Genomic DNA, 125,366 nt, shown 5'->3' with positions numbered 1-125,366 from the left:
TGTATCCCTATTTTAATGACTTGATTACCCCAAACCGTAACTAGATCTCTGTGTCTTGGTTAAAGCTGCCTCAAATATTTTGGAAGTAGGCAACTCAATATGCCTTGAGGGAGCTGAGGGAATTTGTATTCATAGTATCTTGACCATATTTCAGTTCAATCTTAGTCTTCAAATCTAGTTTAAAAAAATAGGAAGGTAATGCAAAATGTAATGAGTTTGTCCCCCCGCCAGTAAAGGCATCTTTAACTGATGTCTTTTGGAACAGAAAAGAAGAAAGCAACTAGACCAAATTGACAAAGTCACCAATAAAATAGTCATCTTCAGCATTCATGTTTATTTACTTTCTAGAAAAACTAATTTCAAGTTTTCTCCGAATAATAGTACCTTACATTTATATAATGCATTGCTGTTTAAAAAGCACTTTTACATGGACTTCAACAATGCTGTTTATAAGAGAGGCGTTTGAGGCTAAGTAGCAGTGCCATTGACTCAAGTTTTTATGCACTTACTATAAGCTTCCCCCAAAGACTCAAAAACCTAAGGTACTAAGTGATGACAGCTAAATCCCTAAGAAGTGACTGGCAGAAGGACGCTGGCACATGCCATAGATCTGGATGGATATAGACTGCTGAGAATTCCTCAGAATGGGTGCATGTGGGGAGCTGGGGTGGGGGGAAACACAGAAATGATACCACACTTTAGCAATTGATCAAATAAGGCTTTGACAGACCTGCAAGCAATTCACAAGATACTAATGAATTCACCTGAGCTTTGTTTTCTGGTCCTGCTGTTAGATTTATATTTACTCAACCATTTATTCATTCATTCAAAATGCCTGCAGAATGCCTACAAAGTATCAGGCACAATGCTAGGCATTGGGAATACACCATGAAACAGATGTGCTCCTGTCTGCATGAAGCTTACGGTCTCGTGGGAAGCCAGACAGGTGGATATAGGGTGCTGTGAGAATATACAGGAAGGGGGAAGAGCACCCAGTCCAGATGTGTGAAGTTTTCCTAAAGATATTCACTCATTCAGTTCTCTGCCTGATGCAAAGATAAGAATAGCGAAGAAATGGAGGAACAAGTGGGAAGGCCTCAAAGTGTGAGAAAGCAGGGCACTTCCGAGGGACAGAAATTAATTTTATTTGCTATGGGGGCATCCTCATATATTCCTGGAACTAATATTGGAAAACCTAAATTTTGAGGGTAGGGTACATGAAGATAAGGGAGAAAAGGTTTACTCAATTTATCAACACATAAGTAGCATTCTGGGTGACTTATCTTATTAAAAGGAAATTCTATATTTAGTAAAGATTAAAATAATGTAAGGTAAGGGCTAGAATTAAAAACAGATAAAGAGGCTTCTCTTTTTATTGCTGTACTTACAGAGGCATTAATGAATTTACTTTAAATTTTCCTCTTTTTTTGTATTTTCTTTTGAAGATTTTATTTGTGAGAGAGAGAGAGAGAGAGAGAGCACAAGCAGGGGGAGCGGCAGACACAGAGGGAGAAGCAGGCTTCCCGCTGAGCAAGGAGCCTGATTCAGGACTCGATCCCAGGACCCTGGGATCATGACCTGAGTCAAAGGCAGAAACTTAACTGACTGAGCCACCCAGGCGGCCCTACCTTAAATTTTTCTTAATTAAGAAGTAAATGGAAAACAAAACAGCTCCAAAATGACTTAGCTTTCTTCAACAACATGTTAATTTTGATGACTGCTGAAGTTCACTGATTCTCTTCCAACGCTTATTAAACACTTACCATGTGCCAGGCTCCTTACTGGATCCTATGGATACAAAAGCTAAAGACACGGTCCCCGCACTTACAGGAGCTTAGAGTCTAGAGGGAAGAGAAGAAACAGACAGTTCGAATCCAGTGCACTGATACTCTGGGCATACACAGGAGGGGCATCCTAACCTGCATGGGTTGTGCCCAAGGTCTTCCTGGAGAAACCCTTACTGAGTCTCGAAAGATAAGGAAGAGTTAGCCAGAAAAAGGGTAGGAAGTCAGTAAAAGGAGCAGCATAAGCAAAGGAATGAGAAAGCATGGTGTGTTCGGGAAATTGCAATTACTGGCGATGTTCAAAATGGGTATGAGTTAGGCTACGACAAAATCCAAGGCTGGAGAGAAAGATGTGGCAGTGGTAAAGCTCTTTATTTGCCGGGCTCAAAAGTTTAGCTTCTACCGCAAGGTTGTGAGGTACCACTGAAGAGTTAAATCTGACAGTGACAGAAGATTCCTGTCAGCACTGTGAAAACTGGCTTGGAGGAAACTAAGAGTAGGGACTGGGCAACTGGTTAGGAGAGGTTGCAGAGGTCTAGGCAAAAGATGAGGAGGCCTGAACACAGACAGGGGCAGAAACAATGGACCAGTGGATGGATGAGGAAGAGCTTCAGGTGTTTGATCTAGAAGCCTTGGAGGCTGGAGAACTGTGTGTGGATCTAGGTAGATGATCGTGCTATCTATCATGAGGGAGAAAAGAGGAGAGAGAATAGCTTTCTCCTCCTGGGTTTAAGGGCTGTTGGTGGGAACTGCTGGGGAGCAGGAAAGATGGTAAGCTGTTTGAGTTTCGGACATGTTGTTTGATGTACCTGTAGCAGATCTGAGGGGAGATGTCCACCAGGCAGATCAACCTGGAAGTCTACCTGTCTGCAAAGAGGGCGGGGCTAGAGATACAAACTTGAAAGCTGTTTAGTTTCCTATTGTTGCTGTAGCAAATAATCACAAATTTAGTGGCTTAAAGCAACACAAATTTATTCTGAGTTCTGGAGGGCAGAATTATGAAATGAGTTTTACCAGTCTAAAGCCAAAGTGTCAGGGCCAGGCTGGTTCCTTCTGGAGGCTTTAGGAGAGAGTCTCTTCTCTTCCCTTTTCCAGATCCCAGAAGCTACTTACATTCCTTGGCTCACAGGCCTGCATGATCACACCTTTTCTCCTTCTGTCATCCCTTAGTTTCCTTCTGACTCCAACTCCTCCTGTGTCCCTCCCATAAAGACCCTTGGGATTACATATCCTCTGCCCTGATAATCCAGGACAATGCTCCCTTTCAAGAGCCTTAACTTGGCCACATCTGTGAAGTCCCTTTTGCTCTGTAGAATAATGTTCACAGGTTCCAGGAATTAGGATGTGAGCATGCTTGGGGGCCACTATTCAGCCGGTCGCAGAAGTTATGAGCATTTAAGAGTCATGAAAAAGGACGAAATTATTTTTAGAAAAGTGGAGAATCAGGAGAACACTGTCACAGAAGCTAAGAGCACATTTCTGGGAGGAAGAGATATACTGGTCAAATGCCGCCAAGAGGTTAACCAAGATAAGGACTGAAAATTGTCTGCTACATGAGCAACTAGGCCACTGTAAGCCCAATGTCCATGAGGGGCCTGGAGGGGAAGCCAAACTGGAGTAGGCTGAGGAATAAACGAAAAACGAAAAAGTGAAGATGGTAACTGTAGGCAACTCTTTGAAGAAGCTGAGTTACAACAGGAAAAGAGGAAAAAGGGCATTAGGTGAGAGAGACACGAGGCCAACAGCTGGAGTGTTACGGGTGCTGAGATGCTGAGAGGACAGGTGTAACACGGGATGAGAGTGTGAAGGTGGAAGAGAAAGAGCCGCGAGTTCTCTGGAGGGCAGAGGTGGGAGGTTGAGTGCAGAGAAGAGGCCGTGGTGAGAAAGGCACAGAAGAGAAGGGATGCTGCTGCCCCAAAAGGAAGGAGTGAGGATGAGGGTGGTGTTGGGTGCCGGCCCATGGTAGGCTATGGATTAGGCACAAAGAGGTGGCTGAGAGCCTTGTTTTTAACTGATGCTTTTGTCTGAGAGGCAGGAGGTGAAAGACCTGTCTACCAAGAGTAGAGGGAGAGAAGTGGGAAGCTTGAGAACAGCGAAGGTTCAAAATGGTGGTGGGATGAACGCAAAAGGCTCCGACCGGGAACATGCACAAGCACTGTCGGAACAGCGACAGGGCTGGGGCCCCAGCCTGCGGTTTTTGGAAGTAAAAAAAACCAAACAACAGAAACTAAACTTGGGAGGACTAAGAAGGGAAGGACGATCAATTTAAGGCTGCAGTTCTGTAACAGAATCAGTTCAATGTATTCTGAACTAGGTATGAGCAGGAGATCCAGCCATTTTTCTGAGTCTTTAAAAACTCCAAGTCAGATTAAGTTTCTAAAGTATCTCAAGCCTACCGCAGTTTGACTCATACACTTAGCAAATCTGAAGACACATTTTTTAAATGTACAATTCATTTCAGAGTCATGAGCATTTTCATTATGTAGTTTTTATTTTAGACGAACATTATTGTAAAAAAAAGTTCACCTGGAATAAAATCCATTTAAAAAACAAAACAAAACAAACCACAGCATCAGTAGCAGTATACAGTTAATGAATTGGCTTAAACAAGATTAACCACATGACAGGTTCACTTTATCTGCAGGAGCTTTTCACATTAAGCTGTTGAAGCAAAAATAAAATATGCTGAAACCTACACAGAAGGATAATTCTATGGAAAAACTAGATATTTCCCATTAGGGGCATGATTTTAGTCAAATAGTTTATGGCATTTTGCCCTGAAGGAACTGCAGTGTCAGCTGCAAACAAACAAAATAAAACCCATCTGTAAGGCCGTAGGAATGAATTATAATAATTAAGTTCACATTTTTAAAAAGGTAAGAAAATGAAACAAGAAGTTCTATTAGTTCTTGGCAATAAGAGATGCAATCACATATGGCACAAGCATTTCAAAAAACGAAGTAAAATTTGAAAATATCCCTAAAATAATTGTTTGCTGATTTTCACTTCTGTAAATTTCATTTAGAATTTTTTCATACTGAACAGGACTCCCATTAATTTTATTAGTCTTAAAAAAAAAAAGACTGATTCTCTGTAAAATTGTGCTGGGATTAAAAATTTTATTAGCATATTCCCTCTAGGACAAGGAATTTCATTTTTTTTTTTTTGGACATTCCATTTCCCTCCCTTCTTTGGATATAACAAGGAGGGAAAAAGGAATGTCCTTTCTCTTAAAAGAAAAATTCTAAAAAACCTGACAGCAGAAATGAGTGCTTAAAATCTGAGATAAGGAAACCAACATAATGAAATGCTGTTTTAAAATTTGAAGCTTAGAAGCTCATCTTTAAAGATTAAGTACTAAATTTATAAAGAAAGCTAAGTCATGAACTAGAAAAAAAATCTGCTTAAATGCATCACTTACTGTTCACAGGAAAAACTTTATAAGTCTTAATACAGATTCTCAGCATTCAGAATCTGTAAAATGGAGTTATAATCTCTTACTTAGAAATTTCTGCAAACGTTCATCTATATTGCACAGCTAAATTGCTTAATGGAGACAGGGAGATCATACCTTGTTTGCACTAGTGGATATGACATGTATGTTCTATTCTAGAGTAAACTATCTCCTACCTTTTCCAATGATGTCTTTAGTCCAAAACAAAACATATAATCTTAATGGTGTTGGATGCTTAAAGGCTGGCTCACCGGTTTTCTACCAGGTATTAGAATACTAGTTAGCTAAATGAGGTATAATTAAAAAACAGTCCTTCAAAGTAAAGAGTATAGTCTTCTGAACATTTATAACAAAGACTGCACAAAATGTTCATGTAAATAGTAAGAAACCCTGCGGCACCTCCTAACTGATGCACAGGTGGATTATTTTCTCATAATCTGTATGAAGTAAAACATGGCTAAAATAAATTCCCAGTGAAACGTTTTACAATCAACTGGTTTACATGCTACTGAGTTACAGCACATTTTCAGCGTCTGATCTCCTCAGACTCTAGGTGAAAAGGTCTAGTCCAATCATTGTCAAAAAATTAGCACACTGATAATAAAGTGCGGCCACTGAACCACGAATACTGCTGCAAAAGTCTTCATGTACCTTATCCATAAGACCACAAACATGTTCACACAAAACTAGATTTCTTCAGTTTCAGCAGGGAACAGACAATAATCTGTCACTAAATTCATCTACAAATAGAAAAAATAATGCACTCTATGTACATTATTAAGCAAAGTGGAATATTTATTGGGTCATTTTACCATGCAGAAAGTGAATTTCCTATGGTCTTAGCTCAAATTATATACAATTTAGCAAAGCTAAATGTAAGAAAATAGCAAAGGATGATTTTTTTCTATATAACAGAGCATATACCCCCTAATCGCTGCTACTTCAAAGAGCACTTTTAGACTCATCTAACTTTTACAGGCTCTTTCAAAGGGAAGTTCATGGAGACTAATTATTAACCCACATAAGACAAAAGAAGAGAGAAGGAACGAAACAAAAGCAAAGCAATGTGTTTAAAAAAAAAAAAAGCTAACCACAGAATATGTCAGTTTTGGTTTGCAGACAACCCCTGAGATATAAACCAAAGTGTTAAGACACCAAATAGTCAGAGGTAAATTACTAGGAGAATTACATTCATACATGGTGTCATAGCACTTGCCTTTTAGAAAGTACTTCGTTACCATTCAGAAAATGTAACTGCTTGGATCTTTTTCAGAAAATTAGTAAATACAAGATGTTTCTAAGAAATTATTTTTTTCTTTCCAAAAATGTATCTAATTTTAAAATGGTAGATGTACAACCAACTTTCAATCAAGCAACTACTGATTATACTGGGACACCAACAGGTGCCTGTAGGCCTATAGGTAAGTACAAAAAAAAAAAAAAATCAAGAAGGCTGAAATTTGTCAACATTAAGTTTAGTGTATCCATCAAAAATCATTCTGGTATATTTGCTGCTGCTAAATTGTACATAAGTTTTCAAACAAGTAGTAAACGTTTGGTCCAAGCATTCTAATGCTACGTCTTAATCTGAAGCAGGATGCTCTGTGGTAACAAGCAATCCATTTCCATTTTCATCTTCACTCTCAACTATCAAGCATGATGGTAACCTTCGTAAAACAAAAAAGGCCTAACAGGAAGAATAATTACTGACAGAATTCATTTCCCTAATCACCTACTCATTACTCCCTTCCGTATTATGACACTGAAGGCTAGAATAACAACAACAACATGATGATCTGAATTTGGCACATAAGTTAACGCTAAACAGCTTTTTTTTTTCCTTATGTGGAGGTTTCATCTACAAAAGGTATACCAGTACCAGTGTCTGGTGAGAAAGGCAGCTAAGCTTTTGGTTGGCTTTGGCCCAAATGCCTGGACCGAGTTCTAGAACAAACCCGAACAGATGGAACTGGGTTCTCCGCATTCAACAACAGCTGTTTTAAAATGGAAACCTTGCCCCTATTTTCTCTAACGAAAAGGCAAGACTTTACCTAGAGGCTGCACTAGGTCTAATTACCTTTGTTTAAACAAAAAGAAAAAAGTCCAAATAAAAACAGAACAAAAAATCATTCTGTTCACCATTACCAAGAGCTATCTCTATTACATTTATATCAACAAGTTAATCTCTCTCCCTATAGGTATGCTTTCTACAGACAAAAATCTAAATCTAATACTTATTGACTCTTGCAGACAGGGATCACAGTAGGGACTGGGTATTACAAATAAAGGAGCAAGCTAAAGAGTGAACTTAAGAAAAAATATACTGGGCATCTATTACATTGCTGATGTGACAGAACCACAATAAGATGCTAAAATAAGACATAAATGGTACATCTTTCTGCCTATGTAAAATTTCAGCTCAAGAAGTTGTCACAATTAGACAACAATGTTCAAATATGTTATGTTTTTGATAACAGCATGGTTACAACAGGTCATACATAGGCAAGAATAGTAAATACAAACCCCAGGAAATGCAAGATTAAGGTGATTTCCAAATGTAGCTTCTATTGATCAGAGAGAGGTAATCAATTGAAAAAGGGACTTATTCAGTGACCCAAACTCTCCAGCAAAAAGGTCAGGAATGAAACAAAACTCTAAACAATCTGAAGAAATAAAGGAATTGTGGCCTCTGACGAATAGACGGACAATTTTAAATGAATTTTTAAGATGACTTTTATCAGAATTTAATGAATCTTATTTAAGGAAATCACAAATTAGAGCCCTTAAAAAAATTCTATCAATGCAGTAACATTTGGCCACATGACCCAGACCAAACATCTTTTTAGTATGTTAAGCTCTGCTTTAAATGTTTTACTTTTTTCAAACATCCCAAGCGCACAAATTTGTCTCGAATTCATGAGGCATAAGCGTGCAAATATGAGTCTGAGACTGTGCTGTAGCAGGGACAGGCTAACACTGATGTGCAAAGTGAAAAATAAAAGATAGCAGCTTCTGGGACAAAAAAGGAAAAACAAGTTAAGTCCTCCGTATGTCTCCACATCATTGCTTCCATGTTTGAAAAAAGGAGCCTGTTATCTTGATAGGCCACAAGGCTGGAATCCACGTGGCATTCTGTGTCGAGAAGTCTAGGTTCAGTGGTGCTCTCAGCTGCAGCCGGGTGGTGTGATTCTGAGGCTGGCTGACCTGTGCTTTCAGAGAAGCAGGAAAGGGTCCTTGAGGTGTGCTGCAGTCTCTCAGAAAGAGTTCATCAAAGTAGTGAACAACGGAAGAAACTGGTCTTCTTTGATCGGTTCTCTGTTATTTTCACTGGTCCCCCTGACCCTGATGAATTGCTGTCATTCTAAAAAAGAGAAGATGAAGTTACCAAGGAAATAAATAAGTTTCATGGTTTGGTCCCAATTATCTAAAACATACAAATATCAAACCACACCACAAATAAGTATTCAGGAGAGTATTTTTTAGAAAGGGGACTCATCAGGCTCTGATGTCATCTGTATCTTTGGAAATGGTGGATTAAAATGAGAAACACATTTTTTAGGATAGCACCTTTTATATTAATAATGTATTAGATGGGGAGCTGCTATTTCCAGTTCAGAGAAATTATAGCCAATGGAGTGTAAAGTTTCAAGGGTAATGATGGAAACAATGTTAAGATACTGATATAGGCAATCCTCTTGCCAGAGGTAAGAACAGTTGCTAATGTAAGGTATACAATTACATTCAGGATTCTGGTGAAAACAAACTTTCCAGGTGGTCCTCATGATTCATCACTGACATCATTTCTAATTTAAGCGAATTTAGCAACTTTATGATCACACTTATATAGAGATATAAATATCTGTCACATTAAAACTAAACTACATAATTTTATGGCAAAAATTAAATTTGTGCCATTATTATTTTAATTATTCTGGTCAGAATTCCATTAAAGACCACCTATAGCGTCAGATGAAAGAACGGAAGGAGCCGCAGTACAGAAGTAAGAAACATGAAGAAACAGAAATAAGAATCAAAATTCAACCAGGTGAATACGTGAGTCAGGAAAAAAATGAGTCAATGTGAATATGTTATAATCAGGCCCATCCTTTTTATTCAAATAAATAAACAGCAAAAATAAGAAAACAAATTTAACAAATAGCATAATGAAAATAAAAATTATAAATGATACAAACCATTTTTCTGTTGAGTTTTGTCATTATATCTCGTGCAAGTGTAAAAAATGCCTAAAGGTAAACCAAGAAATTATTAATATATGTCTATATTTTAAAATAGAAATGTAGACTTTTTCATTATTTCATTATAAAACATTATTTGACACTTTTTGAGAAAAGAACATAACCGTAATCGTAGTATACACCTGAGTATTTTATCTTATTTTTCAGTGATATCATAAACACTTCCCAGGATTATAAAACTGTCATTCACGGGGCGCCTGGATGGCTCAGTTGGTTGGGCATCTGACTCTTGGTTTCGGATTGGGTCGTGATCTTGGGGTTGTGGGACTGAGCCGCAGGTCAGGCTCTGCACTCAGTGCGGAGTCTGCTGGAGATTATCTCCCTCTCCTCCTCCCCCTGCTCACATATGCACACTCTTTCCCTCTCTAAAATAAATAAAATTTTTAAAAAACTTATCATTCATTCATTCATCAAATATTTTCTGCACATAATATCTGGCACAAATTCCTAATGTGACACTCTTGAGTTATAGGTAGCTTCCTCAGTATACCAAAAGCACCTGGGGGGGGGCGGGCAGAGGTTCTAGATCACTCCAGGTCCTCAGAGCAGGGCAGTGTCTTATCTTGGAGATGCTGAATATCTGTTTAATAATTGGATGAATAATTATGTATTACTCTAGAGCTCTAGAATCTGTTTTCACAAAAATCTCTACCTTTTACCCCCAATCTCTTCTCTTTCAAAATACTTTCACTCTTGTACCTGAGAGTTTTTTCATCTTCTATGTCTTAGCTCAGCTAAATTCCCCACTGTGGAAATCAGCTCCAATAGAAGGACAAATCTGATCAATCTCAGTGACATTTTGTGCCTAGGTGTCTTGACCCAAACAAAACATTTTTTAAACCTATCATCTCTACTTTGTTTCTACAGAACCAAGACTTTTTTTTTTTTAAAGATTTTATTTTTAAGTAATCTCTACATCCAACGTGGGGCTTGAACTCACAACCCCAAGATCAAGAGTTGCATGCTCCACTGACTGAGCCAGCCAGGTCCCCCTCTACAGAGCCAAGACTCTTTTTAGAGTCTTCGGGGGGCGCCTGGGTGGCTCAGTCGTTAAGCATCTGCCTTCAGCTCAGGTCAGGATCTCAGGGTCCTGGGATTGAGCCCCAGGTCGGGCTCCCTGCTCCGCAGGAAGCCTGCTTCTCCCTCTCCCACTCTCTCTGCTTGTGTTCCCTCCCTCTCTTGCTGTGTCTCACTGTGTGCTCTGTCAAATAAATAAATAAAATCTTAAAAAAAAAAAGTCGTCAGTTGTCTCCATGCTAAACACACGTCAGTCTCTTTGTTCCCAACGACTTCTGATGCCCTCAAAGATGTTAGGCAGAAGGATTATGTCCAATCGAGTTGAATAGAAACAATATGATAACCACCATCATCACTTATTATCAATGTTGCACTGTCAACACTGGTCATCTGTGAATCTGCTTCTAAAGAAGCCCATCCCAGCTTTTATGAAAAGCTAACTACGTTAAATTAAAAGTTCTGGAAAAACTGCTAATTTCTACCGAATACCTGGTCAGAATAAGCCGCTCGGGCAACTCCCAGCTCTGTGCTTCCATAACTCAAAGCTTCTCTTTGAGCCACAGATTCAATCGGGGTGTAGCCATGAACAGAGGCTTAAACCTGCTCCATTAAGCCAGAGTATGGAGTTCACTTTGTGGGAGCGACCCTACCTGGGTCATTTCAGTGCACAAATTTTCTCCTGTTTCTACTTAAGAGGCTCCCCTCTTTCTGACGGAAGGAAATCCTCTTGTGGGCAAAGCAAGAGGAAGCATTTTTCTGCTCTTCTATGACTGTGTAAATAAATCAGCAGAAGCTTCCTGTTTCCTAACACCCATTAGCCAACCTGAAGAAATGAGTTATTGAAAACAAAGAAAAAGTTCTGATCGGTGTCCCCTAACCAATAAAGTCATTTAAATCTTGATTTTTTAGCCATAATGTTATGGTGAATGGTGGTAGCCTAAGAAATTAAATGTCTACAAAACCATCAATATTACTGTTTATTGAATGATATGTATTAACACACATCTATCGTTTTTTAAAAGAGATTTTATTTATTCATTTGAAACACAGAGATACAGAGAGAGAGAGAGAGAGAGAGCATGAGCAGGGCGAGAGGCAGAGGGAGAGGGAGAAGCAGGCTTCCCGCTGAGCCAGGGGTCCAATGCAGGGCTCAATCCGAGGACCCTGGGATCATGACCTGAGCCAAAGTGAGACGCTTAACCATCTGAGCCAGCCAAGCACCCCCACACATGCATCATTTTTACAACCAGTCTAAAAAATATTTTATTTATTTTTTATTTATCAAAGAGAGAGCGGGGGAGGGAGGGAGAGTACACGCACAAGCAGAAGGAGCCCAATGCGGGACTCGATCCCAGGACCCTGGGATCATGACCTGAGCCAAAGGCAGACCCTTAACCAACTAAGCCACGCAGGAGTCCCTAAAAAATGTTTTTAAAAAAGAAAATATTATCAACAACTCTGCCCTTGGTAAAGAAAATCTATTCTTAGAAGACTTTAGATGATTTGGTTGTCTTTAACAATTCACTTACTGAAAATTTATTAAAACTACTCTCTGATAAACACATTTATTTCTACCAAATGCTGTTGTGTTACAATGTATCATGTTTAATCTAAGGGAATCTGTTCAATAATCAGTTTAATTCTCTCTTGAGAGAGTACAGACATGAAAGGAATTAAGATTCTCCTGCTACAGGCTATTATAGGATGACATGAACCATGATAAATGAGCAGAAAACACTGTGCTTGGTCGGCGAGTGCAGGATTTCTGGCTTCCCGAACAAAGGGCAAAGCTGAACTTGAATGGAACTTCTACCTTCTGCTCAGTGAATCTTAATTGAGCAATCTCATATAGCCCACGTGGGGGCTGGGTGCTAGAAATTCAAGAACCTAGGTCCACATAAAAGTCAGAAGCACAGAAGTTCACAAAATGGAGGTGGAGCTCACAGAAGGCATTCACTAAGAAAATGACAAGGCTTGGAGAGTTGCTTGAACACAGGCACCTAAGCTCTAATGCTACCCCATAATAGGTCACCGAACATCTTTCTTACCTCTTCTACGTTTGTACTGGATTTTGCACTTGTCTCCAAGAATTTAATCCCATAGTCAATTGCTAACTGAAAGGCAAACAAAAACATTTAAATTCCGTTCAAGTTACTTCAACATATAAAGCATTTCCATTTTCTAGGTTGTTCAAAGTCCCAAAGGTAGAGGATCTAGTTGAGAACTCCGTGGTTCTCAAATTTCTTTGCTTTCTTCTGTGTTTGAAATGTAGACATCTAACTTAATCATCATAAGTAAAATGGCAGCACTTCCACTCAAAACATGACTTAAGTTATTCTTTTTTTTTTCTATTATACTTTATTCTCTAATATACTTACAAGAAAAATCGTGAGACAGATACTCGCTCCTATCATTAATTTGGGATTCATTGACCCCTTTCACCTGCTCCCAAAGTACGACTCTCCAACAGTTACTATACTGACTTTTCATTATTTTTTAATAAACCGGTACATAAAAGAATGAAAGCTTAAAATGCCAAGTACTCACTGCTTTCATTTTTATTTGGTTTCTATTTCCATCTACTCCCAAAAAGCTCCCAGTTTATTTAAAATAACAAGATTAAATGAATGTTCTTAGGGGAAAAAAGTTTGCAGTCAGATTTAAAAACAAAACACATTTTGTATGCATCACTAAAAAAAGGCTAAAGCAAAATTCCAAGACTTAAAAACTGAAGCCTCTAAGTTAATTTAGAAAATGTCACAGAAGTAAATATGTACATGTAATAAACTCTTGCTTTTTTTGCAGGATACAAAATAGAGAAAAGCCTATAAATGACATCCACAGCTTGATGAGTTACAAGCAGTTTATCCATAATGACCTAAATCTAATATGGTGTAAAATATTCTTAAGAAAAAAATAATGAATTGGAATATGATTACTGTTTAAACTTCACCTATCCGATTACTTTTATTTGAAGAGAATGATTTACTTGACCTTTAAAACTAGGCATTTTCACACAGATATGGAAGAAACAGCATGAACTCTAAGCTGCAGGAATCTGAAAAAGGACTAATTTGTATCTCCCAGAAAACAGCAAATTCTTCAGGAATGAGTCATGACTACACAGTATATGGAGCTGGATCTCGAATACTAATTCACACTATTCAAGCAAGTATGGATTACATCTCTTTGTTGTTTTTTTTTTAAAGGATTAAAATACAGATATTTTTCCAACTGAAATCAATAATTAAGTAATACTAAGAAAATAAACGCTTAGTGCGAATAGATGCCCATCTTCATGCATATTTCAGTTCAAATCTACCTTCTCTCCTCTTTCTTTTGACACTTGTCTTTTGTCATTCATATCACATTTGTTACCCAGGATCATTCTTTCAACATCTGAAGAGGCATGCTGCAGGGAGAAAATAATACGTTATAAAAACAGCCCGAGCAAAATACAGTTATTCAATAGACAAATCCTAACCTGTCAGAAACATATCCATAAATTTAATAATAAGACAAATAATCTTTGGCTCAACACAAGGCTTGATGCAGGGAAAAACTGAAAAGATGGGAGGTGGGAAAAGTTTGCATAAGAGCCTATGCAAACTTTTCCCCAAAGGCTTGCAGTCATTCTCATGGCTTTTTTTGTACATGAACAAACAGAAGTAAAACTTCCAAAGATTAGTTTGGGTCAAAGAAGGAAAAAACAGTACTGAGTGAGCCAATGAGGAAGGTATTCTGGATTCTGAGCTACTTAAAACATGAAATCATGTAGGTTAATATAAATGTGTACAAAATGATTTTAAAGTCAGATTTCTTAGGGCACCTTGGTGGCTCAGTTGTTAAGCGTCTGCCTTCGGCTCAGGTCATGATCCCAGGGTCCTGGGATCGAGCCCAGCATCAGGCTCCCTGCTCGGCGGGAAGCCTGCTTCTCCCTCTCCCACTCCCCCTGCTTGTGTTCCCTCTCTCTCTGTGTCTCTCTCTGTCAAATAAATAAATAAAATCTTTAAAAAAAGAGATTTCTTTCTGAAATGTCAAAGACATTAAAAAAAAATCTTAATACCAGTCAATCTGGAATTAAACCAAATTTCAACTATCTACAATGGAGAAAATGTTAGAAGGGAAAAATGAGAAGTTGCTGGAATAGAGAGAGACCTTTGCCAGTCAGAAAGCAAGAAGCTGGAAGTCAGATGTTAAAGCTAGAGGAGCACAAGCAAGTCTCTTCTTTCCGGCCTCAGTTTTCTCATGCATAAAATGGGGACTTGATTAAATTATTTTCAAGATCCGGCCCAAGTTTCAAATTTGGTGAGACTGCTCCTCCGTGTGTAGCTCCCCATCTGACAGAGCGGTCGGACTGGAGGCACCAGAGATCACTCCGTCCATGCTCCTCAGAGCGAGGGGGCCTGACCTGCCCCTGGCCTACTTCTCAGCAGCTCCACTGCCTCTTCCAGAGACAGAAGGAGCCCTCTGCAAGCACCCAGCAGGACTCCTCTCTAGTATCATCATTCTCTTTCCATACATACCTCTTCAATGTTTCTTATCCAATTTTTAATATTGTCGAAGGACTTTTCATTTGTGATGTCATAGACCAGCATAATTCCCTGTAAGAAAAATCTTTATTTAGTAAAGTCATATATTTAAAGTTATAGAATATAATGTCAGCGTATTCCTACCCTCCAGAAACCTTTTGTTTGTCCTTTATTTTGTCTTTTTAATCAAAAGGGATTTATAACACAAATTTTAAAGTACAAAGAAGGAAAAATAGATAAATAAATTCTTCCACTGTCTCACCACGTAAATAGTTTTTTTTACTGTTAACCTTTAATGAATTAGTGATTATGGTAAAGGTGATACACCCTTTCTACCTGACTGCACATGGTAAGAATCAGCACCAAATGAAGCTAAAGGAGTGTTTAAGTTAAAACAGAGATGGCGATGAGAGAAGAGGTAATCACTTCCGTTGTGTAGTTGATTATTGCAAGTAGGAATGTCTTGCTTCTTACTCCTATACTAAGATCGTAACCATACTGCTTTAAAAGTATTTTTATCCTTAAAAAAATAAAATCATTTTTTCTTATATGGGCTGATCAAAATGCCACTATCTTGTCTACATAAATCGCAGACACTTAATATTATACAGGTTTAATCAAAGGCATTGATTGTAATCGTATTTTTAAAGACCCTCATGTCTGGTATTTCTAAAAGGTCTATCTCCTAAATGTATCAACTGACACTTGTATGCTAACTATTCCAAAATCTGTATCACCAGACCGTACTCCTGTATTAAGTGCCAGACCTACCCATCCGTCTGTCCATTCAACAAATATTTAGTGAGCACCCACTATGTGCCTGATACTATACTTTGTGCTACCAGCAGTGGGTAAGACAGACAAGGCCCCTTCCTCTCATGGACAGCTAGCAAAGAAAACAATAAACCAATAATTATACACTTAGTTATAACTTTGACAATTGCTATGAAGAAGTATGGGGAGTTTTGAGTACAAATGTGGATCTAATCTGGCTGAGGGGATGGGGAGGTCAGGGAAGGCTTCCCTGAGAAAATGACATTAAAGCCAAGACCTGAGGTCTGAGTACACTTGAACTGGGCCACGGGGTTGAGGCTGGGGTGAAGAGGGAAAGCCCACAGTGCCTGGCACAGAGCAGAAATGTTTTAAGTATCCTGCTGACCAGAACGGCCCAGAACCCACTGGACTGAAAGAGTCAGCTTGGTAAGAGTGCACAGATCCAATGGGAGAAGGGCACAAGGTGAAGCCAAAAAGAGAGGGTCAGATGTGCTTTGGAGACCAATGACCCGGGATCAGCTCCCAAATGTCCCGTGTGGTCACCAAAAACTCAACTAAGTAAAACACAAGGTTGTCTTTGTCCCCTCCAAACCTTGTCTTCCTCCTTGTACTCTTGTTTTGATAAAGGGCAATACAACCCTACCAGCCAGCCCAAGCAGACCCCTGGGAGTTACCTCCTCACAGCCAGGGAGTCACTAAGTCCTGTAGGCCCGACAACCACAGTATCTCCCAATTCTGACCCCACAACTCCCATGCACGGCCTTGTTCATATTCTCGTCTATTAGCCTTTACCTGAATTACTGTCACTGTCTTTAATTGGTCTCCCAGCTTTCACTAAGATATACAATTGCTCAGAAAGTGTGGAGGAGTTCCAAAACATCTATAAGCTAATTACCTCATGGACATTATGAAGACCAACGTCAAAGCATGCAGTTACTAAACACAGAACATAGAAAAACCCTTTAAATGTCTTGTTTTCACATTCCAAAACCTATCTCCCCCACTGTACTACACTCTAGCTTGGATCCTAGAAACCTGACAAATGAATATTCATGTTTTACTTTCACCTGAAGAGTTACAAAACCCTAAAACACACTCACCATGGCTCCTCGATAGTATGCCGTTGTGATGGTTCGAAATCTTTCCTGACCTGCTGTGTCCCTAAAATTTGAAACAAAGGAGAGAGTGGTTTTAAAAGTTATCACCAGCATCACTGAGGAGAGACCTTAAGCTGTGGAGAAAATCCTGGGCGGCTCACAAAGGCAGTGGCTTCAAGGGAAAGGGGAATGAGATGCAAAGGGAGCCTGTCATGCGTCTGCGAGCTGGAGGCGGAGGTGGTCACAGGAGCCTGTCAGGAGCTCATAATGACTTTGGTGGCAAACCTGGATCTTGATGATAAAAGCAGCAACGAGAAAATACATGGCCCTGCTAGGAACTGGCATGTTCTATTAGTCAAACACACGTGGAAGAGAACAGAGAATAGTTCTAAATTCTTGGACCCCTGCAAGTAGTTATAATCCTTTTTATAAATGCCTCATGATTAAGGCATTTTGCTCTCTTGACTGAAAGTCTGATTTCTGTATAAAGCAAGCAACTGGGCTGGACTTACTACTGTGTGAATTCTGCTCAGCAGAGCACACTAAAACGGATCTCCTCAAGAGAGGAGCCTGGAGTTTTCAAACATAATGGTTGACAATGTTTCCAAAGACTTTAAAATATGAACAACACCTCAAAATTACATGCACTTTCATGTATTCTTGCTTTTTGGCTGATGACATTCTCTTAAAATCCATTCTGAAAAATTCAGGAATTTCTCATTACATTGATTGAAGCAATCCCTATAAAGGGAGTCAAATTTCCTTGATATCTGGGTAAGTCAGTATTTCTAAATTTGCCACGCACCACCAGAACTAATGTACTCCCTGTGCTGCTAAGGCAAACTACATTGTACAATTTAATTGCAGGAGAGAAAGGCATTTGTGGAAATACACTAGAAGTCTAATGCACACCAACCCAAACAAGAGATGGAGGCCCAAGGGAAATAGAGAAAATTAAAAATATTAATAATATACCTTAATATTTATATATATTTATATATACCCTACACAGTTCGTCTGTGCTCAAGTGATACCACTACCAGTGTAGTGTTGGACACTCATCCTCATTCTGCAGAAGAGACAACAGGCTCAGCTGGGCTACGGTCTGCCACTGAACCATTAAATAGCTAAGCCCCTGAAATGACCCTCAAGCATCCCAAGGTCTCAGCTGTTGAGGGCAGGGCCAGGCTTCGCACCACAGTCATCGTATCCTGCCATTCTCTCACTGATCAGGATCAGATGCCCAGGGCACTTGTTTGGTATATGGCAAACATATCATGGGGAAAACAGAAGCCAAGCATCTTTGAGCCAACTAACCATATTTTGGTCTAACACACTACTTGATTTAGAACCAGCTCTGCAGGGAGGATAGAGGAGAACCCCTGCCATACTAAATATAGGTTGTGAAGCCTAAATGGAGTCTTATTTTGCTGCTGAGAGTATTGATAAATACTGCTATGATGTTATATTAAGTTCTAAATTAGCTGACTGCTAGCTGACTGCCCACAGGCTCCTAGAAACGCTTCTTATTGCTATGGTCAGGACTGTTCAGCACAGAGTCAGAAATTCTCTTTGCTTCTCCCTTAAATTTTTTTTAATATCTTTAAAACATTTGGCCTCTTACAAAATATGAATAGATTTTTGAAAAGGACAACCTCTGGTAACCTTCACCATGTTTTCCAACGAATACACCGGGACCCACTACACTAGGCTAATATATAAAGCTGACACATTGCTCCAGATTTGGGGAGTTGTCTCAGCTTTATCACTGACCCAGAGAGATGCCCTCAGATGGACTTAACCATTCTAAGTTCTTCCTCTGTAAAAGAAGGACCAGTGGATCTCAATATGATGCTCTAGTTCTGTCCTGGTTCTGAGATTTAAAGAAGAAAAACAGCCTAAGAAAAAAGCTGATATACATTACTTTACTATTTTGCCCTGCCTGCTTTGTAATCTAGGCTGCTCTAAATTTCTAAGCTTTGTCTACTGCTGTCATCATCACACATTAGATTGGTTTGGCGGTCCTCATTTTTTTTTTTATTTGAAGAGAAGAAACATGAAAACAAATGATGAAGTGTTAGATCTGGAGGGGAACTCAGATGTCTTCAGGCTCACCAACCAATTTACCATTGAGGAAAAACAGGCCCTAAGAAGGGAAGCAACTGGCCCAGGCCCTCAGTTGAGAGAACCTAGAACCTAGATCTGTGTACTTCCATAGAAGAACCCGCTCAGGGTTCCTACCATGGGACTACTCTTGCCTTACCTGATTTCAAAGCTGCCAACAACTACAATGAAAAGGTGTATACACTCTCTTTAGCTTTTCTTTCCTTCCCTACAAAATTAGTGTCTGGGAAGAATGAGTTCTCGGATCCCTTCCAGCTGTAAGATCATTCCTTACCTTCCCGTTCTTGGTGGAGATACCTTTGAATACTTACTCACTTCCCTTGGTTCTGGTAAAGAAAAGATGTTTTAGCTATCACAAGTTACCTCTAACTTACCACAATTCACATTTTAATTCCCACTTTCAATTCCCGATGAAGGAAGAAACTGGGTGTATAATTCTTTTTTTTTACTTACCATATCTGAAGCTTAATTTTCTTTCCATCTAGTTCTATCGTTCTGATTTTAAAATCAATTCCTGCCAGAAAAAAGAAAAAGAAATGCTAAATTTCTCTGAATATAATCCAAGTCTTATTAGGAAAAGGACAAAGATTTCTATTGAAAAAAAAAAAAGCTCTCCAACGCACTGGAAAATGTGAACACAGAGAGGGTGTGAATGGTATGTTTCCTCTGAATACAGGCTGAAGAAAGGAATGCTAATTACTCTGCAAAGAATTCCCACACATGTTAAATGCAATGTATTATATGCCTCATTATTTTGATCCAAATGGATCACATCCCTCAAAGTTACATAATTTAGATAGACTTGGAACATGCCATATTTTCTGCTTCCTGAAACACATATAAACAATGATTCCTACCCTTCCTGCCACATCCTTCCCTAAAAAAACGCCATGGGACCTCTTTAGAATGTCTTCCTCCATCTCCTGCCATGTGTTCTTTAGGATCTGCAACTGGCTAAGGAGAAAAACAAAACCCCAAGCCCCCAAACCTGCCTATTTGAGCTCAGGGATGGGAAAACCTACATATTTATTTTATACAGCTAGCAAGTATCATATGTACATTTTTTAAAAAGATTTTATTTATTCATTCAAGACACAGAGATACAGAGAGAGAGAGAGCATGAGCGGGGGGGAGAGGAAAGAGGGAGAGGGAGAAGCAGGCTCCCCGCCGAGCCAGGAGCCGGACGTGGGGCTGGATCCCAGGACTCTGGGATCATGACCTGAGCTGAAGGCAGACGCCCAACCAGGCCCCCCTTGTATGTACATTTTAATAAATGTTTCTTGCAGCTTACTGGCTGGAGCCAAAATAGCTAGAATAAGGTTTTTAGCCCTAGCTGAACTTTAGGATTGCCTGGAGAATTTTAATAAACTACTTATGACTAGGTATGCTCCCTTCCTCAAATTCTGAGATTCCAGCTTAGTTGGTCAAGGCTAGGATCTCTGCACTGGTAATTTTAAAAGCTCTCCAGGTGACTCCAACCTGTAAGTAGCACTCAAGTGGGCCAGGCAGGTACCACGTGAAAGTTGTTTGGGGGCCCTGGCAGTTAAAAGTCTAACCCTCCCTTCACCAATTCCAACCCCCCCACCCCGCACTTTGGTAGTTCAAAACTTATTTAGCAATTTCAATTACAAAGAACCACAAAGTCCTTGACAAATATCAGAATGCTCTACACTTATCAGGAATAAGCTGCTACTCTCTGAAGGGACAAGTTAATGAATACAACCTGGATGCAATTTGCTAAATCTTTATCATCTGGCCACTTGGCTTTTATTTTTCTATTCTTTTGCATTCTGTTCAGAACCCCTTAAAAGCGGTTTCCATGACATTTCAAGAAAACGTGTCAATTACGTATCTGCTAAATTGACTTAAACATTAAATGCAGTTATTCTGGGGGGAGAAAAGCCTTCAATACTATGTTACCACAATGTTTCTACATATAAATATTGAGAGCACCCAAAAAGGCTGCCACTTGGAGGCTCCCTAAAGTCTCAGGCACTCTCCATTCATTTAAAACATTTAGGAAACTTTCTTCGCACCCCGCCTTTTGTTTTTTGTATTTGTGAGAAGAATCACCTTTCTGTAATTTGAGGAGGTCGTACCGTTATCTGTGATACTTCACCATCTTTTCACTGTTCAGAGGAGTTAGGAGCAGTGGTACTTAGCTTTTGTTTACACTGCTGTCAGGAGCCAGCTGACAGACAAATGCACAGAGCCGAGTCAAATTAGCACAACTCGAATTTCACTAATAATGGAAAATGTCATTTATATTATTACTGAAAAGCACCAGACCTGAAAGTCCAAAGACCTACAAACTGTAGGTTGGGTTCTGTAATTGACAGCTTTTGGGACGTTCTTAACTGCTCTGAACCTCTGTATCTTCATCCATAAAAAAGGGTGAGGGGACGTAATTAGATAAACTAGATAACGTGTTTGAATGTGCTTTGGGAACTCTGAAATTCCATATTGACGTAAGGTATTACATACTCAGATGCTATTATCCTACAGCTCTTGTCACCTGACACATGAATTATGGTAACAGCTTCCCAGGACTCAGTGCCAACCTCTCTCCCTGGTCTAGCTCCCCTGTGTGCCACTGTGAGAGTAACTGTTAACCATCTCTGTGGTAATAGCACCTCACTACTTAAGAAGCTGTGGGTCCAACTTCCTCTGCCTGGCAATACAGCTTCTCGGAGGCACTGCTCTCCTGACCCTGCCACCCTCAGAGCCTCTCTCCAACTGCCCCACACCTCCTCCCCTCTGCATGTGCATGGCCATCTCACGTAGCAGCCTTCCCTGAGGATGCCACTCCACCCATGGGCCCTCCCCCACCCCCGTCCTCCCTCAGCTCTCTCCTTGGCCATGTCCATCCCTGACATGGCAAGTCCTGGCTTAATCCTGTGTTATTTGGTTTTGTTAACACATTGCTCTGAATTGCTCTCAAATCAAGCAAAGGGTCCATCCTCTCTTTTCTAGTTAGATTGCATACAGAAACATGTAAACAGTAGATAATAAAAGGTTAAATACTCTTAGGCAAGTAAGTAAAGGTTACATTCTAGTAAGTGTGGGGAGAACTAAGAACAACTCCGAAGTTCAAAGTTTTCTTAGTGTACTATAGTAACAATAGTAAGGATGCTAAGAAATCTATTACAATATGAAAATCAAGATCGTTACATTACAACTAGTTTGGCAATAACAACAGTAGACTATATGGTGGATTAACATTCACTTTAAAATTTAAAGAAAAGATAACTTCCTGAGACTACTCCAGATTTAGAATAACCAGTCATAATATAGTAATGTAATTATATCAGTTAGGATGCTCTCTGCTGCAAATACTAGAAACCTCAAATCAAACTAGCTTAAGGTAATTTGTTGACTCATATAATGAGCCCAGTGATGAGCTGAGGTTCAGGGGGATGGCTCAATCCAGTAGTTCCAGCTCATTTCTCTGTACCTCCTTTGGCTCTGTCCCCTTGGGAGTATCAATTTCATCCCCTGACTGATAACGGTTCCTGACCACAACAGCAATACTGAGAAGAAAAGAGATCATCTTCCTGTGCCTCTCACTTCAAAGGGAGGAAATGTTTCCACAAAGCCTCCAGCGACCTTTCCTTCATGTTTTATTTCTAGAATTATAACCATGAAATGTCATGTTCTAGGGGCTAATGCTGAGTTCCGGAACCAATCACGGCCATGGGCAGTCACCAAGATTGGATTAATCTAAACTCATCCCTAAATTTAGATTGATCAAGACCCATCCCTGGAGCTGGGTCACTTTCCTGACCCAGAGGACTGCTAAAAATAGGAGAGTGGAAAAGCTGTTGAATCGATCACAGTATCTGTTAGAATAATACTCCAATCTATCAATTAGTAAAATGTTCTATTCATAGCTATATGAAATGGACAAATCATAACAGCTATCACTACTACCCTGACGTGTAAGTTACCAAGTTTGATAATAACTCTAGTATTTCATCTAGTGTTGAGCCACAAACAGAAAATATGAAGGAAAAAAAAGACAATAAGCAACCCATGTCGTTGCCACGACATCTCTGCGCTAAACCGTGATCTTCACTGCCCGAGAGTCCCTGAGACTATAGTTCCAAAGTGCCGGCCTGTGCCCTAGCCTCAGATGATTAGAGGCTGCAAAGAAGGAGCAGGCAGTCATATCAACAGCAGCAAGAACTACAGCTCATTCTGGCAGGAAGGGAGCAACTTTTTTTTTCCTTCATTTAAAAAGATTATACAATCTCAAAAACATAGCTTCTGAAGGGCACTACTCTTAGGGTGGAAAAAAAAAGCCCTTCATATTTCAACAGTCTTTTAGAAAGCATCATTTCTTGCAACACATAATACGATAACTCATGTTCAAAATGACGACCCTGAGTCATCCCAACTCATGAGCAATCCATCAGCCACCAGGCTTCATGCAGCCTGCCCAGCTGGTAACACAGCCCAACAATCCACACTCAGGAGACAAGACTCCAACACTGCTTCCATGTTTACTAGAATAAGCCCCAACATTAACTTTCTGATGGCTGTAAAGCAGTGCCAGTTTTGTTATTAATATTTATCTAATCAATAGAATAGGAAATCTACATCGTAAGAAAACATTCCCAAGGGACTCAAAGTCATTTTCATTTTGAATTTAACTACATACACACACAGATTTTTTTTTTCTGAATTGATTCTCATGCTAAGCAGTTGCTCATAACTGATACACACTATACACTGTAAGGAGGGAGAGAAGCAAGCTGGAAAGGAATCACAGGATTCTAGGCTTGGAAAGAACCTTAGAGATTATTTAGTTCAGTCCTCCCTCGTGCCTAAGCAAACTGAGGCCCAGGGAGATACAACAGCTTATTCAGATTCACAAAGACTAATTCAAAAAGGGGTCAAAAATCAAACTTGGCATTTAAAGATCAGGCCTTCCAAAGAGATGTGTATAAGAATGTCCATGTCTCCCTGGGGGAGGCCTGCTCTTTAAAGGTCCAGAGCAAAACACTAGCAACAATGGGAATGCCCCCAGTGTGAGAATATCTTGGTATACAGGAGATATCCAGGAGCAGTGAACGAGAGTCACAGGTATCAACATGACTGAATCTAAAAACTAAAAACATAATATGAAGTGAAAAAAGCCAACAGCAGAAATTTCCCAGAGTCAAATCATTTCTATAAAATTTCAAAAATACCCCAAATATAGAATGTATCATTTATATATACATCCATGTGTAATTAAAGTATAAAAACATACATGAGGGGGCACCTGGGTGGCTCAGTTGGTTAAGCGACTGCCTTTGGCTCAGGTCATGATCCTGGAGTCCCGGGATCGAGTCCCGCATCGGGCTCCCTGCTCGGCGGGGAGTCTGCTTCTCCCTCTGACCCTCCCCCCCCTTAATGTGCTCTCTCTCTCTCATTCTCTCTCTCAAATAAATAAAAATCTAAAAAAAAAAAACCATACATGAGAATGACTATCAACAAAATCAGTATAGCTGTTACCTCTGAAGAGAAATGGAAGAAGAGGTGATTAGGGAGAGGTCCAGAGGGACTTCAACTCTAACATTTGTTATTTCTAAAACTGCATGGTGGTACCTGGATGTGGGAATGTTTTATATTAGGTATACTCTTGTACGCCTGAAATTGTTCCTAATTTTTAAGAAGCAACAAGTAGTTATTTGAAAAAACGATTATCTGAAGACATTCATTCATGACAGCAGAAAAATCAAACCAAATTTAGAGATGAAAGGCAACTTAAAACAGTTAGTGGGAGCTAGTTGGAGGGGGGGAGTGGACAACAGGCACTACTCCATGCTGCTGTTCAATATACAGAGGGCCTGTGAGCCCTTGGTGACCAGGTGTGGGTGATAGCAAGATTGGATCAAGTTCAGAAAGTGAGGGAGCAAATCAGGGGCACGGGGTAGCAAGGAGTGTTGGTCACTCAGATTTCAAGCAGGGAGTTCAGGGGCATTTCCTTCCCTGCCTGGAGGAAAAAGAAGGTTCTATTTGGGCTAAGAATAATGAAAGAATACACATTTGGTCACTGTTGAGAGTGGCACTCCAGGAGAGGAACACAGAAGTTCTGATTTCCCATTCCAGTGGGAGAAGGAAGAGGGTATCCTCCCTCCACCCTTAGGACGGGGGTGGGGCTGTGCCCTGTACCTCTGAGGAATAGGTAAAGTTGTACTTGAGGCCTCTGCATTGTCCAGGGTGACCCACATTAACAAGAGCCGGCAGAGACCTGGCAGTGAGGCTCTAGGGAGGGATATGGTGTGAGCACTTGCCTAAAGCATTGCTTATCAGATATTTCTCAGAAACCAGCAGTGTGGTTAGAAGCTGGCCGGCAGAACAGAGGGAAGGAACCTTTGAACTTGACCCACGTCCATAGTTAACAGACCTCACAGGGCAAAGGAGCTTGGAATGAGCAGTACTGGGCCCCCTTTCATTCCACAAATCAGATATAATTTAACACAGAGAGGGAACAGATTGACAAAATTATTTTACACTGATGTCGAATTAGTCAGCCAACAGATGTTTATTTACTAACAACCTTTTTCTGTTTCAAGAGCATAGGGAGGCTGCCCTAGGTTTGTGCTGGAGTGTGGAAAGAGCCAGCCAGTCGTCCTGACCTTCAGCCTCGCTGTGATCTGGATGCATTTTTGCCCTGTGGGTCCTGTAGCTTTAGAATACACAAGAGCTCTCTCTTCTACCTTAGAACGGTCTTGGGTTACTTGGGGAGGTAAGCTGACCCAGGAAAATCGGGGGGTAGAGAAATAGCAGGGACCTTCACCTGACATGTTCCATACCAGGTTCCCACTCAAGTGCTTTTATAAAAAAAGCCCACTTTGGCTGCAGCCAAGAGATCCGTGAAAAAAAAAAAAAAAGTCAAATTTCTGGGACATGTAGCCTTTCAATGAATGATAGCAATACAAGATTCTAATGCTGGGTTTACTCATGGTGCCATACATTAATAGCAAAAAAACAGAGTATCTATCCCCTCTGACCCACTTTAAGAAGCAGAAGTCCAACACTGCACTTTCACAATTAAAAGGGGAAAAATGTACTTTGTTTCAAAGTTTAGAAACATCTGTGATCCCAAGCTATCAGAATATGGGTTAGTGGTTGGTCTATTTACATTTCAGAGATATTCCAGAAATAGAAAAAAGTGTCCCAAATATTGAAATCCACTTTAAAGAAATGCTACCCTCACTTCCTTACTTTAGATTTTTATTAATGATGAAGATGCAGTGTAGATGGATACTGCTGTTTTACAACTTTGACAACCTCATTTTGCTTGGGCTTTTTTTGTGGACTTTTAAACATGGAGATTAATGAGATTTTAGAGTAGCTGACTTTAGGACAATTAGCTAAGATCTCTAATTAGAAAAACAGATTCCTCAAAAAAAAAAAAAAAAAAAGAAAAACAGATTCCTGAAATGGGAAAAAATAAGAGTCACAGATTGAAGCTTCAAAATAGTTTTTTCCAAAATAAAGGACTTGGAGAAAATGTATAAAAGTAGATAGAAATAAAGTTAAGAATGTTACTTAGATTGGGGCCCCAGGGTAGCTCAGTCGGTTAAACGTGTGACTCTTGATTTCAGCTCACGTCATGATCTCAGGGTCCTGAGATTGAGCCCTGCTTCTGGCTCCGTGCTGGGGGTGGAGCCTGCTTAAGACTCTCTCTCCCCCTCCCCCTCCTCCAAAACAAAAACAAAAACAAAAACCACCAAACAACGTTACTTAGATTGAAAGAGAGGAGTTCAAGGCATTGTTCTTTTGTAAATACATATTCTGTTAAGTTCATAAAAGTATGTTCACCAAGTACCAATTTTGCTGCATATAATCAGAACCATTTATTTTTTTTTTTAAAGATTTTATTTATTTATCTGAGAGAGAGAGAATGAGAGATAGAGAGCACGAGAGGGAAGAGGGTCAGAGGGAGAAGCAGACTCCCTGCTGAGCAGGGAGCCCGATGTGGGGCTCGATCCCGGGACTCCAGGATCATGACCTGAGCCGAAGGCAGTCGCTTAACCAACTGAGCCACCCAGGCGCCCCAGAACCATTTAATTTTTTGTTTTGTTTATATTCAAATTTACAATCTGGTTTCCTTTTTGAAAATCATAAAGTCTAAAGTTTAGCAGAAAAAACATTAAAAGTAAGTTTAGAAGTCATTGAACAACAGTTTGAAATGATCACAGTGGTCTGCGAATATAATCTGCCCTTTAAATAACACTTCCTATACCAAAAAGAAGACAGAAGTTTTCAGATTTCTTTGGTTCCTCTCCTCTGTGAACAGAGCGCAGTAAATTAAACCTCATTTATGGTGTAAATCAATAGTGACACATATTGCTCCTTCCTGCTGAAAAAGCTGCACATCTTTACACTGTTTTAAAAGTTTCTACTTGTCGGGACGCCTGCGTGGCTCAGTCGGTTAGGCGTCTGCCTTCGGCTCAGGTCATGATCCCAGGGTCCTGGGATTGAGCCCTGCATCGGGCTCCCTGCTCAGCGGGAAGCCTGCTTCTCCCTCTGCCTACAGCTCCCCCTACTTGTGCTCTCTCTCTCTGACAAATAAACAAATAAAATCTAAAAAATAAATAAAGTTTCTACTTGTTACCGAATTAAACTCAGTTCTTCGCATTCCTGGCATAAGACTGCTGTACCCAGGGTGCCTGGGTGGCTCAGTTGGTTAAGCGACTGCCTTCGGCTCAGGTCATGATCCTGGAGTCCCGGGATCGAGTCCCACATCGGGCTCCCTGCTCAGTGGGGAGTCTGCTTCTCCCTCTGACCCTCCCCCCTCTCATGCTCTCTCTCTCTCTCTTTCTCTCTCATTCTCTCTCAAATAAATAAAATGTTAAAAAAAAAAGACTGCTGTACCCATAGAAGCAAATCATACCAACAAAAGATAAACTCATAAACTAATTCTAGAAATAAGGAAGAATTTATTTCTTTGAGCCATAAATGTATGTGCAACAGTTACAAAAACAGTGCAGATTAGAAACAGTTTTGAGTAAGGTCTATATTTGAGTGTCTCAAAGGGCTTTATAGATTAAATTATGAAGATCTATTTAACTCTTAAAATGTCTTTGGGAAATAACAGGGCAAAATAACAAATCATTATGTACCAAATGATAACTGCTAAAATAAGCTATGTGTTGAATGACAAACAAAAGGTTCTCAAGGCTAGAACTACAAAAATGTCAAGAGGGAAAAAACACACCAAAAAATAGCAAATAAGGTGCAATAACATGGCTACAACTCAGATAGAAGTATTCTGAAACACCTAGGAAGGACTGAGAATTTCCAGTCTGATTAAGAGGCCGGCAGAGACTATCCAGCATTCAGTTCACCATTTGCGAATGGCCAAATGAATGCATGGCAAGTTTCTGTTGCAAATCTTGCATTTTCAAAAGGAAATGTGTTTTCAGTGTTACTCAATCTGGAAGTAGCAATGTGCTTGAAGTTTTTAAAATGTGGATTTTAGAGGTTTTCAATGAACAGATGTTTTACATTCAAAAAATCTTTTTTCATAAAAAGCCTAATACATGAATTAAACATGCCTGGAGAATAAAAGTTCGGAACGTCTCTGAGATTTCCATTCCTTTCCCCATTATTAATTCATGACCATCTCAAGAAGCAAACTGCTCCCAAATGAAACCAGCAGCATCGCCTCTGCTCCAGCCACTGTTTCTGAGAAAGTGTACCTTTGTAGCAGGCAACCCCCTCCAGTGTGAGTCACTATCACTTTCCTCAACCTGGAATTTCCTTGTTTGTCTCTGGCAACTCAGGGTTAGGTCTGTTTCATTTAAGGGTGAGGGAATACTGTGGTTATTCAGAAAACGAAAATAGAAAAGCAAATCCCTGATTCAACACGTTGTTGCTGTGGGAAAACCATACTGCCAAATCACTGGAATTATCACTGGAAAAAAATACAACTACATTCCAATGATGTTGCACCAAAAATGCAGTAAAACTGATCCTTTAGATCTTTCCAAGGGTTGACCATGTATCATATTTTCCATTCATCTGGAGGCAAATGAAAGCTAAAAAGAAAAAAATACATATAAAATAGTATAACTAAGTAACATTACATGGTGCAACTAACTAAAAACAAATGATGTATTTTTTCCCTTTGCAAACTGGTTCTTAAAAGAGGAAAGACAAAAAAGATTTTATCAATGTTTAATATATCAGTTAGCAACTAGGGCTGAAACAAACGTTAGCTATAATTTTATTATTTTTCAGGAAAATTTCCAAATCACTTATTTAAGAAAGATTTCAGCTTATATTGGTACAAAACACAAAATTTAGTAATTTTCCTCACCAAGTTAATACAAACCAACTTTTTTTTTTTAATTGGGGGAGCAAGGGATAGCGTCTATGTCAAATTACAGCAGGCTGAAGAGAAGAATCATCAAAAGTCATAATCTCTTTCCTGCAATACCTACCTCACCCCTTCCCACCTTCTTCTCCCACTGACTTTTCTCTAGATAAAAGGAAAGTGATCAGAGATTATAAAATAAACAAACATAGCTGCAAACTCGCAGTGCTCTGAACCTAGTTAGCAAAAAAGCCTTCTCTTGATCAAAACCAACATCAATGACACAAAAGTACAGTAAAATTAAGCAGCATTTACGGCTCACTGTAGCCAGGGTGACAGATGGGTAATTATAATAAGCTACTCCTAATGAGTAAGGTTAAAACAAACAGATGGAGTATATACAAGTAAAAGGATGACACAAGGATCAATAAAAATGGCATGAACAGAATATAGTTTTTCCCAATCAAAAATGAAAAACTTCTACAAATGATATATCATCCTGATCCGTAAACACACTCCCTCACAATACAAAAGTTTAAAGTTAACAGCACTATAACCTTACATGCATAGGAAGTAAACACTTCAATGGGCCCATTATGCTATCCTATATATATGTTATATATATATATATATATATATAAAAATATGGTCATCCACCTCTGTGTACTTAAGACATTTTACTTACTTTAGATGGTGATAAAGGATTCTGCCACTTATTACTTCCTTGGCTTGGCTTTTAACAGAATACAATGATACCAATACCCAATACCAACTGGGTTGGTAAATCTAAGATCTCTTACTCACGTTTCAGAGCTACAGGATGCAGTCTGGACTAACGAAGGACTAGAATACATCACATTTTCTTTTGTTTCCCTTTTCCCCCAGCTAATTGCCACTTTAACCTTCAAATACAAAGAATGAGGGGCACCTGGGTGGCTCAGTCGGTTAAGTGTCTGACTCTGGGTTTCGGTTCAGGTCATGATCTCACAGTCGTGGAATCGAACGCTGCATCGGGCTCTGGGCTCGGCAGAGTCTGCTTCAGATTCTCTCTCCCTCTTCCTCTCCCTCCTGCTCACACTCTTTCTCTCTCTCTCTCTCAAATAAATAAATAATCTTTTAAAAAATACAAAGAATGAATGATAACTCTGTCAAAGCATAAAATGAGTGGGTTATCAAAATATACTACCCCCTCAGACTTCCCATTTGATCATTATGCTCCCTATTTCCAAATCCCAGTGTTTGGGGTTAGGAGGAAAGAAAATCTAAGCAATATTGACATGAGACTATTTCTACAAAGCTGTCCTGATATCTGAATGGCTCGGAGAATCATCCAGTACCACATAAAATAATTTTTCTAAAATTGACAAAAAACATTTCAAATTATATTTTATCAGCTTGTTTTTATTAAACTGACTTCAAAGTGGAACACCCCGTTCGAGGCTCTCCACCCTCATCCCCAATAACTAAAGAAGAGGACCCAGGCACCAGAGCAAGAAAACTAACTGCACAGTTTCCACTCACTAGCCCTCAATCTTGAATAAAAGAATTATTCACGTGATGTTTCCCTTTACCACCTTCTTCCAAAACAGACTGCTCTTTTCCAATCCCGAGGAACGCATTAAGGATCACTGAATGTTAGCACCTGTCTTTCTCAGGCAAGTTTTTCAAAGTTACAAATACAAAATATGTTTTTTAACAGGTCATAAGCAGGAGGTTGCCCCAAATGACAGGCCTGTAAGTAAGATACAGAAGACTCATTGGAAGTCTCCAATCTAATCTTGAGTCATGGAGGGCAATGACCCTTATTTCCCACCACAGAATACCTAGAGAGTGTGATATCTTTTTTTTTTTTTAAAGTAGGCTCCCCACCCAGCACGGAGCCCAACGTGGGGCTCAAACTCACAACTGTGAGATCAAAACCTCAGCCGAGATCAAGAGTCGGACGGAGGCTCAATCCACTGAGCCACCCAGGTGCCCCTGAGTGATGTCTTCTGTTAGACCGGTACGGATACACTTCCTTGAAAATAAAACACACCTCCCGGATTCCCACCCTTTACTTCCCAGGGCTAGAGTAGCCACTGAAGACTCTGAGTCTTTTTCACCATGAAGGAATATTTTTAAAGTATATATAGTTATATATTAAAATTACTAAATTGTTATTAAATTATTAAAATTGCTATATTTTAATATGTTAAAAGTAATCCTTGGTCATTATCAAGATTATAAAGAAACTTGGAAAGCACTTACATTATAATATTATAAAAGGAACAAGATATAAATGAACTAGGTCCATAACATTCAATAATTTTGAAAAAAAAATTCCACATGTTATAGTTAAAGTAGTACCCACTACAACTATACTTCGAATTCTAGATTAAAGAAGTAAAATGAGTATGATGCCATTTCTCTGGGGGGAAAAAAGTGTAAAAAAAGCCCACCAAATAACTAATTCACATACTCCATCTGAAAGAGTCTTAACTGAAGACTGCAACCATTATCTACCAAGTAGACTGGACAAATCTGTCCCTCTTTCCCTAATTCCTTCAGTTCCAGTCTTTTTGCTGTCACCTGCAAAAGAATGTACGGGAAGACAAAGAAAGGATAAGGAAATGTGAGCTTGCTTTCACGTGATGTGTCTTTGTGGCATCTGCAGAAACAAAGCCAAGAGGAAAGACATCTTAAGATTTCATTTTTCCATGCTACCCGTCCCTAATTAACACAGATAATTCTGAGTTTGTCATACTATAATTTATTAATCATATTCAATTAATCTAATCAGCTGTAAAACAGGAGAGGGCAACAGAGCAAGCTTTGATAAAATGAGCTCATTCGACTTTAAAAGCTGCTCAGCTGAGGCTCATGGTGAATTTCCCCCCACACACAAGGGCAAACGTGGCCTTGGTGAGTAATCTGCTTTGTATATTTTTAACTCATCTTTCTACCCATAAGGCCCCATATTACAATGTGGTTTAGAAAAAAGAAACAGCAGGTGTATACAGATTTTAAAGTAAATTCAGGGATACAGAGGGTAGAGAATTCCAGCCTTTGGGCATGTGGTAGGTAGACTGAACCAGAGTGTTGCCATATATAAAGAGTTGAAAAAAGCTAAACAAAACACACTTGACCACTGAGGTGAAAATTTTATGTCTGCAATTGAAAAGGTGGTATCTGATGACATTAAATTCATCTCCTCAATGTTTGGCTGATCCAAAAGTACCCCGGCGGCACCCTAACTGTAACCCTCAGTTATTACGATGAAAAGCAAAAACAGAACTCTCCACTCACATGATCACTTTACAGACACACTGTCATTTCAAGGATGGCCTCAGGCAAGCCTGGGGCAGGATTTCCACATCTGGTGGTCACAATGTTAGAGCTCCCAGTTTGGGCAGTGTTGCCATTAGGTCAGGAAATGCATACGACAAAGGACTTAAGAAACATGATACACAATGACTGTGTATTTCTAACCCCAAATGGTCTGTCAGCAGAATGAGGAGTGTGAAGGAAAATGTCACTGGCCATTTTGGGAAAAGAAGAGATCACGACCACTGGACTGCGATTCTTTGCATGAATTTCTGAAAGTAGCAGAAGAAAGCAAAAAAAACCTGTACATTCAGAAAAACTGATATTTAATCTACTTCAGATAAGCCTCTGTGGGCCTCAAGGCTGAAGTCCACGTTTGGAAATTATGATACTGAGGGCAGAGAAACATCCGATTTGGCCCTTTTTCAACTGTGCAACCAATTCCTCAGTCTATGTATGAGTATAGTCTATTACTCAAATTACAAAACAGAAAACTGATTGGCTACACAAAGGATCCACTAAGGAGTGTTCAACTACATATGACACAGACAGGAGCGTTTAGCTTAGTCAAATGTAAATCAAGCCAACTAATGAAAGGGCAAATTTCAATATGTGATTTGATAAGAAGTCTTGAGCCTGACAGGAGCCTGGCTCTATACTAGGCACTGAGGAAGGCAGAGATGAAGTTACGGGCTTGGAAGAGTTCCTAGGCTATGACTGGTCACTACACCCTCTTACCGTGAAAATCCTATGCCTCACTTCTGTCTTTTGTGAAAGAAAATATTCTAAGATCTGCTCCTCAGGAGCAGGAACTGACGACAGATGATGAACCAACAGCTAACATGATTTCCTAAGATAGGGGACTGCCTGCTTTAATTCTGTCGTTCCCATAAGCAAGCGTATAATTATCTCCCCAAAGGCTGAAAATAAACAAGTGGCATTTGCCTATCACAAATGGCAAACACGGTAATAGCAATTTTTCACTGTTGTTTAGAAACCAATTTGACTTAAGGTTTAAGACAGTTTTTAAAAAAAAAGGGAGGGGGCACCTGACTAGCTCAGTCAGAAGACCACGTGACTCTTGATCTCAGGGTCATGGGAGTCTGAGCCCCACGCTGGGTGTAGAGATCACTTAAACAAACAAACAAACAAACAAACGTTAAAAGAAAAAAAAGGGTACTCACTATACCATCACGACATGATCAGATAGATGCTACCGTCTTGGTCAAGTTTGAAATTTTCCCTGAACTCTAAGAACTTTAATGACTAGCTGAAAATCAAAACGAGCAAACACAATATTCACAAAGAATGGTAATATTAAGAACTCTGTCGGTTTTAACTTATATTGGCAAAGGCTAGGGGGCTCAGTAAACCTCTGCATCTCAGCTGTAATCTTGAGTTCCTGACTCCAAAGTCCTTTGTCTGATAAGCACGCTGAAACTATATTAAGGAGCTACCATTTACTATAAACTTACTATGTGCCAAGTATAACTCTAGGAAATAACTATCATTACCCTCCATTTCACCAAGAAAGAAGCTGAGGCTCAAAGAGGTGAAGTAACTTGTCTAAGATGACAAGCTAGTGAGTGTCAGGGCTAGGTCTGCCTAGCTCCCTTCATTGGGCCATCCACTATGCTAAGGATGAGAATTCTGTGACTCAAATGCTGTGAACAGGGGGATCAGCTGCCAGAGCCCCTCCCCGCCACGTGCTACTAACTAAGATTACAAAGGATTTGGGAGGAGCCAGGTTCCAACAGAGCACTGAAAGCTGAACCTAGTTCCAGGTCATCTCTATATCAGGAAAGAAGAATAGGTCCACTCTGACGGGACCTGAATATTAGGTATTCGTTCTTTGAGTCCTTTGAGTATGCTTAGTATAGCGACTGCATTAACAATTCTTATTCTGGATTAATCTGAAATAGATCTGATCATCCCAGCATCTTTCAAACTGGAAAAGACTCCATCATTGCAAGTTTATTTTGAATCACAGTGAATCTTTTCCCCAAGGCAAGGCCCCAAATAAGGGGAGTTCAGGAGAAAAGACAAGAGGCAATTGTCTGCTCTTATGACTGAAATCCATCCATGTTAGTCCATAAGACAGGGACTGTGGCACTTATGCTGCCCTAGGGAACATGTTCTTGGTTCTGTAGGAAAGCTAGGAAGAACCAAAAAAGTTTGGGATGCCTGGGATATTATCAGCGGTCAAATGTACTTCCTGGCCACTTGGAGGATAACTTTTAAATGCACATTAATGTCTTCCAACATGAGATGAACTCTTTACATAACTTGTCTCTATCCAATTGTGGTTGCATCTTCCAATTCTGAGTTTATAATGAGAAAGAAACTATGTTGGAAATTACAAGTGTTCATAAAAATTTTAAAGAGGACCAGCTGGTAGACGGTTCTGTGACATCACTGAAGCTCCAAGCCCAGTGCTCTTTTCACTACATCACACTGCTTCATCAGGAGACATTTAGTTAGATAATGAAATGGGTTATTTTATACCAATTTCTGAGGCTGCATCACAGGAAAAAAAAAAAAACACCATAAAAGACAAAAGAAAAACTTCTTTTTTGGAGCAGTGTATCCACTAGAGTCCAATCAGGAAAAAGAAACCACTTCAAGTATTTACTACAGAAGGAATTGAATGCAGGGAATTGATTACACAAGCCATGAAGTTGCTGAGCACCAGAGGAAATGGTGAAGGGTTTAGCAACAGTAGGAAACCACTACCACCGGTAAGCTAGAGACACAAAAGGAAGAGATGGTGCTGCCCAATAACGGGGTAGGCCTGTCCAGTGAAAACTGGAGCCCCAGAGACACAGCCTATGCTGAAGAAGCTACCCAATGCACAAAGGTAAAAGGAGAAATACCCTGGTGTCTCCTTGTCTCCTCCCTTCCCATCTCCTGCCGGTGTCTCTGCCTGAACCCAGTCTGAAGCCAGCTAACCCAGGAGCCTGGGCAGGAAAAGAGGGAGGAATATAGCTGAGGGAAAACTAACCAAGGATACGGTTAACGCTTAGCTGCAAGAATGAAATGTGTGTTACTATTACAAGCCAGAGATTTGGGGGCTGAGTAACAGCAAAAGCTGAATGATAATCAAACATGATTCTCCATTAACATGAAATAATCTTAGTAATTATTTTCAATAATTGCTTTGGAGAAAACATTTCCACCATTAATTTGTGGGCCTGGGGCAGAGGGCAAGCACCCATACAAGATCTCCAACCATGCCCTGGTGCTCAATGAGAAGCACTTGGGGAACCTGTCTAGGAATGCAGCAGGACCCCCGGCCGGAGATGGAAGCAGCCCTGGCTATTACAATCTTGCAATCAACTGGGCAGTTTGGGACAGGATGACCTGGTGAACTCTGAGTGTCATATGCTGGCAAGTCAGGAGCCAGGCCTGTTCCAAAAAGGAAATCTGTTACTGAGTCAGCGAAGTCGTCAAGCCCCAAGCCCAAGCAGTCCCAATATAGCTCAAGGATGGCCACGGACATGGTGACTCCAAGCTTTTTGCTTATAATACTTCCATCCTAGTACTGGCTTCTAGCACAGTACTTATAGGACAGCCTCATAGCTATTTATAATCCCTCCCTTCTCCCAAAGTAGACTGTAAGCACCTGTAGGATGTGGGGTACCTTTTCAGCTTATGAAATGCTACCTTAAAATACAGGTCCCCACCCAACATACCCAGCCTTACTTTTCACAATTCCTCAGAACACACCCTCAAGAAATGCCTCCTTCACGCTCCACTCTGATATTCGCTGCCTCTAAGCATTTGTCTGGATTCCCCCAACTGTCTGGAATATTCTCCATTCTTCCCACTGGAATGTTGACAACAGCTCAAGACTCAGTAACTCTACTTCCTCTGTCCTCCAGCTATCCTAGCCAGCCCTGCTCACTCTCCACCCCAAGTTCCTAGAGAATTTACAGTAAGTATCATTAGAGATGGCATTTAATTATTATTTTTATTTCATATGACAAGTTTTGCCTTGCCAATTAGATTTAGGCAGACAACCTATTTAGGCAGAGCACAGTGATATAGTGAAGGAAGATGTTTACAGGGATGAATGAGAGAAGTCCTTTTGAGGCAGGAGCCTCATCTTTTACTTCCAGCAATTCTTTAGGAACCTCCTTCTTGTTTGCTAAGCACACCACAGGTACTCAAAAAATACTCTTTGACATTGATTAATGACTTCTGAATACAATCAGGTTCACATATCTCCAAACTAATCCTACTGGAATGCCATCTTAATGACTGACAAATTAAGTTACATATTTGGATAATTTTAGGTGATACAAAGACACACACACACCCACACACACACGCACTAAAATATTTAAATTATTGAGAAAAGAACAAATGACAAAATACACAGTATTAAGCACATATAAAATAGATGTCTTTCCATTTTAGGATGGGAAAAAAGACAACAATGCAGTCTCTTCTAGAGATACGGGATTCAATTAAAAGTTCTGTTATCACTGTCTCAATTCTAATCCTTAAAGTAACATGTTAATTTAGATAGGCTTAGGAGTGGAGTTGATTTTTTTTTTAAAGATTTTATTTATTTGAGAGAGTGAGAATGAGGGAGAGAGAGTACATGAGAGGGGGGAGGGTCAGAGGGAGAAGCAGGCTCCCCGTGGAGCAGGGAGCCCTATGCGGGACTCGATCCCGGGACTCCGGGATCATGACCTGAGCCGAAGGCAGTCGCTTAACCAACTGAGCCACCCCGGCGCCCGGAGTTGATTTTTTAAAAAATCCACATGCAAGTAAATAAAAACCAATTCTGTAATTATATCAGGAGGAACAATAATACAAGTGCTACCACCAGGGGGAAGAAAGAATTGGCTATTTCATGTTGGTTAGAGAGTTTTACTTTCTCCCCAAACCACAATTTTCTTAAAAACTCTGGCAACAATCACAAAACCATATGTTGCAGATGTCTCTTCTTCTGCCATCGCTCCAACAGCCAGAATGGCTTCCAGGGTCCACTTAGAGAAGAGAAATCAGGAAACCAAAAAAGGAGACAATAGGCTCATTACCCAAAAGACCCTAGCAAAAACATAGCAAGTCAAACCAGCAGCCAAAGCCCTCCATCAATAAAAGGCTTGACAGTTAAAAGGCCCAGTTTTCTTTCATGGGAAAAAAGGGTTTTATCCGATTAAATAGGCCTCCAGATAATTGCTTTTTCAAAAAAAAAATTTTTTTTTTGTTTTTTAACTCTTCAGTGACAAATGCAACCATAGCAGTGGCTTCCTTGCTTTTTTTTTTTTTTTTTGAAAGAGAGAGAGTTGGGGGGTGGGTCTCAAAGGAGAGGCGAAAGAGACAATCTCAAGCCCATTCCATGCTGAGCCTGGAGCCGATGTGGCGCTTGATCTCACAACCCTGAGCTCACCACCGGAGCTGAAATCCAGAGTTGGACGCCTTAACCGACTGCACCACCCAGCACCCTGGATTTCTAGCTTTTTTGACCCACAGTTAAGAAATACTTTTTAGCGGCGCCTGGGTGGCTCAGTTGTTAAACATCTGCCTTCGGCTCAGGTCATGATCCCAGGGTCCTGGGACCGAGCCCTACACAGGGCTCCCTGCTCAGCGGGAAGCCTGCTTCTCCCTCTCCCACTCCCCCTGCTTGGGTTCCTGCTCTCGCTCTCTCTCTCTCTCTGTTAAATAAATAAATAAAATCTTAAAAAAAAAAATACTTTTCACATCACAGCACATTACTCATATATACATACGCGTGCATGTTTATGTTTATACGTGTTACGTAACTGAAACAAAAGTTTCACAAAATAGCAGCTGACTTTTATCCTTTGTTACTTTTATATACCCGATGGACTCCTGTATTTTCTTTTCTATTCTCCTATGTTCTGGTCTATTCTCTTCCCTTCCATTTAAAAAAAAAAAAAAAAAAAGTTGGTCTGGACACACTAAACTGACTTCATGACCCAATAATAGGTTGCAATCCATACCGAAAAATGTTGGCCTAAAGATCATTCTGGAAGTCAACCAAAGGTCACATGCTCTTTCTTTCTTTCTTTTTAAAAAATCCATTGCTGATAAGGAGAGGCCACTCTAGCTTCACTTTTTAATGACAGAGAGAGAAAAAACAACTTCAGGGCCCACTAAGCACTAAAATAGTTGTTAAATTTAAGAGGCCATTAAAAAGAGAGTGTATGTGTGTTGTTGTTGTTCTTTCTGTTTTGTGGTTAAAGAAACATAGAAAGGAGCAGGGAGCTAAGCTGTAAAGGAGGAAAAGGAGAATTCTAATAATGGAAATACTGCCTGGGCCCTAAGCCCAATTTTTTGAGCATAACATTGCTGGAGGTTTTGCTTCCTCTGTCACCTGAGATGCTTTGACCCAATGGCCTAAGGCCAAGAAGCAAAAGAGAGAAAAGGCCCAACACAAAAAGGCAGAAGAGTTCAACCCCCATTTGGTAACTGACCTCATTCTAAATGAATGGAATGGGACTGTACCTTTTAAATGAGGAAATGACTGCCTACAAAATCAAGGACTCCCATTTAAATCAGTCCGCAATGGCTACAGCACAAATTGTACCAAAGAACAAAATGTAGTCAAGCAAAATGAGCTTTAGAGTAGCTAAGTCTGTATAATGGAATCAAATAATACCCCTCAAGAATCTCTCCTGGGACCCCTCACCCCCTCAATAGATAATGATGACAGCCATAATGAAACAGGCCATCACTAATAAAAATAGCTATCACTTCTCAAGAGCCCACTTAGTGCCAGGCACTGTGCTAGGCATACTTACTATATTTTATCACTACTCTCATAATGTGCCTCCATGGGGGCTAATATGCCCATTTTACACAAGAGGAAACTGAGGTCTGGGTAGAGGAAGGCGAATGTCCAAATCAAGGCGTGGAGGAGGGAATGTGTATGCAAGAGGAAGGGTCCTGGAACTGAATGATGCAGACATCAGTCTTTAACTTCCAGATTCCCTGGACCCAGCTGCTGGTTTGGGGCAAACGTGGCATTTGGTCATAAAGAGCAACAATAAGTATCTGCCCTGTTTGGAATGGGGAAGCTGTAGAGAACGTAGACACCTGACTTTGTGATAATGAGACACAAGTGATGAGGATAGAAGAGCTTTAGATACCCTGTTCAATTTGAAAGAACTTAATTATTAAACAAGAAAAATACATATAAATACTATCTATGTATTTCACAGAAAATATTTTTTCTTTCGAAAAGAGAAAACAAAAAACAAAACAACCCACCACCACATGCAGTTAAGTCAGGAGGGAAAAACCAGAAATGTGAACTCTCAAAAGCAGAAACTTGCAGCACAAGGGTTACATAAGAAAAGAGAAATGAACTGCTGAACTGAAATTGGAGGCAGGAGATCCCGCCCTGGCCATATCCATTGTCAGATGCACAAGCTTTTGGAAAGAGAAACTGAGCACACCCATTTTTAAGGAATTCAACACCACTGCAGAATTCCTTTTTCAAACTGAAATTAAGCTCTTGGATAGTTACGTTAGACAGACCTTTTACCTCCCAGGCTGTAATACTGGGAAAAAAATGACCAGTTTGAATTTTTAAGCACTGGAAATTTCTAAATTTGACAAAGTTGGTGCAGAAAAGGAAGCCACTTTTTATTTTGTTCTTAAGAGCAGATGTGACATAGAGATAAGAATAAGTGGAAAATGTAGAAAGTTACCTGGAAGACAAAATTTTAAGTTTTAATATTCACAAACAAAAGCAGTTGAGAAGCACTCATGTAAGAATTGCCCTTAGCCAGAGGAAGACTGTTTTATTTTTTTCATGTTTTTTTTTTTTTAGTGTCTGTATTACCATTTAAATTTACAACTTAAGCTTTTATCATTATTTTTAAAATGAAAGCTGTATCATCTAAAGTCATAAATGCACAGCCTACTGAATTTAAAAGAGGCACACATTACAGTTTTAAGCATAAACTGAGTGACTAAATGAACCAGAAATAATTTAGGCAGTACAGTGGCTTTTCTCGGCATTTGGCACTATTTGGAGGACCATGATTTACTAAACACCAAACTACTGATCTAAGTCATATTATGATTGCTCCCCTAGCCTAACCTCTGCCTCCCTTCCCACATGTCACCTCCCTACATAGCCACTTGTTTTGGGTAGTGAAGGAGTGCCTACATTTATCCTCATCAGATTTTATTTGAAGAAAGAAGTCAGAAAGCAATTATCTAGTATAACTTAGTTACAATTGCAGGTACCAGCTAGGAAGCAGAAAAATGAAAATTATTTTAATTTGTGCCTTAAAGGTTAAATGATCCCTAGTTTTGAACAGATATTAGTTATAACCTAGAGAGTTTCCTTGTGATTTCAAAGGGGAGAAAGGGAAAAGAAGGGAGGAATGGAGGCAGTAAGGGTGGGGAGGGAGGGACGGAGGAGAGAAAGAAGGCTTAGATACTAAAACATGCTTTAGGTTTCTGCCAGAGTCTTACAAAAACCTAACACAAACCTCATAGTTAACTACTGACAGTGGCATGTGCTTTTAATTATATTCTGAAAATGTGCAAGCAAGCAAGGCAAAATTATATCATGGTTCTCATTTACATTTATCATTCCCTCTCTACGGGAATATATAATCACATACAGACATCTGTGGATGATTACATGTGAAGATAAGCCTTTCAAGATCAAGTTTAAGAGTTCTAGTGTCTTTCTTCCTATTCATATACCAATCGGGAGGCAATTCACTAGAGCTGTTTTAGTGAATAGGGAAACGTGAGGAGGTCCAGAGGCTATCTCCCCACCATGTAGGAAAATTTTGTAATAATTTCCCTGATCCCCAACCCCCTCCTTCCCACAGTAAGGCTCAGAGATGACTTTTCTTTGCCCTATTTATAAGAATCACTTTGTACTTTACAACACTTCTCTTTGTAAGGATTCCCTACTTTTTTTCTTGAGTCAAAAGTAATGCCAAATCATCACAATATCTTGACTCTTCTGAGGCTCAATCAGAATTTCCCCTCCCCTAGTTGAAAGTGACATTTTCTAATATAAAAAAAATTTCCAAGCAAAATGGGGTTAGACTAGAATAAATATGAGTCACAGACAAACATGAACCGAAACAGAAAAGGTGCTGGTGAAATCCCTCCCTTAACAACTTTATCTCACAACCCGGAGGTTTAAAAATGACAAACATGGTGACCTATCCAACAGCAACCTGGGTATCACGTTTTTGTTGCTGTTTGGGTTTTGGGTTTTTTTTTGGTTTTTTTTGCTGTGAACTACTTCTGCATGCTCTGCTTGTTACACACCAAGGATGCTTTTATACCAACTCAGGCAGGACCGCAATGCATTGTGCTGGGAAGACAGGACTCCTAGTGATGCTGAACAATTAGGTAGGGTCATTTCACCTTCAGATAGGCTATATATGAGGAATACAGTCAGTCAATATGAGGCAATGCGAAGGAAAATTTGCTTGGCAAAAAATCCACCAAAACCATAACTGGATTTAATTAGAGGTTAATTTTGAACTCTACCACACTCACTTTTACTTTTAACAAGATATTTAGGGGCGCCTAAGGGATGCAGTCGGTTGAGCATCCAACTCTCGGTTTCAGCTCAGGTCATGATCTCGGGGTCATGGGACTGAGCCCCGCCTCAGCCTCCGTGCTCAGTGAAGAGTCTACTTGAGTTTCTCTCTCCCTCTACCCCTCCCTGTGTGCTCTCTCTCTCAAATAAATAATGTTTAAAAAAAAAAAGATATATTTAAAGGAAGTATTTGCCGGGGCGCCTGGGTGGCTCAGTCAGTTAAGCGACTGCCTTCAGCTCAGGTCATGATCCCAGGGTCCTGGGATCGAGTCCCGTATCGGGCTCCCTGCTCGGCAGGAAGCCTGCTTCTCCCTCTCCCAGTCCCTCTGCTTGTGTTCCCTTTCTCTCTCTCTCTGTCAATTAAATAAATAAAATCTTTAAAAATAAATAAATAAATAAAGGAAGTATTTGCCAAACACAGTACCAAGAAGTTTTGTAAAGAAAATTTCAAATTAAGGCTCTCCCTAAGGTCTTACACGTTCTTTTCTGTTCAAATGGCCAACATTGTTAAGATACAACAGGGTGAAATAAGCCTGTCAATCAGAGATACAGTGAGTGTATACAGGCTTGGAACAGAGCACAGTTAAAATATTCCAGTAAGTGAGACAATAATCTCCCAACCTCCCAACATGTAAAGGGGCAAGAGCTTCGCTGTAGTGTCAGGAGCATCTGTTCCTGAATTTCCCCACAATCTCAGCAATTTCTATACTTCTGATGTACAAAGGACATTGTATTATTTGTCTCCCTGCCAAAAAAGAAAAGGTGGGCTGGAGAAGCCAAAAGAGATTTTAAAAGCAAAACACTTAAGCCAACGGAAGCAGAGCTGATCACTCACTTCTACTTGGGCTTTTGCAGATAAGACACAAATCTCCGACAAGCCATAGAATCCTCCCCCAGCCCCTATTCCTGCTTTTATCCTTTGATACTGCAAGGGCTCCAGTGGGTCACCGCGCAGTAGTATCTTTTGGCAAAAGAACTTTCCTTAGGTTGAGTTAAGGCCTGGCCCTTCAGAGTTAATTAGAACCATACCACATAGTAGTGTTAGTGTGCTGCTAGAAAATGCCTGTGGTATGATGTTAAGCTTTCATTCTCCCCAAGAGACAATTCAATTTCTCATCTTTTCTTTACAGACCAGTTGCTCATAATAGAAGACCAGCCTACAGTTTAAAAAAAGAAGGCCAAGAACTGGCCCACTGGTCAGTGCCCACAGCTGTGGCTGCCACCCTCCCCCAGCCTTTCTTCAGTAGAAAAGGCAAGACCGAAGAGGCAGTGGCACACTCTTCCTTCTCCTGCCAAGGTCTTCAATGTCAAAAACCTGCCATTTTCTCCAAGTCCCAAATGATCTCCGTGCCTCAGTGGGAAATGGTGAGACACTGCTCCAGCACAGCAGGTCAAGAACCCAAAGGTAGAGGTGTGTTGCCCTGACGGTTGCCTCAAACATACACTAGGAGGCCTAGCTGCCGTACTACCGATTTCTCATCCAGGTGTGCTTTTGCATAATTCAAACTCAGTAACCAAAGATTTGGGGTGAGGGGAGTAGAAGTAGACAAAGTGGGAAGAAAGAACCTAATTCACTTTTAAAAAATTGTCTTAAAAGAAAAATGAAAGTGACAGACTTGTATATGGCTCAGAGACAGCTTACTCATAGACCTAGAGAAAGCCTCGTTATCTAGATCAGGCCAACGTTCTCGGGGTGCTGACAACTCTAGAGAAGGCCAGAGGCAAGGGTTTGTGGCCTATCACTTGCGGGAAAGAAAATTTTCAGGACCGACCCCCCCCCCCCCGCCCCCCGTCAAAATGAAATCAAAATCAACGTTCCCACAAAGATTTCACAGGTATCACGGATGTCAAATGTGTAATTTCTCAATGTAACCACGGCGACCACAGCAGACCTTAATCCAACGCTTGAGATAGCTACAGCCATAGTCTAAGATGATTTTGTCTTTAAAAGATAAATGGGCAGGGGCGCCCGGGTGTCTCAGTCAGTTGAGCACCCGATCTTGATCTCTGCTCAGGTCTTGATCTCAGGGTCGTGCGTTTAAGGCCCAGGTTGGTAAAGACAAATGGGCAGTTATTCTCAACATGTTTTAGTACGCAACTATAATTTTAACTTCAGAATCCTCAAAAAAAAAATCCTGAACTAAAACTTTTAAAAGACCCTTTCCCCCAAAGATGGGAGCTTTACCTGATCCCTTCATCACTATCATCCTAAGACTTCAGTTCCGTGACAATTTTTCTGAGCACCAATTATGTGCCAACTACGATGTCTAGCAATGCAAACACCACAGAGGAAAAACAAGCTTCTGTCCTAAATAAAGTTACCATGGCAGTGGGGAGATGGGGACGCAGAGAAGGAAGCCAGTTCTACTTGAACACAGGAAGAACATGGGAGATGTCATGCAAGAGTCCAAAGTACTACAGGGTACAGAGTACCTCTGAGGAAAGAGAAAGTATCTTCCAATGGGGGGAGGGCGGGGACAAGGCTCTGACATGGTGTCACATGAAAGGAACATCCTGGGGAGCATCAGGAAGGAAAGGTAGGAGGATGTCAATAGGCAGATACAAAGTGTGTTCATGAAACAACCCATTCAGGGTAGAGCAGTGATTCCTAGACGTTTTAACTTTGTGAATTGGTAAAATTTCAAGTAAAGGAAAAAATGATGGTGGTGGTAGGGGGAATGGAAGAAGTTGAAACAAGGAATATACTAAGCTAGGAACTGTTATCCCATAAAATTTGCTTGGGGAGAAAACTGAGCTAGAAATAGCCTTTTCTCCCTCAGAGAAACAAAATAGCAAGAATTTCATGGCAATTTATTTTTTATTTTGCCAATGACAGTGAGATAAATAATGACCATCTATTATCACCAGCATTTTACAAGTAAAAGAGCATTTGAATTCCAAAAATATAGGAAGCGCATCATCTCGGGAACTTAAAAATGGCATTCCTTCTCACAAAAGGGCAGACTAGGAACCTCACACTGGTCAGGTGAAAGCTTGGCCACAGCCTGCTGGGTACACCAATTTAGGAGGCCCTGGGTTTGAGTGTAGGACTCCTGTAAGAAACAGAAGGAAATACAAGCTGACGCCTCACTGTAGGGAGTATGGAAGGATAGACTGAGAAAGATGTATTCAACTAGGCAAAGTGAAAAATAAGACTTTTAAGAGGAGGGGCAAGGGATTAGTGTGATTAATACCTAGAGCTATGCTCTATGATGATATTTGATCAAAGTGTACAGGGTAGAATGGGGGGCAGGGGTATAGCCCAAGCGAGGCTGGAAGTGTCCAGGCTGCCCAGGGGCCACTGCCAAGTCCAGGTGAGAAGTGTAGAGGGCCTATATGAGGGCGGTAGAAGAAAGAATGGAAGGGAGCTGGCAACAACTTATATGCAGGATTTGAGTAAAAGGAAAGAACCAAAGATGACTTCCAGGTTTTGAGCCTAGATAAATGAAAACAAAACAAAACAAAGCTGACGGCTGTGTTAACAGATACAGGAAAATTCATGAAAGGGTACGCGGTAAGAGGACGAAATGAATTCATTTTGGGGGGAGGACATGCAGGGCAGGAGGTTGGGAAAGGCTGGGGGTATAACGAGATAGGAAGTTGGGGAGTCCTCCGTGGAAGGCTTGGAAGGGGGCAAGCCTACCTCCTTCATCACTTGGGGATTTTTTAAACTCTTTCTACACGCCAAGCACTGTACTAGGTGCTAGGGATAGACAAAGAACAACAGAGCTGGTACCTGCACTCACAGAGAGTCACTCTGGCAAGGAGACAGACCTTCATGCAGTAATCACGCAGACGAGCGTGATTACAAATTGTATTAAAGTGCCTAATGTCCAAAAGAGAAAAAAAGAAAAAATCGAGAGCAGACCCTTGGACAATGACTTCAACTAAAAGGCGAAATGAGGCTACCAATGGAAACAGAAGGCACAGTTAGAAGAGTACGAAGCAAACTGGAGCAGACAGTTCCTGGAAGCTGGTAGAAGAATGAGTTTCAAGGAGCAAGTAATAAACAGTGCCAGATGCTGCTGAGAGGCCAAAGGGGGCAAGCGCAGAGGAAGGGCCACCGGCCTTCTCGATGAGGAGGACAGGGTGACCCGGACGCAGTGTGAAGCCGGTGGAGCAGGATTTCAAGGGGTTAATGCCTGAGGACACAGACGTACAGGTGACAAGACTACTCTTTTAAGGGGTCAAACAACAAAGGAAAGGACAGGGACAGATGGGTGACTTGAGGAAGTCATGCATTTATGGGGTCTCCTTATTAGAATGGGGACAATTTCAACAGAGGAAGAGAAAGAAAAAAACCAGAGGACGTAAGAGAGAAGGCGACAACGGCAGGGGCTGGTCACAAGAGAGAGGGGAGGTATTCCAAGAAATCAACCACAGGTCAGAGCCGCCTCCTTGGAGAGAAAGGGAAAGGAAGTGAGGGAAGGCGACAGTGCCTAGAAATTAGAGATGGCAAGAAAGAAGGTCGAGGAAGCTCCTGTTAGTGGGTGGGGGGGTCTTTCCTGCAAACTACGGGAAGAGATGTGAGTAAGCCAACGACAGCTGGGACTTGAGGAGATGGCATCGGCCATCAGCTGGACATTCACTCAGCACACACTCCCTGGGGGCCTTCCATGTGCCAGAGAGTGTGCATACATGCCTGAGCATAAATGAAGTTAGCAGGCATGTGTTCTCCAGGTAAAAGGGAAACAGGTTGATTCTCTCGCTCTTGCATCTAGAAAAAGACTATAAGCAGTAACATGTGATAATTACACATCCTTTGAAGCTGATGTATGTGCTAATGGATGAGATGTCAGTATTGCAGGAGTCCAAGGTCCATTCCTCAGAAGGAAATGGATGGTGTTAGTTGACTTATTCCACAAACAAATACTGTGTGCCTGAGTATCAAATAAAGAAGCGCTGAAGAGGCAAGTCATGGTTCCTGTCCTCCAGAAGGTCACAATCAGAAGTGATGATCTGAATGCTTCTGCTCTTTCCACCATTTTGGCACATTTCATTGCTTGGAGCATTAGCTGAACCCACCATCACACTCTTTATGCTTTATTAGAAGCTAAGACTCTGGCCATCTGAAGATAGTTAACAAGATACGCTTCTGGATGCAACGTAACGTTACGGAATGGATTGGACCAGAGCTCCATAGCATGGTTTTTTAGTGCCATTAAGCCTCAAAATGAACTTTCTCTCTTTTGTTTTTTTAAGGATTTTCTTTTTAAGTAATCTTTGTACCCAATGAGGGGCTCAAACTTACAACCCCAAGATCAAGAGTCACATGAGCTCCAATGACTGAGCCAGCCAGGCGCCCCCAAAATGAACTTTCTTAAAACCACTGCAGCTTTTAAAATTACAAATCATGTGCACATAACCCTGCACGTGTTCTTTCAACTAGAGTCACAAGAAAATCTATACTCCTTACTTTGGCCCTCGGAGGCCCTTCATGACGTGGCCCCCGCCACCTCTTTACCAAGCCTTATATGTATATTTTTAATGTTTAAAAACACTTTTAAGCTAGCAACGAGCATCTCACCTCACCTTCCTGGTCCAAAGCGAGCAGTGTAAAAAAACCAAACCCAATTTCAGCTTTATGCCTACCATGTCCATGTAATCATTCGTTAAGTACTAAATATCACAAGGGGGGAAAATAGTGCTTCACACTCATACTGACACATTTATTCCCCTAATTCTCTTGATGAGACAGTTGAATGATTAATAGCATGTATCGATACTATAAAAACGTGATTAATGACTTTTTTGAGATTAAAGCATCATCATCTTGATTATTTGGTAAAGAAAAGCCTATCAACTAACTTTCAAGTTGGGTAATTTACTCCATTAAAATCAGCTACGGTGTTTCAAGATTTAATGTATTGTTCAAATTCATGTATGCAAACAAACCCATTAAAATTCAGGAGACTTCACTCAGAAACTCACTGCACTTAAAATTCAGGGCCCTAACAGAGGACAGTGAGCTGGAATATTTAAATTGAAACATTTGTCCCTCCTAGACAGGGTACTATGCACTGTTTTTTGTTTTTGTTTTTGTTCTCACCCAAAGGAAGAATTCAAGATGCCCTGGGAGTCGGCAGTAGCCAGAAGGCTGCAGAGAATTTACTCCTTACATTACACTGAAATGCTGTCCCTGAGGTCAAGGGCTGCTCTTGGACACCTTCTTAAAGCCAGCCAAGGCCAGGGACAATCCCCTTCACTCTGAGAAGGAGGTTAAAGACAAATATTTCTTTCTTTCTTTTTTTTAAATTTTATTATGTTATGTTAATCACCATACAATACATCATTAGTTTTTGATGTGATCCACAATCCATTGTTTTCATATAACACCCAGTGCTCCATGCAGTACATGCCCTCCTTAATACCCATCACCGGGCTAACCAATCCCCCCCTCTCCTCTCCCCTCTAGAACCCTGTTTGTTTCTCAGAGTCCAAAGGACAAATATTTCTAATTCTGGCTTTGTAAAATGCATGTGGGCCACAACTTTCAGAATGAGTTTTCTAGAAAACTGAAGGACACCCCAGTAAGTAAAGCAGAATGTTCCCATTCATAATTTTTATGGAACTCACTCTAACAAGTGCTTCTTAAATTACCTGGAAAAAACAAAACCCCTCACCAATTACTGAGGCTGGCCACATGCCGGACCCTGTGCTAAATGCTTTGGTACAGTACCATCATTAAAGCACCTCACAGCAGTCCTCTGCACAAGAGGACAACCGATACCAAGGAGGTCAAAAGACTTGGTGCTATCACCCAGCTGCTCAGGACACCTGGCACCACACTGCCTCCTTAAAGATATCTTTTTTTTTTTTTTTTTTAGTATTTCTGAGTCACTGGTGGTGTAGAAAGGCACAGGGGTTAAAAGCAGACTCTGGAACGAGACTGAGTGGATTCAGATCTAGGTTGTTTCAGTACTTACCAGCTGTGTACCGTTGAGAAGTTGTTCAACCATTGTGTGACCCCATTACCTCTTTTGGAAAATGGGAATAATAAAAGAATGCACCTACGAGATTGTTTGGAGAATGACATGGATCAATCCATGAAAAATGTTAAGCCATGTAAAATGCCCAGAACTGTACCTAGTATATAGTAGGTACTCAATAAATGTTGGCTCTTATTAAAAGCAAGTGCTCTAACAAGGAAGCCCCGAGGGATTGCCAAGGTCCTTCCTCACAGCTGTCTGGACCTACCCTCAGTGAACTGGGGCTGAGTTCACTCACACACATGCCTTTTGTGTGTGTGTCCCATGTGCCGAAGAGAATATGCACAAGATGATGCATTTCATTCTCAAAATAAAATGAAACCCAAATCCTGAAATGGAGTTACTATCCTTCCTTCATCAATAAAGAAAATGCTTAAATCATTTGCCCAAGGCTCTCAAACAGGACTTTAACTTGAGTTTGTCTCAGCAGCCCAAGTTCTTTTATCTACACCATGTTATTTTGTGTTCCTAAGTCTACTTTTCCATTTTGTCAGTGAATCCTTTGGTTATCACTCAGGATCAGAGTTTTGGAAGGGTCTTTAGAGTGTATCACACACGACACTCCCTTTTTGCTTCTGAAGAAATGGAAGCCCCAGGAAGTTACTACAAAGCTGCCAACAGTCCTATGACGAGTGTCCCTGCTGCAGTGGCACACCGCCACTTTTTCCTCTTGGACGCTGGTGGCCTGCCTCTCGGAGGCGCTCAGCTCTGCTCCTAATCTTCTAGGGGCTCAGAGAAACAAATGGCCACGGTAAAAATGCAGAATGCGAAAGCTAAATGAGAGACCCAGGGGCTCCCCTAGCAGGCGACTCCATGAGTTTTAGCAGATGGGACTTTTTTTTTTTAATCAAGTTTAGCTCCCCGGGGCCTTTCTGCTTTTTGGCTTACCGCGGCATTCTGGAAACTCGGGGTTTGCAAACCAATCAGGTGTTAATCTAGTCTACAATGTCCCCGCGATTCTGAGGAAAACTGCCAACCAGGGCTTTACAAACAAAACCCAGAGTAGAGACGATTTCACCCTGGAAGAAAAAAAGACAGGACAGGACAGGCTAGCACAAAGTTTACACCTCGTTTGTCAAAGGAAAGAAGCTGACGATTAAAGCAGCTACGCCTAGCACGTTATGGTCTAAGGCCAACAACATACAAGCGTAATAACCAACGGTCCCCTGCGGAGACGCAGTGCTGCGATGCTGTCATGATTCGTTCCCTTTCCACAAGAGAGCTGGATCCGTAATTAAACTCTGTCCCTCCCTGCCCCCATTCTGCTGTGCACGTATCTGACTGCTTCCTAAGGGACCACGTTGGAGGCCAGCAGACAAGCGCAACCCACAAGTCCGCGGACCTCCCGGGGCCAACAGGCAAGGCGATGCGTGTTGGCGTTAGCTGCACAGGAGCTTGTCTGCGGAGAGGCTGATTTCACCTTTCCGTGCAACACACTTCTCAAATCACTTTACACAGCTGTGACAGACCACTGAAAGGACTGCTACTACAGGCTCAGTGCCAATACAGTCAGTCCCACGGGAAACTCTGGGACCCGATCTGGGAGGAGCAGGTTGGTGTAGAGAGAGTGTGGTCGTGGCCCCTCTGAGACTTACTTGATTGATCAAGTCAATTACTCTCTCAGAACCTTAGCTTCCAGAGCAGGGAGATAGTAAGCTCTATCCACAGATGCCGTTACTGAGGAGTTTAAGTAGAGATGTAAGTGAAGGCACGTTGTGAACATAAGGGTCCCAGTGAGAGATAAGAGGCAACTGATACTGTCTGCTCATCTAACTGCATACAAAGTCCAGACCCTTGAGCAGGTTTAAAAGTCCATCACAACCTGCCCTCTAATTACCTTCAACTTCACCTCCCACCTCACTTGAGGCTTCAGCCGAACAGGATGTCTTTGAGCTCCTCCAGAGGGCTGTGCCGTCTGGTGCACCTGCGGCGGGAGCCCTTCCTCCCCGCACTCTCCCATTCTACCCAACTAAGTCCTCCTCCAGGTTCTGATCTTAGCTTAAACGCCATTTCCTCCTAGAAACTTTCCTCTACCTCTCCTCCACGTTTTCACAGCCTCTTCTATTTACCGCTTTGGAGCCCTCTTCATCATTGTGTTGAATTGCCCGGATACTTGTTACTCTTTCCCCTCTCAAAATTTTGCGGACGAAAGCATGCTGCTGAATGAGTGAATTTAGTGAAAATAAAAATGCCTTACTGTCTTACATTAGTAAGTGACTAACAAAATCTCCGCAGTTCCCACCCTAAACTTTATAAGCAACCTCACCCCACTGGCAGCCTCCCCTTGTAACCGATAAGAAAGCAAAGATCACGAGAAGAAGGTACAAGGTTTGACCACAAGTTAATGGTTAATCAAGGGCAGAGATGTGCTTGGACCCTGTATCTCCTGGTTCAATCCCTGAATTTTCTCCTACAAAATGTTGGCTTATGTCCAGATTTTACGCTATGCCACTGGTGTCTTTTCATAGCAAGAGAACTGAAGGCAGATGAGGTGTAAGAGAAAAGAGACTTGAAATTGGTCCAAAACCTGATGCTCAAGGCCTGGCTCTGTGGGACCTGGCCATCTCCATGCCTCCAGGCCTCGGGCCCCTCATCTGTCAAATGGAAGTTTAGCACCAGCAAACCTAAGCAGCAAAAAAGTTTCTTGGCTTTTTAGACTGTTTTTCACCTACCTCACCATGTTTTATGTAAAGAAAATGAGATAATTGGAAAATACTTTATACATCTCTTCTCAAAGAAATATTTTTCCAGCTTTTCACATGGTTAATTTTTTGGTGACGTTTAGCTTTATTATTCAAACCAAAGCATTTTTTAGAGGGGAGGAGGGGCAGAGGGAGAGGGCAAGAGAGAATCTTAAGCAGGCTCCACGCCCAGGGCGGAGCCGGAGATGGGGCTCCATCTCAGGACCCTTTGATCTCGACCTGAGCCGAAACCAAGAGTTGGACACTTAACTGACTGAGCCACCCAGGCGCCCCGAACCAAAGCATTTTTTAAGGACAGGATTCAAATTCATTAAGCAATCTCTTTAGGACTACAAAAAGTTTAACCAATTTACAAGATCAACACAGGTTTGGCTGGAATTAACTAGTGCTACTATTTCTTCCTTCTGTCTTCATGTCATCAAGACACCAGTGTTCACCTGCAAAAAGAACCCCTGCCCATAGTCATTAACTGAAGAAAAAAAGGACAAACCCTTTCTTCTTTACAGACACTACTTGATTTCATAGACTCACAGAATGCTGCAGCCAGAAGAGACTTAGGAAAACCATCGAAGCCTGTATCTGCCTTTCACAATGAGAAACCAGGCCCAGGCTAACTCCTTGGGAGGGGCATAAGCAGGACGGATTGCAAACACACACCAGTTGTTTTTCAGAGTATTACATATTTTGCAACAATAGATGATTTGAACAAAAAATGTGGTAAATCATATACTGAGATCACAACACAAATTTAAAATGTAATGGTATTTGTCAAAGTTGAAGGCCGAAGGGCCAAGATAGAGACACACCTGATATTATGTATGCATGTTTTAAAATTTGATTATAATGGAATTATCTGGAAGTGAAAGAGATTATCTTGCTTGTCCCACCAATTTTCCATGCTTCTGTAAGACTAGAAATTTTCAAAACAATAGTAAGTAGACAAAAGGGGAAATGCACTCACTGAAATTATTTGTTTGTGGACAACAACCTAATCTGTCACCGTCCGTTACTGGCTGTGACTGAGACAAGCACCAATTTTTTACTAACTAGTTCTAAACAATACAAGACAGCAATGAAGTCAAAAGTCACTATTAATCCTCACACCCTTTTATAATTATCTCTTTCCTTAAAGATTTTTAAATAATCTCTACACCCAATGTGGGGCTTGAACTTACAACCCCGAGATCAAGAGTCACACGCTTCTCCGACTGAGCCAGCCAGGTGCCCCAGTCTTCACACTTACATGCAGAAGTTTCTAACTCCTTCCCAGTAGTTCCTCCAACTACCAACAAAAGCAAAAAGAAGGAGTAGTCAAAGAAATGGACAGGGGCAGAGGGCAGAATGTTGTTTTCATTCTTTTCCTCTTCCCAATCCAACCCCTATCCCCAAACCCTGCTAAGAGCGAGGTGTTAGTGGAGCCTGAACTGAGACAGTGGTCTGAATCCTTCCAAAACGGAAAGAGTTAACTCTCAGTAAGAAATTGTTTTCCATGCCATCTCAAGATTTTATTCAGAGACCTTTAGAAAAGAAAAAGTAAAAAATTCCTTGTTGAAAACCATAAACAGTTACCCCATCCAAATTCAGAGGCAACAAACAAATTACAGTAGGGTTAGTCACTGACCGCTCACAATGCAAACCCTTCTATTTACTTTTTGTGATGGAGCTTGTGTACTTGTGTGTGTGAGATTAGAATATCTTGTAATACCTATTCCAGATAAATTTTGCATAGGGCCATAAGAAACAAACTCTTACAATTCAACTCTTAAATAGATCACCCTATACTTCATGTCAAAACGTGAGTGTGTATTTTAGAGAGTGTTCCTCCACTTCATATATCAGGAAAACATCTATAAGTCATTAAAATAATCACTGCCAAGTTCTTTGCCAAAATATGCAAAATCACAGTGGGCTGTGGGGAAGTCCCACCAGTCCCAGCTCCGCCCCAGAAAGTTACGCACCACGACACACCGCTTGACCGCTTCGTGGCTGGTTTTCACCGTGATGAGGTGGGATTCCATCCGTAAGCCGGCTTTTGCAAACAAAGTGCTTGGAAGTCCTGCAATGCTGTCACCAGGCTGCAACTAGCACTGTCCTAGCCCCTCTCTCAGGGAGAGCAAGCCTAAATTTGATCAACGTGAGGACATAGAGAGCTTTAGCGTGTGTTCCTCGGGAACCAAGGATTAACATTCTGGGCTCTGAGGAAGATGAGAGCTTGGAAAATGTCCGAAGGTTCAGCAACAGGTAAATCCCAAAGCGCCCAGTCACACTGATGCAGAATGCTACAGGTAAGGCAGTGAGAAAATAGGTATTTCATCACAGCCAAGTGACAGGTCTGCTGCAGAGAAGAGCTTCCCACTGCCCCTTACCACTTTATGTGGCTTCCCAAAGGAAGTCCTGGGTAATTTAAAAAAAAAAAAAAAAAAAAAAGGCAGACATTTCTTCCTCTAAAGACAATCAGGTACCTACTTCCTTGAAGGTTCTTATTAATTCAACTTAAAATAAGAAAAATCCCCCGAGGGACGCCTGGGTGGCTCAGTCATTAAGCGTCTGCCTTCGGCTCAGGTCATGATCCCGGGGTCCTGGGATCGAGCCCCGCGTTGGGCTCCCTGCTCGGCAGGAAGCCTTCTCCATCTCCCACTCCCCCTGCTTGTGTTCCTGCTCTCGCTGTGTCTCTCTCTGTCAAATAAATAAAATCTTAAAAAAAAAGAAAAAAAGAAAAATCCCCCGACACAAAATGAGCAGAGGAAAAGGATACATCTCCAGATACAACATATCCAATTATCATTCCCAGATACTATTTTTAATACTGAAGTTGAGTCCTAAGATGATGGACAGCAAACTTACTCACTTGCAAGAAGAGATGGCAAATGTGTAGGGCCAAGCCACGCACCCTCTCCCTCCACCGGCGCGGCGGAGGTCAGGGGTCCATCACAGCTCCCGGCCTCGCGGAGCTCAGCAGGCTACACCAGGTAGCTAAGAGGGGGGCGGGGGCGCGCCACCGGTCCCGCCCCTGCCCAGATTTGTGCTGAAGTCTGGTTCAGCCCAGCTTTGTGCTGAAGTCTGGTTCAGCCCAGCTTTGCATATTTCTCAACATACACTGCCCAAATACAGAAATGGGTCTTCAGAGAAAGCCACTCCGTGACAGTAAAACCCTTCATTTAAGCCATAAAGTGGTCATTTTTTTTCTACCTTCTGTAATTTTACAAAGTTCCTAGGAACAGAAAACCTAACTGTAAACATTCGTTTTACTCTAGACCCTATGCCATTCCAGTGACATACGCAAGAAGTTCTATACAATAAGTGTTTATATTCATCTCTTTAAAAACAGAATTTGGCTTTATTCAACCCAAATGCGCAGCCCGGTTCCAATCCACTCACTACCCTGTCACTCAAACAAGCACTGGGCAGAATACAGACACAAACAGAGCTCCATCTGCTAATTAAAACTGGGCATGAAACTGTTAACAGGCATCTGTTGCATTGTTTGAAGCTAATGGGCAGAGACAAAGCTGAAATGGCTCTTCTAAAGCAAACCCAGTGATTTCATTCATTTTCTATTTAGTATTTATGTCAGTGGGGGATTGGAAGCCGGGTGTTAAACAGCTTATTACGGAGACTAAAATTTAAGTGATATCTCACCTAGTCTAAAACATCCCTTTAAAACCAACAGAAAGATATATAACATTTTATGCTGAGGAAAATACCATTCTTGTTTTAAGAATTCCAATTAAGCACTTCTGATCATTATCTCAGACATAATCTAATTACAACACCATGAAAGAGAATAATAACCAAAATTCAAGCAATGCTTTATAGCTCATATAGGGCTTTCACAATGCATCCACCAAGCCATTCATGCATCCAGCTGATGAGTCACTTAACACGGGCCTTGGAAATTTAAAAGGTGAATAAGGCTTGATTCCTGCCCTAGGGAATTCACAGCAACCCTGAAACGTTGGTATAATATTATTAGACTCTATTATAGATGAAGGAACTAAGGCCCTAGAAGGACAAGTGACTCACCAAGGCCAGAAAGCTAGGAATGGCAGATGCCAGGACGTGAACTGACTGCAGACCCCACTGCTCCTCTTAATTCACCATGCTCTTTCCCTAACACCAGATGTGAAACAGTCCACTTCATCGGCTACTTCCATTTCAGAAGTTCCCCATGATGTTAGGCTCCACAGTATTACTCACCACCTGAAATCCACTTCTCCATCCCCCCTCCAAGCTTCTCCTCATCCTGTATGAAATCTCTTTCCTGCAGAACCCTCCAATTTCTAATAATACACACAAGCGAGTTGGTCCCCAGAAAGGCTCTGTGTGCAGGCAGGCAGGCCTCAACTAGACCCAGCCTCAGGCCGTGCCAGAGCCCCCCCCACCCCCCACCCCCCGCCGCCCCGGGTCAGTCTTCCGCTTCTGGTTCCATGGTTCTTTTCAGATCCAGTTATGGGATCATGCAAAAATCAACTGCTACATTTTTCCTGGTCTTCAAAAGCTAGACTTATTTCCCTCGAAGACAATATCCAAACCTATTTCACTCTAGCTTTCTCAGTGGGTGCAAACAATCTTGGCACTCCTGCCCAACCTCCTCCCTGATTTGCTTCCAGGCAGAACAACTGGCAAAACTCTTTTTTGTAAAGTACGCTTAGTCTTAAAACATATCCATAGTGTATCCAAGACTCAGTTTCCCCACACCCACTCTTTATTTACTGAAGGGCTTTTCCCATTCCCTAGAACACTAACTGAGGAGGTTAAGTTTAACCCTTTATTATCAAGCTTTAAGCTCCACTTTTGCTGAAACCATATTGCTAGGAACGCTATCGCTTAGATGGAAAATCTACTGACGGCTTCGAGAGAACACAATGACATTAAAATGAGGCTTTATGTACAAAATGTTCAATTTGAAGTTGCATGTTCCTTGCGTATTTCTGTTTGAGAGGCTGAAACCAAGGAAAACAACTACGAAAATTAAAATCCACTTGCTCTACGTATCTGGATGATGCTCAGCCAAATGCTGATGACAGCTTGGATAAAAATGTAAATATGACAAAGTTTGTTTTTCAGTCAATAAGTCTTGGTAACAGCCTTGAATTGCTACCAACCAAAACCAGGTTTTAATTTTAGGCTGGGGTCGACAAACTTTTTCTATAAAGGAACAGTTAGTAAATATTTTTATAAGCTTTGTAGATCACATATGGTCTCTGTTGTATATTCTTCTTTGTTTTATATTTTAATAACCCTTTAGAAATGTTAACTAGTCTTCCAAAGGCACAAAAACTGCAGGCCACATTTGGCCCAGGGCCAGACTTTGGCAACCCCTGATTTTAGGAAAAGTGAATCCGAGCAAAAAATGCAGCGTTACAGAATAAAATATCTAGAAGTGCTCTGATGAGACCAGGCTGCAATAATTAACCAGCATACTGCTATTAACATGATTTCATTAGCTATTTTGCACGTGGAAGGAATTTTAATGACAGGATGCACTTTGATCTCTCAACCCGTAACTAGGGACACAAAAGAAAGGGCAAAGGACGGCTATCATATGCAGAGTTATCCCAGGAGAAATTCCTCCCAGCAAAGCATAAAGGCAAAATCTAATTCCTCCCTGGAAAAGGTGGCGACCTGGATTTATGGGGCCCGATCAGACTGACGAGAAATAGCTGCAGCTCAACTGTGAGACGTCACACACACTTGAATTGGGGGCTTCACGAGAAGTTCTGCTACAACCCGCTGTGGGATCTGTGTCAACTTAACCTTAGTTTTCCTACATACAAAATTGGGGCAGAGGTAGAAAGTATAATCTCCAATTCTTTCTGCTATCAAACTATGACTAGACTCAATACTGAAACCACTCAGGAAATACCCCACCAGGAAGAGCGGGGAGGGCAGGGGAGAGAGCAAAGGAAGAGGCTCACGTTGTCCAGTTAGGGCTAGGTTTTCTCTTTCTGTTCTGGCAGCACCTTGCTCAGTACAGGCCATTCCAAGGTGTCAGTATGGCCTCATATCAATAGTCAACTGGACCCACATCCCACATGAAATATAATGCATAGCTGACTGTATTACTGTTTCCTAGTTGTCTTAACATCACATCTTACAGACATTTAAAACATTAATTATGGTTATGTAGGAGGTTTGGGGGAGCTCATCGAAAAACTTTTTTTCAGGGGCACCTGGGTGGCTCAGTCGGTTGAGCTCCTGCCTTCAGCTCAGGTCATGGTCCCAGGGTCCTGGGATCAAGCCCCGCATCGGGCTCCCTGCTCTGCTGGGAGCCTGCTTCTCCCTCTTCCTCTGCCCCTCCCACCACCCCCCACGCCCACCCCACTGGTGCTCTCTCTCTCTGCTGTCTCTCTCTCTCTCAAAGAAATAAAGAAATAAATCTTTAAAAAAAAATTAAGAAAGAGAAAAATTTTTTTCAGTTCTCAAACCTCTGAATTGAAAGGCTGGTTGGTCCTAGGCACTGGGCCTATAATTTCAAATGGATACATCATCCCTACTCAATAGTTAACAAATATTATCTGACTGATACACTTTAAGATTCCCAATGGGTTCAGGTGAAAGATAACACACCCTCCACCACCCCCAAGAGCAGAAAGGAAACGTGGGGAGATGGGATCTCGGAGAAGGTAGCAGAACCTTAGAGAAGTGAGAAGAAAGTACTCATGAGACAGCCATATCTGTGATCCAAATGACTGTCTCCTTCCTTTCATGATGGCCGAATCACTACCAAATAGGATCTAAAGATGGCAGATGCCTTTTTTTAAAAATGACTTGAACTTTGACAAAGCAGTATTAAGACTAAACATGTATCTGCACGGGAAGAAACAAGCACACATGCATATCTAACAATCTCACACACACAAACGTCAGGTATTAAGAAATGGCTTTTTCCTGTGATGCTGACCTTATCAGGTTTAGTCAGCAAGGCTGTGGCAGACCCTGTCAAAACCCAGTCAGAAAAGCCCAGGAACTTATACACTTAGGTACCTCAAAAAATAATTATGTCTGCGAGGACACGGACCACCAACTCTTACCTCAACAACTTCAGATCACCAGCGGATGGGGGAGAGGGTTGTGGGGAGTGGGTATTGCTGCTAGAGATGGGGACACTCCAAGCCTACGACTGCGGTTAGTGAACATGTGGAACTTTTTTTCACTAGAATGGTGTTAATATTCAGCTTCTTTTCCCAGCTTAATTTCAAAAGCAAAGCATTAGGTTTCAGGTAAAAAAATTTTTCTGCTGTTTGAAGGCAGTGTGATACGGCTTCCTGTTGGGTTCTGTGGCTAAATAAGAGGCATGGATTTCCCCTCCTCCATGTCAACTGAAGACACAGCTCAGAGCCTCTTTTAACCACATCCACCCCACAGAAAATACAAAGACCAAGATCACATTTGAGACTCATCCCAATGAATGTCTACCTTATGCTCCACACAGTTTCAGAACACTGGTTTTCCTGCCTTCATAGCTGCAATCCTTCATGGAACCAATTTCAATTAAAAAAAAAAAAATCCATACAAGAAAAGATTCTAAGCCATGAGCATGAAAAGTAATTTTTAAAAGCTACTATCACAAAAGGAAGCAGATACCCATACAGGAAATGTGGGACAAAAATTAAGGCAAAAAAAAAAAAAAGGAAACTAATAAAGCTATTTCAAATGAGCGAAAGTCAGCTAAGGAGCTTAACAGAAACTACAGCAGCGAGACTCACTCACTTGACACAGGAGAATGCTTCTGGGAGGGTCACACGAAGAATGGACAAAAGGCTACCCACTCAACTTGTTAGAAATTGTCCTTTACCATCTGGACTGCACCATGCATTCAACAATGTAAAAGGTTTATTCGGAGTTTTGAAATTAGTACCAGCATCCAAAACTAACGTCCTTTAGTTGCTGTGACAGCTCCCACCAAATCTCTTAGGAATATACTTGAGACATGACATTTAAAATCTGCTTCCTCAGAAAAGAAAAAGTCCCACTCAAGAATGACTGCCAAGAACTTGCAACTCAAACTTCCCTAAACCCAGACATCATAACACCAGGGAGGTTTCAGAGCACTCAATCCATCTGAAAGAGGCCAGAACAAACAAACATAGACTTCCCTAGTTCTCAATTTTAAGAGCGCTCTATACCTAAATATTCTTTTTTTTTAATGGTAAATTATCCTTAAAACACACAATTTTCAAATACAATTGTTACCATAGCACCACAACAATCCCAGAAATTCACGGTGAAATATGCTATAAGAACCATGTGAAAGGTGCTTAAGTGAGCTACTATTAGAAACCACAAACATCACCCAGACAACGAAAAGCTAAGATTCTTCAGGTACTTAATTAACTGCAGCTATTTAACAAAGGAGATGATGTTAAGGTCACTCGTGCAGGCAGCTTAAAACCAGCTTTGATTTGCTCTTCAGTTTATGCTAAATTACAGATCTCCTTACCTGAACACAAAGTCTGCCAGGACAAAAGTAGAAAGGACAGCTCCCCGCCAAGATCAGGAAAAACGATTAATCAATTCAAAGTAATTGGGGGGTACACTGTAGTGATTCATTTAGCAAGTAATAATTAAAACCAAGGCAAAACGCATAGGGAGGCAGGCAAAATGTTAAGATCAATTCCTCCACTGAGAAGTTATTAAACATTCAAGCCCAAGAATTTACAAAGTTGAGAAGTGATGCTTCTCAGGAGATGGTAGTAAAGGAGTGAACCATATTTTCCTGACCACACCACTCCCCAAAGTCACCAATTCTCTTAACACCAGTTAAGGCTCACAGAACAATTTAATACTCTCTGGACATTATTCCACCATTCGTCACGTTTTGCTCTTTCTCCTGCACTTGAGCCAAAGGAAAGGGAGAGAGAAAATGGTAACCAGGGTTCCCAGTTACTGGAGAAAGTCCTGTGCCCCATGCTTTCTTCCACTTCCTCTTCGGTTCCCATTTTCTCTGTCTTCCCTGCTCAGCCTCTGGAGTGTATATTCTGCTTCCCTTTTTCCTTTCTCTCTCACACCCAGCTTTCCTTTACTTTCTCCAGCACCTGTCCTGGCTCCGACCTCTGATCCCCTGAACTCTTCTCTCCATCCTGCAATTTTTGTTCTGCCCCTCCCATGACAAGAGATACAGACCTCTTGCGGCCAGTGCCCCCCATCCCTCACCTCCCGATCACTCATTCCTCTGAATTCCCTTCCGATTGTTGGGCTCTCACCCCTCTCGTCCCTTGTGTCCTCTGTTCTTTTACTTCACGTCCCTCCCATTCCCCCAAAGCTTCGTTTCCCCTTCGCATTTCCTTCCTCTTTCCTGTCTTTTAATCCATTTCACACCCACTATCCCCTTCTCTTTCTCCATGAGATTTCGTGTCTCCCGCCCCCCACTTTGTCCCGCTAAGACCTTACCCTGTCACCCTCCCAACCCTCTCATTTCCCCCAATACCCCTAGTCCTTGTTGCTCTGGTTCCCCTTCCCCTTCCTTTGCCCCCAAGTTCCCTCTTCACCCCGCCCCCAGACTCACGTCCCCGCCCGCCCCTCTCCCTCACTCCTTCACCCTCTCCTACTGCCCTCGCCGCCCTGCTGTCCCCGGGGTCCCCTCTCTGGGGCTCCCAAGCCCTCCTCCAGCCCGCTCCCCGGCCCGCCTGCACCCGCCCCCCGTATCGCCCTCACTCCCCGTCCCCGGCCGCGGCCCCTCCCTCACCGATGGTGGAGATGAAGGTGGTGTTGAAGGCGTCCTCGGAGAATCGGAACAGGAGGCAAGTCTTGCCCACCCCCGAGTCGCCGATCAGCAGCAGCTTGAAGAGATAATCGTACGTCTTCGCCATCTTCTCGCTCCGGCCCTCTGACCCGGGAGCGAGAGAAGCGGCGGAGAGAGGCGGGGAGGGGGCCGCGGGCGAGGGGGCGTGTCCGCCTAGCCACCGCCGCTCGCCCCGCCCTGCGACCCGCCCCTTCCCTTGGAGAAGGCCTGCGCGCCCCGCCCCGCGCGGCCAATCCGCGGGGGCTTCGTCATCACCGCCCGCGTCCCAGGGTTAGATGGGACTTGTAGTTCCTTGGAGGAGCCTCGGGCGTGCCCGGCGCCGGCTGTCCGAGCAGCCCCAGGGGATAAAAGAAGATCCGCTGCTTGCTGGGTGAGCGGGTGGATTAGACGTTTCCACCCCTGCTGGGAAGGAAGGCTCGATTTCGAACTCTGCGCGTCGTGCCGCGGGAACTCAACTTCAAGGTTTCTTTGTGTGTGGGCGCCTTTCAAATCCAGACCTCGGAATCTGAGTGCCACGACTCCCGCATCTCTTCCGCCGGGACCCGGAGCAGAGAGATGCCTTTCTTCACGCTGCTGTGGCGCAGCCAGTGGATTATCTGCAGGGTGCGTTATCTGGCTTCTCCTGCAGTTCCTGCCCAGCACCACCTCTGTGCCCCCTCCCGCAGCCCCTCAGTTACAGATCTCGAAAAGAATGATTGCCGTTCTAACTTAAACCCCAGTCATGTTCTCTTCACGCCACACAGACCAGAGCCAAATACGATTGGTATTTTAGAGGATCTGCTATGCAGACCACTCCCCTCCCCCTGCAAGACGATCGATAAAAAAATCTGGGAATTGAAAATATTAAGGCTTGTGCTACATACAGGTCTGTGTCCTATAAAGTGGCAAGCATTATGTGAGGCAGGAACTATGACCGTGGGAATCTAGAGAATAAGATTTGGATTTTGTGTTGGCTGAGCGGCTTAACGGCTCCGTCTCGGCGCACCAGTTTTCTCATCTGTAAAATGGGTATAAAACAAGCTGTTTCGTAGGGTTGTAGAGAAAATTAAATGAGATAATATGGAAGCACTTTGAAATCCATAGGCATTGTAGAAATGTTAGTGGTGATGGTTACCTTCTTAAGCCCTCTGGAGGCTCTCAACGGATGACAAATGAACGGGGGGAGCAACATTCTGTTATACTCACTCTACTCCTTTACTTACTGGTTTAAACTATTCTTTGTTTTGTGGATATAGTGTTCAGGCCTCTTCATTTGCTAGTGCCAGAAACCCAACCAGATCAAGTTCTCCTGGAAGGGAGATTTCCTGGCTCAAGTAAAGCCTAAGGGCAAGGAATGGCTGCGCAAGTCTAGGACCAGAAGCTCTACCCAGTCAGGGCTCTCTCATCTCTTCTCCCTTCTCAGTTTTAATTTCTAATATGCCAAATACCGATTGATAAGACCAACATGAACAAAAGCTCTTCAGAGTCCTCAATAATTTTTAAGAGGATTTTTTTTAAAGGGGTCCTGAAGTAAAAATATTTGAGAACCACTGGCCTAGGCATTTACCTTAGATCTAAGGAAATACCTCCTGGAAGATTAGAGGAGGTTATTAAGCGAGCCGGTGGACTCAACCATTAGTGGAATAAGGAAAAAACTTGGGACAGTTAGTTAAACAAGACAGGCTTTTCTAAAACACATCTTGAGTGCCTTGTGACCTCATGTAGGGTGCCAGTGATATTCCATTCTTGGTCTTGTTGTGGCAGAAGATTCAGTTGGTCTTAGTATTGGCCTTCACCTTCTGTGTGGAAAGAAGATGAAATGTGTCATTGACTCACACTTATTGATAATACAGTACCCAGAAAGTTGCTGCTAATCTAATGTCTAATTCCTGGAGCTCACTAGATGGGAACAAAGCTCCTAAGGATGTCAGTGTCAGTTTCTGTCCCCTCAAGAGAAGGGCCCTGCCCTCTGCCTCCTTGCCCCAGCCAATTCTTGGACAAGCCTGTGAATTTGGCCTCAACCGGGGCTGAACAACCATGAACAGCTCAGTTCTATACCTTCGCCTTCATTCTGGAAAAGAGGGGGGAAAAATCTTCCAAGACCAGTGAAAGCTTTCTTTTATAAAATGTGTACTGATTAAAATAAATTTCAGCCCCACTATCTGCATGTAACTGTTGGCATTCGTTTTTCTGTATGAGTAAGAACACACTGATGTGGTATAGAGCTTAAGTTCAGAAAGAAGTTAGAGTTAGGAATTTTAAAGTCCCTAAATTTCCTTAGGGGAATTTTGTTAATTGATGGGAATTAAAACAAAACAAAACAAAACTGTGTCTTATTTTCACTTCCCTGGTTTTTCTCTACCACCAAGTGTATATAATATTGGGACTTTCTAGGTGGTAAATCTGTGCATCACTGTTGAACCACTTAAGAATTTTGATATGTGGACACTATTTCAAGAAGAATCCAAATTTTTCCCTTTATGCATTATTAATTTTTATATTTGTACAACAGTGTTCTTAGAGATCAGATTTGGTGGTAGTAGCAGTACCATTAAATCAAGGTACTTTGCTCAAAGGACTGGACAATAAGTATATTTGTAGAGCTGAGGGTACCACATGGAACAGGTTGCTGGTTGCCACCTTCCTTTCTTTCTCCAAGTGGCATTGGTGGACCCCCTTTCTAAAAATCCATGCTACTGCGCTCTGAGGAAAACACATCAGTATTTTTTGCTACTTGCCCAAACCCATCTTTGAAATGCTACATCACTGCAGAGCACGAGGAAGAACAGAACATTCTATCTGATTCCGTAAATGTTTATTGAAGCCTTTGGTAAGGTTAACGTGGACATAGCAGCTTGACTTACAGAAATCTAGATATTCCAGGACTTGACCCTCTGTGGTTTCTGGCAGGCGAGCACTCTTTCTTCCTGCTTTTGGGAAAGGCTGTGAATCATGGTACTTTACTCCTCCAGCCAAAGCGATGGACATAGGACCAGGCTGCGTCAATCTGAGTTCTTCCCTGTGACTCTTCTAATGGGGAGCGGTAACGATGCTGAAAGGAGGTCTGAATGCTGGGAGGTCTGTGTGAGCTTCAGGCTGGTTTTGATCAGAGCTTTAGTTCGTTTGCCTGTATTCTCTTTCCCTGCCCTCCTCTGCATGTTTACTTTGTCCTCGAGCTGGCTTTCCTTTGCCATGTTGCACAATTCCAAGGGCATTATTCGCTTCTTACAGTTTATTAATTTGGGGATCAAAGACATCCCCCCAAGAATCTACACATACTCTTGAGAGTCTGTATGTTCTCTAGGCAAATTTTCAAATTAATTCAAGCGTTCTCCAACTGTATAAAATTGCTCTATAAAACGCGCATGTAAGAAAAGTTACCTTTCTTAACTGCTTACATGAAATTAAATTTGGCTGAGACCCCTACTTGTCAAGGGCTGGCAAAACTGGTATGTATCATTACTGGGGCTTTTCTTCCTCGTAACTGCATCCTATAAGAATCCAGGAGCTTACATGGTCCCGAAAAATTAGGGGCAAAGCAGCTTCTGGTCATCAGCCTGCACCCGTCAGTGTTGACATTTCTGTCCAAACACTCTCGGGTTCTGGTCCTCTGCCATCTGTTGAGCACAGCTGTCCCGGTGGGCTACAAAGATGTCCTTCATGGTGATTATTTTCACTGACTGATGACTCAGCCATCGAATAAGTTCTCTGTTATCTAATAGTTTGTGTACTTCTTTGTCTTCTCCCTTAAAACTTGAGCTCTTTGAGGAAAAGGACATTGCTAATTTCTCACTGTGCCCCCAGCAAGCCTAGCATGATGGCTTAATTGAGCAGGTACTCAATTAAGTTGTCAAATAAATGAATGAACATCTGACTATCGTGCCAGTTTTCTAGTTTTTTAAATAGCTGGGACACCTTCAGTTTATTATTCACTGTAAGACCTAGGTATTTTTGACCTCACAAATACCTTTCTGTTTTTTACCTATCTTGTATTTATATGTTATTCATTCTGTAAGTATACTATTCATTATTGTGTTTAAGAAATCAGTGTGATTATATCTTATTTCTCTAGCTTGTTAAGATCATATTGGATGATAATCCCTCAAAAAATACCAATTTCTCTTACCACCTGTGTGTTATCCCAAAACATGCCATTTGTTTAGTGATATTCCAGTGGGATAATTCTATAATTATCTTCATCAGAGAGGGACAAACAGTACTCTTTCCACCCACTGTTGTTTCCTGGGTAATCATGGGATGAATAATGTCCACTCAAACAAATATCCATTAGGCTTACTATGAAACCAGCTCAGCAAGGCCACATGGAGAATACAAAGAGATCTATCATGTGGTCCCTGCCCTCAGTTTGCTTCCCAGTTAATTGAGAGGAGAATCCACAAGTGAAAAGCTCAATGATAAATGGGAGACAGGTACTTGGTTATATACACTTCGTTTGTCCTGATGGGTCAGGTGTTCATTCTGATCGGTTGGCTTTTAATTCAGATTGGTCAGGCATCCATTTTGGTTGGTTGGGTGTCCATTGTGATTATTTGGGCATACATTCTGATTGGTCAGGCTTCCAAACTGATTGATCAAATGCTCATGCCAAACAGATTGTTAAATATTTTGCATATCACGACTCGATGCGAAAGTTAAATAACAAATGATACAATACCAAAAATTGCTGCCGTAAGTATAGTATCTGCTTGATTAACACATTTCTGTAAACCTAGCTTCTTAGAACAGAGTCAGTAGGTATATAACAAAGGTGTAGAGGGGATGAGAGGACATTCTGCATCCTTCAGGCCTGGGTTAATAAACATGACTGAATGGGAGGCCATCTATAGCACAGGCCCTTAGAATATGGGCAAGGACCATGGCCAATGCTCAGATGAAAGCAAAACTCTTTCTTGGGTGTCACGAGTGAATACCTAATCATCCAGAATGTGGAGGGAGCCGCCCAAGTTGCAACAATTCTGAGTGGCTCCATTTTTGGGTAGGGTCCAGCCGGCAGAAAGGGGAGGTCAAGCTTAGCCTGCACAGAGAGTTGGGATCAATTATTTTACTCTACTAGGGGGTAGACTGTAAGGAATCCATTTGAATACCTCTTGTATTATTTCCTTCTCTGATATAAAGTTTCTGACAATAAAATACTTTACAAAAAATAAGATAAAATATTTTAGTAAAATCCATTCCTTTATGCAGGATTTTGTGTCAAATAAGGCATATGCAGCAAGTATATGCATTTTGGGTAGAGTTTCTTGTAAGCTTGAGTGATCAAAGAAAGCATTTTGGGACCAAATGTAAAATGGACTCTGATCCATTGGCAAAATGAAGATATGCTGAAACTCACAATCATAACAGATCTGAGATGTTTATGGCAGTAAATAATAGAACACTGGATGGCTTAAATAATGAAAATATTTATTTAACCACATACTAAAATAATCAGATATAAAACTAATGACAGGTGAGTCATCCAGTGATTCAAATGACATGCCTGGGACCTGAGGTTTCTCTCTCTCATTTTCTTAGCAATGCTTCCTCAAAGTAACACTTATTTCAACAGGCCAGCCCAATGTGGTTGCAAAATGTCTTCCTGAAACTCCCCAAACTCCTTGCTTCCACGTTCAACAAAGCAGAATATAGAGTATCCTCTTCCTCAAAAGTTTAAATAAATCCCCTAAAATTGAGTTCCCTGGGACCTGACTGCCCTGCCATGAAATAATCCTAACATCCAGGAGACTGGCCTAGACCAACTGGGTGGGGCTGAGGGAAGGGTCAAGCTCAACCTAAATCATGGGGTCCAATAGAGACAGAAAACAGGAGACAAGACTACAGAAGCAACAAATGAATACTAGCCCCTGTTTCAGTGTCAAGTACATATCAATATTTGTATTGAGTACAGCTAGGTGGTTGTTTATGTTGGAATTTCTGGAGAAGTCATGGAGCTGATCCAGGAAAATTCTGACTTGTTCTCTTAAACAGGTACGTTGATGTTGAACTGGGAAGAAGAGCAAGAAGCAAATAACTGTTTGCTTAAAGAGGGGCTGGGTGGTCCAAAGCTAGAATTACATAGGCACTTATACACCTGACTCCTCTCTACTCTACCTCAACTCAAAGCAAGTAGCAAAGGTCAATCATTTCGGCAGCCTTGAACTTTCTTTTTTCTTTTTTTAACAGATTATTGTGTTTATTTGAGAGAGAGAGAGAGACTGGGAGGAGGGGCAGAGGGAGAGAGAGACTCTCAAGCAGACTACCTGCTGAGCAAGGAGCCTGATAGGGGCTCTATCTCACAACCCTGAGGTCATAACCTGAGCTGAAATCAGAGTCGGACACTCAATGGACTGAGCCACCCAGATGTCCCAGCCTTGAACTTTCTAAGTTCTGGGGTTTTGTAATGAAGAGAGGACTGGACTAAGCACCAGGTGACCTGAGTTCTGTTCCCACCTCTGCCACTAACTAGCTCTGCTCTGTGACCATAAACAAGGACAACAACCTTTCTATGCCTCAGTTTCCTCAACTGTAAAATGAGGGGGGCTGGGTTAGATATTCCCTTCCTGACTATAGAATCCTTTGGCTCTTGAATCCAAACCCCCATAATAGGTCACTCTCCCAAGCGAACCAAACACCCTGATGAATCGAGATTTATCCCAACAGCCTCGAGGCCTAGTAGGTCTTTTGGAGGCCAGGCAGGGTGTGGAGCTGGGAAAGGAGCCAAAGATACCTAGTTCCTTGTTCCAAATAGCATTCAGTCCACCCTATGACTCAGTTATCGGTACTTCTGTCTTTCCAAGGAGTGCAACGTTTCAGTCCTCTCTGTGCTGGTGACAACAATTTATGAGGGTACCAGTCTAAAAGGTTCAGAGAAAAATGAGACTCTGCTTTGTATTTTGAGCCATATCCAGTAATATTCCTGCTTCCAATTCCTACTTAATATGGATAATCATTTCCTGAATAACCTTAAACATAGACTTTTTTTTTTTCTAATTTAACAGCAGCAAGGCTTATTCAATGGAGTTAATCAGGGAACAGGTTGAATGCTCCAGAATCTATGATAAAACATCCGATCTCTCTTGAAATTCCTCATTCTCACTGTTCAAACAGAACCGAAGCAGTTAATATGAAATCAAGCAGAATTCTTTGATTACTTATTTTTAAGATTTACAATTATAAGTGATGGTTGCAACATAACAGAATGCTGAAGAAATAGGCTGAATAGGTGATTCTTCGGTGCCAGGATGAAAATTCAGATTAAGAAAAACTGCTAATGAAATCCTAATCACATAGTAATTTCCCACGTATTACTCTATGAAAATCAAGTAGCTATATGGCCTAATTAGGCCTGTTTGGGAGATTATCACAACATCTTATTTTTGCAATGAATGGCATTATTCAGCGTTTAATATTCATTGAGGCTTTTATGAAACAGAGAGGTTTCCATATGTCTCTAGAGCAAAACATTTGTGTTTGCCATCTGCTACTCAAGAGTAGTTTTGTAGAAAAAGAATGCAAATTGCTCGGTTCTTTAATTACTTTGGGGTTAGGCTATACTATAGTTGGGACTGTGGAACGGCCAATTCACAGCTAGGAGCATACAGTTGTTTACTTAGCCACTAACTTACAGAATTCTTTACAAGCAAACCGCATGAAAAGAAAGTGAAGCTTAAAACTATCTTTGTCCTTTAAGCTCAAGGCAAAGTTCATTATGAAGTGATGTGTGAGACTTTTTTTAAGTTAGCATTAAGGAGACACTATCTAGGACGTTGGATTTTGAGGTTGGTATAGCAAATATCAGTTCTCTTTTCTTAATCCTGACACCAAAGGAATATATGACTCAATACTTAAAACAAAACAAAACAAAAAAAAAACAAAGGATCTCCTTGAACTCAGTATTAAAAAAAAAAAAAGGAATTTACTTTAGTTACCCAGGAGATAATTACTTGGGCTTTGGACTCTGCTGTTTGTTTCGCTTTCCCCCCTTCTCATTAGTTTCTTGAATTGTGGATAATTCTCTGCTTGGTAACATCTCCCTAGCCTATGGATATGCACCATTAGTTTTGCTTAATCAGGAGTCACTTCAACCAAGAATTTAACCCAAAGTGGAAACCCTGGAGCTTAGCGAAAAATCTGTAAATTTCAATTACTGATGCTCTTTGGAGCCCTGCTCACAGTAAAATTTCATTCACTGGGGTTATTGGTATATGGAATGTGAGAAATTGACAAATGAAAGGGACCTAGTTTGGCCGCTGACTAGCTATGAGATCCTAACCTTATGGACCTCTACTTTCTAAGACTATTTTCTGCTTTAAGATACTATAAAACCAGTGAGTATAGAGATCATTTATTGTTCCCAAAGTTTGTGCCTCAGAACATTAAGTGAATGGGTGGGTGAAGCTAGAAGAATGGGTTTCATGCCAAACGCTTTTGAGAAATGCTGCTCTCACAGTGTTTTGATGATACGATTTCTCTGAATCCTCAGTATGCTGATGTGCTTTGTGACTGACTCTTCACAGTCGGGTGCAAAGTACAGGCTTCCTCACACTTGTACTCTGAGGCAACTTTTTGATGGAGAGTCTTCTGGGACCTGTGTTTCGCAGAATATATGTTGGGAAACTGATTGCATCTAGACCCTTAGTTTTAGATATAAAGATTGAATTGTAAAGTCCTACTGTCATGATGAAAATCAGCATGTTTACAGGAAGCTGACAAACTGGACTGGTTTCTCCTGAATCCCAGGGCAGGGCTCCCTCCTGCCACCTCTCTCGCGACTGCACCCACAGAAACATTGGCCAGAGGGGAGGGGTGCTGTGATGGCTCCTTTCTCCCCACTTGGGGCAACTGCCTTGCCCCCAAGTCCTGGGGGACAGACATGGTACTCAATGGAAATGAAAATCACCTCATGTCCAGAAGCTAACTTACCCAGCATTCAAAAAGTGTAAAAAACTAGATTCTTAAATGAACATTCTGGAGGCTGAGTTTTTCAGGAAAAAAAAAAAAAGACTAATGTCAATAATTAAGCTAACATCTGCATTTTTTCTTTTGTATTATTCTGTATTTTGAGTGAGTTATAGGACCTGTTAGAGGGTCACATCACACCCAGGCTCATTTTCTACAGTGACATCTAAAGTTCTGTAAAATGATCTGTATAATAAAATGCTCTTAAAAGATAAATTATTTAAATTTCTTGAGGGTATGAATTATATTCATATTGTATCCCTAATGACTAACACAGGGCTTGGCATATATTAGGTGCATAGTGATAAATATGTTTGCATTCATTAAATTATAATCCAATGATTAGACTTTAATAAAATAACTGTTATAATACATTAATAGTACTAATGACATCCTATCTTTTCAAAAATCTCAAAGATAAATTCCTTGACCTGGTGAAGGTTTAAAAGCAGAAGCTAGGGCGCCTGGGTGGCTCAGTTGGTTAAGCGACTGCCTTCAGCTCAGGTCATGATCCTGGAGTCCCAGGATCGAGTCCCGCATCGGGCTCCCTGCTCAGCAGGGAGTCGGCTTCTCCCTCTGACCTTACCCCCTCTCATGTACTCTCTCTCTCTCCCTCATTCTCTCTCTCAAATAAATAAATAAAATCTTTAAAAAAAAAAAAGCAGAAGCTAGCTAACACTCATTATTTGAAATCTTCTATGTGATGCGGTATTTCTTTCAGGGAATAATAAATGGGATCGCTTCTGTGTTTGACTTTTAAATACAGGCACATAGACTTAGAAGTGGAATGAATCGGTAGATACCCAGTACTGTCTTCCAGTCATTGTAGAATTCCCCTGTCAGGCAGTTGGTCTCTATTAAACATCCCCAGAGATAACACACGTAATAATAAGCCTGAACCCTGGAGGGCCTGAGTCATCAGAGAAGGATTAAGTCAGTGTTGGCGAATCATAGTTTGTGTTCTATATTTTCATTAATTTAACAAAAACTTTTTTTTTTTTTTTAGCACCTACAATATATAAAGCAACCCACTAGGTACTATAAGGGGAATAAAGACGAAACTGGTACTGACTATCCCTTAAGAAGCCTGCGGTTTTGCAGGAGAGGTGGGGTACACGCATACGTAATTACAATGCTGGGTAAAATTATGATATGCCAGTGATGCACTGTTGTAGAAAAAGTTCTTTCCTAATTAGTTTATTTTTCTTTCAAAACTGGTAGTCTATAGGTCAGCAGATTCCCCAGTGTATTAGAATGCCCCATTCCCGGACTATTCTGGATAAACAGCATCCGGGACATCAAGTTTCATGAATGGTCATCAGCATCATCTGAGAGCCATGCTTCTTATTAGAGAGCAGGACAGGGCCACCCCAGCACGATCTTTTTTTTTTTTTTTTTAAAGATTTTATTTATTTATTTGACAGAGAGAGACACAGCGAGAGGGGGAACACAAGCAGGGGGAGCGGGAGAAGGTGAAGCAGCCTTCCTGCTCAGCAGGGAGCCTGATGTGGGGCTCGATCCCAGGACCCTGGGATCATGACCTGAGCCGAAGGCAGATGCTTAACGACTGAGGCACCCAGGCGCCCCCACCCCAGCAAGATCTTATTGACCAGCACTAAGTCACTTACTTGGACATATGATTCACTTGAACTGGCTGGGTGAGGAGGCTGAATCACAATGACGTGGGAGCCTGGACTGGTGGGGAGGCTGAGGGCATGCCTCCAGGAAGGTAGGTACTTTGGGTGGCAACGTCATAACCGTTGGGTCATCTAGTAATAGTTGGCTCAAGTTGTCAAGTGACAACCAGAAATGGGGTCAACGTAGGCGCACATGTTGTCCTTGGCTCACAGAGTGGCTCTGTCTGAACAGAGTGCACCTGTCGGGGAGAAGGCTGGTGGGGGTGAGGGCAGAAGGAGGCTCTGTCTGTCCACACCCCAGAAGTGACCACCACCCGATGGTATGAATTGACTCCTTTTTCTGATTCGGGCTGTGTTTTTATCTCTATTAAAAAAAAAATTTAAGGAATTCATCTATGTAACCAACATCCAAAGATCATTAAGGAAATATGTCTTTCATACATTAGAAACCATGGTGTTAGAGAAGGCTGAACTAAAGCCTTTGTCTGAGCCAAGAATCCAGAATCCAATGCTCTTATCGTTGAAATACACAACAACAAAATAACATCAAAGTATACATCTTATACATTTCACTATTTACATCTTTTGCCTTGAGAATTGATGACTAAAAATACTTTTTATGTGTGGACATCGTTCTTTTAATTAAATGTTGTAAATCATTAAATGAAAGAGATGTGACTTAAAAAAACGCTCATAATTTTAACTTTTTTGTATGTCAAGCCAAGACTGAGATCATGACTCTGATTCTGAGGGGAATCATGCGGACGGAGGGATTGGTTTTGTCCCATAGCTCCTTGCAACCTTGGCTGACCCAAGGACTGCTACGAACAGCAGGGCAGCACACACCCAGGGCCCGAGGGAGTCACGCTTTTCTTCTCCTTTCTACTTGGTCCATTTTGGGGAGGCAACAAAAAGGTCACCCCATGGGGCACCTGGGTGCTCAGTTGGTTAAGCGACTGCCTTCGGCTCAGGTCATGATCCTAGAGTCCTGGGATCGAGTTCCACATCGGGCTCCCTGCTCAGGTAGAACTCTGACTGCCCCCCCCCCCTCATGCTCTCTCTCTGTCTCATTCTTTCTCTCTCAAATAAATAAATAAAATCTTAAAAAAAAAAGGTCACCCATGCCAGGATCACCACCTAGAGCTTTGGTATCTGGGTGCAACCTCTCCAGTAAAATATTTAATTATGGAGTTTATTCATTTGATTTCTGGCCCTTATACCTACTGGAGAGCATGGCTACTGCCCAGAATAAGTTATTTGTGGTAGGAGAGCAGGCAAAACACTTGAAACAGCTCATGCCCATGTGTATTATATTTGAGGTAGCAATTACCTCTGGTATCCAGATTTGTGCAGGCTCCAGTATTAACTCACACTTTTGGCTTATTTATTATTTGGCCAGATATCATTTGCTCTTTTGTCTTAGCAAGAGGGGACCCTCCCCTGGGGCCCACTCTTTAGAGAGCCCTACCCTTGTCCTCTTCGGGTCCCTACTCCCCAGTGGGTGAGGAATCCACAGGCCACGTGGATGTATTCACTCAGAGCCATGCTCCCTTTCTAGAATCCACTCTAGGTTCCCAGACCCCAGAATTCCCTGCCAAAGATCCTGCTTCCAGGAATGGTAGGGGCCTCTTTTCCTGACCTATCCTTCTGAGGGTACACTGCCATTGGTGTGGCACCACAGGCATAAGCAATGGCCAAAAGGGGGTGCTAACGTGGCCAGAGCTTGAACGCATGGTCTGGGATCCTCCTTGTATGTGTATGAGGCCCTTCCTGATGCAGCCTCTGCCTGGTGGCGGGAAAGCAGGGCATCAGTCCAGGCCAGGACTGCTCTCCCTGAATCACCACATTCTGGCATGGAGCTCTGTGGAGCCAAATATTCTAAATTTCAATCACTTTTTTAGGTCATTATAAACATCTGTCAAGGTAAGAAACTTGTTATCTTCATTTATAATTTTTTAAATATTTAGACACAAGATATGTGGGCCTGTTTTTACTGTTGTTTTTTTTTTTAAGATTTTATTTATTTATTTGACAGAGAGAGAGCACAAGCAGGGGGAGCAGCAGGCAGAGGGAGAGGGAGAAGCAGACTCCTGCTGAGCAGGGAGCCCCACGTGAGGCTGGATCCCAGGACCCTGAGATCATGACCTGAACTGCAGACAGATGCTTAACCGACTGAGCCACCCAGCCTCAGTCGGCCCCCCGTTTTCACTGTTTTCTTTGTTTTTGTCATTTCTTGTTGTTATTGTTTGTTTTCACTTTTTTTCACCTCAAGCCCCACAGATTGCCGGACTAGGCCTGCTCTTGGAATAGGTTTGATTTTGAGTTTGTTTAAAATCATAATACAAGGGATCGGTAACAGAGAGTGGAAACGTGGGTGGTGGGTGGGCTGCTTTGTCCGTAAGCCCTGTCCTAACTACGGCCCCATGTCCTGGCCCTGCTCCCTGGCCTGACGGGAGGAACTGTGTGCGCGCACGTGCCTAACATCCACTGGGAACCAGAAGAATATGCTTGGCTGTTCTCAAATAATTCAAGCCCCACATTGCTGCTCTGCTCCAGATTGCTATCATTTCCCTGCCAAGAAACTCTTCCCAGTTGACTTCCTTAAGCTGCTTGGAGTTAAGAGCTGGGCACCATGAAGGCCTCTTTCCAGGCAAAAAAGAATGAACTAAAAAAAAGAATTGGGCCAAGCTTCCTTGATTGAACCATTTCACTTCAGCAAATCCCTAAGCCCTTCTATCTGTTTTGTCAGGAGTAAAATGAGCAGACTAATTCAGTCCTACCTCAGAGGGCAGTGAGCAGCAGGTTTAATTAATGATGGTTGTGACGGGCTTTGTAAGGTAAAGTCGTACATAAATGAAAAGGAGAACTAGAGCTACTTTGTCCAAAGTTGGGAGTGCCTCCTGCTTTCCACTGCCACGGTGAGGGCTCTCAGTACTGATCACAGACTGCTGCAGACTTCAGGGGGACAGAAATGTGCAGGTGAGCTTGAGTTACCTGAACAGAGAGCCGGGTTGGCAATGAGAATGGACACCTCAGATTCCTGGATGGCAGGCAGCCCCAAGACCCACTGGGCCCAGCTGGTGGCAGATGACAGACTGGTTTCTGCAACCAAAGTACAAAGAACAGGTGTATCCATTTATGTCTGGGACCGTTCTGGAAAGATTCTTGAGATCTAATGCCTCACATCGAGTAGAGAGCTCTTCCAAAGATCTCCCCTGCCCTTCTTCTTAGTCTCCCTGCCTTGGTTTGCTGACTTACAGCTCACATTAGAGGAGTTTTCCTCAGGAAGAGTGTTTGCTGAAAATATGCAACAAGGATCAAGCCTGTCGAGGATGCATTTCTTCCTTTAAAGTCACGGTCTTATTTAGAGGGGTCACATTCCATGGTTCACTTAAAGACATAGCTACATGATTTACCAGAAGTCATACTATTCTTGTTAAGCATCACACTTCAGAATTGTTGATTACTTTGGTTAACATGGGATTTCTGTCTCTCTTCTACAATTCATCTAACAATATTCATATGCAACAAATCATAACTTTTTTAAGATTTTATTTATTTGAGAGAGAGAGAGTATGAGAGGGGAATGGGTCAGAGGGAGAAGCAGACTCCCTGCTGAGCAGGGAGCCTGATGCAGGACTCGATCCTGGGACCTCTGAATCATGACCTGCGCCAAAGGCAGTCCCTTAACCAACTGAGCCACCCAGGCGCCCTAAATCATAACTTTTATATAGTAAGAGAACATGATTGCACCTTCCCTTAATCTCCTCTAGACTTTATGTTTCTAGGATTGGTGTATCATATGTTGAAATTATGTTTATACAGCCTCTTCCTTTTTATTAGATGACCTTGAGCTCCTTGAAAATCCTAAGAGGGTCTTAATCATTTTTACATCCCCCTTGACATCAGTGCCTTCTTTATAGGAGACATAAAAATACACTTAATCAAACAAATTGAAAATGAAAAGATCTAAGGAGTCATGAAAATGATAAGAAAACCTAATGTTCATTAGGGGGCTCCTTCCTTCCTTCCTCCCTTCCTTCCTTCCTTTCTGTCTTTTTCTTTCTTAGGGTGCTTCATTTTCAAATTATTTTTTTTAAGTAGGCTCCATGCCCAACATGGAGCCCAATGTGGGGCTTGAACTCATGACCCTGAGATCAAGGCCTAAGCTGAGATCAAGAGTCAGATGCTTAACTGACTGAGCCAGCCAGGCACCCCTCAAATAATTTTTTTTTTTTTTTTTTAGAAAGAGAGGTGGGGGGAGGTGGGGAGGGGGAGAGGGAGATGGAGAATCAGGGCTCAATCCCATGACCTTGGGACCATGATCTGAGCCAAAATCAAGAGTTGGATGCTTAAGTGACTGAGCCACCCAGGCGCCCCACCCTCAAATAATTTTTAAAAAATTTCTTGTTTGAATCTCTAAGTAAATTATATTGGTTAAGATCAAAATTCTTGAACTTCGGGGCGCCTGGGTGGCTCAGTCGTTAAGTGTCTGCCTTCGGCTTAGGTCATGATCCCAGGGTCCTGGGATCGAGCCCCACATCGGGCTCCCTGCTCAGCGGGAAGCCTGCTTCTCCCTCTCCCACTCCCCTGCTTGTGTTCCCTCTCTCACTGTGTCTCTCTCTGTCAAATAAATAAATAAAATCTTAAAAAAAATTCTTGAGCTTCAGCGAGACCTAGGCTTACATCTTAGTTTTGCAAGTTACCTTTCATGAGGTCTTGGGAATGGTACTTAAGCTCTGTGCCTTAGTTTCCTTATCTGTAAAATGGGAATACTACTACTATTTATCTCATAGAGACGGTGAAAAGATTAAATGAGATAATCCATGTAAAGTGCTTAGCACAGTGCCTGACACGAAATAAGCATTCAGATGATATCATTGTCATCACCATTAGAGATTATAGGGTCGGAAGTCTTGGTTGCTTGCAGAGCCTGAGAGGATAGCTTTCAGATTTAACTGCTTACCCCATAGTTCCCCTCAATGCTGTCTTATAAATATGAAGCAGGAACCCACTTAGGTTAGAAACTCAAAATTTTCTGCTTCTAGCCCCTGCTTGCAGATTTTATTCTTTAGATACTTGAAGTATGAATAAGATAGTTCTCATCCAAATATAATATGAGGACTGTTTAAAACGCACTTTGTTGGTTGTAAAATATATTGCTAGGCAGTGTGGATCCTTGTAAATGGGCTCACTTCCAATGCACTTGGGATGTCTTTAGTTTAAAATGGTATCCCTTGGGGCACCTGGGTGGCTCATTTGGTTAAGCTGAAGGTGGAGCCTACTTATGATTCTCTCTCTCCCTCTCCCTCTGCCCCTTCCCTGCCCTCTCTCAAAAACAGAAAAGGAGGGGAGGGTGTGTGCCTGGGTGGCTCAGTTGGTTGGGCATCTGACTCTTGATTTTTGGCTCAGGTCATGACCTCGGGGTTGTGGGACTGAGCCCTGAATCAGGCTCCACACTCAGCATGGAATCTGCTGGTCTCTCTCCTTCTGTTCTTCACCACACTTTTGCTCTCTATCTCTAAAATAAATAAAATCTTTTAAAAAAAAATGGTATCTCTCCTCAAATGTGGTCCCTAGATTTGATTGTTCTACATGAAAATAATGTTATTGCATACATTCATCACCAGTTTGCTGAAGTTTGTGGAGAAGGTGTTTTTAGTCAACAAACTATGTCCAGCAAATAACCAGATGCTTCAGGGAGAAGACAGAGCAATAGCGAGGCAGCCTGAGAGGAGGACTTAGCCTTGCCAAAGGTGGTAGTGACAATGGTTTGGAGGGAAGAAGCAACATTATGGGTTCTCTATCCAACCTCTGCCTCCTTCCCTAAGAGCTTCCCTCACCCTCTTCCACTAGGGTGGGCCCCAGGAGTCACCATGGTCCCAAGTGCCCGCAGGTTACTGGACTCCACGCTCCTGACCCAAGCTGAGAAAACCAGCTTCTCTCGCCAGGGCATCTGGGACTGGGACACAGGCCTTCTGGTCGGTCACTGTTGGCCCTGGAACAAGGGGCTAGCATGGCCACTGTCACTGTGAGCCCTGAGAAGCAGAAAAACTGGGGTGTAGGGAGAGGAGGCTGAAAGAGAGTCAGGGAGAAGTAGAGTTGAGAAACCAGGTCACCCCTGAGAGAAAAAGGGAGGTGTCAAGAGAAGAGTTGTCTCCATTCCCGGGGCCTCTCAGTGCTTTGTTCTGACCCCCCCTGAGGCCCCACTGCCCTTCCTGCCCTGGCCCATGTCCAGCACTCTCTCCATTGAGCTCAGGCAAGATTATATCTGTTACGTGAAACCCAAGGAGTCTTGGCTGCGTGAGTGGTTGGCTGAGAGAGAGAGAGACAGAGAGAGAGAGAGAGGCTAAGCCAGGGATTCTGGCTGCACAGGCAGGGTCTGCCTGCTGATGCCCACCCGGGAGATCCTATCACACTGGCCTGCCCAAGCCAGACATGCACACCAGTAATGTTTGCTGATGACCAAACTGAATGGAACAGATGCACAGCTATTCCTGAAATAACGTTCTTTGTCACTTCCTGATATACTTTCTTGTGTAGTACGGAAGAAAGTGGCATTATGGAGGCACACCCAGAATGTTCTAACCCTGAATACTTCTGCAGGGGTATGTATAACTGCTGCTGTCATTGGTCATGCATGTTGCAGGGAAAAAAAAAACCACACTGGATATGCACTTTAATGTTGTCAGTCCCCATTCTGGGCCACAGGACATTCACCTGTAGCTTTGGCTCTGCCCCAGATTCAGGGACAAATCCTACCTCTAGCTGAAGGTTTCAAGGAGCCCTGGTTCAGGAGTTCAGGGGACACTGTTAGGTCACCCTGGGACCTGTCCTGCCCCACTAAATGCTCTGGTTCTGGCCTCTGGGCTTCAGCCTCATCCTGGGATTCAGTTTGATTCCGTGTTGCAGGACTTGACTCCTGGATGCCCCAGGCTTCAGCCCCTGCCTCTATAACCCAGCCAGGACCCTGGCCCCTTTAAAATCAGCACTCTGATGCACATACAGCTATTTTTCCTAGGTAACACATCTGAAACACAGACCAAGCTGAGACCTTGCTACCTGCACTTTGTCCTATGTGACCCACACTGCCACTCTGGGTCACTCACAGGGTTATTTCCAACACCTCCCCCAAATCTGCCACCCCACCTTCACCAATCATCATATTTGCTTCACTTTTGGGACACCTTCCTTTTCACGCCTGAATCTAAGTCACCCTATCACCTGCTAGTGCTCTGAGGGTCCGCATGGTCCTGTGGCTCTGCTTGCCTGGAAGACCTCCTCCCTCTAACTTCAACTGGGCACCAATCACGGTGCCCAGCACGTAGCAGGGTGACAGGGAAGCAGTGTGGTAGAAGGAACATGGGCATCTTGAGCAGATCTATGTTCAAATCCCTGCTCCCCCACTTACACAAGGCTCTTAGTTCCTCTAGAACGCCAAAGGATTGTTGAAAGGATTATGTGAAATAATGTGTCTGGCAAGATTTAGTTGTTATTTGATAAAACACATCTGCTTTTCTTTCCTGCACTTATATTTTTTAACAGCTTTATTGATATTCACATATCATACAACCCACTGACAAAGAGTGCAATTCACTGGTTTTTAGAATATTCACGAGATGTAGATTTCTTAAAATGCAATTAGAGCATGAGAAATAAGAGGTTTAGTAACACTTAAAAAGACTTAGGGTGTTAGTCACCTACAAGGTTATGTTAATCAACAGTGTGGTGCCATCACATTGCCAAACAAGCATATGTGATATGGGGCTGAACTGGTACACATGTGATGATCAGAACAAGGCAAGTAACAGTTCCCTGTGATTCAGAGCTGGCAATGCGTTCAGTCATTGGGCCTATTTTAAGAGGGATGTGGGCAAATTGGAGCATGTCCAAAGAAATTTAAAAAGGGTGATGAGAAACTATGAATACTAGGATATGCATCCTGGAGAAGTAAATTCTTTTTTTTTTTAAGATTTTATTTATTCATTTGAGACAGAGAGAGAGAGAGAGAATGAGCAGGGGGAGAGACAGAGGGAGAAGCAGGTTCCCTGCTGAGCCAGGAAACCGATGTGGGGCTCCATCCCAGCACCCTGGGATCATGACCTGAGCTGAAGGCAGACGCTTGACCATCTGAGCCACCCAGCCGCCCCTGGAGAGGTAAATTCTAAGAGAAGGTGAAACCCTGTCCTCAATTAGCTCAGAGCTGTTGGTTGGAAAATGAATGACATGTGTTTTCTATGTTCCCTTCCTAGGCCAGAAATTCAATGGGTGAATTTAAAAGCAAGCAAGCTTCCACACGATAGAAGGAACAATTAGAGCTGTTGAAAATAGGAATGGATTGTCCCTTCCTAACTTGAAATTCCATATTTAATGTGTTACTACATCATTAGCAAGTCTGAGAAGGAAGGCTGGTAGAGCTCTTATTCTGTGCAATGGGCTGTGCTCAGGTGGATAAAATGATCCAGGAGGTCAACTCTTCTTTATTCAAGGCCAACCAGCCAGTTTGTGAGTTAGTCTAGTAGTCCCTTCTTTCTCCCATTTTTTATTTTTTATTTTTTTGTGTGAGTAAAGCCATAGAAGTTTAGTAAGTGAAGCTCTCCAGAGTGAGAGGGGTCCGACAGGGGTGCCCTCTCCCATTTTTTAAAAAGATTTATTTACTTCACAGAGAAAGAGAGTGCAGCGGGGAGGGGCAGAGGGCGAGGGAGAGAGAAACTCAAGCATGACTTGGGGCTCAATCCCACAACCCCGAGATCACCACCTGAGCTGAAGCCAAGAGTTGGCTGCTCAACCAACTGCGCCACCCAGACACCCCTCCCATTTTTCATTCCTTCCTCTGGTGTCAGAGAAAAGGATGCCCCAAAGTGTCAATATGGATATTTTATTAGCAGTTTTGATGACACTGAAAGTATTCCTAAAATAAGACTTTCGCATTACCTGATCAGGAGGGTTGTGCTCCTCTCTTCCCCACTCTGTATGAAGTGACTTCATTTTAGTACTTGAAATTGACCCCAGTGCAAACATTCGTGGAAATTAGCAAACACTACAGATCAGCAACACACCTCTCCCCTCGCTCCCAGTGTCGACGATGCTACACAGTGACCACAGAGCTGGCATAATTCTACTGGATTTTCAGACTAAGTATCTCTATGAAAAATATATGTAGAGCCAATAGTATTTAACTTTCACCTAAGGGCAATTTGGAATTTAAGTGGTTTAAAATAGTTAACTAGTTTCAGATGAAATGGAATATTTAGGAGAAAATATTTGGAGATTAGACTCGTCTTACATGTATTTTTCCTTTAGAAAAATTCACAATAACCCCGGTCTGTATTTGGAGTTTATTACGCACAGCTGCTTAGGGAGTGACTGGGTAACAGATTAGGGAGACAGAGCCAACGGTGAGGCCCTCTGGAAATGGGAGATAAAGCTCTCTGCTGGCCAGTGCTTGTCCTGCATGTCAAGGGGCTTCTTGTGTCACCTACTGCACTTTGAAAGAACAATCTCTCGGTTTTTGATTCAAAGGTAAGACTCCAGCAAGTATTTTCTGCAGATGGAACGAATTCATGATCTTCCCTAAGTCAGAACTATTCTAGAAACCTAGCATTTTACAAGTCACCACTAGGGAAATCACCATCAGCCCAATATTTCCAGAGCCAACTGATTTCTTTATAATCAACAAGCTCTAGGAATTATAGTTGGCATTTACTGAGCATCTGCAGTGTACTATGCACAAGTATTACCTCATTATGTATTCATATAACCTTATGAAATAGACATACAGATTATTTTCATTTAACAGATGGGGAAACAACTTATAAAAGTTAAGTGGCTATTAGACTTAAAAAGTTTCTGTGCTCCCAGGTAACAGGGCTTACAATGTCTACCACTGTGTGTATAGCAGACATTCTACAAATAGTTTAATACATTTTTAAATGTGAACAAATAGAGCACCATTCTTCTTAATACTCTGAGCCTGCGGACCCATTAGCCTTTTTAATCAGCTTTTATCTAATGGGAAAACAGAATGATTTTCATTTATTTTTGCTTGAACACATTTTCCAAGGGAAGAGCTCACTATAATATCTCATTAACCCTATAATGACTTAGCCTTATTTTTCCAGTTTTAGAAACAAGTTAATTTGGGGTGCCTGGGTGGCTCAGTTGGTTAAGGGTCTGCCTTCAGCTCAGGTCATGATCTCAGGGTCCTGGGATCAAGCCCCACATCAGGCTCTCTGCTCAGTGGGCAGCCTGCTTCTCCCTCTCCCTCTGCCACTCCCCCCGCTTGTGCTCTCTGCCTCTCTCTCATTCTGTCAAATAAATAAATCTTAAAAAAAAAAGAAAAAGAACTGCTTAAAAAAAAAGTAAACAAACAAATTAACTTGGACTTAGCCAGAATTCTGTGGTCCTTCAGTCTTTTCATCACACCAAGTTGAGGCAGAGGGAGAACCAAAGGCATGTATCCAGAAGGACCTAGAAGTTCTGACAGGAAAAGCAGGGTTCTGGATAAACCAGAGGCAGAATAGTTAGTTCTCAAAGAAAGACCAGCACACCAGTTACACAGAGTGTGGCGCTCAGGGGACAGATTCCCGTGCCTGCCCTGCTACTTGGGCAAATTGGGGAATGAGAGTCCATCCTGATCTTAAGAAACCTATGGACTTTTAGGGAAGAGAACACATAGACACATGGACATAAGGAGCGTGAAATTGCAGTACAAGAGCATGAAAAGAAAAGCCACCTGAGACAGCAGTGGTTATTGAGAAAGGATTAACGTAGGCCGTAAGTGCTTACATTTGCATACATTTTTGTTGACCCCAGCATCTTCATAAAATGCCTTTACTATGAGCTGGGGGGAGACAGTGAAGTTTGGGAGAGCACCTGGCCTCTGAGTAGCTCACTTTCTTCCGTGGAGACTCAGGCAGGCTATGAGAGGGTTTGCAGGAAAATAGCTGGGGAGACCAGGAGACCTGGCACCTGATCCTCAAGCCCGGTAGCACAGTGCTGGGACGCCCCGCCTGGCAGAGCTGAACAGCAGTGATTTTTCCCCCCTCTGTATTTTCCCCTCTCCCCACCTTTCAGTGAGAGTAGCCTATAGATATTCTGGGCTTTGCTTTTGAAAATGTTGAGCCCTCTGAGGAACTGAGAATAGTAGTTCTCAACCTTGGCTCCTCATGGAATAACCTGGGGCCTGCGGGGGGTAGGGGAGGGGGCGCCTGGGTGGCTCAGTCAGTTAAGTGTCCCGCTCTTGATTTTGGCTCAGGTCACTATTTCAGGGTTGTGAGATCGAGCCCCACATTGGGCTGTGGTGAGTGTGGAGCGTGCTTAAGATTCTCTCTCTCTCTCTCTCCCTCTGCCCCTCCCCACCCCACTCCCCCATAAACAAATAAACAAACACACACCACCGCCTGGGTACCACCCCCAAATGCCCTACAACTGACCTAGGATGCTCCACTGGTGATTCTAACATGCAACCAAGTTTGAGTATCATTGACTTAAAGGTTTCCTCGACATAGTATGAGAATAAGATTTGCTGAAATGGATAAAACATCTTGGAGAAGGAGGTGGGGGGGGTCCCTGTTCCAATCTAGAGAAATATCTTTGATTTGTTACTTGGAGTAGTGGGAATCTGGGTTCTGGCTTCCTTACAGTCCCACAGGAAGGTAGGAACACTCCAGAGAGAACGCTGGGATGGTAAATCTAGGGCAGTGTTTCTCACACTGGGATGTGAATGCAAATTGCCAGGGTATCTTGTTAAAAGGCAGATTCTGACCCATGAGGTCTGGGGTTGGGGCCTAAGTCTGCATTTCCAACAAGTTCCTAGGTGGTCCCAATGCAGCCCATAATGTGGCAAAGATCTTCATGACTAGGATTCTAGGCTGTCTCAAGATTCCCATTTTCCATCTCAAACCATAACCTGTTAAACATGAAGGATTCTATAGTCAGGGACAATGGACATCCCCTGCAGTGACCTGGTTGGATTGAAGGCTGAAGGGCAGATGGACCTCAACTACAAATCAACGAAGCCTTGCAGGCTAAAGAGGAGCACATCCTGGCAGGGGATCCCCATGTCGGGGTCCTGGCAGATCACAAAGGCCCACTCAAAAGAGACGACTGAAGATAGCTTCATGTAGGTATTATTTACAAGGCTGACATGGGGTTAACAGAAATCAACAAAAGATCATGAAATTCCACCCCTCAGGCAGAAGAACCAAAAGGGAAGGAAGTAGTGACTGGAATCCCCTAAGAGTTGTAGGAGAGGGACACCTGAAGCAACTGTTTCCTTCAGAGTAATACAGCCATATGGAAGAAAAGGGCCTGTCAAGGATAGAACCAGGGGAATAAATACCCCAACATTTCTCTTTGCCCACTTTGTGATTTCCTACTGATGCATCTCATTGTCCCAACTCAATTAGAAACCAGAGAACAAGGGAACTCAGCAGGTGCAGTCCATCAAGGTCAGTCTCCTGGGCACAGAGAAGGGTGAAGGATGGAGGGAGAGCAGATCAGGTCAGGGACACATGGAGAGAACCCGGCACAATCTCCAAGAATGAGATGAAATGTTCTGCCAGGCCAGCCTGCTTAGTCTGTTCAGGCTGCTATAACAAAACCCTATAGACTGGGTGGCTTAAATACAATTTATTTCTTACAATTCTGGAGGGTAGCAAGTCCAAGATCAATGGTGTGGGCAGATTTGAAGCCCACTTCCTAGCTCCAAATGGAAGTCTCATCACTGTGTCCTTACACAGTAGGAGTGAGGGAGCTCTTTTTAAAATGGCACTAATTCCCTTCATGGGTGTTCTACCCTGATGACCTACCCACCTCTCAAAAGCTCACTGCTCAATACCATCACACTGGGGGATTAGGATTCAACATATGCATTTCAGAGGGACACAAACGTTCAGCCTATAGTACCAGCCCACTGGGCGCTCAGCTTCAGTCAGAAATTAAGGTGGCATGGAAAAGAACATGACAACAGAGTTTGCACCTGGAGACTCTTACCTTTTAAAGATGGGACCTTACCTGAGCGTGTCAAACATCCTCATGAATGACAGATGGATTTCAAACCCCCACAATGGAGCTTTTGGGACGATGGTTGTGACCCTATGGAAGACTGGTGAGCAGAGAAAAGGCGGGCTTTCTGCAGTTGCTGTTGATTTCAGGAATGTGTTGAGAATAAGCTACACATGTTTCGATTCCTGACAACAGGTGGACCACAGAGGAAGGGAAAAAGAATGCAGGCTTGTTATATAGTTTCCTAATGACACAGATTTCTCTGAATTTCTCAGAAAAATACTCAGAAAGGCGGAAGTGTGAAAAGTTGTCTTTAGGGCCCCACCTCACACCCTGAAATTCTTAAAACAAAGCTGAATTTCCAACCACCTTTCTGGGAAAAGAAGGGCACAAGCCAAAGGCACGCCAACCCAGGGGCAAATAGGGATCTGACCTATTTAGAACTGGTCTTGGCTAGCCTGAAATTTAACACCAGTTAAGTCCCTGGCTTAGCTGGGACACCTGTGAGCTTTCCCAGTGTCTGACGTTGACAAAGGGGGAAGGGAGCAGAGAGGGTTGCACACATCTCAGGTGAAGGCGCTGGTGGGGAACTGGAGAGAACAAAGGACTTTCTCAGATGTGGCCAGATAGAACAGCTGGGGAGTTGTCAGCAGCATACAAACTCCAACTGGCACTTCATGGTTCTTTGGGAAGCCAGGTGGGATTCCTTGAGAGTGGGCTGCCAAGGCAAAGTGGCTCTGGGTCCCTTTATCTGTCAGCAGTGCAAGGACCCGGGGACATTGTAGGAGACACTGAGCTTTGGAGGAGGAGAGAGAATTATAGAGCCCAGGTCTTCCTGACCTTGACTTTTATTTCTCCTGTCTTTATAGTGTCTTAGAAATTGAGGGTTTTGACACCGTCCTGGGCATTAGTAAGGAACTGAAGCAATAACTAGGAGTGATCATTAGAAAGTGTTCTGAGTCTTACTATGCATCAAGTGCCAAAATAAATTCCAGGTGAATTAAAAAGTTAAAGGATAAATATCATAACAAAAGAATGAGAAGAAAGTTTAGCTGATCCTAAGATGGCAAAGGCCTGTCAAAACACAAAAGCAAAATAGGAAACACCAACAGGTTTGAAATATATGTACACGAAATTAAAAAATTCTACATAGTTTTAAAGTCACTCCAAAAATTAATAGGATAGAGTTAATAGGAAATAACAAGTTGGGAAAAATATTTGCAACATATGTGATTACTGGTTAATGGCCTTAATATGAAAGAATACATAATGGGGGGAGTGCCTAGCTGACTCACTCGGTAGAGCATGCGACTCTTCATCTCAGGGTCGTGAGTTCAAGCCCCACACTGGGCGTGGAGCCTACTTAATTAAAAAAAAAAAGGATACAGGGGCGCCTGGGTGACTCAGTCTTTATGCGTCAGCCTTTGGCTCAGGTCATGATCCCAGAGTCCTGGGATGCAGCCCTGCATCGGGCTCTCTGCTCAGCGGGAAGCCTGCTTCTCCCTCTTCCACTCACCCTGCTTGTGTTCCCTCTCTCGCTGTGTCTCTCTCTGTCAAATAAATAAATAAAATCTTTAAAAAAAAAGATACATAAGGAAAAAATGGATGATCATCTCAATAGAAATATGCTAGGTACCAATAAGCACATGAAAAATATTAATTAAAATAACAGTGAAATATGATAAAATAGCATACAGTTCTTCAAGATTGACAGACATAGGGAAAAACATAATATCCAGTATCATCAAGGGTACAAAGAAAGGGGCATTCTCAAACATTTACAATTGCAATGTAAATTGGTTTGATTTTTCTGGAGGGTAATTTGGCAGTTTATATTATAAACCTTAAAATATGCATAACTTTTGACTCAGGAATTTCTCCTCTAGGAATTGATCTTTTTTAAAGATTATTTATTTGAGACACAGAGAGACAGAGAGAGAGCATGCTAGCACAAGCAGGGCAGAAGGGCAGAGGAAGAGAGAGAAGCAAACTCCCCACTGAGCAGGGTGTAGGGGTTGATCCCAGGACCCTGGGCTGACCTAAACCAAAGGCAGACACTTCAACCGACTGAGCCACCCAGGCGCCCCCTCTAGGAATTTATCTTAAGGAAATAATCAAGGATGTGCACAGAGACTTATCCACAAGAATATTTACTACAGTGTTATTTTTAAAATGACAAATCCTGGGGAGGGGGGTATTGAATGGTCAGATTTGACAGAGTTGGGGAGTTGGCTACATGATCTTCATTACTGTATGTGTTTCCTACTGTAACAAATTATCATAAAGTTAGCAGCTTAAAACAACATAAATTTCTTATCTCTCAGTTCTATAGTTCAAAGTCTGACCAGAGTTTTACTGGGTTGCAATTGAGGGGCTGGCAGGACAGTGTTCCTTCAGGAGACTCCAGGTCAGAGTCTATTTCTAGCTTCTAGATGCTGTCCACATTCCTTGGCTCTGGCCCCCCCTTCTTCCATCTTCACACCCAGGAACATAGCATCTCTCAGACCTTTTTCATCACTTCATCTCTTTCTTTGACTCTTCTTTTACTGTCTTCCTCTTCCACTTTTAAGGACCCTTGTGATCACTTTGGGCTTATCCAGATAATACTCATAATTAGCTAATTAGCAACCCTAATTCCAGTTGCCATGTAACTATAGGTCCTGGGGATGAGGGCATTGAAGTCTTTGGGGGTCATTATTCTGCTACACTATTGTATTATTCCATATACTTATCTTTACAAAATATTTAATATTTTGTCATATTTAAAATACTAAACATTAAGAAACCCAAACCCAATGACCACTTTAGTGTATGGATGAAAGGAGGATGTATATTCATAGGATGAATGCTATGTGCACATTAAAAGTCATAATGTAGTAAAATATGTAGTAACATGGAACAATGTTCATTATAGGTAGTGGGGAGAAAATCAAGTCTACAAAAGAATATGCACAAGATGATAGCAATTATGTAAAACCCAAATCCCCAACAAACCTAAATCCAAGTAAATAAAAAATGTTTGGAAGGTTATAGGTCAAATTGTCAATAATGTTTATCTCTGGATAGTAATTTTAATTTTCTTCATTTTTTCTGCATTTCCCAAAACGCGTGAAATAAAAGGTGATGGAGAATGTCATCTAGGACATTTTTCTGGTCAAGCATTTCCCTGGTTTCCTAGCTTTTTTTTTTTTTAAATTAACATATGTATTATTTGTTTCAGGGGTACAGATCTGTGATTCCCCAGTCTTGGCACAATTCACAGCGTTCACCATAGCACATCTCCTCCCCAGTGTCCATCACCCAGCCACCCCATCCCTCCCAACCCCCTCCACTCCAGCAACCCTGTTTGTTTCCTGAGATTGAGTGTCTCTTATGGTTTGTCTAAAGGTTTTATTTATTTGTCAGAGAGAGCCTGGTTTCCTAGCTTTTGATCATATTCACACCCACCCCTCAAGCTTGTCCTCATCAAGAATATTTCAAGTCTGGCTCTCGACGCCGTTTTTTCAGGCCCGAGTTGTCGGCTCTGGAAGGTACAATTCTCAGGGGCAGGAAGGAGCCTTGCGGTGAACCAAGCTTAGTAGCGATTCGGTGCTTCTTAAAAACTTTTTCAGGGCGAAGCAAACCCAAGGCAGAGCCGCATCCCCCGAACTTAACCAGTTCCTTGGAAGCTGGATGCAAAGTATACGAAACTTTCATAATTTCGCGGCCACGGATTAATAGTTTTGATTAATGCTACTGGTTTTAATAAGCGAGTGGACACCTGCTGCACCGTAGAACCGCCGCAGAGCTGGGGCCCGGCGGCCGGGACCGTGGAGGGCCGGTCCGACGCGCCCGCCGGGTCCAGCTACGCGACCGGGCTGGGGCAGCCGCCGGCGCTCCCTTCTCCGCGGCCTAAGCCCCAGGCGGCTTCCCAGCCGGGCACACAACCTAAGCCTGGCCCCAGGCACCACTTGTCCGAGGCGGAGCCCTAGGGCCAGCGGCCCTCGCCCAGGATCCCCCTCGGCTCGCGCCGTCCAGGCCTTCGGAACTAGGGCGCCCTCACAGACCCCGCAGCCTGCGGTCTGCAGCCCCGGCCGAAGCCGACCCCACCACCGAGAGGAGCGCCTAGAGCGGACGGGCCCGCCCGCCCCGCCGCTCCGCTCCGCCCAGCCTCCTCTATCCCGGAAGTTGATGCCGCTCGCCGGATCGCGTGCTGCTCGCTAGGGGTGTCGCCTTAAAGATCGGGACTGGCTGGGATTGCGAAAGATCAACATGCCTGTGAGTTGTTTACTTCTGGCTTTCCATTTGTTTCGGGCTTCTTTGTCTGGGGGTCGCGGGGGCGCGTTCGCCCGACGCCTCGGCGGGCCCGGGGAGGGGTCCCTGCCGAACACGGCTCGGTGGCTCGGATCCGCGCAGCTCTTTCGCGCGTGGCGGACTTGTTGGGACTTGCCCGGGCAGCGCGGCGTGTCGGGCCCTGTTCTGGGCGTGGAGCGGGGAGGATGCGGGGCGGCCCTGGGCTCAGGTCTGGAGTCAGTGGCTAGGAGGGTCAGCTCCTCGGGTGACACTCAGCCTTCTTGGGTTTTGGTGGGCGCCCGTGAGACTATAATCTTTGGAGTCTTTCTGCTTTTCTTGCGCTGATTGGTTCTCGCCCCCTCTCGGAAGCGATTTTCTTCTTGTTTCCTTTTTAAAAACTGTTTTCGCAGTTGCCTTACATGTTAACTCCGTCAAGGACAGTCACGCTTCAGCCACTCAGAGTTCCTGTCAGATCAGATGTTGAACCCCGGGGGCAGGGGGCAGAAATCACCCCAGCGTTGGCACTCTGGGGTCTACCTCAGCGATTTCTGCTCTCGGCGGGCGCAGGGTTGGGGTCAAGTTCTTACCTAGCACCACAGTGGTGTTTTTATTGGAGACTGGTACTCAGTTGAGTAAAGAAGAACGGAATTTTAAGCGTATCATATGCTTCTTGATTCTCATAGAGTTCCTTTACCGGGACTTAGAGAACACAAGCATTATAAAGAGTATTGACTAAAGTTACTTAACAGGCGAAATAAATAACATCTGGCGTGTTGCCTCTGCTGAGTATGATTGTTATCCCTTGTCTTGTATGTATATTTCACATATGGTCAAATTCGCCAGCAGTGTGGATGCCTTCTAGCAATAATAATAATATGCTTTTTTATTCAGTTGGCTAGAGATTTACTACACCCGTCCTTGGAAGAGGAAAAGAAAAAACATAAAAAGAAACGGCTAGTTCAGAGCCCAAATTCCTATTTTATGGATGTAAAATGTCCAGGTAAAATTTAAATCTTAATTCCCTTCCCAAGGAAAATTTGTAAAGGGATTGCGAGTGTGGTGTGTATGTTTAGATAGATAAGTTAGGACCTTTTGTGGAGAAGTGGGATCACAGAATTGGAAATGTCAAAAAGGATATTTTCCTAATAAACTATCCAAACCATTGTAGAAACATTTGGGGGGAGGGGTTGCTGAAGATGAGACTCCAAAGGGAATAAGACATTTGATTTACTAAGTCGTTAAGCTGTTCAGATGATTCGTTTTCTTTTTTATGATGCAGTGAGAAGTATGTTGATTCTTCAGTGTTAAGCTGTGCTACCCAGTGTGGTGGCCATTAGCTATACGTAGCTACTGAGCACTTGAAATGTGGCTAGTCAGAGTGGAAAATATTCTTAAAGTGGAAAATATACACTGGATTTTTAACATGTAGCACACACACATAAAAACCATATTGATTACATATTGAAATGGTAATAATATTTTGGAAATACTAAGTTCAATAAAATATATTACTAATTTCACACGTTGGCTTTTTTAAACTTTTTTTTTATGTGACGACTGGCAAAGTTTTAAGTTAAATATGTGGCTTGCTATTGCACAGCACTAATGTTCTTCATCTATTACAAGGTCTTTACTAGAAATATGGTGAACAATAGGCTTTATTTTCTTCTGCTTTTCACTTTTAACATTGCCCTTTTTCTAGGTTGCTACAAGATTACCACGGTTTTCAGCCATGCTCAGACGGTGGTTCTTTGTGTAGGCTGTTCAACAGTGTTGTGCCAGCCAACAGGAGGAAAGGCCAGACTCACAGAGGGTATTCGTTTGGCATTTTCTAACCCAGGGATGAGGTTTTATGATTATAAATGTCCACCTTATTAAAAACCAGTTTAAAAGAAATCTTAAATTCATTATTACCAAAATAATTTTATCTTTTGTTGTATGCTCTTTCAGTAAAGAGTGCCCTGCTCAAATGGATAAGTTTATACCTTTGATTTTGCAAAGAACTCCTTTAACTATTGTTTCTCTTGGTCTGGAACACCTAATTCTGTGTAGTTATTTAGGCTGCTTAATTTGGAATGTTAAACATAAGTCAGAATGGAGCAAAACAGTAAGTACATACAATAGGACATAAGGGAGTTTTAAAACCATAGAATTTTTAAAATTCTCTTGTAAATATTTTGTTTCATATGTATTTGACACATTTGACTGAAGACAGTTTTTATCATTGCTAGCTAGGCAACTGATAACTAAGGTATAAATTAAAGTGCCCTCAGTTTGATTTCTCAGAGCACCAACTTAATGGTTAAATAAAAATCCCATTTTATTTATTTTTTAAAAAGATTTTATTTTTAAGTAATCTCTACACCCAACATGAGGCTCAGACTTAAAATCCCGGAGATCGAGAGTCATATGCTCTACCAACTGAGCCAGCCAGGTGCCTCTAAAAATCCCATTTTAATTCCTCTTTCACTTTTGTGCAGTAAGAAAAAAATAGTAGTTATGTATATTGTTTTCCATAGTAGTACTTATAGATTTGTAATTCCATGGTGATACTTGAAATTTGCTTGTGATATTTTGGGGGTGTTGTGAATTCCATGTTGTTCTCACCAGAAGAGTTTTAAGTAGATTGGCAACAAATCCAACATCTGTTTTGCGTGAGCTGGTGAGATCTAAGTACAAAGTCAGTATACGATATTTAAGTGCAGTATTGCTCTCAAAAGTATACTTGTAAGATTTTTTAAACCTTTACATCATGTCATGATCTTGGAGTTTTGTGCCAATGGATGATTAATAGGGTATTAGAGTTTTCCTAATAGATTTGAAGAGTATTCTAATCAAAATCAGTTTCTTAGGAAAGTAATTCAGAATAACTCCTAAAAATTAAGATTGCATTTTCTGACAGCTTGGATTAAAGTCTTAACTGTTGACTTTAGGCTCATGGTCTTATATAGACTCTAATACAGCCTTCGAGAAACAGGAATAACAGTTATAGTCCCATCAGAATAAATTCAAATATATAAGATTTATTATAGTAAATTTCATACAAGGATAAATAACCTGTATGTGAATATTATTCTAATATTCCTAAAACTTAGGGGTTTTTTTTACTGAAAAAATACTTTTTGTCATTAAAACTACAGCAGAGATGGTGTACCTTGTGTTTAACATATTCTCGTGATTCCTTTGCAGGGTGTTCGTTTAGAAGAAAGCAACACTAATGATCCACACAGCCTCTCGAATTTGTGTTATATCGCAGAAAGCCTTATCAGTTCAGTAATTCCAGTTATCTACCAAGATAATGTAATTATGTTTAATTTTGTAAGGTTTACAACAGTGATGTCCTATTTTGGTGTCAGTTTTTCAATAAAGTTTTGATTATGGGCAAATTCCCCCTTTTTTTTTTTTTAGTGTGTGTGAATATGCTGTATGTTTATATATACCGTGTGTGTGAATTTGGTATAAACATTTAAAAAAGTGTATTCTGATTAGTTTGTCTCATTTCAGGAGTAGAAACTGTAAATATTTAATTATCAGTCCTTTTCCAAATTGCTGTGTGGGCTAAATAATTAAAAAATGGAAAGAAGTCCATTATTTGTTAATTCTAAATAGTTTTGCCATTGTAACTATGGAAACACATGTATAGAAGCACATATTTAATGCAGTAACATTCAGTATAATTAAGCAGTAATTACAGTGTAAAGCCATGGATTTATGTGGCCCTAACATACTGCAAAATTTAGTAGATAACTGCAGCTGGGGTCTTAATTATAGGAAGCACCTTTTGGGGTAGGAAATTTGAGAGGAGGCATCAAGAGTAGCTTGATTTACCCTCAGGATGTCCTGGCTGAGAATGGCAGATGACATGGAATTTTCTGCTCCAGACACATGAGCACTCGTGACTACAGATGTGTGTTGGTGTACTTGCTTTTTATCACAGCAATGGCCCCAAACCCAGCTTCACAAAGATATGACATAATCAAAAGGAATGTGGTGCCATATAATGTAACTGAACTACCTGCAACTAGAATTAGGCATGGTATCCAAAAGGTATCAAGTATCAATGTTTTTGCTATGGTGCCCCAACTCACCTTAGCTTGCATAGTTTAGGAACCTTGGCCCCAAGGAGAGCCAGTGGGGATGACAGGCTATTGATAGGGAAGGGAGCAAAACCTATGATAACTAACTTAGAGGGCAAATCCCTGAAAGTTTCCTTGGAAATATTAGTGAAAGAGGATTGTACTTGGAAGAGCATATCTAAGGATTAAGTTATGGAGATCCTTGGCACTGGGAAGTGAATGGTGTATTGAGTTTTATTTCATTATTAATTTAAACAGTATTACTGGGCTTGAAAAATAATAGTACACTAGGACTTAAACTTCAAAGTCTGCCACACACTTTTTCATTTACTGACCGTTTTTCTTTAATACTATTATTTATACTGTGTTTTTTTAATGTAAACACTTTTTTTTAAGATTTTATTTTTAAGTAATCTATGCCCAATGTGGGACTTGAACTTAAAGCCCTTAGATCAAGAGTCACATGCTCCACCAATCCAGGCAGGCGCCCCAGACGTAAACATATTTTTAAAGAAAACTTACATCTCTTCTGTAAATAGAAAATCCAGTTACATAAAGATAACTAAAAAATAAAATGGAATTCTTGGCTTCTGACCTGATCAGATGACAAATGGTTTCTTATCTGGTGTTCCTGGAAATCATCAGAAAAGGTTCTTCTTGTTCTTATTCCTATTCTTCATATAATGTAGATATCATAAAATTCAACATTTTACAATGTAAAATGCAGTGGTTTTTAGTATATTCACAGGTTGTGCAAACTGTCACCACTGTCTAATCCCAGACTGTTTTCATTACTCCATAAGGAATCTCCGTATTTGTTAGCATTCACTCCCCCTTCTTCCTCCCAGCTCCTGGCAACCACTAATATGCTTTCTATCTCAATCAAGTTGCCTATTCTGGACACTTTATGTAAATGGGGTCATAAAATATGTACTCTTTTGTATCTGGCTTCTCTGACTTAGCATAATGTTTAAGATGGCCATCACACTGTAGTATGTATCAGCACTTCATTCCTTTTTATGATTGAATAATACTCTGTTGTAAGAATACACATTTTGTTTATCCATCAGTTGGTGGATATTGCATTGTTTTCACTTTTTGGCTATTTTGAACATGTGTGTAACTTTTTTATGTAGACATATTTTAAATTTTCTTGGGTAATATACCTAGTAGAATTGCTAGGTTATAGTAATTCTGTGTTTAGCTTTTTGAGGAATTGCCTATTTTCCAATTCTGACTAGTAATACACAACGGTTACAATTTCTCCACTTCCTCACCAACACTTGTTTTTGTCAGTCTTCTTGATCATAACCATCTTGGTATGTGTGAAGAGCTATCTCACTTTGATTTTGATTTGCATTTCCCTGATGATTATGTTGACCACCTTTTTATGTGCTTACTGGCTATTCATACATCTTTGGAGAAATGTCTATTCAGATCCTTTGCCCATTTTTAATTGGGTTCGGTTTTATTGTTGAGTTGTAAGAATTCTTACATGTTCTAGATACAGCACATACATACGATTTTCTCCCATTCTGTGGATTGTCTTCATCTTTGTCCTCAGAAAAACAAACATCTTAATGAAGTCCAATTTATTTTTGTTGTTGTTTCTTGTGCTTTTGGTTGGTGGAATATTTAAGAAATCATTGCCTAATTCAAGGTTATGGAGATTCATGCCTGTTTTCTTCTAAGAACTTTATAGTTTTAGTTTTTACATTTACTTTTGATCCATTTTGAATTAATTTTTGCATACAGTGTGAAGCAGGAGTTCAACTTTAATTCTTTTTAATGGTTGAATACCATCCTATGGTATGGAGTGCCATAATTTATTCAGTATTACCCTGTTGATGGGCACTTTGTTTTTTTCCACTATAATCAATTGTCATAAATATATTTAAATATGTCCTTAATAATGGTGCTTTTATTTCTGTGGGTTACATTTCTAGGAGTGGGATTGCTTGTTGGAAAGATAAACATGTATCTTTAATTTTGACAGGTAATACCAACTGCTTTCCACCAGCAATATAAGAAACATTCTCCCCCTCCATCTCTTCCATTAATAAATGGAATCTAATTTTTTTGCCATTTTGATGACTGTAAGATTATACATCATTGTTACTCTAATTTGTGTATCTGTTTACTGAGTATGTGACTGTAAAGAAGGCAGAATAAGCTGTTATCTTCCTAGAATTCCTTCTCATTTGCTTTTTCTTAACAAAAAATTCTCCATATTAGAAGTATGGCTAAAAATAGTTGGAATATAGTTTCCTGTTGCTGCTGTTAAAAGATTAGCACAAACTTAGTGGCTTAAAACAGCATAAACTTAAAGGATCATCTGTCTCTCTAAAAACAAAACAAAAAATACACACACAAAAAAAGAAACAAGGAAAACAGAAACTTATTATCTTACAGTTCTGGAGGTCCGAAATCCAAAATGGCTAAAATCAAGGTGTCAGTGTGGCCATGTTCCATCTAGGGGCGCTAGGAGGAGATCTGTTTCCTTGTTTTTTCCAGCTTCTAGAAGCTGCCTGCATTCCTCCGTCCGTGACCCCACATCCTCCTACCTCTACTTATGTCTTCACATCTCCTCTGACTCTCACTTTCTACCTTCCTCTTACTATTTTTTTTAAAAAAGATTTACTTATTTGAGAGAGAGAGAGATTGTGCACATGGGCAGGGGGAGTGGCAGAGGGAGAGAAATCCTTAAGCAGACTTGCCACTGAACACGGAGCCTGACCTGGAGTTCAATCCCAGGGCTGATTTTGGCTCAATCAACCCTGAGCCAAAATCAAAAGTCGGATGCCCAACCAACTGAGCCACACAGGCACCCCTACTTTCCTCTTATCAGGACACTTGTGATTACACTGGGCTCACCCAGAAAATCCAGGACAATTTCCCCATCCAGCATCCTTGATTTAATTACATCTGCAATGTCCCTTTTGCTAAGTAAGATAACCTATTCACGGGTTCTGGAGATTAGGACATCTGTAGGGGGCCATGGTTCTGCCCATCATAGAGTACCAAGTTTTAAAATGCTATCCCGGATTGGAAAACCGAGATTCTGAAAATATGAGGTTATTCATTCCCTAATCCATTCCAATGGCTAATGGTTGTGTGACCTCTGGCAAAATAAGAGTAATTTCTATCTAATAGGGTTGTTTTAAAGATGAGATAATATACAAGGTGCTTAGCACAATGCCTAACACATAATAAGCACATTGTTAATAGTATTTTTTTAAATAAAAAAGGATACTATTAAATATCAAGTTCTTTCAAGTTCTGTTTTTCTTTCCCAAATTATTTACCCATTTCATTACCACACTAGAGCATAGTTAACTATTTTTTTAAAAGAGATTTTACTTTTAAATAATCTCTACACCCAACGTGGGGCTCAAGCTCACAACCCTGAGACCAAGAGTCACACGCTCCACTGACAGCCCGCCAGGCACCAGTGAGCATAGCTACATTAACTACGGCTACAAAGCAAGCCACCCCCTAATTTAATGACTTAAATTAATGGTGATTTATTTTTTCTCATGATTCTGTGGGTTGGTCTCACCTGGGCTCACTCATGCAGCTGCATTCAGCTAGAGGCTCTACTGGCCTGGAAGGTCTAAATGGCTTCAGTCACAGGCCTGGCAGTGGGTGCTGGCTGTCAGCTAGGGCTTCTTGGTTCTCCTTTGTGTGGCCTCCCATGCTCCAGTAAACTAATCTGGCTTCTTTACAAGGCAGTTTTGGGGCAGTATTCTCAGAGGGGAAGCTGGAAGCTGGAAGGGCTCTTAAAGCCTATGTTCTGGAACTTACACAACATCATTTCCACCATATTCTATAGGTCCAAGCAAATCACAAGGCCAGTCTAGATTAAAGAGAGTGGAGAAACAGTCTCCACCTTCGGCTGGGGAGAAAGGTAAAATCACATGACACAGGAGTACGCACAACGGAACGAGAGGAATTTATGGCCACTGGAAAATTACCACACTTTGTGAGAACTTTGAGTTTACTCATTTCCTAATCTATTAACATGTCCACAATAAATTCTTTAAAAGAAATGCTTTATTCATTTCCCCTATTCCAGATGAGCACAGAATTATAGGTGGGAAATTCTTATTAGAAGAAATCAAAATGGCTAATGAGCATATGAAAATATGTCTAACTTCACCAACAATATGTAAATGCAAGTAAAAACAAACAGATACCATTTCCCATTCATCGTATAGTCCAAAATTAAAAGTTACTGTTGGCATACACACAACAGAATTAAGTTCAACCATAAAAAATTGTCCCTACTCAAATATTTTTGACCTACAAAAACAATTTCATATGGTTCAACCAAGAAAAGGATGTTCCTTACAGCATGGTCTACTAAAAAAAAAAAAAAAAAAAAAAAAAAAAAAATCCGTCAATAAGCAAACAGTATGAGATAGTTCTACAATGTAGTATTTTATAGCAGTTAAAATACACTGACCAGATCACAAAACAATGTTAAATTTAAAAAGGCAATGTAGAAAACATGTATACTGTGATACTATTTGTATAAATGTAAATAATACAAATTAATACTATTATTAGATATGGATACATACATGGCTGTGAGAGAACTAAACAAGGAATTGGAAGGGTATACACCAACTCCTGATAGCTACTGCCTGTAAGGCAAAAGGGCTAGAACTTTGGGTGGCAGTTAAAGGGGTCTTCAGCTTTATCTCTTATGTTTTATTTATTATTTTTTAATGAAGAAAATGTAACTAAATGTAGAGTAGTGAGACTATATTGAGAATCTGCCATGTGAATCTTTTGTGCTTTGTGGTATTTTCAATTTCACAAAAGACCAGTTTGATACAGGGAGGTAAAGTAAATAATTTGTAGCTAATGATTGCCTTGACAACTTGTAAATTATAGAAAAAAAAAAACAAACAAACCCAAACATAAGAAACTTGTGCCAAGTTCTTTCCCCCAATATTAAGGATCAGCCACACCAGAGATACCACTTTGGGAGATATGTAAATTTATCAATACCGTTTCTAACAATATTAAGTGAGAAAAGACGTTATCATGGCAAAAATACCTGAAATGGGAATTCTTAATCTAGGGTCTGTAAATCCCTGACATTTGCATATCACCTCATTTCAAGAAAGTTCCCAGCTCTTCTCAGAGCTTCAAGAATCCTAAAAAAGATGAAAAACAACGAAAGCAACTGCCTTGTTCATAATACACAGTCACTAAATTCACAGGGCTCTTCACGGTCTGTGGACCCTCCCACACCTATAGTTCAGTCATGGTGCACTTCTCCCTGACACCCAGATAATGCTCCTTTCTCATATTTTTCTCCCAATTTAAATGTCCCCTCTTTGGAGCCTCCGAGCAGTTCACTCTGTGGTCTGTGCAAAAGTTCAAAGTTTATACTGATATCACATGATCAAATTAGAACCATGGCTCTCTATCAGAAACACTTTCTAAATTATAATTCTATTTGCTTTTAGTCAGAATATATTTTAAAATGTAAATATTAAATTTAATAAATTGAAGTAATGACCTTTTTGTTTATCAAAAATGACATGGATGGAAAACTTTGACAAATATGAACACAAGACATAGAGATCAGAAGCCAGAAAGAAATCAGGAGATGAAGCGGATCTGTTTTAGGGAGCTGCTTTCTCTACACTTCAACCAACTCAGAATTATCCATCCATTTACTTTTATAGATCAAAGTGGAAAGTGAAGAAATAGGCTTAGGTACATAAAGGAGGAAACCCCTTCTTTAGAGGAGTATAGAAAAGCTGATTTCTTTTTGAATTTTCCTGAATACAGTATAATCTCCAATATACTCATCTGTAGCTGTTACAACAAAATTTCCTAAGTTGTCAACACTCTGACAAGCCATCTGTGGAGCCAGTCTCCCACACTGAATCAGGGTGGGTCTGTGTGATCATGAGAATTTGGTGTAAGCAATGGTGTATAACTTCCAAGGCTAGAATATAGAAGACATTGTGGTATTTGCCTTGTTCTCTCTTCAATTACTCAATCTGGGGGAAGTTATGGGACAGTCAAGCAAATCTATGGAGAGGTCCATGTGGTAAGAAACTGAGATCTCCTGCATTAAGCCAGCAAGTAATGGAGGCCCATGGGTGAACCATATTAAAATAAGATCCTCCAGCCCTAGGCAAGCCTTCAGATAACTGACATCTTGTCAGCAATCCTAGGAGAGACCTTGAGCTAGAACCACTTAGCTAAGCTGCTTCCAAACTTACGAAACACAAATTGTGAGATGGACTAATTCGTTACACAATAGATTCCTGATGCATACTATACTAAATGAAAGAAGCCAGACACAAAGGGCCACATACTGTAGGAGTCTATTGATATGAAATTTCCATAATAGGCAAATCCAAAGAGACAGAAAGTAGGTTGGTGGTTTCCAGGGTCTAGAAGGAGAAAGGAACAGGGAGCAAAGCCTAATGGGTAGAAGATTTTTGGGGGTGAAGATGTCCTGGAATTGAATGGATATACACCTTGTAAATATACTAAAAACCACTGAATCATATACTTTAAAGTATATGAATTTTGAATTATATCTGAGACATGTATTTTTTTTAAAGATTTATTTATTTATTTGAGAGAGAGAGATTGAGAGATAGAGAGCATGAGAGGGAAGAGGGTCAGAGGGAGAAGCAGACTCCCTGCTGGGCAGGGAGCCCGATGTGGGACTCGATCCCGGGACTCCAGGATCATACCTGAGCCGAAGGCAGTCGCTTAACCAACTGAGCCACCCAGGCGCCCTGAGACATGTATTTTTTACATTAGATTTGTTACCTAGAAGTAGAGTGAGGCCATAACAAAAACAGAAAACATGGGAATGATTTGGAACAGAGCAGTGGTTGGAAGTTGGAGTGAAGTCTTTTGAAGAGAGTATTAGTGAAAGCCCAGGAGCCTTGAAGAAACTGTTTAGAAGTATGATGGCCTTTCTGGAGGCTGCAGGTGTGGACCTAAAGGAGAGTAAGGAAAATCTGATCAGAAACTGGAGGAAACGGAATTCTAATTTTGTGGTGGTGGAAAGTTTAGCAATATTGTTGCCTTCAGGGACAGGGAAAATAGAAAATGTGCCCAGTGAACTGGGTGATCCAGCTGAGACGTCGTGTTGAATGTGTCTCCTGGCTTCTTCCTGCTGCTTATACCAAAATGCACAAGAGACAAGCTAAAGGAAGGACTACTAGACAAAAAGAATCAATAATGATGATTTGGAAAATTCCCAGACTCTCCAGATGATGAATGAAGCTAAAATGGCTTCAAGGCAAAGATAAAATTTAGGGCACTTCCAGGAAGACATGGTCTAAAATGAAGCTGAAGGGACGCTTGGGTGGCACGGTTGGTTAAGCGTCCGACTCTTGGTTTTGGCTTAGGTCGTGATCTCAGGGTGGTGAGATCGGCCCCACATCGGGCTTCAGGCTCAGTGAGGAGGCTGCTTAAGTTTCTCTCTCCCTCTGCCCCTCCCTGTACTCACATGTGCTCTCTCCCTCTGTAAAATAAATAAATCTTTTTTTTAAATAAAAAAATAAAATGAAGCTGAGGGTCTGACTAAAATCCTTTGACTGCTGAAAGATCCAAGATGGTGCCTCAGAGAGCTATATAAACAACAGGGTTTATTAGAAACAAGGTTTTTCTCCAATTGTCTTAGCAGAATCCCAAGTTACAGAAGCACTTTCTTTGAAGAGATTTGGCGGTATGCTTTTTGTTTACTAACATGAACCCCAGTGAGATCTGTAGGAGCCTCACCAAGTTTAAACAAATTGTATTGGCAGGAACACTATTCCAACTGAAAGGAGAGATAGAGTCCAAAAGAGGCCTTTGAACCTCCAAACTTATATAAGCAGAAAGCAGGATGAGAAAACCGCTCAGCTACAAACACATGCTACCTTTCATGAAAAAATAAGTCAGAGGGCAGAACCAAGGGCGCAGAGAATATAGCCCAAGAGCCAAGAATTATCCCCAGGCCTTGTACTAATCCCCAGTACTAATCAAGGAGCTGCCAATCTGTGTCTGGATGGATTTCAGAATTGCTAGGATATGTCTTCCATTTCCCCCCGTTCTAAAGAGGAGGGTCCATAGCCATCACTGCATAGGTTGTGCCATTGTATGTTGCACATATGGGGAGCAGATCACTTGCCTTTAGTTCACCAGTCTTCAGATAAAGAACTATACTTAAGGAACTACCCCCAAGGAACCTCATCCACACCTATACTTAACGTGATAGTTTTGAGCTGATACTATAATGGAATGAAATTTCTGGAAAACTTGGGAGGAGGTAGGAAGGACATTAATCATTGGGGACCAGAGGTCAGACTGTGGTAGATGACCCCCAATGATCTCCACCTCCTGATATTCATACCCTGTGTAATCCCTCCAAGATTGTTATCAGGGTTGGTTTGTGAGATCCAGAGAATATAGCAAATGTGATGGTATGTGATTTCTGAGGCTAGGTTATAAAAGACATTGGCTTCTGTCTGGCTCATGGATCTCCCTCCTGCCCTCCCTCTCTATGTCTCTTGAATCACTTGCTCTGAGATACTCAAGCAGTCTCTGTCTATGTCTGTCTATGTCTCTGAATCACATGCCACTAAGATACTCAAGCAGTCTTATAGAGAGGCCCACATGGAGGGAAACTGAGACCTCTTGCTACTCACAAGCCAGAGGACTGATACTTGCCACCAGTCAAGTGAGTAACCCATTTTAGAAGCATTTCCTCCAGCCCCAGAGAAGTCTTTAGATGATCACAACATCTTGTCTGCAACCTCAGAGAATGGCATCAGATTCACCCAGCCATGCTACTGAATTCCTGAGCCTCGGAAACCATAATTTTTTCTTCTTTTAAGCTGCAATTAGATAACTAACAGACAATTTCTCATAAACTTGTTTCTGCTGTCATATTAAAATGACAATATTTGAAGTTTCCTGTTGAATGATATTTTCTTTATATTAGATATTCAAAAATACATATTTTTATCAGAATATTTTATTTCAAGAATTAACACTTTTTTCAAAAAGTAAAAATAATATAATTACTTCCCTGAGTATAAAGAACTAATCCTACAATAAAAGACAATTACAAAATTAAGCAATTAGAGGTACATAATTCTCTGCATTCAATTATACCCTATTACAAATCTATTTTTAAAAATCTCATGTATTTTGGGGCTTTAATGTTTCAAACAACAGCAATGACAAGAACAAAACAGCTCATTTTGCACCTGCAATGTTAAGATACGTCAGATCTGTCTTTATCAAATTCCAGAGCAATCTTTAAAGCGGTGCTATTGAGGCCAACAGATTGCATGTTACAGATGATAGAAACGACTATTCCTCTCGGGGGAATCTTGTTATTTATAGCTTCCACATCCAGTTCTTCGGGAAGGACCAGCAGGACACTGCTGGCACCCACCGCACCTCCGGTGTGTGAGGCATAATGCCGCTGCTTTCTACAAGAACCATACGTTTGCTTCTTTTCCACAACACCCCAAGCCATTGCGTATTTACCCTCTTTATCCCAAGACATCTCTGTGTTAGGGACTGGTGTCCAAATCATAACCATTGTTTCTGGCTTGAGATATCCGGGTAAAAGATTTTCATGTGAGTTCTTAAAGAGCCCAACTTGGTAACCATACAGCATCGCATTCCCAAATTTCAGAAGGTCACCCACTGTAGACAGAAATCCACCACCAGCCCATTTATAGGAGTTATCCACGTATGGTGTGTTGACAAGACGTCTCTTTTTATTGTAAACATAAAATCTAAAATGAAATAAGAATGGTCATTAAAAACTTAAAAGTCTATTATGGACGTTACATATGAGAATGAATAGGAAAATATGTACATGAGACAGGTTGTTTCAATGTAGTGATCATACATTCTGAGAAACCATTAATTTTCAGTATGATTCAGATTCTAATAAAACACAGATAATTGAGTAATTAAAGCATAGAAAGCTGTTTTTTTTTTCCTACTGGCATGGCTTGCCCATTTTAAGTGTATCAAACTTTTAATACCTGTAAAAATGAATTGATTAATATTACACATGATACATTTGCCCAGTGCATATGCAGAAACGCTTACTGTTTGGTGGATATTACTAGTCCTTGGGCTTAGTGAATCATGTGCCACATGTGAGTTTTATAACGAAAAGAGTACACATTGAGATGTTTAAGACTAATATTTGTAAGGAGACTACATCTCCCAGTTAAAAATGCCATAGGAATACTATGTGTAATGATGTGATGTGGGACTCCTTGGTGTAGTGAGAAAAGCTGGAGCTCACAAACCCATTTGAATACCAACTCATCCTTACTAGCTGGTAAAATATGCTTCTTTATTTGACACTTACACAGTTCTTGCTATATGCCGGGCATTGTTCTAAGAACTGTATCAGTATGAACTAATTTATTCTTGTAACACGGTTCAGAGGTAGGTACCACTATAAGTCCTATTTCACAGATAGAAAATGGAGGCACAGAGAGTAGAAAGAACTTGTCCCGGATCATACAGCTTGTAAGTGGCAGAGCTGGATTCAAACCAGGTGGTCTGCTGCCTCTGATTCAGCATCCTAATGTGTGAAGTGGTGACAAAAATATCTACTCTGCAGAGTTAGGAATATTTGTATCAATCACTTTCCATATTTCTGGTAATAAATGTTTATTTTATTTCCTAATAAATGATAGCTGTTATTTATTCATGCATTCAACAATTACTGATGGAGCACTTACTATGTGGGAGGCACTGCTTGAAATGCTGGAATGAAGTGTTGTTTTTTTTTTTTTTTAAATAGATACTTGGTTTTTTCTTTTTTTTTTTTTAATTTTTTATTTATTTATTTGAGAGAGAGAGAATGAGAGATAGCACGAGAGGGAAGAGGGTCAGAAGGAGAAGCAGACTCCCCGCTGAGCAGGGAGCCCGATGCGGGACTCGATCCCGGGACTCCAGGATCATGACCTGAGCCGAAGGCAGTCGCTTAACCAACTGAGCCACCCAGGCGCCCTGGAATGAAGTGTTAAACAAAAGAGACAAAGTGCCTGACCTCATGAGGTTTCTATTCTAATATCAGGTAACTGAAATGAAATCACAAAATAATTAAACCAAAAATGAAACGTGGCTCATGAGAATCCTTTCTTTCAAGATTTATAATAAAATGTGTTCTGAGGTTTTCAGTGTACTGTCCCATCTGTAATGATCGATCGTCGTCTTCACCCCACCGTGGGATGTCCATAAGCACTGTCAGACTGAGTCTCACCATCACTTTCAACCACTTTATGGGTAAGGTCTCAAACTCAGACATTTCTTCCTAGGATTATGATTTCCAATCCTGCCAACTCTCCAACTGAACCTCCTCTCTGCCCTCATTGTGACCTCCATCTATTCCCCTTGACTCTTCCCAATTTCCCAGGTCTTCTAGTTCCTGATTTCACCCAATGTTCTGTTCTAGCCTCAACTGTTTCAGCTGTGGTCTCACTAGCACTCTTGTGACAGTACACCAATCTGCCAATCCTGAATAAATCTAGGTACCCCTTTCTTTGGCTCCTTATGTGGGGAGAAAAGCTGCAGATAGTCACATAACAAAGAGGACTGGTTCATACTCTTGCTAAGGATCTTCACTGCTGCTACCAAATCTCATTCTTTTCCTGGTTATTCCCTGGTATATTCTTCCCAATAGCTATTCCCAGTCTCTTCCAGTCCTCTACACCACTCTGGCCAAGGGGCAGACAACTATGTCCTTTGTTTTACTGAGAAGATTCCAGTGTGCTTTAGATGGCCTCAAACTCCCATCTTTAAAATCTATTTACATTATCATGCATTCTTTTTTCCTTCTCTCCAGTCACTTAAGAAAATTTCCTATTGGGGCACCTGGGCGGCTCAGTCAGTTAAGCGGCTGCCTTCAGCTCAGGTCATGATCTCAGGGGTCCAGGGATGGAGCCCCGTGTCGGGCTCCCTGATCAGCAGGGAGCCTGCTTCTCCCTCTCCCCCGCTCATTCTCTCTCTCTCTCTCTCAATAAATGTTAAAAAAAATTTCCTATTGTTTTTATGACTAATTCTACTAACCTGCATCCCTGACTGCCTTTTTGCCTCTACAACATTCTTCCACCAGTTATATATACTTCCTAGATCATTTTATCTCCTTGCAGTCCATTCTCCATGCAGAAGCCTGAGATTGTGTCTTACCCTTCTTCTATTTGAAAACTTCCAATGGTTACCACTGTAATGAGGACAAAACCCAAATTTCTTACAATGGCCTACAACACAATCAATGGTCCTCAACAGAGGCAGTTCAGGGAAATTTCTGGAGGCATTTTTTTTAGATGTCACAATTATTAGAGAACTCTTACTGACATTTAGTGGACGGGGGCTCAAGGTTCCTAAATGTCCTATGATGTGTGGAAAAGTCCCACACAGTAGTGTATTCTCCCTTACCGTGGAAGATCTTCAACTATCCTACCAGATAATCATTTAAGTAAAATATCTGTTTATAATGAGCTGAGACTAGAACCCTCTCCATTTTATATATAAACACAAAGCACTTTTTGGACATTTTTATTCTACAATGACTTTTTCTTGAAAGTAACCACTGTGAAAACTGAAGAAGGACTGCACTTTATTTTGCTCAAAACTTTAGCCAGAGGTGGCCACCAAAGGCATGAGTAGAAACACCAATATGTTATACCTGTATTGGTCTACATTTATAGTTGTTACATTTATGATGCTTTTATGTCTTAAGTCACATCTGACTTTATCATGTCTTCTAATGTTGTGAGTAAACTTTAACATATTGAAATATCTATAATTTATTATAAATTATATCTTTTTTTTTCTTTTCTTAATATTTTTTAAAGATTTTATTTATTTTACAGAGAAAGTGAGAGACAGACAGAACATGAGTAGGAGGCAGAGGGAGAAGGAGAAGCAGACTCCTTGTGGAGCAGGGAGTCTGATGTGGAGCTCGATTCCAGGACCCTGAGATCATGACCTGAGCTGAAGGCAGACCCTTAACCAACTGAGCCACCCAGGTGCCCCTTATTTTTTATTTTAGTTAAGAGTAGTGAGTATACGTTATTTGATCTATAACTTTCATTTCAGGAAACTAAAGGAGGTATAAAATATTTGTTAAATTAAGGGGCAGAGGGCCTAATGGTATTGAGATTCACTGTACAATGCGATTTAGCCCCTACTTACTTCTCTGATATCATCGCTTACAACATCTTGTCTTGCTTCTTTTCATGCCAGACTTATTTCTGTATTTGCAACAAGGCAATTTAGCTTTCCTTGTCAGTAGTGTCTAAAACGTATTTTAAATAGATCCCCTACTCCTCTCCCTGTTACTCTATATAACATTGCTTTGTTTTATTTTATCTATTTATTTATTTTTAAAGATTTTATTTATTTGACAGAGAGAGACACAGCGAGAGAGGGAACACAAGCAGGGGGAGTGCGAGAGGGAGAAGCAGGCTTCCTGTGGAGCAGGGAGCCCGATGTGGGGCTTGACCTCAGGACCCTGGGATCATGACCTGAGCCGAAGGCAGATGCTTAACCAACTGAGCCACCCGGGTGCCCCAACTTTGTTTTATTTTCATATCAGTATCTGAAATTCTTAGTCTACATGTTTGTCTCTTTCCATAGAATATAAGTGTCATAAGGGCAGGAACCTTACCTATCTTGCTCTTCGATGATTCCCCACCTAGAACAGTTCTTGCCATCCACTAAGTGCTCATTAAACAAGTTTTTGGAGGCGCCTGGGTTAAGTCTCTGACTTCAGCTCAGGTCATGATCTCAGGGTCCTGGGATCAAGTCCCTCAGCAGGCTCCGCATTCAGTGGGGAGTCTGCTTCTCCCTCTCCTTTTGCCCCTCCCCTGGCTGGTGCTCTCCGTGTCTCTCCCTCAAATAAATAAATAAAATAAAAACAAAAAACAAAAACAAAAAAAAATGTTCAATACATGAAAGCATCATTTGTTGGCCAAATATTTAATGGAGACACCTTGCAAGGCACTGGAGAGACTAGTTAAACCATACACTGTAGCTGCTTTCAAGGCACTAACAGTCTTGTCAGACAGTTCTAACTAGCAAAGCACTATATGAATCACCTGGGGATTTTGTTAAAATGCAGATTCTGCTTCAGTAGGTAAGCCACAAAGCAACGAAATGACTCCAAGATCAAGACCTGAGCTGAGACTGAGTTGGACGCCCAACTGACTGAGCCACCCAGCTGCCCCTCAAAATGAACATGTCTTAAACTAATCTCTTCCAAACGTTCTTCTCTCCTTGGCTGAGGGGCGCCTGGGTGGCTCAGTCAGTTGAGCAACTGCCTTCGGCTCGGGTCATGATTCCAGGGTCCTGGGATAAGGTCCCACATCAGGCTTCTAGCTCAGCAGGGAGCCAGCTTTTCCCTCTGCCTGCCGCTCCCTCTGCTTGTGAGCACACACACTCTCCCTCTCTCTCCCTGGCAACAAATAAATAAATAAATAAAATCTTAAAAAAAAAATAAAACCTTGGTTGACTCTTTTGCCCTCAACTCTCACATCCATCAAGCTACTAAATCCTATTATTCAACCTTTGCTTTGTGACTTACCTTTCCCTCCCTTCATTCCTATGGTCTCGCCCATATTTTAGGTCATTACTTTCAGCCTGAACTCTGATTACACTTTTTTTTTTTTTAAGAGGGAAAGAGTGGGGTAAGCGCAGAGGGAGAGATTGAATCTTCAGCAGGTTATACACCCAGTGGGGAATCCTATGATGGGCTCAATCTCACAACCCTGAGATTATGACCTGAGCCAAAATCAAGAGTTGAAAGCTTAACTGACTGAGCCACCTAGGTGCCTCCATTCTGATTACACTTCTAATTCCAGCCAATCAAATCTAAAAGAAACCACATAATAAAAATACATTTTCTCACTGACAAATATATTTCTTACAGTGAACTCCAAGTTTGCAAACTAGGAGAGAACTACCAGTATATTTTGGTTGATAATCAGCTTTGTGTAAATTTCTCTTAACAGTAAAGCATTCCGGGGGCACCTGTGTGGCTCAGTCATTAAGCGTCTGCCTTTGGCTCAGGTCATGATCCCAGGGTCCTGGGATCCAGCCCTGCATGGGGCTCCCTGCTCCACGGGAAGCCTGCTTTTCCCTCTCCCACTCCCCCTGCTTGTGTTCCCTCTCTCGCTGTGTCTCTCTGTCAAATAAATAAATAAAATCTTAAAAAAACAAAAACAAACCAAAGACTAAAGCATTCCAAACCACTTATATCAAGGCTGGAAATTAGGACACCCTCAGTCATTCCTCCTTTAAAGTATAAAAATGTGGAGAATTCTAGACTTCAATCTAGAATTCTAAACTTTAAATAAACAAATTACAGGCTTTAATCTCTTGATTCCTTTTCACAGAGGACAAGTTAATGGCTTTTCATGAAAATAATTTTGTTCAGCTGAAAGATAAGTTTACTATTTCAAATTCTTAAGGCATTTCTGCTCTAAAAAGAATGCAATATAGACACGAGTTCTTAAGTAAGTTACTGAGACATCTCTGTAACTGAGTAACTGATGGAATGATGCCAGATAACAAAGAGCCTCTTACTTATTTAAGAATCTCTAGATTCTGCACAAGAGCACTATATAACTATAGAAATCTACATCTACAAACTTAGAAATTCAAAATACTTTTATTTTTACAATGCTTCTTAAATGCCTTTAGAAATAATTATGTACTGTTTGTGTTTTATTGTTTTGAGAAGTTTAAAAACCCACAGAATTTAAAATGCATATAATAAAAACCAAGCCCACTTTAACATTTAGCATTAACATTTGGATTGAACCTATTACTATAAAGGACATTATTGGAGGAACTGGTAAATTTGAAGAGGGTCTGTAGATTTGATATAAGTATTGTGCTGATATTAGTTTCCTGAATGTCCTTATTTTTAAAAAACACACATTTAATAGAAAAGAGCTTCATAAAGAACAATGCTTAGGGCACTTGGGTGGCTCAGTTGGTTAAGCATCTGCCTTCGGGTGGGTTACAGTCCAAGGGTCCTGAGATCAAGCCCCACGTCAGGCTCCCTGCTCAGTGGGGAGCCTGCTTCTCCCTCTCCCCCCGTTTATGCACTCTCTGTCAAATAAATAAAATCTAAAAAAAAAAAGATGTTATTTATTTGACAGAGAGACACAGTGAGCGAGGGAACACAAGCAGGGGGAGTGGGAGAGGGAGAAGCAGGCTTCCACGGAGCAGGGAGCCTGAGGCGGGGCTCCATCCCAGGACCCTGGGATCATGACCTGAGCCGAAAGCAGATGCTTAACGACTGAGCCACCCAGGCGGCCCTAAATAAAATCTTTTAAAAAAAGAACAATGCTTAATTTTAGAAGACAGTTTAGCAAATAAAGATAATAAATAATAATCATAAAGATTATAGAAAGTAAAGACCATATCTATACTGTCAAAATACAGCAAACACTTCAGGAAACATCCACTGTATTTGCTTTTGGTTCCGTCCAATTATAAAAGAGATTTTTGTTGCAAGTATTGTGCCAAACACAGAAAATATGAACAGAGTCTAAAAATAAGCTGATGCATTGACCAGGGATTCCCCTATCAACAGAGTGTCTTTTAGTGGCAAGAACATTCAGTCCACTCCCCCATGGGTATTTGCTTAAAGGGTTATTTAGTTTACTTGTCTATACAATATACTTGTTATATAGAATCAATATACCTATTTGTGTATACTAAGTCAATTCCTAGTCTTCCATTTAAGAAAATCCCAGTTTTATTCAGGACAACAATGTACCCAGCTACAAACTAATTTCTCTGCATCTCTTAGAGCTAAGTGTGGCCTATTGCTAAAATTCTGGCCAAAGAAATATTAGTATTTTGGGGCAGGATTCTAAGGAAATACCTTAAAAAGGTGACAGACATTGGGACACATTGTTTTAAACACAGGCACACATAGAGGAGCAAAAAGATGGTAAGTATTTACTCTTGGGTTACAATAACTAAAAAGCCTAGGTTAGGATAATACAAATATATTTAATTTATGATAATTATCAAGGAGTAGACTAACAAAGCTGCAAACTTTTGCTGGAAATTTTATTTCCTGCAAAATGATGAACATAAACGAATAGAAACATATGCATTTACTAAGTTTTAGTTTAAGGTTTGTTTTTTTTTTTAATATATGTATCTTTGAAGTTTCCTTTTACTCCCTGAACTCCCTTAAAAAGCTGGCGCCTTTAAGCTCTTTTAAAATAATTACTAACAAAAAAAGAATCAGAGTTGAGTTTTAGAGGCACAAGTAGATACTGCATCAAGTAAAATAAAAATGAAGCAACCGGACAGACCATTTTCACAGATAATATTCTTTCTTTCCTTTTTCAGCAGCCCATTTAATATAACTACAATGAATTAACTACCCCTTTAGCACCATTGGGTGCTTCTAACAAACGCAGAGCTGATAGGAACCTTTAGCAGAAGAAATGGAAACCCACTGCCTTTTTTTTTTCTTCAAAGAATGGGAGATAAAATGAAATTAACTCACCATCATATGCCATATTTTGATTTTTGTGCAAGTCATAAATTACTCGTTAAGAAAACAGCAAACTGCCTTGCAGTTCTGCACATTCAAAGAGTCTTAATTTTCAATTTAGAAAAGCAGCTCAGTGATTATACCTAATGTTCTTCTCTCCCTTACATATAAGTGTAGACATCTGCTATCAAATACCTAGATCTAAATCAAAATAAGGTCACGTATCTATGCCATCTTTACTAAAGAATCTTTTTTAGATTCAACTGGCAACCTCTGGTATTTGTCAATTTTTCTTATGCTGTCCAGTAGAATGTAATGTTGGACCTAAAAATAATAAACACTAATTGAGGTGGTTGAGAACTACAGGCCATTTTAAAATTAAAATTCATTGCTTGCTGCTAACCTAATTTCTTTTAGGTCCCAAAAAACTCCTTCAGGCTGATTTGCAATGCATATTTAATCCTTTTAAATAAACTGGTAATTTAAAAATAGTAATTTAACTAAATATAACAGAAGACTGAACAAAACTAACGGGGATAAGATAAAGCTAAAATAATCCCACCATTATATTTCAAATACCATTAAGCCATTTGCAAAGCATGTGCTAAGAAAAATATGCAAAGTAAAAGTAACAGTTGATTTGTTAAATGCCTTATGAAACAAATAATAATGAGTGAAATGGAAAACACAACCATATAACTCGTAATTGTCAATAGTCTCAAAATTCTCTCCCAATGCCTCTTTTACAAATCACTAGAAAAAATTATGATAAAATTTTAGTTTGATATATTTCAATGAAATGACTCAAACTTTTACAGGGGGAAAACCTAGCAGGTACCACTTCAACAAAGCAATTAAATCACCACCACAAATAACGGGACAAACTAACTTCATGTGACTTCTGAGAGACATTACAACTAAATGTACTGTATGATCCTGGACTAGATCCTGAAGCAGAAAATTTTTTTCCCTTTTCTTTTGCTATAAAGGACATTATTGGAGGAACTGGTAAATTTGAAGAGGGTCTGTAGATTTGATATAAGTATTGTGCTGATATTAGTTTCCTGAATGTCCTTATTTTTAAAAAACACACATTTAATTATTTATGGGTAAAGGGGTACCCTGTCTGCAACTTATTTCCAAATGGTTGAGAAAAAAAAAAAACAGAAAGCAAGTGTGGTAAAACGATAACATTTGGGGAATCTGGGTGAAGGCTATATGGGAATTCTTTGTATTTAGTCTTATAATTTATCTTTAAGTATTAAATCATTTCAAAATTAAAAAAAAGTTAAAAATAATAAAAGATAAACAAAGTACTAGCTACAATATAAATAAAGGGATGATGGAAGAGCAAATTATAGATACCCATGATAGGAGCAATTCTGCTTTAACTATGCATGAGTTTAAATTATTATTGCTGTCTTTCATCCAAGGATCCTGGAGTACTTTGTAAATACATTCAATTTCCCTTACTTTATAGATGGGAAAAACAGACATGTAGGAAAGCTCTCAAAATGTGGCAAGTGTGATTTTGGAATGGAGACAAGGAAAGTTTGACTTTTAATGAACAACACAGTGTTAAAATGTGATATAGCGAGACACACCAAAGGTATCATTTACCTTGCTCTATTGTAAATCACTGGCTCATTTTCTTCCTGCACAGTTGTCAGCATGTCCAAGTCATGGAATATTTTCTGCATATAGTCCAAATATTTATATCCTGAAGCTCTTTCTACTATGGCTGCCAGTAGGGTATAGCCAAAAGTTGAATATAAAAACTGACTACCTTGAGACATCATCGCAAAGGAGGGGAAGAAAAGAAAATGCTTCATTATTATTTAAAAACATGCAAAATATTTCCCACTGAAAATTTACCTTTTTACTTCAGCATTTAGAAACAGATCATGGATGATATATTAATAAATTCAGTCAACTTTGCAATGGCCCTGCTTATTCCATTATTTAAGGATGATCAGAATGTGAATCTACTCCTTTCCGTAATAATGAAATAAGCAAATAAACCCTACCTCAAAACAAAATTAAAATCCTTCAAACTGGTACCAAAAGAGGAAGGGAAAGAAAAGCAAATTTGATTTCTTGAGTTAATGGTCTTGTTCTTAATATATCTAATACCCATTGTTTAAGGCATAAATTAGTTGTGCACACTCCTATTTTAAAAAAGTGTACATAGGTAGAAAAACTGTTTCAATATATATTAAAATACAAATACATATTCAAATATAGATACTATTTAAAATACATACCTGTATATCATTTGGGATTCTGGAAACACAGAGTATATGATGTGTACTAATAACTGGAACCTTGTATTTTAAGACAAAATCCATAAATATATTTCTTTGCCCTTATCAATTTTACCTATTATCTATTCATGGTAAAAAACAACTTTTAAAATGAAAATGGAATACAAGTACATAAACCTATGGTAAATTGAAAGATATTAAGTGGTTTTGGTAGCCATCATACCAAAAAAATATGTTTAAAAAATATTTTTCTAGATCAGCTTTTTGGCAAATAAATGGATGAAAAGCAATTTCTTTAAGGAATGAAGGCACAAAATAAGTTGAGCAATTTAAATACTAAATGAAACACTAAATACTGGCTATTAGCAATATTTTATCATGCCCTCTTTGGTCCAGATTTTATTTGAAGAACAATTATTACAACATTTCTCCATAATTTTCCACAAATAGCTTGATCTGGAAAATCCACTAGATGAATGATGAGGCTAAATCTAAACAACTGGCTACCTGGATGCTAGGCTTCTTCAAGAACTACAGACAAGAAGGCACACATGGGACTGACAACAAAACCCATGCCACAAGCATTAACCACATCCAATGCCCTCAGACTGGGATCATTTCAGATTTTCTGAAAATTAATACTTCAATAATGATGACTTTGTTAAGAGAAGGAATTAACACTCACCAGGTTTAAAAAACAAAGGGTCATTTTTAAATAATCTTAGTGATTCAATTGAATTCTCAAACTTTTCTTTCAAATACAATTCACCTTGTTCAAAATCATTCTTTTTCTTGCCAGGTTTTAAGTTCCGGCCTTTGGCATCAGTATCTTGCTCTATCTTAGCTTTAACAAAGTCAGTCTTTTCATTACTTTTGCCTCCTTTTTCTTTGAATTCTTTTTCTTGGTCAGATTCCATTATCCCTTTCATCATCTTCAAGGCTTTGTAAGCTTTCTCTTCTTTCACCTTTTTCATGTCTTTTTCATAATGACGAATTCCACTTAAATGGGAAATCAGTAATCTTGTTGTGACAGAAACCTAATTGTAAAAACATGGAAATTCAATTACAATATTAAACTGTATAGTAAAAAATTAGTAGGAGCGCCTGGGTGGCTCAGTAGGTTAAGCGTCTGCTTTCGGCTCAGGTCATGATCCTCCAGTCCTGGGGTGGAGCCCCATGTCAGGCTCCCGCTCAGCAGGGAGTCTGTTTCTCCTCTCTCTGCCCCTCCTTCCCCGCTTGTGCTCACTCTCTCTCTCTCTCTCAAATAAATAAAGTCTTAAAAAAATTAATATAAAAAATTAGTCACATTGGAATAATGTCTCAGTAATGTTTTCCATTTTATTTTTTTATTTATTTTTTAATGTTTTCCATTTTAAACTGCTGCTGAAAAACATGTCATGTACACATCTTCAGCTTTAAGTTTCAGAGAAATACCCAATCGATTATCACCTGAATTAAAAAAAAACCCTTGAATCCATTAACAACAGTTAAAGACAAACCAAAGAATCTTATGAAACCTTTTAAACCATTTAACATGCTGTTAGTAAAATGAACTGTGAGTTTCATTACCTTTTCACCTTCATATTCTTTTTCTGGGAATTCAGGAACATAATGTTGTACTGGAATATCAAGATCCAGTTTCCCAGCTTCCCACAGTTTGGCAAGAGCAACCATGGTGAGGCTTTTGCTGATACTGGCAATTCTCATAACGGTCTCTGGCTTGCATGGTACACGGTTCTCAACATCAGCATAACCTAAGCCTTTAGAAAAAGAAAAGCAAAAAATTACTAATAACAAGCTTCATGGTCAAAGGAGTCTTCAAAAACTGAAATAATACTGTCTTAGAACATCCCATGTATTTGTTGAAAGGAAAAGATATTACACTTTTAATTAAGAGTGGATGAGAGTCTTAGTAACACTCACAACAGTAAACCTAACAACTTAATCTTTTAACTAAACGGAAATTGCACTCTGTGCACAATAGTAATTTTCAATTGGTTCAGATACTAATTTTTCTTAGTTTATCTAGACAGTTTAGTTATTCCACATTTTACATAAGTTATTTTATGCTCTTTAAAGAAAACATCATTATTCTTCAGATATTTACTCTTGATTCTTGAGTTTCCACTAGATTCCTTAAAATAACCACCCAATAAAAGTTAATGTGAAAAGGTGTCCTGCACACCCAATCTAGGTAATCTTCAGTTTACCTCAGCTGCAAACCAGAAAAAAAAGTACTATTAATTCAAAGTTCCTAGAGAACTTTTTAAAAAGTCTGGTTTCATCTTCTGGAGGCTTAAAGTGTGAAAATCTAAGTGATAAGAACTGAGATCTAAAGAGAACGAAAAGGCATACAATGATTGCTTTTAAACTGTAAATATAGATTATGCTGAAAAATATTTGCAGAAAAACAAAGCCCTCACCTGTAAAGCTGACATTTACACAGTTTTTGATTACAGTATTTTTCATAAATTGGGTATACATGGGGGAAGATCAGTTTTCTTTAAATTCAAAACCTTATTGCTCCCATCAACTTCTTTTAAAGGTACTAATTCCTTTCAATGATGCCTGAAACATTTCCTAAAAGTAGGGTTCCTAAAAACCTGGGATGACCAGTTGGACCAATTTGTGTGCAATGGGTAAGTAAATCAAATTATAAAATATGATTTGATAAAATTATCATAAAATGATTAGAAATCTCTTTCCCAAAGCTTCTAACTTTTGGTATGAAAAAAATAAATGACATCTCTGCCCGGCAAAAAAAAAAAAAAGTAATAAAGGAGATCGTAAACTCATTAAGACAAGGAACCATGAATGGCCCAAGTTCTTGGTACTGTGCATTTAACAGACAGGGGACTCAATAACTTGTTAATTAAATGGTTAATTAAAAAAAAAACGGGGCGCCTCGGTGGCTCAGTCGTTAAGCATCTGCCTTCAGCTCAGGTCATGATCCCAGGGTCCTAGGATCGAGTCCCACATCGGGCTCCCTGCTCGGCCCGAGGCCTGCTTCTCCCTCTCCCGCTCCCCCTGCTTGTGTTCCTGCTCTCGCTCGCTCTCTCTCTGTCAAATAAATAAAATCTTAAAAAAAAAAAAAACTTCTGACATTTTATCTAGTAGTAAGGGTTATCTACAAATATGCAGGTAACAGATTGTTCCATATACAACTTTCAGAACAATAAATCCAGTCCTTAGAAACAAGACATCTTGAAGACTCCAAGAGTCCCATTTAAATCTTGCTGTTTACAGAAAGCCCGATTCTTTATTCTATTAGACATGTTTTCTCTACGATACGTACGGCTTTACGAAAACTGAACATTTCAGGGGATCCACTCCTAGCAGTAAAACATCAAAATTTCATTCATCAACTGGCATAAAACAAGCCAGTAAATAACACTTTTCTGAGCCCACCTTCTGACCAGACTTCTTTTCCATCTACAGAGACTCCAACCACTATGCCGGGGGCGCCCACCTCATCCTAAGAACGGAGGGAAAGGACAGACAGTTCAAAGACAAGCCGAAATGCCTCGCCCAGCGCACAGCGCGTGGCTCTGGGGCCTCCCGCCCCTCCGCCGGGCCCCGCCCCCCTCGGCTGCGCCAGGCCCGGCACTAACGGTGAGGGGCGTGCCTGGTCTGCACTGAGGGCGAAGGGGAGGTTCCCGAGGCGGGCGCTGTGACCTCCGCCCCGACTTGGGCAACCCGCAGGAGCTTTTGACCGTGGCCGGGCGGTCGGGGAACGGGAAGTCCTTCTCGGAAGCCGGCCGCGGGCATCCCACCGCCTGGGGTGGGGTCCACTCGGGCCCGGGAGAGGACCACCAAGTGGCCCCATTCCGAGGGGACGCGGGCAGTGGGGCGCCAGGTTCCCGGCCGCCTACGCCCCCGTCTCCGCACCTTGATCCGGTGCAGCAGGTCGCGGCTGCTGTCGATGGCTCTGGCGAAGCGCCGGGAGGGGGGCGGCATCGGGGTCTGTGCAGACCACGGAGCCAGGGGCTGCTCCTGCGGCGGCAGCTGTTCGGCCTGGGGCGACGCCTCGGGATCGGGGGCCGCTGGGGGCTGCGCGGGGGCCGCGCCCCTCAGGCCGTCCGCCAGCTTCACCCCGAGTGCCAGCCCCAGCCCCAGCCCGAGACCCCCGACCCAGCCGGGGCCGAGCGGCGGCAGGCCGGCGCGCTGGTGGGCCCCACGCCGTCCGCGGCCCCAGGCACAGCCCCCGGGGGTCGCGGCACGGGTCGTCACGGCTGACAGGAGCCGGTACATGGCGTCTGCCGCGAGCCGGCAGCCTCAGAGCTCGCGCAGGCCGGGCGGGCGGCGGAGGCGCCGGGAGGGGAGGGGACTAGATGGAAGGGAGGGGGCGGTGACCGCGCGCAGACCTTAGCAGTCAACGCCGGATGCCGGAGCGTCGATCGCATCGAGCCCTTCCTCTTTTCCCTTTCTTGCCTTGCCTTGTCTCATTCTTGATGTTTATTATCTTTCCCCGCACGGCTTTTCTCCCCTCTGCCTCTCCTCCGATCTTTATTTCCACAAAGTGTCACCTCCTCAGAGAAGCCTTCCCAGTTGCCATCCCAGTTGGGAGTACTCGCCACACCTTTTTGACCTGCCAGTGCGCACACCTACTTTTTTTTAAAATATTTTTTTTATTGATTGATTTGACAGAGATAGAGACAGCGAGAGCAGGAACACAATTAGGGGGAGTGGGAGAGGGAGAAGCAGGCTTCCCGCCGAGCAGGGAGCCCGATGTGGGGCTCGATTCTAGGACGCTGGGATCATGACCTGAGCCGAAGGCAGATGCTTAACGACGGAGCCACCCAGGCGCCCCCGCACACCTCCTCAATAACACCTAACACTTCGTTTAATTGAACTTACCTGATTCCTTACCAGACTGTGCCCTCCTCAGAGAGCTGTGACTTTTACTTATGGAGCCTCAGCTCTTGGAACAGCACTGGCACACACCAGCCGTTGAGCAGGCACCTCCTTTTCCCCTAGAACTCTCTCTTGCCATCTCCTTTCCTTACGCCTCATTTCAGCTCCTTCGATTTCCCTAAGGTCCTTTTAAAATCTCTCACTTCTGGAGATCCAGTGCCACACCACATCAAATGTTAAGTTATATGCAGACTTACATTAAAACAATTTTTTTTGCTGTAAACATTTAAAAATTTTTTTGCACTTGAAAATTTTTAATCCAAAAGTAATTAATATAGTTTATAATTAGCTGATTTCTGACATCTGTAGACATCAGAGATTCTTGTGAAATAAGAAACCTAACCTCAAATTGCTACAAAATGTAAAATGTGTACAATCCTAACTGAACAATCAATGGCAATGTTAATTTTGAAGATAAGGATCCATTCCAATTTTACAACATGTATATATATACATATATATATGTATATATATATATGGAGATTTTTGAAAGCTTCTAGTCCTTAAGTACGAGAGCAATATATACCCAATGTATAAAATGACCCTGTCTTTCCTTGCAGGTGGAATATATACACAGAGAATTCACAGATTTGAATTGACAAGATATTGTCAGGAGAAGAAGCTGTAAACATCTTGAGTTAATAATTGTTTAATTGTTTAAAAGGCAATAATGGTAACCACACCTAGTCGGGAGATACTGGGGCTAAATAATTATAATTATATAATAATTATATTGGGGCTGCTAACAAAGCCACCAATTGGAAGAGATCAGGGTATCCTAAGAGTCAGGGGTTTGGCACTGAAACTCACAGAGGTTTCTGGAGCACCACCTGCAGTTAGAGTGGACAGGTGCATTCTATCAAGATGGTATTGTTGGTTCCCATCCTGGGAGCCCCACTACTCCAAGCTCATGACAGCAAAAGGAAGTGTAAAAGACATAGCTAGTGGTGGTTACAATGAGTGCTCACTTTATCATTCTTTTAAAAGTTGTACATATATATTTTATGTACTCTTCTGTACCTCTCCTTGGATGAAAAAATGGAACAGAAGCACAGAGCCATGCAGAGAGCAAAGACCAAGTTTCTGGTGGACTCCCACCAGTTTAGAAGCAGGTAGAGGCCACCTGAAGTATGGCTTCTGTGAAGGTAACAGAGAATAAATGTTCTCCATGCAAGCCAAGTACCTAGGAGGCAACCAAACCAACCAGCCGGCAGGTGTACTGGCTGGCTCTTTACTATCACCATGGGGCAGGAGCCCAGAACTCCACTATTTTAGCTTGCTCTGGACTGGGAGTCCCAGAAACCAGACAGGAGAAAGGTAAACAACTACACAGGGAGGGGAAGGGGAAGAAAGGAAGTGAGGAAAAGGACAAGAAAGAAAAGGGTGAAGGAAATAAATTTTCCGCTAAAATAAACCCGCAAACCTAATTTCCAAAACATCTGAAGGAAAATATTTCTAAGAAATACTGGCAACAAAATCAATAATCAAAAAGTGAAATCATGGGCAACGCTCTTGGGTCCCCTACCTCTTCGGGAACTTTGTACTGTCAATAAACTTTGCTTTGCTGTCCACCAAAAAACAACAACAACAACAAAAAAGTGAAATCACCTCAAACAAACGAAAGCAGTAGAACAATCTATAGGAAAAGAGAAAAGAGGCCATTCTCTGGCTTAAAAAGAAAACAACTCCCCCCCCCAAAACACAGTGGGTTGACAGAAAACAAAATATGTGTTTTTTTTTAAAGAATCCTCAGAGAAATGAAGGCATAATATTCACAAAACAAACCAGGGATTATGAAAAAAAAAAACAGGAATAAATGAAACAACATAAAGATGTAGAAAAGAATTTATCAGAAATTGTGGAAATAAAGAATCATGAGAGATTTAAAAAGAGTATCTTTTCTGAAATTGGAGGTATGAGTTTGGTGGGCTGTCTCTATCTGAGGTCAGCTTTCGTTTTCCCTTAATGTTTACTTTTGCAGGCTAACCTTCTCCATCTCCTCTAATCATTCTTCATATCTCAAGGTTTCCAGGCCCCAGACTGGCTCTAAGAACTAGACAGACAGAGTGCTCGAGGGTCCACCAGTAAAGTGAGCCCATCACCTCCTCTCCTCTGGACAGTTAACATTTTTGCCAGTTGAATCACAACATTGGTTCATAATGAATATGTGGTCAGCAATCAAGTCTTTTTCTTTTTACATAAACAATATAGTCAAACCCAGTTTCCCTTCCATATCATGTATTTGCAAGATTGATTAACGTTTCTCTTACCTGTTTTGGCTTAGTATTTCCATTGGTATTATTATTGTTGTTGTTGTTTGAGAGAGAGAGAGAGTGATATTTTAAGAGAGAGAGCTCAAGTGCACTGGGGAGGAGCAGACAGAGAGAGGAAGAGAGAGAATCCGTAAGCAGGCTCCACGTGCCCCCCCGCGGAGCCCAACATGGGGCTCAAGCTCATGACCCTGAGATCATGAGCTGAGCTGAAATCAAGAGTTGGACACTTAACTGACTGAGCCACCCAGGCTCCATTGGTATTATTTTTAACCTAAATTCTGACATAGTCTATATTGTAAACCTTTTAACTTTCATATCATCTGCAAACAACATGTCTTGTTTGTATGTCTTGTTCAAATACTGAATATGTCTTGTCTTGTTCAAATATTGAATATGACTGGACCTCCTATAGGACCTATCGTACAGCAATAGAAACTTTTCTCCAGGGGATCAGAGATCCAGTAGCCAGTCCTCTTGAACTGGTTGTTCAAACAGGAGCCCATCATTGCCATCTGTGACAAGCTAGTTCATGATGTCCTGAAAGTACTTCGTTTCCTCTCCTGTTTTCCTCTTCAGAATGTTTCCCATTGCACTTTTAATCTCAGATCCGTTAAAGGCTTCCACAGAACCCTACTCTTAAATCATCCAACACATATATATGGATATCTGCTCTTTTCCAGACAAAGTTGGTGCTGAGGTTACAATGCTTACTCAAAAAAGACACATGCCCAGCCCTCCTAGAGATTACAAGGCTGGCGGGTAACATATTCACAAATCCCATAAACACACAAGAAAAATGTAAAATTCCAGCTGTAATAAGTGTTGTGAAGGAGAGATGCATCATGTGTTGAGAAGTTACGATGGTGAGATTTGGTCTAGTCTGGAAGATGAGAGAAGGTTTTTCTATTGAGGTAAAAATTAGATCTAAGACCTTAAGGATAGATGGGAATTAGCTGGGTTGGAGTACAGACAGAGAGAGGAAGTGTTCCATGCAGAGGAATCAGCAAGAACAAAGACCCTGCAGTAGGAGGGAGGAGGTTTCATTAGAGGAACTAAAAGAGGCCATGGTAGCTGCCACAGAGAACAAAGGGGAGCAGAGTGAGAGATGAAGCTGAGAACTGACATTCAGGACCTTAGCCCCTGTTCTATTTCTTCGGAGGAAAGAATACTCTCCTAGAGCTGCTTCCTGCCACAAGTCCTATTCTATGATATCTCGGTACAGTATAAACTATACATACCTAGTATTATTTGTTTTCTTGGGATAATCTCAAAATTGCTTCATCATTCATACTCTGCTTTGGTGTGGAGATATCAGAGGCCATAAATATTACTGTTAATCAGCTTCCTGCCCCTCCTTCCAACCACAAGAATTCAGAGCACTTCCTCTTTCGTGTTGCGACTTTCTTTGTTACATTGGTTGCTCCATACTTTTAATGTTTTCTTTGGGTGGTTTATTCTTTTATCCCTTAAAATTTAGTGGAGGGTACACTGACTTTGGATGGCAGCTTGGGAGTGTCTATTAATTGTTGAAGAAATACTTGTAACGTATGGCCTGGCAATACCATTTTTAGGTTATATACTCTAGAGCTGTGATTTTCAAAGTATGGCACTTGGACCGTCATCATTTGCATGACCCAAGTATTTGCTAGAAATGCAAATGTTCAGGTTTTGCCCAAATCTTCTAAATCAGACACTCTAAGAGGGGTACCCAGCAATCTGTGATTTTTTTTTAGAGAGAGAGAGAGAGAGAGAACGCTCAGCGGGGAGTCTGCTCAGGATTCTCTCTCTCCCTCTGCCCCTACCCGGTTGCTTGCTCCCTCGTGCACACGTTCAATCCCTCTCAAATAAATGAATAAACCTTAAAAAAAAAAAAAAGGGCAATATGAGAAATCCTTGTGGTGATGGAACTTTTCTCTATCTTGGCTGTATCAACTGTCAGTATCCTGGTTGTGATATACTATAGTTTTGCAAGATGTTACCATGGGGAACCTGGGAAAAGGGTATACAAGATCCACCTTATTTCTTGGAACTGGGTGTGAATCTACAATTATCTCAAAATTTTATTTTATTTTTTTTTTAAAGATTTTATTTATTTATTTGAGAGACAGTGAGAGAGAGAGAGCGAGCACATGAGAGGGGGGAGGGTCAGAGGGAGAAGCAGACTCCCTGCTGAGCAGGGAGCCCGATGCGGGACTCGATCCCGGGACTCCAGGATCATGACCTGAGCCGAAGGCAGTCGATTAACCAACTGAGCCACCCAGGCGCCCTATCTCAAAATTTTAAAAAGCTTATTTAAAAATAAGAGATGTATTATGAACCCGTATGAATATTCTGAAACTGAAATAGTCATGTGTCTCCCCTACTTAAATGCTTTAAAGCTCCCTTTACCAATAGCAGAAAGTCCACACTCCTGTGGTTCGTCATGAGGTAGAATAACCTATTGAGAAAAACTTCCTTTTTTTTTTTCCTTTTTGGAACTGGATTCACCACAAAGGAATGAGCCACATCTCCTTTCTTGCCAAGAGGGCAGCCAGGCCTCAGAGTCCTGAAGGTCTGGGCTTTCCTTATCCCCCAGGGGGTAGTTAACAAGTGCAGGTGGTTGTTGGAGAGGTCTCAACTCACCCAAGTATATACAGAAGGTTTTGTCTTTCCTAGCTATCTACTTTGCTGGGTCAAATCCCTTTCCAACTGGGTAGAAAGGAACTTTAGTGACATCTCTATCTGGTCCAAAACCTTTTCAGCCACGTTTGCTATGAAAGTAGTGTAATATCAAGGGAATATTCGGTTGCTCTAGGTACTATTTCCTTTGCCAAGTGTGATTCAGTGCCCTCTCTCCAGGAGCTGGGCAGGCTGCCTCTTGCATGAAGGCCATGGCAGAGGTTGAAAGGGGGCTTCTGCTTGCTTGCTTTCACCTTCCTTTCCCTTGCTTCCGGTCCCTTGCCCTCACACTCACCACCAGGAGCAGTTGTGGGGACAGCGAGCCCACAGGAGAATAGTGGTTGGTGCAAGTTCCGAGTGTGGCCCTGGGTCTGGGCCATGCAGCCGGCAGAGCCTTAGAGAGCCTGCCCCTAGAAGGCATGGTTGCCTGGGTACATGGAGTAGGAGCCTCCCAAACCCGTGGCCAAGCTCAGGGAAGACCTCCCAGGACTATGTTGGGTGCTGATAGGGTTAAGTGTCCAGAGAGGATTCCCACCTGCAAGTAGCCTCCACAGAGCTGGGGACGCCCACAGAGCCCACACAAGCAACAGCCATAGACAGAGGACCAGCAACACGACCCCACAACTTTCTGGGGTTCTTGTTTAATACTAAGGAGGTATAAGGAGTCCCTCCCCTACAAAGAAGGTCAATATAGTGCTTTTTACCAACCTTGATGGGTGGAGCTTCCACTAAATTTGATTTGACTTATGCAAATGAAAAGATAAGGCGTTATTTGCATCTTCAGCCCCATGGACACTGCCATTTTTTAAAAAAAGACTTTATTTATTTACTTGAGAGAGAAAGTGCACGCACAGGCCAGGGCCGGAGGACGGGAGGGGCAAAGAGAGAGGGAGAAGCAGACTCCCTGCTGAGCAGGACCCTGGGATCATCACCTGAGCCAAAGGCAGATGCTTAACCGACTGAGCCACCCAGGGGGCCCAGACACTGCCATTTTTATTGAATAAACAAATGAGCAGAATAATTCATTTTTGTTACATTCTTCAGCCCTGAATCAAGGTGTAGTGGATATCTGTCATTCCTTTGGGCCCCTTCAAAACACTTCCTTTCTTTGAGAGAATTTCTTATCTTATGAAGGCTACCTCCCTAAGGACTAACAACAATAATAGTAAAAGCTCACATAGTGCTATCCTGTGATAGGCACAGGTCTGAGCTCGTTACACGTCATTTCATTTAAACGTCATGCCAACTCTAGAGGCCGCTGGTGTTCTTATCCCTGCCATCTTGGACAGGAGGAAATAGAGGTACAGGGAAGTGAAGTAATTTGGCCGAAGCCTCACAGCCGGTAGGTGGTGGTGTCAGGAATTTATTCTCCTAGTTTCCCTTCACTTGGTGGCAGGTGTGTGAAGAAGCCTCCGCCAATCAGAGGTGCCCACTTTAGGAAGCTGGTAATGCCATCAAGGGCGCTTCCTGGGCAGCAGTGACAGGGATTCTCGTCCCGCACCCAGCACCAGCACCTAGGGGGGTGTCAAGACTGCCCCACTGCAGGCCTGGGCGGTGCTCCAGGCTGTGCGGCGGCTCTCAATCTCCCAGCCTCAGGGAGTGCCCCTCAGTTAACAACTCCATGCGTGTCTCCTGCACATCTGCTGTCAGGCATAATTAAAAGTAGCGCCCTTTCCCCTCTCAAATGGCGCGCAAAAATATATGGTCATCCCACCCAGTATGTTTCAATAAATTCCTTTTCACGTGAATGGGCTATAGGGGTCTTTGTAATTGGCAGCTAACATTATGCCCCCTCCTTTCCCACCTTCCTCATCTCCCACTTCTCGCCAGGACTCTCGCCTCAGTTCTCTGAAAACAGGCTGCTGGATGCCTCCAGGCTTTTGCACAGACTTTCCTTCCTGGAATGTTCTCATCTCCGGTGTTCCCAGGGCAAACCCCGCCCTGGAGGATGTTAGCCGCTCCCTTCCTGCCTCCATCTTGCCCTATATTCCCCTCTTATGGCACTTAGCCCTGTGGTACAACTTGACCTAACTTTTTGGATTTGCCAATGATCTGTGAGTTCCTTCAGAGTCCAGACTGTTTCATCTGGGTTTAGCCCTAGTGCCAGGCACATGGTAAGCTTTCAACAAGTATGTAT

General features: G+C 41.5%; 3 protein-coding genes and 1 long non-coding RNA gene across 7 annotated transcripts; 1 reads left to right on the top strand and 3 right to left on the bottom strand.

Annotated features, from left to right (window-relative positions):
* Positions 1-4,254: 4,254 nt before the first annotated feature.
* On the bottom strand, positions 4,255-61,812 carry RAB8B (RAB8B, member RAS oncogene family). 2 transcript variants are annotated; one of them, XM_035727979.1, is made up of 9 exons: positions 61,595-61,812; positions 19,492-19,552; positions 16,918-16,978; positions 15,038-15,115; positions 13,834-13,923; positions 12,560-12,625; positions 9,997-10,074; positions 9,432-9,484; positions 4,255-8,599 (listed from the first exon to the last, which is right to left on the bottom strand). In XM_035727979.1, the coding sequence occupies exons 1-8, from the start codon at positions 61,716-61,718 to the stop codon at positions 9,455-9,457; spliced, it is 588 nt and encodes a 195-aa protein (XP_035583872.1). In that variant the 5' UTR covers positions 61,719-61,812; the 3' UTR covers positions 4,255-8,599; positions 9,432-9,454. The 2 variants fall into 2 exon arrangements, with proteins under 2 accessions (XP_035583872.1, XP_027426213.1); XM_027570412.1 differs by lacking the exon at positions 9,997-10,074 and having other exon boundaries at positions 9,432-9,482; positions 61,595-61,796.
* Positions 61,813-70,020: 8,208 nt separating this feature from the next.
* On the bottom strand, positions 70,021-85,346 carry LOC113908650. Its single transcript, XR_003515566.1, has 3 exons — positions 85,243-85,346; positions 75,220-75,327; positions 70,021-70,217 (listed from the first exon to the last, which is right to left on the bottom strand). It is a non-coding gene; the product is annotated as an uncharacterized LOC113908650 (long non-coding RNA).
* A 4,023-nt stretch (positions 85,347-89,369) lies between these two features.
* On the top strand, positions 89,370-92,891 carry RPS27L (ribosomal protein S27 like). The gene is made up of 4 exons (XM_027572560.1): positions 89,370-89,490; positions 90,397-90,505; positions 91,208-91,318; positions 92,695-92,891. The coding sequence occupies exons 1-4, from the start codon at positions 89,485-89,487 to the stop codon at positions 92,721-92,723; spliced, it is 255 nt and encodes an 84-aa protein (XP_027428361.1). The 5' UTR covers positions 89,370-89,484; the 3' UTR covers positions 92,724-92,891.
* A 9,667-nt stretch (positions 92,892-102,558) lies between these two features.
* Positions 102,559-117,686, bottom strand: LACTB (lactamase beta). 3 transcript variants are annotated; one of them, XR_003515911.1, is made up of 6 exons: positions 117,273-117,686; positions 116,793-116,859; positions 114,954-115,144; positions 114,070-114,421; positions 112,741-112,902; positions 102,559-103,363 (listed from the first exon to the last, which is right to left on the bottom strand). XR_003515911.1 is itself a non-coding variant. In XM_027571925.1 (6 exons), the coding sequence occupies exons 1-6, from the start codon at positions 117,633-117,635 to the stop codon at positions 102,832-102,834; spliced, it is 1,671 nt and encodes a 556-aa protein (XP_027427726.1). In that variant the 5' UTR covers positions 117,636-117,686; the 3' UTR covers positions 102,559-102,831. The 3 variants fall into 3 exon arrangements, 2 of the variants coding, with proteins under 2 accessions (XP_027427726.1, XP_027427727.1); XM_027571925.1 differs by having other exon boundaries at positions 112,741-112,906; XM_027571926.1 differs by having other exon boundaries at positions 112,741-112,906; positions 114,154-114,421.
* Positions 117,687-125,366: the final 7,680 nt, after the last annotated feature.

The sequence above is a fragment of the Zalophus californianus genome, chromosome 6, assembly GCF_009762305.2.
Source record: "Zalophus californianus isolate mZalCal1 chromosome 6, mZalCal1.pri.v2, whole genome shotgun sequence".
Lineage (NCBI taxonomy): Eukaryota > Metazoa > Chordata > Mammalia > Carnivora > Otariidae > Zalophus > Zalophus californianus.
Note: the sequence above shows the minus strand (reverse complement) of the source record. Positions and strands in the feature narration are given on the sequence as shown.

Bases quoted from the DNA above. Each gene is read 5' to 3' on its own strand.
- RAB8B (XM_027570412.1), bottom strand. From the start codon at position 61,718: ATGGCGAAGACGTACGATTATCTCTTCAAGCTGCTGCTGATCGGCGAC. The intron at 15,116-16,917 runs GTGAGTGTGTTT...TTTTTCTTACAG, and splicing joins CATACTATCGAGGAGCCATG to GGAATTATGCTGGTCTATGA. The intron at 13,924-15,037 runs GTATGTATGGAA...TTCTCCCTGCAG, and splicing joins GGATAAGAAACATTGAAGAG to CATGCCTCTTCAGATGTTGA.
- RPS27L (XM_027572560.1), top strand. The intron at 90,506-91,207 runs GTAAAATTTAAA...CCCTTTTTCTAG, and splicing joins TATGGATGTAAAATGTCCAG to GTTGCTACAAGATTACCACG. The intron at 91,319-92,694 runs GTATTCGTTTGG...ATTCCTTTGCAG, and splicing joins AAAGGCCAGACTCACAGAGG to GGTGTTCGTTTAGAAGAAAG.
- LACTB (XM_027571925.1), bottom strand. From the start codon at position 117,635: ATGTACCGGCTCCTGTCAGCCGTGACGACCCGTGCCGCGACCCCCGGG. The intron at 115,145-116,792 runs GTGGGCTCAGAA...CTTTTTCTAAAG, and splicing joins AAAAGAAGTCTGGTCAGAAG to GCTTAGGTTATGCTGATGTT. The intron at 112,907-114,069 runs GTGAGTGTTAAT...TGATGTCTCAAG, and splicing joins CCCTTTGTTTTTTAAACCTG to GTAGTCAGTTTTTATATTCA.